This window comes from Engystomops pustulosus, chromosome 1 (assembly GCF_040894005.1).
Source record: "Engystomops pustulosus chromosome 1, aEngPut4.maternal, whole genome shotgun sequence".
NCBI lineage: Eukaryota > Metazoa > Chordata > Amphibia > Anura > Leptodactylidae > Engystomops > Engystomops pustulosus.
The window spans coordinates 141,725,052-141,869,230 of NC_092411.1; the positions used below are offsets into that span (position 1 = coordinate 141,725,052).

General features: G+C 41.8%; 3 protein-coding genes across 5 annotated transcripts; 2 read left to right on the forward strand and 1 right to left on the reverse strand.

Annotated features, from left to right (window-relative positions):
* The first annotated feature begins 23,050 nt into the window (after positions 1–23,050).
* TOMM5 (translocase of outer mitochondrial membrane 5) lies at positions 23,051–24,638 on the forward strand. The gene is made up of 2 exons (XM_072126542.1): positions 23,051–23,323; positions 24,336–24,638. The coding sequence occupies exons 1-2, from the start codon at positions 23,203–23,205 to the stop codon at positions 24,368–24,370; spliced, it is 156 nt and encodes a 51-aa protein (XP_071982643.1). The 5' UTR covers positions 23,051–23,202; the 3' UTR covers positions 24,371–24,638.
* A 6,198-nt stretch (positions 24,639–30,836) lies between these two features.
* On the forward strand, positions 30,837–114,726 carry FBXO10 (F-box protein 10). 3 transcript variants are annotated; one of them, XM_072154931.1, is made up of 12 exons: positions 30,838–31,167; positions 41,587–41,652; positions 46,853–47,443; positions 48,807–49,655; positions 52,303–52,452; positions 55,494–55,630; positions 82,308–82,378; positions 102,506–102,658; positions 107,010–107,285; positions 110,097–110,407; positions 110,689–110,870; positions 111,506–114,726. In XM_072154931.1, the coding sequence occupies exons 3-12, from the start codon at positions 46,859–46,861 to the stop codon at positions 111,681–111,683; spliced, it is 2,892 nt and encodes a 963-aa protein (XP_072011032.1). In that variant the 5' UTR covers positions 30,838–31,167; positions 41,587–41,652; positions 46,853–46,858; the 3' UTR covers positions 111,684–114,726. The 3 variants fall into 3 exon arrangements, with proteins under 3 accessions (XP_072011030.1, XP_072011032.1, XP_072011031.1); XM_072154930.1 differs by having other exon boundaries at positions 30,838–31,127; XM_072154929.1 differs by lacking the exon at positions 41,587–41,652 and having other exon boundaries at positions 30,837–31,127.
* Positions 114,727–119,284: 4,558 nt separating this feature from the next.
* On the reverse strand, positions 119,285–137,888 carry POLR1E (RNA polymerase I subunit E). The gene is made up of 12 exons (XM_072154933.1): positions 137,703–137,888; positions 136,400–136,485; positions 135,362–135,438; positions 133,923–134,020; positions 132,228–132,283; positions 130,444–130,588; positions 129,416–129,526; positions 129,030–129,126; positions 128,527–128,657; positions 127,143–127,224; positions 122,949–123,080; positions 119,285–119,932 (listed from the first exon to the last, which is right to left on the reverse strand). Exons 1-12 carry the CDS (start codon positions 137,758–137,760, stop codon positions 119,782–119,784), a joined length of 1,224 nt encoding a protein of 407 aa, XP_072011034.1. The 5' UTR covers positions 137,761–137,888; the 3' UTR covers positions 119,285–119,781.
* Between the last annotated feature and the right edge of the window lie 6,291 nt (positions 137,889–144,179).

Sequence of the window (144,179 nt, forward strand, 5' to 3'; positions counted from 1 at the left end):
CCAGCATCACGTGGTACACTTACATGTCGATAGCAGTGGTTGGCTGGCCTGATCAGGTGACCCTGGAATAGACTAGCCCCTGGCTGCGCTGCTTGGATCATTCTCTGTCTGGATGCCGTTAGGGAGAGAGCTGCTGCTGCTCAGGGAAAGCGTTATGGTGTTCTATTAGAATAGTGTTAGGCAGGAGTAATTCTACAAGAACCCAACAGCCCTTCTTAGGGTTACAATAGCGTTATATTTTAGTTTTTTTTATTTGCTTGTGGCTGGGCTTGCTGGCACTAGTGGTGCAGCTAGTACCATATTGTGACGAATTTGCAGGGAGACTTGGGAACGTTCTATTTAGCTCTTAGTGACACACATATCCACCTTAAACACCTAAGTGGGACAATGTATTAGGAGTTTGATTGAATTAGGCACAGTCTGCCGATTTTTTTTTTTCTTTCCAAAACTGAAAGTCACAGGCACAGCACAAAATCTGTGCTGTCAGTGTAGGTTAGAAACTAGCCATAGCAATTATCATCTTCTGTGGTTGCTGTGTGATTTCTTCTGCACGTTTTGTTCTATAAAAAAAAATAAAAAAAAACAAAAAAAATAAAATAAAAAAACACAAAAAAAATTTACAGTTTATATTTCTGTTTTGTTTATATAACAGACTTTAATTTTGAAAATGTTGAACCCGAGGGCTAGGGGTAGAGGACGAGGGCATGGGCGTCCAACTACTGCAGTGGTCAGAGGCCGTGGTCCTGGGCGGGGTGAGATACCACCTGCTGATAAGGGAGCAGGGGAACGCCGCAGAGCTACACTCCCTAGCTTCATGTCTCAAGTTACTGGGACTCGTGGTAGAGCAATGTTGAGGCCAGAACAGTGCGAACAGGTGATGTCGTGGATTGCGGACAATGCTTCAAGCCATTTGTCCACCAGTCAGTCTTCCACGCAGTCCACCCATATTAACCAAATGAGCACTCCTCCACCTCAACCTCCTTCCCCTCAGTCTGCCCCCTGCCAGGAAAATTTGGCATTTGAACCGGCATACTCTGAGGAATTGTTTTCTGGACCCTTCCCAGAGTCACAAACCACTTGTCCGGTTGCTGCTGAGCTCTTTTCCGATGCCCAGGTTTTCCACCGGTCCCAGTCTGTGGGTCATGATGACCTTCTTGACGTAGTGGAAGAAGTGTGTAAAGAGGTGTCGGACGATGAGCAGACACGGTTGTCAGACAGTGGTGAAGTTGTTGGCAGGGCAGGAAGTTCGAGGGGGGAGCAGACTGGAGGATCGGAGGATGATGAGGTGACAGACCCAAGCTGGGTTGATAGGCCGGGTGAACACAGTGCTTGTGAGATGGAGGCGAGTCCTATACCAGAACAGGTTGGAAGAGGCAGTGGTGGGGCCAGACGGAGAGGCAGGGCCAGAGCTGGGTCATCAGCGCCAAATGTTTCACGTAGTGGCGAGGGCTAGATTTTCTGAAGTCTGGAGGTTCTTTAAAAAAACACCAGATGACCGACGGACTGTGGTGTGCAACCTGTGCCACACCAGGATCAGCAGGGGTTGCACCACTACTAGCTTAACTACCACCAGTATGCGCAGGCATATGAATGCTAAACACCCCACTCAATGGAACCAAGGCCGTTCACCTCCGAACGGGTCCACCACTGCTCCTTCCACTGTGTCATTTGCTGCCTCTGCTAGTCAGCCCCCAGCCCAGGACCCCAGCACAAACACCTCCCGGGCGAAAACCACACCTTCGCCTCCATGATCCTTCACAGCATCCACCAATGTCTCCATGCGCAGCGTCCAGCTCTCTATACCCCAGATGCTGGAGCGCAAGAGGAAATACAGTGCAACCCACCCACACGCCCAAGCCCTCAACGTCCACATCTCCAAATTACTCAGCCTGGAGATGCTGCCCTATAGGCTGGTAGAGACAGAGGCCTTTCGCAACCTCATGGTGGCGGCTGCCCCTCAGTATTCGGTCCCCAGCCGCCACTACTTTTCCCGATGTGCCGTCCCAGCCCTGCACCAGCACGTGTCAGACAACATCATCCGTGCCCTGACCAACGCCGTTTCTGACAAGGTCCACCTGACCACGGACACGTGGACGAGTGCTGCCGGGCAGGGCCACTAAATATCGCTGACGGCACATTGGGTTAACTTGGTGGAGGCTGGGAGCGAGTCTGACCCTGGGGCTGGTCATATACTGCCAATGCCGAGGATTGCGGGGCCTACCTCGGTCCAGGTCTCTCAGGACTACTATGCCTCCTCCTCCTCCCACCCCTCCTCTACCTCCTCCTCCGAATTACCATCCGTGGGCATGGCGCCCTCAGTCGGTAGCTCTAGGCGCATCTGTGCGCATTTCAGGAAGTCCAGCACAGATGCTGCCACTCTCAGGGCAGCGCAGCGCCGCCTCCAACTGCCCGCTCACCGACTGTTGTGCGACATGCCAACGAGGTGGAATTCAACATTAACCATGTTATCCAGAGTTTACCAGCAGCGCAGAGCGATTGTAGATTGCCAGATGTCAACTTCCACCAGAACTGGTAGTCAGGTCAGTCAGCTTCCTCAAGTCTACAATGAGTGGACGTGCATGTCTGATATCTGTCAGGTGCTGAGTAACTTTGAGGAGTCAACACAGATGGTCAATGGCGATGCCGCCATCATCAGCCTCACCATCCCGCTGCTTGGCCTGTTGAAAAACTCTCTGGTCAGCATGAAGTTGGAAGCTTTGCGCTCGTCACATGAGACGGGGGAAGAAGATTCCCTTGTTGATAGCCAAAGCACCCTCAGGTCTGTTTCTCAGTGCGTATCGGAGGAGGTGGAGGAGGATGAGGAGGAGAATGTTGGCGAGACAGAAGAGGGGAGCATTCCTCAGTCCTTCACTGTTCAGAGTGTATGGGCAGAAGAAGAGGAGTTGGAGGATGAGGAGGAAATGGAGAGTCAGGCCAGTGAGGGGAGTGAATTCTTGCACGTTGGGACTCTGGCGCATATGGCAGATTTCATGCTAGACTGCCTATCCCGTGACCCTCGCGTTCAAAGAATTTATTCCAGCACCGACTACTGGGTATTCACTCTCCTGGACCCACGGTACAAGCAAAATCTTTCCACTCTCATCCCTGGAGAGGAAAGGATTGTGAGAATGCATGAATACCAGCAGGCCCTGGTGCACAAGCTGAAACAGTATTTCCCTTCTGACAGCGCTAGTGGCAGAGGGCGTACTTCTGCGGGACAAGTAGCGAGGGAGAGTAGGCGAGCAGGCAGCTTGTTCAGCACTGGCAGGGGTACGCTTTACAAGGCCTTTGCCAGTTTTATGTCACCCCAGCAAGACACTGTCACCTGTCCCCAGTCTCAGCAGAGTAGGGCTGATCTTTACAGAAAGATGGTGAAGGAGTACGTAGCTGACCATACCATCGTCCTAAATGATCACACAGCTCCCTACAACTACTGGGTTTCAAAGCTGGACATGTGGCCCGAACTGGCGCTGTACGCCTTGGAGGTTCTTGCCTGCCCTGCCGCTAGCGTGTTGTCAGAGCGGGTTTTCAGTGCAGCTGGTGGATTTCTCAGGATTTCCATTCTCCACCAGGTAAAAGCGGCTCAACCTGAATAATGTATGCACTCCTCCTCCTCATTCTCCTCCTCTTTGTACACTAAAGAAGAGGAGACTGGATATTTTTTGCCAGGGCCAACTGGCTCTAGCTATAGTACTCTATGTATTTAATTTTTCTGGAGGGCCACCTACCCGCTCCTCTGTTTTAAACACTTTTTGGGAGTGCCACATACAGGTACTCTATGCATTTAATTTTTCTGGAGGGCCACCTACCTGCTCCTCTGGATTTGAAAACTTTTTTGGACTGCCACATACAGGCACTATCCAAATTTAATTGTCTCCATGGCAGCCTCCACACGTCGTCTTTATAGCTGCCTCCACACGTTGTCTCCATTGCTACCTCCACACGTCATCTCCTTAGCTGCCTCCAAAAGTCGTCCACATAGCTGCCTCCATACATCGTCCCCTTAGCAAACGAGCTGTGTCAGGCAGAATTTTGGGTTGTTTTCACGGCTTCCACATTAAACTTGTTAACTTTGCCACCACCCTGCTGTGTTATCCACAAAATATACTGCCAATCTTTTATCATTTACCGATATTATTTCAGTGAAAATTGTGCATCTGTTTACGTTCCCCTCCCCCGCCATAGCCAGGCCAATTACTTATAAGAACAGTACTACACTTGATCTTATACAAAAGGTTCTTAGAAGTGCTGTTTGTAGCCCCCACCTGATTTGAAAATTATAATTTTTTCAAAGTAAACGCTTCTGGCCCCCAGGCCCATTTTGGGTGGGGAGGAGCCGAGAGACAGGGGCTTGGACAGGCGAAAGCTTGCCTGGCAGCGGACCGCCAACTCCATCCCAAGATCCAACTAACATAGTTTTAACTGCAGCACCTTTAATCTACTACTACCTTACTGCCTCCATACATCATCCCCTTATCAAACGAGCTGTGTCAGGCAGAATTTTCGGGTGTTTCACTAGATACATAATGGAACTCGGCCCATTTGTCGCCGCCATGCTGGAGACCTGAAGTTGCAATCATAGCAGTGCAATATGGATGCCCCATACTGTCGCTCTTAATCATGGAACCATTTCCGAAAAAAAATAGAACCGCTATGCTTTTACATTATTCCTAGATGAAATATTCAAACGACCCCATCTGCTTTGAAAATTATAATTTTTTTCAAAGTAAAAGCTTCTGGCCCCCAGGACCATTTTGGGTGGGGAGGAGCCGAGAGACAGGGGCTTGGACAGGCGAAAGCTCGTCTGGCAGCGAACCGCCAGCTCCATCCCAAGATTAGGCAACCTCAGAGGCATCCATGCATGCTGCCCCTGCTGTTTCCTGTCCATTTCGCCTCCACGATCCTCCACTGCGTCCACCAATGTCTCCATGCGCAACTTTCAACTGTCTATACCCCAGACGCTGAAGCGCGAGAGGAAATACAGCACATCATCCCTTTATCAAACGAGCTGTGTCAGGCAGAATTTTCGGGTGTTTCACCAGATACATAATGGAACTCGGCCCATCTGTCGCCGCCATGCTGGAGACCTGACGTTTCAATCATAGCAGCGCAATATGGATGCCCCATACTGTCGCTCTTAATCATGGAAGTCGTCTCCATGTCGTCCATGTCCGCGTCTCCATGTCGTCCCCTTAGCAAACGAGCTGTGTCAAGCTCATTTTTCGGGTGTTTCACCAGAGACGTTATGGAACTTGGTCACTATGTCGCCACCATGCTGTGTTATCGACTAAATATACCGTCAACCTTTTGTTCACATAGGAAATCATTTCAGCGCTTCTTGCTCACCTCCTTTGGTTCCTCTCTGCCGCCTTAACCAGGCAAAATACTGATACATACAGTGCTACACGTTATCCTCGCCAAAAGGAATTTTTTAAATTGGGGCATGTCGCCATGCCACGTTCTAGACTGCATGCCATCCCCTATAGTGTCAGGGTCAATGGTGGATGTTTTAGATGCTATCTAGCCTCATTCGGTCACTCTGTCATCGCCATGCTGTTGTCCATAATTTTGGCATAACGGTGCAATTAAGCAGCCTCAGAGACATCCATGCATGCTGCCCCTGCTGTTTCCTGTCCATTTCCGTGATGTTTCCATCATTTTCTGAGGTTTCCAGGTGTTTGGCCAAGCTTCCCTGTGCAGAACCTTGGTCCCCTTGAAAAATGCTCGAGTCTCCCATTGACTTCAATGGGGTTTGTTATTCGAAATGAGCAATCGAGCATCGGAAAAAGTTTGACTCGAGTAACGAGCACTCGAGCATTTTAGTGCTCGCTCATCTCTAATCACAGCACATCCTGGGTGACCAGGGACTGCAAGAGGACTTTTTGAATCCTGTCTGGAAACTCTGTGCTGGGTTGATTACCTGGGTGCCAAGAGAGAGTTCTCCGAGTGCCACCTCTGGCACCTGTGCTATAGGTTCACCACCACTGCCCTATACTAACCGCTAGAGAAAAAATATTATGAATTTCATAATTTTTAACCAAAGATTCTCTTTAAGACTGTATAAAATCTTCAGGTTTCTGGAAGTATTATAAATAGAATAGCCTTTGCTTTTGACAACAGACTGCTATACAGTTTTGGCAATATTTTTAAACATAGAATTACATTTTAAAAATGATGATGTACAATATGATGATGCACAATATACAATATACAGTTTGACTGGCACGTGTCTAGCATTACATGCCCATTTCTTTATGCACTAATTGGAACAGTTTTTAGTGCATAAAGAAAGGGCACCTTTGCCAAGAAAAAGAATTGTAAAAAATATGGAAATATCCGATTGTACTTCATGCTCAACCGGAGACGTCAGAGTTGGCATTGTTTCTACTGGAAAAGTCCTTTTATGACCTAATGTTGGACTTATAAAAGTATAAACACACACATACAATGTATTAATAAATATATTGAAATACATATTAATATTTCCCAATAAAATTGTAAAAGACATAAAAGATGTGCCTTTAAAATGTAGGGCAAAATGGGAAGGAGAAGTGGGTCCTATTGAGGATGAACAGTGGACCGAAGCATTGGAGTTAATTCCTACTCTCTCTCCTAGTGAAGCTTGCAGGATGTCCCATCTCTTTCTGTTACATAGAGCCTATAAATCCCCCCAACTGTTGTACCGAATAGGGATTAGATCCACTTCAGAATGTCCAAGATGTGGTACAGAAAATGCGGGAATACTTCATATGATGTGGGATTGCAGAGAATTGGTAATTTTTTGGAAGTCTATTTTGGAGTTAGTATGTAAAGTCTTTTCCATTGCTATAGAAACAAGCCCTCTAGCATGTTTACTAGGGATCTTAAGGGTCGATAACTTGACGGAACCAAACAACATCGCAATTCAGCGCTCCCTATACCAAGCCAGGAAGGTCATAGCCGCTCACTGGATAAGGCCTCGGCCTCCAGACAAAAGGGAATTTATAAATCGTTTAAACGCGATTATACGTTTGGAATATAGTACATATGCAAAACGGAATTGCATTCCAAAATTTGAGAAGATATGGGGCAAGTGGATGGACACACCAGGTTTGCCATCGGCATCTCTGACACGCTTAAGGGCAAGTTTGGAATATCAGTTATCTTTGGTAAAATAGGCAATGGAGGATCCCCTTGAAAACAGTATAAACGGGAACAAGGGTGTTGGAGGGGGAGCTGGCTCATAGGGGAGGGGGGAGGTTTGGGCTAGGGAAGAGTGGGATATATGTTGTTAAATTCATATGTGTAAATTGGATTGTATTGAAGATATCATAAAAACATAGTACAAAATCTGGAACAATTTTGATGTTATAACTTGGTTGTAATGTATACATGTAATATTGGATAAGCATGTTAATGACTATATTAACTGTTGTGCATATTTCTCTCGTTGTTGTACTTGTTGGGTTTGTAAAGGGGGGGGGGGGGACTTTCAATAAAAATATCTGATTTAAAAAAAATTGTAAAAGAAATCCCCTGCTATACTATGAAAAGCATTGCCATCACACAAAAGGAAATTGATCTATAATATTAATTTAGAGTTAATTTGGTAATTTTAAAAATGTACTATACATAGAAAGAAGCCTTCTTTCCACTGTTGTAACCTTAACCCCAAATAAAATTTAAATTATAAAAAAAAATCTTTAACATATGTTCATTTATATCTACCTTTATATGTCACAAAAAAATCCAATGTATGAGGGTTACTTCTCAGTGCAAATGCCAGCGGGAGAGGGCTCACTGCACAAGCGAGAGAATAGCTTGAAGCGTTGAGCCGATGCCATCAGAAGGAGGGAGAAGGGGTGTTTCTGGGGAAACCTGTCCCCAGCTCAAACTGGCCCTCTGGTGACAGGTTTCTTTTAAGGAGTCAAATAAAAATGTAAATGTTTGTCCAAGGGCTTTTACACATGTTTTACACAAGCATGCTAACAAAGATTTCTCTTATAACTAGTTCAAACATCATTTATTAAAGGGACATTACCAAAAAGTATGGCACATCCAAAGCATATCCCAAAGTTGCCAGATATGACTGAGTTCACCTTTGAGTGATCGCTGCAGACACATTGTACAATGAATTCAGTAGACTGGTGCTGTTCTTGCATGTATCCAACATTGAAAATCAATATATTGTATTTGTTTATGAAATACTGGCCACTACCTATGGTGGTTTCCAGTTAGTAGTTAGGGACCATTGTGTGGGTTTATTTTTAAGGCTCACAGCCTGTGTCATTCTGTCATTCTGTTTCCAGTCTGTCCTGTTACACATAACAACATGAAATTACTGTTATTTTTATGGGTTCATAGTTCATAGGTAGTGGATCCTCTGTACCACTGCGGACGATGACAAAAGCCGACACCTGGGACCAGAGTCTAAGTGGTACCTGGTTTTCACCAGAGCCCACTGCAAAGCAGGTTGGACTTGTTGCGGCATGGTACCACCAGGTCGTTCCATAGGCACGACTTTGCCCGCGGTGGTGGCCAAGGCGTAGTGCAGAATCGTGAGGCAAACTCGTGGTCGGGGACAGGCAGGAGGTCAAAACAGGCAGCATAGGTTCGGAGTCGGGAACGTAGCAATAGGTCAGGACAGGCAGTACAGAATCGGAGTCAGAAACGGAATCAAGGTCACAATGGGAAATCTAAATAACGCAGAGGGCTTGGAAGACAGCTTTCTCTCAGGCAAGGAAGCACAAAGATCCCGCAGGGAACATAGAAAGGGATTGTAAAAACCAACAAAAATTGCGTGGTGCTGCACCTTCCCTCTTATGAGCTGTCCTTAACAGTCCTAGATGGATCCAGCAAACATCCACTATGCAATAATCCAGTAGAAAAAACTCTTTTGTGACCGGAGCTCAAAAACGAAAAAGACGATCCATGCACGTTTCCTCCTTATTTGTGCACCAAACACAAGGGATCACTTTCAGGGATAAGTCACCATTCAGACCAGAAACCGTCAATATTTTCACTCCTGTCCTAGTCTCCTCCACTCACTGCATATAAGAGACATATCCAGACATAGTGTAGACAGTTTCAAACTTTTAAAACTTTTATTTCCAGTTCTACTCACATGTGTAGATAAAAAATGCGCATATCACAAATAACTCCACAAGGACGCCAATCCTTGCCCGACCCAGGGTTTCGCCTCTGTGCTTCTTCCGGGGCATGCCGGACCTGTTGCCTGGCCCTGAATAGAGTGTACCTGAATAGAGTTTATACATGATGATCTTTTTTTACATAATTGAAGTGAAAAAATATAAACTTCAGGGCTCTGTAACTATAACAAAGACAAGTCAACATATCGGGTTAGTCTATCCAGTCATAAAGTGCTGTTATGTCAGTCCTTTCAGATGTACTGCAGAGATATATAGCTATCTCTGAATAGGGAGTAATCTTCTTCTTGCTTAGTACATAAAAGACGAATTGCTATGGGAATCAGAATGTATTAACCTGACAAGAAGAAAGAAACTGCATAACAGATAACTGCAAATTAGGGCATCAAATAAATCAACCATAATATACAAAAAGTTTTATAGTAATTTGATTTACATAGTATGTGAATTGGAATTGTATAAATTCCAGCCATTCTGTTGTGACTTATCCAAATAAGTCATCAATATCGGACGAGGGACCAACACCTGGAAACCCCAGCAACCAGTGTTCCAGAAACACTAAGCACTGTATCGGCGAGCTGATATATCTGTATATTTCCTAGCCATCTGATACTCTAATGACGCAGTGACAACATTGGTCAGTGCAAAAACGCATCAGGCAATCGTCTATAGGCTGATAAGCTAGTTATTTGCCAATACAATAGCTACTCAGGCAGCTCTATTGCAGGCTAGTCAGCTGGTTAGGTGACAATCTAATAACAAATGAGTGAATTTCATTTGGGAATCTGAACCTAGAGGTGGGGTGAATGTTACTCAAATGACTCGGAGGATTCCTCACTATCGCATGGAAGCAGTATATTCCTACTTGTTCAGTGCATAATATAAAAAGCTATAAAATGACAAAACAATATGCACAGTGCTTATCATAACATATATATAATGACAACCTGATTAAGTGAAACCATAAATTTTGGGTTTTTGGTTGAGCTGTTATTTTAGAAGATAATTAAATAGAGAAAATTATTTTAAATGTTCTTCAGGGAGATAACAATTTTCATCTTTTTGAATGTTTGTTTAAAATCCCACATGGACTTGAGACATGAAAGTGAATTAACCCTTCAGTTCATGTAAACATGTGACACTACAAATGCATCCAAGCTACTACACCATGTACAGCTGCTATACAATGAAAAATTGTGCGATTGATAAATAGTATTCATCATTCATGACCGATCCAATTCAAGGACATTAATATAAAAAAAAAATATCTGAAATTGATGTCATGAACATTTTAGTCCTTGAAAAGACCCAATCAAATAGACAGTTCATGCCTAAAAACCTTCCAAAATTTCTTTAGAATAATTTAAAGGCTGTAGCACTTTTTAGCAATTATTTATCATCACATAAAACATAATATTGAAGATTTGCTATCAACTAGCTTATTAAAGCCATATCTCTCAACAGTCCCAGATCCAGCAGAACAGTCCCGGATTTCAGGATCTGTTCCAGTGTCCTGTCTGGCGGGAGATATGTCCCTAGACATCCTTCAGACGCTGACAGAGTTGATTACACTGATAATGCAGAAAACCTTCATCAGGTGGTACTATCACTGTCCCTCTGCTACTGCTGTGTGTTTAGAAGAGCAGGCAACGGCAATGTGAAGATGTCATCTGCCTGCCGGCTTAAATGCTACATACAATAGAAGGAGAGGAGCTGATGCGTGGAAAAGGGAGAGGGGAGTATCTGTGTATCATTTTTTCATTAAAGGGGTATTCTCGTCTGGGCATTCACATTTAGTTTCATGAATCTGCCATATATAAACATTTCTTCAATTAGATGTTATTAAAAAGATGTTCCTGTGTGAAGATAATTTCTCATAAATGTAGTCATAGGGTGCCTTAGAAACAAGACAGTGTACTTGGATACGACCACCTCTCCTGGAGGGATTGCACAAGGAAACAAAAAGTTTTTGTATATGAAATGTCCGGGAGTTACTGTATGTCCCACAGCCGATTGCTTAGTCCTGGTGGTCAGGCAGGACTCGATAGCCCATGTCTGGCCACTGCTGCCAGACAACATGGCTACATTTATGAGAAATTATCTTCACACAGGAACATTTTTTAATAACATCCAGATGAAGAAATGTTCACATATGGCAAATGAATCAATTAAATATGAATGCCCAGATGGGAATACCCCTTAAAGCGTCGCCTAGAAAAGAAGGAGATGAGGGCCACAATAACAGGGGGAGCAGCTACAGGGATGAGGTGAAGCTACTGGAGGGGTCACATTAAGAGGGGGGAGCTGATTGGGGCACAATAAGAGGGGGAGCTGCTAGCAAAACACAATAAGAGGAGGGATGCGGGGGAGCAAAATATGAGGTAGGCACAATATGAGGGGAGCTGCTGGCAGACACCATAAGAAGGAGCTTTAATATGATGGAGAGCTGGAGGGCACAATATCATGAGAACAACAATGTGAAGGGGGACACAATAAGAGAGGATGCTGTGGGGTAAAATAAAGGGGCAGTTTCTGGGGTGGCACTTTGAAATTCGGTGACATTTTCATTTTAAGATTACATATTTAGTCAGTAATTATTTAAGTTAATAGACAACTAAATATGGCATTTTTATTTTAGACAGCATGGCATCCTGTGTTGTAAATGGATGCATTTGTACTTTGAAACAGTGGGATCCCAGAATAATCCTACATTTATTAGAATCTGGACAATATAAAAATAATCTAGATAATATGGTGGTCAAAGTACTACACGGGGGAAAAAACGATTCATATAGAATGTGCTCTCTGCATTTTATAAACTACTGCTATTCCTACAATGACTATAGGAGAATAATAAAACTGGACACTATCTATCTCTATCAATCAAATATTGGAATAGGTATAATATGTAGTGCTGGAAAAGAAAATTTTGACAAGGCAATTTCAGAGCTGAAAAGTATGAACTTTAACCCCTTATCACCAACGCTTGTTTTCAGGTTAACAACCAAACTCTATTTTTAGAATCGGACATGTGTCATGATAATTAGTTATAACTTTGGAACACATCCAGGTGATTTTGAGATTGTTTTCTCATGACACATCATGTTAGCTGTAAAATTTAAGTGATAAGTTTTGCGTTTCATTCCGACGAAAAATTCTAATTTGGCAAAAGTTCAGAAAAATGCTTCATTTTCAAAGTTCAAAATGTTCTGCTTTCCAGGCACATAGTTAAACTACCCAAAAAGCTTGATAACTAACATTTCTGGAATGTCTGCTATATGAAGACAAGGCTTTTAATGTCTCCTCTCATTTTTTTGGAAAATACATTCATTTAGGTCAAATATTAAATGATGCAATGCTCTGCAAATTTTGATACCCAATTTTTCTCGAGTCTACCGATACCCCATATCAATTTGATGTCTGAAACACCTCAAAATCAATAAGGAATAAAATGTTATCAGCTTCCAAATATCGAAATTGTTCTGTTCTTGCCGGCTGGGTTCAACTGTTAAAATATCACATTTGGTGAAGCTCACGGACCTTTGAGAAGATCTAATAAACCAAGATTGGAAGTTCTGTATATATCATAGTTGTAACATACATGAGTGGCAAGACAACAGCAACGACAGGGAATGTCTACATCCAACAATTTTGTCTGACCAGGAGAACACCACAAAATTATTCATGAAAGAATCTGCTGGTTAATTCCGCTTTAAAAAAATAAAAGCCCATACCTCTCAAGAGATTTGAAGCAAATTTCCCTGTTTTGCAACAGAGGGGAACCTGAGGTATATCACAGCTTATGCCTCAAATATTGTCCAAAAAGGTTTTATTTAATAAGGGATGCTATGGAGGGCCTTACACAACTGTCTGCTTTAGAACATAATTTCATGTAAGCAGAGTGTAAAAAAAATCAAGATACAGTTTAAATCCAGTTGGAACACCTAGATACCAAATAGAATCTGTTAAAGCAAGAAAGGGGTTGGTCATTAAAAATGTTTACAAACCAACTAAACAATCTTTTCTTTTTGACCCCTTAAGGACGTAGCCATTTTATAGCTTAAGGCTCAGCCCCATTTTTTTGGATTCTAACTTGCGTCGCTTTATATAATAACTTTTGAACACTGTTACTTATCGAAGCGATGATGAGATTGGTTTTTCCTCAGATGTTGTACTTCATTTTAGTGGTAAATTTTGGCTTAAAAGTTTTGCGTTTATTTACAAAAAAAAAAAAAAAAAATTATGAAATTTGGCATCATCACGTTTTCAGGCCAATAGATTTATCAGTTTAATAAGTTGCTGAATAACATTTCCCATATGTCTACTTTACATTTTCATAATTTTTGAAATGTCTGGATAATTTATTTTGATGCTACGCGTCTTACAAATCGAATATCTGTGCTGAGCGCTAAGGACTTAAGATCATGCTGGATGTAATTCAGCTTCTAAAAGGTGAAATATGTTTTGAAAGGTCATTACCGTACCCCAAAATATTGCAACAGTTCCACATTCCGATAAGTAAGTACTTATAGAGAAACATTTAAAAAGATTTGAGAGGTTTTGACTAAACATTTAACTGTGATACCTAAATCATGACACTATATTAAAAAAAAAAAAATACAGTGCCTTGCAAAAATATTCACCCCCTTGAACTTTTCTACCTTTTACCACATATAAGGCTTCAAACATGAAAGCCTTCTCCTGCTGCTGACCAGGGAACACGCGCCGCTCTCTCCACGCCCCCATCCCGTCTCTGATGTCACCGGCCGGATCGCAACCAAGTTTGCAGTGGGGTTGTGCATAACTTAAAAGCCGGGGAAGCCGAGAGGTGCTCAGGCACCGGCAGCCTAATATTTTATTAATAAAGAGGCAAGAAAACTTTTTAAAAGACAGAACATCTTTGAAGCTTGCACATGTATTTTTTGGAAGTTTTTGCACCAGTTTTGTGTTGAAGCTGCACTATGCCGACACGAAAAAAAAAATGAGCACCTAAAGGAGCGTGTTAGTGCTTAGTTAGAGTTTGCGACACATTTAATACAGCAGCTCCAATGTATTTCACTCTGTATGTTAAAGGTGCAATTAAAAAAGATGGGGCATATTTCCTGCACAGTGCAGGGTGCACCAGATAATTGAACACTGTGCAAAAGTATTGGCTGAGCACTAGACTCCGGTACCGTGTAATGCATCTTTGCTGCACTCCAGTGGCCGTTTGATGTAGCTGCAGGAAATCACTCCCTGAACTACAGTTTTCGTCAATAATATGTAAGCAAGTTATTCTCTGTGAGCGCACTGATATTAATATAAGACAATGGGGCTCATTTACTAAGGGTCCGAACGCCGCACTTTCGTTGGGTTTCCCTTATATTTCCGTTTTGCGCTTAATTGCCCCGAGATTTTGGCGCACGGGATCGAATTTTGGCGCATCGACGCCGCATTCGGACAAACCGCGGAATTTAAAAAAGGGAATGTGTTGCAAGATCAAGCACTCACATGCACGGGAACAAGATGGTGAACTCTGGCGGACCTCGAGATCGCAACGGGAGCGGGTAAGTAAATCTGCCCCAATATCTGTGAATAAATATCGCTCAATTGCCGATGCCATTTTTTATCCGTTGTGACGTTATGTTTTCAGCTTTAAGAAGTAATAAATTAAAAGTTATGTCTAAACTTTAAACCTGTGACCCCCCCAGTGATACTTTCTAATACTGGTGAGGACTACATCTGTAGAAATCTGTGATGAGTTTGATGACTGCAAGGGGAGTGTCACTTCACACATATGTTTGGTGTTATAGAATCTATAACCATGCTTTTTTAGGCAGTTAGAAATGCAAGATATAGCTGTCACCTCAGCTGGTGTACAACAACATAATACACATCTCTGCTTATGCAGAACCTCATAGATTCAACAGCTTAATAAGTTGCTGAACAACATTTCCCATATGTCTACTTTACATATTCATAATTTTTGAAATGTCTGGATAATTTATTTTGATGTCACGCGTCGGATATCGCTTTTCCGTATTTTCAGAATTGACTATTTTGTGATAAATACTGTTTTGAAGGAAATTTTAAATATTTAGCATTAAAAACTCCCTATATAATAAACCCATTTTCAAATCTGCACTCCTCAAACTATCAGAAACAATTTCTCCCGAGTACAGAGACCCCCCCACACACTTGTTTTATGGTTGCATAGCCAGATGTAGGAGGGAAGGAGCCAGGATTTTAGTTTCCTCATTGGCCCCTTTTGCAGGCCATAAAATGGTTTGGAGGAATGACAAATGTTTGTTCAAGACTGTCAGTGAATGGTGGGAGTATGTTAAAATGGAATTGCGTTGTTTCTTTCAGGACAAAGACAATCGGCCAAGATGAAAAGGGACTCCAGAGAGCTCCAGTGTAAGCTGAGATCACTGCAAGTGGCCCAGATGCACCCACGATCCCTGCCCGGACTAGCCTCTCCGCGCTCCTGGCTTTTCTCCTGCTCCCCGACTAGGCCACGCGCTCCTGCTCCTAGGGCGTGTACGCCGGCTCTTTTAGACTTAAGGGGCCAGCGTCCTCCTGATTGGCTCTGGCTAATCCCGCTCGCCCTTATATTCCGGCACCTCCCTTCCTACCTCGCCAGATCATGTCTCATGTGTCTCCAGCGTTCCCATACGCTCCTGGTGTTCCTGTCTCCAGCGTTACCAGTGTTTCTTCGTGTTCCAGTCTCCAGCATTCCCATACGCTCCTGGTGTTCCTGACTCCTGTGTTACCAGTGTTCCTCCATGTTCCTGTCTCCAGCGTTACCAGTGTTCCTCCGTGTTCCTGTCTCCAGCATTCCTCCGTGTTCCTGTATCCAGCGTTACCAGTGTTTCCTGTTGTCATCTCAGGTTTGGACTGTTTCCTGTCGTACTACCTCGGCTGTCAACGCGGGCCTAGTCACACCCGTGGAATGACCTGGTGGCACCCCGCCGCAGCAAGATCATCCCACTTTGCAGCAGGCTCTGGCGAAGACCAGGTGCATCTTAGACTCCGGTCCCGGGTTGCGGCTATCTCCATCACCTCACGCGGTGGTCCAGAGGGTCCACTGGTCCACAGACTCCTTCCTCCGGACTCTTCCCATAAAGACTTTCCTCCCGGGTACTCCCAAGTACCTTCTGTTGTCTGTGTGACTGTGACAGCAAGATGGTTCGGACGTCAGAGAGGAGCTGGAGGACACCAAGGAGGGTTTGAAGGAAGAATCCAAGTAAATCTTCTTTCGTGCCAATATGCACAACCTGGAGAAGGGTGAGAAATGTAACTCTTTTTCAGGAAAGTCCCCGCCGACCACACGTCCCTGACTGAATGGTGCTGGAAACATGCAGCGAGGGAAGGAGACTGTGATGGGAGTCGTCGCCGACTTCTACAGCAGACTCTATACCCTGAAAACCACAGATCCGGAAGCTGCCAAGAGGTTCCTAGCAGGTATAAATAACCCCTTCATCCTTGAGGTGCCACAGCAATGGACACCCCTTGATGGCGGACAAGCTGCTCTCTGCCAGTGAATCCTTTAGACCGACAGAAATCCGGGCAGTGATGGTCTCCCGGCAGAGCTCTATGTAGCGCTAGGGGATCCTCATCTGCGGGGAAATTGCTCCTTTCCAGCCACTCCCAATAGGCAACTGCCTAGTCACACAACAGATACTAATGAAAGGTACAATATAACATATCTTTTTTTCTGTAAAACCAATTTTTAATACAAAAACACTTTGTCAGTGTATGTACTATGCTTTGTGGGGACTGGGGGAGTGCTAAAAATGGGTCTCCTGGTGACAGGTTCCCTTTAAGCTATAAACTGTCGGCCTCCTGAAGGGGTTAAATGGTGTCAGTTCATATGGTTTTTGTAACAGAATTTTGCAACCGACTGTAGTGTATGGCTACAAATTATTTTGATTTTGATTGTTTTATATATTACATTTTAAATTATGCTTTTTTTGAATTCACACTATTATTGTCTTTCTTAAATTTCTCGTCTTATAACATTGGATTGTAGTAAGATTTTTTAATATATTTGCACTTATATAAATTTGTGAAATGTGGACAATACTTCATTTTCATATCCATTCTACTCTTAGATCTTTTTGTATGCTGTTAATATGCTACTATATTGTTTTAAACCGCTATAGCTTATGATATGATTTTATTAATGTATAGGATCTGAAGACGAGATGTTCTCCCTTGAAACACATCCCTTGCTTGAAAAATACAGTAGGCACGGAAAGTTTAAAAGTTTTCACTCTCTGTTTCATTGCACCCAATTGGTAAGATAAAAAAAAAAATATTGCTTATTATTGTGCATTCTACACCCCATCTTAAAAGAAAAAAAACAGAAATGTAAATATTTTTGCTAATTTATTAAACAAGAAAACCTGAAATATCACAAAATCTGAAGTATTCAGACCCTTTACTGTGACACTCATATTTAACTCACATGCTGTCTATTTCCTTCTGATCTTCCTTGAGATGGTTCTACTCCTTTTCTGGAGATCAGCTGTGTTTAACCGGTTAAGGACCGGGCCCTTTCCTGTTATTTCATGTCCATTTTTCACTCCCCACCTTCAAAAATCTATAACTTTTTTATTTTTACACATAAAGAGCTGTGTGACGGCTTGTTTTCTGCGTAACAAATTGCACTTCATAGTGATTGTATTAAATATTCCATGCCATGTACTCGGAAACGGGAAAAAAAAAACAAATGCAGTGAAAATGGTGAAAAAAAGCATTTGCGCCATTTTCTTGTGGGCTTGGATATTACGTCTTTCACCGAGCGCCCCAAATGACATGTCTACTTTATTCTTTGGGTCGGTACAATTAAGGGGATACCAAATTTGTATAGGTTTTATAATGTTTTCATACATTATAAAATGTTTCGGACGCGTCGATACCTAATGGGGGTCATTTACTAGGGGGCCGATTCGTGGTTTCCCGAATATTTCCGATTTGCGACGATTTCCCCTGAATTGCCCCGGGATTTTGGCGCACGCGATCGGATTGTGGCGCTGGCATGCACGCGACGGAAATGGGGGGGGGGTGGCCGAACGAAAACCCGACGGATTCGGAAAAACCGCCGCATTTAAAAAAAAAATCTGTTGCGGAGCTTGCACTTACCTTCACTCAGCCCAGCTCGGTGAACTCCAGTGCGTTCAGATGCTTTTCAGCGCAGCAGCGCCACCTGGTGGACGGCAGAGGAACTACCTTAATGAATCCCGGCCGGACCCGAATCCAGTGCAGAGAACGCGCCGCTGGATCGCGAATGGACCGGGTAAGTAAATCTGCCCAATGTGTTTATGATTTTTACTGTTTATTTATATTTATGTCAGTTCTAGGGAAAGGGGGGTGATTTGAAATTTTAGGTTTTTTATTATAATTTTTTTTAAACTTTTTTTATTTTTATTCAGACTCCCTAGGGTACTTTAACCCTAGGTTGTCTGATCGATCCTATCATATACTGCCATACTACAGTATGGCAGTATATGGGGATTTTCCTCCTCATTCATTACAATGTGCTATCAGCACATTGTAATGAAGGGGTTAAAACGAAATAGCCTTGGGTCTTCGGAAGACCCGAGGCTACCATGGAGATGGATCGCCGCTCCCCGATGACGTCATGGGGAGCGGCGATCCCTGGTAAGATGGCGGCGCCCATGCGCCACTATCTTTTTGAGGCTGCCGGCGCTTTGCGATATGCAGCAAAGACTTACCGGCTATGGAGAGGGCTCAGCCCGTGAGCCCTCTCCATGCAGCGCGACCCGACCGCCGCTGTGAATACACGGCGGGCGCTCGCGAACTGGTTAGTTAAACTGTTTGGACTTGATTAGGAAAGTCACATACCTCTCCATATAAGACCTCACAGTGCATGTCAGAGCACATGAGAATCATGAGGTCATGAGGTCTAGGAGCAGTTATGAAACATGGTGCTAGCAGCATTACAAAATTAGGGGTGTTTTTCAGCTGCAGGTACAGGACAACTGGTTGAAATTGAAGGAAAGATAAATGCAGCCAACTACAGTGATATCCTGGATGACAACCTTTTCCAGAGTTCTCTGAACCTCAGACTGGGCCAAAGGTTCAGCTTTCAACAAGACAATGACCTTAACCGCACAGCTAACATAACAAAGCAGTGGCTTCAGAACAAATCTGTGACCATTCTTGATTTGCCCAGCCAGAGACCTGACCTAAACCCAACTGAGCTTCTCTGGAGAAAATTGAAAATGTCTTCCACCAATGGTCACCATCGAACCTGAGGGAACTGAAGAGGAAGAGCGAGGAAGAATGGCAGAGGATTCCTAATTCCAGGCATGAAAAACTTGTTGCATCATTCCCAACAAGACTCATGGCTGTCCTAGCTCAAAAGGTGCTTCTACTCAATACTGAGCAAAGGGTCTGAATACTTATGGCGATCAGTTTTTCTTACTTAATAAATTAACAAAAACATTAACATTTCAGTTTTTTCTGTCAAGATGGGGTTCAGAGTGTACAAGAACTTTTATGCTCTTACAATAAAACAAAGAGTAAAATGTAAAGGGGTCTGAATACTTTCCTTACCAAGTGTAAACTCACATTCGTGCTTATCTGTTAATTTTTTAGCTTTTACTTTGACGAGGTGGTAATGTTGATAATTTTGGCTCTTTTTACTAAGCTGTATTATTTGGATTAGCTCACTAAAGTGATCTGGCTCTCCTGGTTCCCTATTTAACCCCTTAACGCTGAAGCCACTTTTCACCTTCCTGACACGGCCCATTTTTTCAAATCTGCCCTGTGTCACCATAAGTGGTTATAACTTTGGAACGCTTTAACATATCCAAGTGATTTTAAAATTGTTTTCTCGTGACACATCGTACTTCAGTTTATTTGAAAAATTTTGGTGGTATGTTTTGCATTTATTTCTGAGAAAATCAGATATTTGGTGAAAATTTGGAAAAATTTTTGATTTTTGAACTTCAAAATGTTCTACTTTTTCCATACATAGTCATAACCGCAAAAAAACGTAATAACTAACATTCAATAAATGTCTAATTTATGTGGACATGGTTTTTTATGCATACTCTTATTTTTGTAGGATGTTATGGGCCTTTGAACATTAGGTGCGATTTTTCACATTTTCATAAAAAACGCAAAATCCTGCTATTGAGGGACCTGCTCAGATTTCAAATCACTTTGAGAGGCCTAAATAAAAGTAAAACCCCATAAATTACCACATTATAGAAACTATGCCCCTCAACGTACGTGAAACAACTTTTATGAAGTTTGTTAACCCTTTAATTGTTTTACAGGGGTTAAAACAAAATCGGATGCAATTTTGAAAGTAAAATTGTTTTGGCTAAATTAATATGTTTTTCAAAAAATGTACAAATTCTCAGTGGATAAAATACCAAAACGCTCCACAAAATTTGATACCCAATCTCTTGTGTGTATAATAATACCCCATATGTGGTGGTAACCTGCTGTATGGGCACACGCCAGGGCATCGAAGGGAGCTGCGCCATTCAGAACAGATTATGCATTGTCAATTTTTATTGGCTATACAATCTTTATTTTTTTGGCAATTTGGACATATAAGGGCTTATTTTCTGCGACATGAGATGTACTTTACAAATACTTCATTTTAGTGGGTCATTAGCTTATTGATGAGATTTTATTAACTCTTGAATGTATGGGTGAAAAGAAAATTGACAATTTTGGTTTAATTTCTTTTCGTACATTTTGGGGGTCGTACACCGTACACTAAAAATATTATATTATCTTCATTCTATAGGTCACTACGATTACGGTGATACCTCATTTATATAGTTTTTCATTTATTTTTACAATTTTACTGGATAAAAACTAATATAGAGGAAATCTCATTTGTTTTTGCATCGCCATCTTTATGGAGAGGTAACTTTAATACTTTTTGGTTGACAGAGCTAGTTTAGGGCTTATTTTTTACGTGTTGAGTTGTTCTTTTCAGTGGTACCATTTTTGCGCACTTAACTTTTTTTGATCACTTTTTAGAACATTTTTGTGTAGAGATTTTATGAAAAATTTACATTTTTGGGGTGTTTTTCGGGTTTTGTTTTTACGGCGTTCACCGAGCGGGTCCAATAATGTTTCTGAGTTATTGTACGGATTGTTACGGACGCGGCGATACCAAATATGTGGGTTTTTTTGGTGATTTTGTGTTTTTTTCACTTTATTGCATGTGTATAGGGAATATTTGTGTTTAGGGGACTCTAACTTTATTTAATTAATTATTTTTATTAAAAAATTATTTTATGTAATGTTTTTAACATTTTTATTAACTTTTACAGGTTAGCAGGGAACGCACCTCCCGCGATGCAGTACTATTACGTCAAATGTCGGGAAGGGGTTAAAGGTAAACGGTCACCAGATTTTACCTCATTAAACAAGTAGCCCACTCAGGTAGGGTATGAAATGTCCTTTCTAGAATTCCTTCTTTCAGGTTTAATCTCACCAGTTTACTTATAAAAAAAATAATCTTTTCCAAAGCCATGTAAAAATGTGTTTTTCCTGAGATGAGTCAATTTAAGAGGCTGCAGGGGGAGTATTTTTTGTTCTATCGGATCTAGAAATATTCCTAGAATATCATCTTTGAGTCACAGAACCAGAGATACAGGCAGTTTCAGGGCGCATTCACACAATGTGTTGCGTCGAGTTGTGCAATGTGTTTTTGACACATTCCACTGGCTTCAGCCTTAATTATATGATAAGGTTACATTGCGTTTTAGCAGATACAGTAGAAACACAATGTAACCTTAGCATGTAATCAAGAACAGTGAAATGCGTCAAAAATGCAACTCACAACGCAACACAACGCATCGTGTGAATGCACCCTTAGGCTCGGTGTTATTTACAGCTAGCACACATTCTCATTTGCTTCTATAGGCTCATGCACAAGGCTGTGAATTTTACAGCCCTGTGCATGAGCTGACTGTCTGAGATGCAAAAGATAGAGCAGCTCCTATTCCAGTTTGTTTTTGCAATATTTTTTTTTTATCAGAATGTTTTTATTGAGTTTTTCTTTGTACACACAATGAACAAATATTCAAAGAAGAAAATAAAAGACACTTAAACAATGAGTAACCTAACTACACCCCTCAGCAGACAGAGAGCATTCCAGAAAAAACCTTGAGAAGGACCAAGTCCCCACGGGCAATTATTTTCAATGGTCTTAGTACATGAGCGGCGCTTACCGTGAATAACACACAGAATGCAAACAAAGGTCCACGGGACCCTTGTTTGCGTCTCATATACCTGCACATTTCTAAACTATGTCCTTAACTGCCTCTATCTCCTGCTCTGTAGCTCACTGTCCACCACAAACCAAAAAAAGATATTCTTATCTTTAATATCACACCAAAAGCATGTTTTAGGGTACTATAGAACTGATGACAGCAGCCTCCAGGCTTGACTCTACTCTGCTCATTTTCAGGAGATTTTTTATAGGTAAAGAGGTTAGATTTCACTAAAGAGGAAATTCTAGAAAGGACATTTAGGACCCTATTTAGAAAGCTAATAGTTTAATGGGGCAAAATCTGGTAACCTTGATTTTAGTATTATTCCCCATACTTGATCACCGTTTTAAGATTATTAAGATGACTATTTAAACCTAAATAACTACTTGACGACTCTCTATATCTAGTCAAGCTTCACATTGCAAATGTTCTCACTCATGGTGAATGAAGCTACAGCTTTGACATTCCTATCACTTGTTGCCATAACTCCCGCCATTACTGCCCAGCGTGATACATGCCCCCTCACATTGAGCTCCAAAACTTCACTGATCGCATAACACTTTCCCCTCATCTACACCGCGCACAACCAATAAACGGTCATGTGACAGGTTTACTAGACGAACACTTCCGGCTATGACTGTAGTTCCCCTTACTGGCTATAACGTCATATGAAAGCGTCAGCAGCATTGTCTCTCTGCGGCTTCCGTACTACGTACAATCCCCGTGCCCTTGGGAGGTGGAGTCTCTAGTTGCTGACCTCCAGCATCTCAGCGTGGTAGACATCTTGCTCTTCCCTCTGCATCATGTTCCGCCTGGAAGGTCTTGGACCAAAAGCTGATCCAGAAGAGATGCGCACCAAGATGCGACGAGACGTCCTCAGCTCAGTGCGGAACTTCCTCATCTATGTGGCCGTGCTGAGGATCAGTAAGTTGTAGATAATGCCTGTCTGACCAGCAGCTGCCTAATAGAATACCCCTGGACACGTTCTCACTGCGTTGTTTTAGTTTCCGCCTCAAAATCTACACCTAAAAACGTCATTGAGGATGGACAGGTCAAGGCTGCTCAGTGGTTTTGTATGCAGAAGCATATTTCATAGTAGGGGATGCTATATAGCAGTACCAGTAGTTTAGAAGGGATTTCCTCTGTGGTAAACTCCCTTAAAGGAAACCTACCACTTAGTATGGCAGGGGTAAGCTGTAAGTACCGAGCACCAGCTCAGGGTGAGCTGGTGCCGGTACTTACTTTCGTTAGTGTTAAAACCGCGGTATCGCGGTTTTAACACTTTTTAAACCTTAGGGCAGAAGGAGCTTCGGCGCTGCGCTAAAGTTTAAAAAGTGTTAAAACCGTGATACCGCGGTTTTAACACTAACGAAAGTAAGTACCGGCACCAGCTCACCCTGAGCTGGTGCTCGGTACTTACAGCTTACCCCTGCCATACTAAGTGGTAGGTTTCCTTTAAAGCCATTAATAAATGTATGCAAAAACATGCTTTATACTTCAAGTGGAAGCAACAGAAAAGAGGTTTAACTATAAAGTAGGTAACCAACTGAAGCAAAAAAGACTGAAGCAAATGTCATCCATTTTTTCACAAAAGTATGGCAAATTATGTCACTAGCTTGTCCCAACCACTTCAGGGGGGTCACGTAATTGTGTTGCATAGCAAGTGATCTGCATAAACGGAATTGAATGATGTTCTTCATGTTCCCATGAACTTCTATAGGAGGGCTCCAGCAAGAGAGAAATAGGACCGTTTTTACATTTTTCTGCAACCTATACATGAATCCAAAATGTCTGTGTGCCATCTGCAACAAAAACAAACAATATTCATGTGCATGAGTACTTTGATCTTAGAACATAGGGTTGAGAATGGAAATCCACTGTATGGTACTATGTTTATTAAACATGTTTTTAATATTTAATTCCTATCTGGTTGCAGCTCCTTTTGTCCTGAAGAAACTGGACAGTATATGATCTGAGCATTCCCTGCTGTTCTCTCCAGTTACATGTGAAGTCAATTAATTCAACTTTGACTTAAGGACTGAGCGACATGTTTTCAAGAAAATGTTCGTCTGTTATTCAGGATGTCTGGTTGTATGAAGAAGGGACTCGCCATCACCCTGGTTGAAACATTACAAGTTATGAGTTACAATTGGTTGTAGTGTCATTGCTTGTTTTGTGTGCGATTCTAGCACATGGACATTTGCTGAGGTCTTTCTGTGATCCTTTATTTCCTTTTTTTTTTTTTTTAATAAAAAAAAAATAAAGTACAATTTCCTTTTTGAGTGTTTATTGTTACCGTATATACTCGAGTATAAGCTGACCCGAGTATAAGCCGAGACCCCTAATTTTACCACAAAAAAACTGGGAAAACCTATTGACTCGAGTATAAGCCGAGGGTGGGAAATGCATTGGTCACAGACCCCCCAGTATACAGCCCAGCCAGCCCCCAGTAGTATACAGCCCAGCCGTGCCCCCAGTAGTATACAGCCCAGCCGTGCCCCCAGTAGTATACAGCCCAGCCGTGCCCCCAGTAGTATACAGCCCAGCCGTGCCCCCAGTAGTATACAGCCCAGCCGTGCCCCCAGTAGTATACAGCCCAGCCGTGCCCCCAGTAGTATACAGCCCAGCCGTGCCCCCAGTAGTATACAGCCCAGCCGTGCCCCCAGTAGTATACAGCCCAGCCGTGCCCCCAGTAGTATACAGCCCAGCCGTGCCCCCAGTAGTATACAGCCCAGCCGTGCCCCCAGTAGTATACAGCCCAGCCGTGCCCCCAGTAGTATACAGCCCAGCCGTGCCCCCAGTAGTATACAGCCCAGCCGTGCCCCCAGTAGTATACAGCCCAGCCGTGCCCCCAGTAGTATACAGCCCAGCCGTGCCCCCAGTAGTATACAGCCCAGCCGTGCCCCCAGTAGTATACAGCCCAGCCGTGCCCCCAGTAGTATACAGCCCAGCCGTGCCCCCAGTAGTATACAGCCCAGCCGTGCCCCCAGTAGTATACAGCCCAGCCGTGCCCCCAGTAGTATACAGCCCAGCCGTGCCCCCAGTAGTATACAGCCCAGCCGTGCCCCCAGCAGTATACAGCCCAGCCGTGCCCCCAGCAGTATACAGCCCAGCCGTGCCCCCAGTAGTATACAGCCCAGCCGTGCCCCCAGCAGAATAAAAAAAATAAAGTTATATACTCACCGTGCGTCCCGATGCGCAGCGCTGCTCCCCCGATGTCATCGCGGCTCCTATTCTTGCTTCAGCTTGCTGGGCGCCGTCTTGTTCTTCTCGCGGGCGGCGCCTAGTATGACGCGCCGCTGCTGACGTCATACTAGGCGCCGCCTGCGAGAAGAGCATGGCGGCGCCCAGCACGCTGAAGGAAGAAGAACAGCAGCCGGGAAGCCAGAAGAGGAGCCGCGATGACATCGGGGGAGCAGCACTGCGCATAGGGCCACCGGAGGGTGAGTATATAAGTTTATTATTTTTTTAGTCAATTTTAGTCAGTATTGACTCGTGTATAAGCCGAGGGGACGTTTTTCAGCACATTTTTTGTGCTGAAAAACTCGGCTTATACACGAGTATATACGGTAAGTCTTAAATAGATATTCATTTGTCTCCTAATTATATTAACGCAGCCAGTTTGCACGTTTAGGCTCAACCCGTTTTTTGTTTTTTTTTCTAAATCTGATCAGTGTCTCTTCATGTCTCAAAAACTTGAGGGGTTCGATGGGGTCCCACGTACCTCTGTAGAACCCTTCTCATTGCTCCATGAGAGTTATGGAGTAGATGGCCACACATGACCATTCTGCTCCATTCATCGCAACAAAGCCGAAGGAAATTGCTGAGTGCCAATCCTGTGACAGGATCTTGCAATCACAGTGTCAGCATATGCGTGTACATCATTCAGTATTGGAGGGTATTATCTTGAACAAGCAATTAGATGATTGCTTGTTTATGCCCCATTATGAAATTAATAAAAAAAAGTTTAAAAAAAAAAAATAAACGTACAATGTGAAAAATAGTCAAAATCATAACACAAACCCCACACATATAGTATCACTGCATCTGTAATGCCCTTAGAATAAAAATAAAACTTGTTTATTAGGCTATTTGCCAAAAAAAAGTGAAAAAACTATTACAGAATCAATGCTTTGCTTTCCCCCACTCCCAAAAAGTTAATACATTTTCAACAAAAGGGCATATCCACCCCAAAATGGTCCACTGGAAAATGCATCTCATCCTGAAAAAAAAACAACTGCCCTCATATGAATCCACTAACAGAAATAACGCTCCATTCTATATGTCAAAACTGGCTGCTGCCTTCCTTCCCTTCTGTGCTCTACTTTGCACCCATACAACAAGTAACATCCACATGTGAAGTGTTCCCGTGCTCGGAAGAAATTGCAAAAACATTTTAAGATATGTTTTCTCCTTTTATCTTTTGGGAATGTGTAAATTTTAGGGCTAAATGAATGTATTACTGACAAATTCAGATTATTCAAAATTTCAGCTTCATTTTGATTTAATTAGTATGTAGCACTCAAAGGGTTAAAAAATAGTTTGAAGCGTGTACCTTTGAAAAAAGGTAAATCTCAGTTTTATTTGTAAGCTGTCTAATGTATTAGAAAAAAAGCACATTTAATAATTATAAAAAAAAAAGTTCAGATATGGAAAATGTTTTAAGTAACTCATTTGCATGGTAAAACTATTGGTCACAAAAGCAAATGATTTTGAAAAAGACGAATTCCTTAAATTTAGCAAATTAGATTTTTTTATATATATAGAAATAAACGCAAAACACATCAACCATAATTTATATTTAACATGAAGTACAATGTGTCATGAAAAATAGTCTTAAAATAATATTTTTAAGTTAAAGTGTTCAAACCATATAAAGTGACATGTCAGATTACAAAAAGAGGCTGAGCCTTAAGGGACACCTGTTAGTTTAAAACCATAGCTGCAGCGCAACATAAAGATAAGCTGTTACTTAGCGGTCTGATTACTGGCCATATCTTACAGTGGTCTGGCTTATTCATGAGTGGGCCGTCCAGGGGGTGGTGATTGCAGCATCAAGCATGGTGACGCTACAGTCACCTCCGCTATCTAGCGTGGGATATGCCCAGCAATCGGACCACTAAGTGCCACAGTGTGGTAGAGCTTATGGGTATGTTGCGCTGCAGCCATGAAGACAGCTAGGGACAGTTTTCATTGAACTTACAGATGTCCTTTAACGTACAAACTGGCTGCATCCTAAAGGGGTTAAAGATGCAGCAGAGCTGTGCTACACATAACTCCTGTCTGTCCGTCTCTCAGAGTTCCAGCAAGGCATTAAGTATGTAGTATTTCATACAGCAGGTGAAAGTAACGGAATCTGTATAGGTCTGTAGTTTTATATAGGCAGATCGTCCCCAAGTACTAGTTCTATACCAGCAGCATGGTGAGACCTGTTAATCACAAACAGGGAGGCAGGGCATTGCAGAGAACAATGAATATGCAAGACTCAAAACAGAAGCTTTGTAGCAATGTAGTGAAACGTTATTATGACTACAAGAACTGTATAGGTTTCTTAGCTTTTCAACTCGGGTGATACATAATTAGGTTTCTAGCATCACTGCCTGCACAATCCATTTGAATTTTATCTCGTCGTCAGTATCCCTTAAAAATCCACATGTGTATATCTGTAGTTATGTGTGTAGCACTGTTCTATTTATAATACATTAACTAACGTCAATACAATAATGTACTGTGCTACAGTTTGAATTAAATAACTCAATAACTGTCCAACTGATTTTATAAGAAAAGGTTACCTATAACATAAGATCAAATCCTTTCATGATCACTGTAGCATATTGGAGCTCGGCAGCAATTACCGATGTGGAAGAAATGTGTTCTAGACAGAGGAAAATCATTATGTAATTTTATGCAGACAACTTAAAAAAATAAAATACCTTGATATATCAACATTGGATGGGTGGAGGAGGCACCTTTCTATAGTTTATACCAAGTTCCAGGCTTTTCTGCAGTCATTTTCACCGTGGACCCTGTAAATAAGATGGCGGCTGATGGCTGGTTCAAGCAGCAGAATTTTTATTTATTAAATTATTTTATATTGTTCCCTTATGAAGAATGGCTGTACCATCATAAAAGCTCTTGTGTCAACCCCCTCATCCTCGTAGTCTGTAAGCTCTAATTTGTAAAGCGCTACGAAATTGGATAGCGCTATATAAATTAAGATTATTATTATTATTTATAGTTTTATACCAATCTATAGGAGGCAGAACGGTTCACCTTTTACCTGCATGCCACCACTTTTGGTTATGAAGTAATGTAGGCCTACAAGTGTCATAGGCAAACCAGATGTTTATAAGGTATTTATTTATAGGGTCTGTTTTTGCTTTAAATATAGTTACTCACAGCTAAAATCCTTCCCTCTTAGAAAATTTCAAAACCTCAGCACTGGGGATTGAAGATGAAGTTTAAAGTCCCAAAAAGACTCCACTGAAGATGGGGATAGCGCTAGGTAGAGTGTCAGGATATAAGGTTACGTACAAGGTACAGGATATTATACCTTTAGGAGTAGTCCTGTAGCTGAGGGCCTAGTCAGGGATTGAAGAGATACAGGGACAGATTAGGGGCAGGATTGATTCAGTACTGTTTTTTACAACAAAATAGGGAATTTAATAGAATATACTTTAATATCATATATAGCATATTCTGAGTATATGTTTTGTTTTAAATTTGAATGTAAAAAAGAAACAAAGATGGGGAAGGGTTACACAAATGGGGTCATTAAATACACTGGAGGTCAAAATTAGAGAACAAGGATCACTTGATTTTTTTCAGCAATATTGTAATCTTCATTGATAAATGATGGATTTTTAGTAAGGGGGTACACCATGCCACAAGAACATTGTTTTAGAAAATTACTAAAGTACACCAACATAAACCCTTTATTTTACAAAAAAACATGATGTTCATCATTAGAGAACAGCAATGACTGTAGCACAGAGGAAGATTATAATTACATTCTTTGTGGGGGTGTGGCCTGGCTATGCAGAAGTGAGGATGTGTTCACCTTGTGCTCCTGCTTCGGTCCGGCTCTTTGCCCGTCCACCAACTCACTGCCGGGATTGGAACATCTGTGATGGGGGTGAGAAAGAAGAAGGGATAGGAGGCTGCTCTGGTGATGGTCCCACCTTGAAATTGAGTAGTTCTCACGATAACCCCCTGCAGCCGAATTCAAGATGGCTGTCGCAACTCCCACACTGACACCCTCACAGCCTGCTTCTACCTCAACAGCCACACAACGGACTGAATACCCACCGCCGACAGGACAGCCTCCAGGACCTGCACCTTTGCCCGCAGCCCTTCGGCCAGTAGTGTCTTTTCCCTCAGAGGTGCTGCCACAGGCACGGCCTTCTCCCCCAAGACAGCCCGGCACCATCGTCCACAGCCATATGCCCGGGGACACCTCAGTTTCCAGCAGCACAGCTGGCGCTGCCAGGGGATGGTTTGAACGCATGTGTTTTAAACACAATGAAAACGCAACCAAAGCGCAATATGTGAACGAGCCCTGTGGGTGCAGTTTTTGGAGCCAAAAGCAGGAGCGGTAGTGGATGATAATTGGTTATAAGACAAATAATTGAAAGGTGCTGCTCCTACTCCTACTTTTACTCCACTCCTGCTTTAGGCATTAAAAAACATCTGAAAAACTGAACGTTTGGTCGCACCCTTAAAGTGGTATAGACTGGGTGGACTGAGGCTCCCTATGAGGCTCCCTCCCTAAGGAGCCGTTCAGGGCCAGCTCTAAGTGAAGGGAGCCTAAAAATTCAGCTCACTTAGAAGATCCAGACTGCCCATCACTAAACTGAAGGTGTGAACACACTCTGATACAAACTAATTATCATGGAGCAGACTCTCCTCCAATAACGTGTGTCCTGCCTAGGTCTCACCCATTCCTGCAGAAAGCAAAACTGCAGGTCACATTCTCCTGGCCGGTCACCACCAGGCAGAGACTCCTCCAGCACAGCATATCTGCAGCTCATATCCTCCTGGCTGGTCACCACCAGGTAGAGACTCCTCAGGAAGTTGTCTACAAGACACTGGCAGCCGCACATCTCCCCTGCAGTGCACCCTCCTTCCCAGCACAGCAGCCTGCCCTGGAAGATCGGGCATATCGATACTGAACGTGTCCCACACTGCCCCAACCAGATTGCTTAATACCATCGAATCAATGGGCAAATCTGAGGCGCCACCTTTAGATTCCACATGTATAACATTATTCATAAACTAGCCCTCATGATAAACCTATAAAATGATTATGATTTTATTAATGCATCAAAATGTGTGGTAAAAAGTGCTACATGTATTTCAGCAATTTGTACTTGAGACTCCAGTTGCTGGAATAGACCGGATAATGTAAGCCTGAGGCTGGTGAATTCTGTGTGACCACCACATGATGGAGTTCCATGCACAGTGCTCCCTCCTTTCATCTTCATGACGCTTTCCTTCGCTCTCTCGCAAGTCTCTATGGTGCTCATTGGAAACAACAGGAGGGGCTCCTGTAGTGAGAGCTCATCCAGCCCTACCTACTCTATGGTTCTAGCGGCTGGAGGCTGCGCTGCAGTGTGGAGGGCTCGGCGTCTGTGGGGAACTTTACTGGCGCCTCGTACGAGGCAGCGTGTGCTCCAGCTGTGCTGCAGGCGGGAGGGAGCACTGTTTCGTTGTGATGCTGGAGGCTCAGGTACCACAGGCAGAACTAGTGCTAGGCGGGCGGCTATGCGGTACAGTACACTCGTCTCCTCTAATATTATTATTGCACTGTTTATTACATCCCAGTCAGCATGTGCCTGTGAATGTACCAATATTCTGCTGTTTCCATCACCCCGCAATTAATGTTTACACCTTCACCTCAGTCACATGGACCTTCCATAATTTTTTTACCCGTGTTATCACAGTAGTAGTCCTTGTTTCTGGTAAATTTGGACATGGTAGTTATATATATATAGGCAATCGCCTAAAGAGAATTTCTAAGTTATATGTTATGGGGAACCTGTCAGGTGTTTTGGAGACAATAAAATACCAGCAGGTCCTTATGCACTGGTGGTTTAGTGTACTATACTATGCTGTCCGTAACTGGGCTACGGGTGCTCCCACCTCCCTGGTCTCCGCTGGGGCGACGGGTGCTCCCACCTCCCTGGTCTCCGCTGGGGCGACGGGTGCTCCCACCTCCCTGGTCTCCGCTGGGGCGACGGGTGCTCCCACCTCCCTGGTCTCCGCTGGGGCGACGGGTGCTCCCACCTCCCTGGTCTCCGCTGGGGCGACGGGTGCTCCCACCTCCCTGGTCTCCCCTGGGGCGACGGGTGCTCCCACCTCCCTGGTCTCCCCTGGGGCGACGGGTGCTCCCACCTCCCTGGTCTCCCCTGGGGCGACGGGTGCTCCCACCTCCCTGGTCTCCCCTGGGGCGACGGGTGCTCCCACCTCCCTGGTCTCCCCTGGGGCGACGGGTGCTCCCACCTCCCTGGTCTCCCCTCAATTGGTCACTATGTTAAGATAAATATATACTGTGTATATGAACATTTCATGTGTTCTGCTATAGAGAAAGAGTACGCCAGTGCATAACAGTCCTGTCTTACAACTGATGGGTATAATTTGTGGTTCTTTCGGTTACATGGTGATCAATATGGCATAAGCATTGTGTTTTCTTAGCACACAAGCCCAAATATGTTTACATATAGAGATGTGAATGTAACTCTCATAGTGTAGTCCTATTCTGAGTATACATAAAGAGAATGATTCTTACTATTCATCCTCAGTCATAAAAATATGCCGTTACCTTTAATGTAGAATGAAAGATATATCAAGGGAGCGTGAGGTCCCAGCAGACCCTCACTTGTAAACAAGTCTCATTATCAGATTTAACTAAAGACTTTTCCACACAGTCCTCCTGAGATCATGGTAATAGTCAAACAGTGCGACACATAAAGAAGAGGCCAAGCGTATTCTCTTTTTGCAGACTTTTCAGAAACCAACATTTTAAGTGACTATAATTAACTTTCTTATATAAGTCAATCCATGGAAAATGCCTTCTTCCTAACTTGTCTGGTTCTTTTCTTCTTCTTTGGTCTCTCAAATCTTTTCTGAATAGTTTTTAAAAAACTAAATTGCCAAGAAAGGATAAAGTGAAGCTCATATAGCTCAATAGTGGTCCAAGTGGAGGGGAGGTGGTAGAGTGAGTCATAAGCATGAAAAACACTTTTACTCCACTTTCTACTCCTCCTCCCTACAGCAAAGAAAGGGGTAATTTTAGCCACTCATGAAAAGATCATAATTAATAAATTAAACTTTCCAACCCACTTTTGAAGTAGTCTGACAAGTCGCAAATTGTTGTAGAATAACAGAGACGTAGTCTTTAGGAAGATAAGGTTTTTTCACAGTTGACCAGGAGCATTTGCACATTCAAAACACCTTCAAGAGAATGCTCATAATGGGGAAGGGGCCCATTCACCTTATATGCATGAATCAACATTTACAACATTGCACGTTCATACTTCTTCCTAATTGGATGAGTAAACCTTATTCTGTACTCCATTGGTTAAATTAATGCATGGACAGCAGGTGGTCACCTAGTGATCTTCAGGTGAATATCATTTACCCAACATCTGGCAAGCATCATTTAACTTCTCTGTCCTGTCCATCCTAATAAATGGTCACTCATGTGAGCGGGTGCCACCCCCACCCTTAGGAAAGAGCATGCAAGGAAATGTGTTTGGCATAACAGGTGGCTGTAAACCTGTGTTTTATCATTTTTTTTCAACTTGTTTAGCATGTTTTTTGAAGTAAAAATTCTGGCATACAGGGTTGTCCTTTTGTTTTAGGAATATATTGAGACTCTTAGGCTACATGCACACAACCGTATTTTCTGCCAGTATGCTAGCCACAACGTAACGTTTTTTTCACGGCTAGCACACAGCCCCATTGTTTTAAATGGAAAATATGGTCATCCATTTGACCGTATTTCGGACTGAATGGAGAAGGGTGACGAGTGCTATTCCCATGTTCCAACCCCAAAGAGCAAATATTCATGTGCTTGTAGCCTCTAAGGTGTTTACTGCTACTAGTAAGCCCCTTGCCCAAAATGCTCCATGACCAGTGACATCAGCATTCTATGAATAGCAAACTATACACCATGTATGCGATTACATGAAATGACAGCAGCCTCCATGGAGGATAGAGAGGAGTAGAACTCCATGGAGGCTGCTGTGACTTCATGTGGTCAGATACATGCATGGGATACAGTTTGCTATTATTAAGAGGCTAAACTACCTGAGATGATGTCACTGATGTGACCAGTAAGGAGGCATAAGGCATGCGGAGGATTAGCTGGGGAGAGGGGCTGGTCAAGCAGGATACCCCCCCCCCCCTGATGCCAAGTAAGATAAGATAAAAGGTGATTTATGTGGATGTAAGCAAAACAATTTTTATCTAAAAGGAGGATGTCAGTTAATAGGGCTCTATAGGAATCTGTCACTGGCTGTATATGTGCAAATGTGGTGACAGGTTCTCTTTAGAGGAAATCTACCATTTGATTTCATGGATTATGAACCAAGCATACCTTGAGAATGCTGTACCTACACTGATGCAGGCACATAATTTGTTTAATCCTTGAGCTGAGTGGTTTTGCTGAAAAAACTATTAAAACATTCAGGACCTTGGGAAAGCTGGATTGCCTCGGCCTGCCGTGGATAAACACATTCCAAGGAGCTTTCTGAACGGTCCGGATAGGACTAATCAACCTGAGCTGGCTCACTCATACACATAAGCTGGTTATGGCTGCGTGCTATATACTGGGTGGGCAGAGCTGCGTGCTATATACGGGGTGGACAGGGCTGCAGGCTATATACGGGATGGACAGGGCTGAAGCCTGTATACTGGGGGGGGGGGCAGAGGCTGCAGCCTATATACCAGGGGGGGGGCAGAGGCTGCAGCCTATATACCCTGGAGGGGGGGGGGGCTAGAGGCTGCAGCCTATATACTGGGGGGGGGAGAGGCTGCAGCCTATATCCTCGGGGGGAGGGGGGGCTTTAGAGGCTGCAGCCTATATACTTGGGGGGGGGGGAGCAGAGGCTGCAGCCTATGTACCTGGGGGGGGGGGAGCAGAGGCTGCAGCCTATATACCTGGGGGGTGGGTAGCAGAGGCTGCAGCCTATATACCTGGGGGGGGGGGGGGAGAGCAGAGGCTGCAACCTATATACTTGGGGGGAGGGGAGAGCAGAGGCTGCAACATATATACTTGGGGGGGGGAGCAGAGGCGCAAGCCTATATACTGGGGCGGGGGGGGGGGGCAGAGGCGCAAGCCCCCATACAGCAGTTTACCACTACATTTGCAGAGCATTTTATCATTTAATTCATTGTGAAAATGTAATTTTTGGCCTAAATTTATGTATTTTCTATCGTTTCTAAATCATTTCTATTTTGTTTTAACCCCTGTGAAAAACTTGACGGTCAATAGACTTAATAGAAGTTGTTTTACATACGTAGCGGTGTGTAGTTTCTATAGTGGGGTAATTTATGGGGTTTTACCATTATTTAGACCTCTAAAAGTCACTTAAAAGCTGAGTTGTCCCTCGAAATGTGAAGAACCTAAAGTTCTGAGTGGACACATAAAAAACATTCCAGAAATGTTAGTTATCAAGCTTTTTGGGTAGTCTAACTATCTGCCTGGAAAGCAGAACATTTCTAACTTTGAAAATGGAGAATTTTTCTGAACGTTATAACTTTATAACATGGAGTACAATGTGTCACGAGAAAACAATCTCAAGATCACCTGGATATGTCTGACACATGTCAGATTCTAGAAATAGATTCTGGTCATTAAACTGAAAACAAGCATCAGTAATAAGGGGTTAAAATTGACATGCATTTCCCTGCTCCTTGTTCCTGATTGACAGGGCTATGATATTCTGCTGTATGGGAACCTGTTACTAGCTGTATATGTGAAAATGTGGTGAAAGGTTCTCTTTAAAACTGTATTTTCCCTTGCTTGCTGTCAATGACCATGCTGTTTTACATGACTGGGTATTTGTCGATTCTGTCGCTTTCCATACCACATACAACTGTGGCCCCCCAAAGTACCTTGTAAAATAATGCACCACAACACTTCTTTTGGAAAATTATTGGCCACAGCAGCCAAGATTTAATAACCAACAGTACAATTATTACAAATATGTTGATGCGCATCAACTATCCATAATTGAAATGTGACTTCCCTTACCAACCAGCCGCCCCACGGCTCAGTAGCACTATCCGCCACGTTAAGTGGCTTGTCACCTTCCGCCATATCCATGAGTACTCTGTCTGAGTCCTCCCCACCACGCGCATGCCTGTTAAAACGGTTTTCCAGTAATCTGGAGGTATGCCAGGCCCTGTGACTCCACCTCCCCACCAATTTTCCACCAACTTCAAGCCACCGTGACGGACTGTTTGACAGTATAACAAAACTAAAATTAAACTCTATCCCCCCAATACAACTTTTTTTTCCCCAAAATCACATGCACTTTTCCATAAACAAACCTACTCTCACACTTGAATCATCCAAACCAAGGGGGGGCGGGACTTGCTTCTGTGCCTACATTCAGCGGAATGACTAACCCCACCCCCACTCTCCTTTCCACACTATCTCCTGATTGGTCCCCAGCTCACCCATCTTACCCTCTCTCTTCTCATCATAAGCCTTTTAGAAATTGGCCAATCCGCTGCTCTCCAAGCCCCAGTCATGCAGGCCTCTGCTCCAGCTTCTCCTGTTCAGTCTGTAAAACAGTTTTACTGTTAATGCAAAACAAGCTCATGTATTTTTTTAAAAAGCCATATGTGTGCTTAGCCTAAATGCAGTGGCACGGGTGGGTGGGGGGTCCACAGTTTTGTGTGAAGAAAGCCTCTAATACAAACATTAGAAAACCCTTTTACATTGGAGCTTAGTGGATGCTCTGTGTAAATTATCCACATAATATTATTACTGTTACACATGTTTTGATGTTTTCTGCAATGTAAAGGTGGTAGTAGGGACACAGAGATTTCCATCAGCAAAATTCATTGTATGCAACAAATCCATAGTGGAAAATGTTTTTCTACATTAGGGGGCTATGGAAAGAGCAGACAATCATGGCTTATTCCCGGGTCATAGCAGTATTTTATATGCTGCATCCTTCATTCTAATAACACATCTCGTACAGCTGCAGCCTGGAATTAGCAGTAACCACATATGATGTGTGTGTGGACACCCTTGGCTGTTATTAGATGAGATAGAACTGCAGTGAACAACAATTGGATTGGGTCCTGCATAACAAGAAGTGAGTTACTGTTTGCAGAGAATGTGTTACTACACTTGTGAAAGCAATTTATAGCTACAATTAGAGGAAATCTACCATCAAAATCCTGTATTATAAACCCCGGCCCGTGACTAGGGGAATCTTCTCTCCTTCTAAATTCAACATTTAAGATTATGATAATTAGCCTGAGGGGGTACTGTAGCCTCTCTGTGATCTGACTTTACAGGCTGTTACACTGTCTCACTCTCCCTGCTTCCTCAGCTCTTGTGCAGTAAGCACTTCCTGCTGTAATCTCAGTGCGGAGGAAACAGGGGAAGGGTGAAAAAGTGTTACAGCCCGTCAAGTCAGATTTTAGAGGCTATAAAACACAAACCATAGACTAGGCTGGCTACTGCTGCTCAACACCCACTATTGAAAAACTATTTTTATCCAGAAAATATAATATAAGGAGATTACCACAGTCACAGTACCTGGATCTATAAATTGGTGTCCCTGGTTTATCCATGCTTGATTTTGATGGTAGATTTCCTGTAAGCAATGATAAGCCTCCAGGTTTCTAGCAGTTAAGGCTGAGTAGACATTTGCATTAGGAATCCCATTTATTTGTTCAGTTATAAAAGCAGATAAAACTGAATTATAGCCGTGACAGATCTTCACAGGATAGTTACTAGTTCACCTGTTGTTTTATTGAAATAAAAGATGCCTCCAGTACATTTGCATGCAGAATGTAACTTGGTGCTGGAGGAAAACAAAACCCCTTAAAGGGGTTGTGTCACCATAGCAAATGGCTGTAATTGGGTCCAATGCATTGTGACAAGCACTTTCACCATTTACACTTATTACAAAATCTGAAGCCTTACTGAGATAACTCCTTTTGTCCTGGTTGCTGGCGCCCCCTAGTGGTAGCTATGTCCCGTCCTGAGCTACAACTGATCTGGCCAAGTCTGCGCAAAAGGAGTCAGCCAGCAGCTCTGCACTACAGATCACTCCACGGGCTCACAGCTCCTCTCCACACTGAGAGATCACCTGACACACTGCAGCCAATAGGAAGTGAGACATGGGGGCAGAGAGCTCAGCGGTCTACACCAGTGAATGAGGTGATTTCCACTGCTCCACAGGTGCTTCCAGCAGCAGATACAAGGTAACTGCAGACATACATGACTATCTTCTGCTCAGAGGAGTCCTCCCCTAACATGGATCATAACAATGTAGCAGCCCTCTCCTCCCTCCACCATTAGTCAGGTCACACAGGAGGCTGCAGAGATAACACAAGTAACAGGCTGAGCTCTGACCTCTCCTGATGCAGTCCTCCTCCTGAACTCTACACCATTCACTGTCCCTCCATGCTACACTGCTGTCCTGCAAAGGGGCCCCTGTCCCTGACTAGCTTCTGTGTGGAGCAGAATAGAGGCTGAACAAGCATCATAATAACAAATAGAGAGGTATCTTCAACCCCTTAACGCTCTGCGCCGTAGCTCTACGGCGCAGAGGTATAAGGAGTGTATGAAGAGGGCTCACGGGCTGAGTCCTCTTCATACAGAGGTGGGGGTTTTTGCATTTTGCAGAAAACCCCCACCGCTAATAACCGCCGGCGGCGTTTAAAAGACGGCGGCGATTGGTTGCCATGGTAGCCTCGGGTCTTCTTTTGAGATTCGTTACAATGAGCCAGTGGCTCATTGTAATGAATGACCTGCAAAAATGCCATATATTGCAATACATAAGTATTGCAGTATATGGTAGGAGCGATCTGACCATCTAGGGTTAATGTACCCTAGATGGTCTAAGAAATAGTGAAAAAAAAAAATTTATAAAATATAAAAAATTCAAATCACCCCCCTTTTCCCTAGAACTGATATAAAACATAATAAACAGTAAAAATCACAAACATATTAGGTATCGCCGCGTCCCAAAATGCCCGATCTATCAAAATATAAAACCGGTTACGGCCGGCGGTGACCTCCGAGGCGGGAAATGGCGCCCAAATGTCCGAAATGCGACTTTTACACCTTTTTACATCACATAAAAAATGAAATAAAAAATGATCAAAATGTCGCACAGTCCTCAAAATGGTAGCAATGAAAACGTCGCCTCATTTCGCAAAAAATGACACCTCACACATCTCCGTGCACCAAAGTATGAAAAAGTTATTAGCGCCAGAAGATGGCAAAATTTTTTTTTTCTTTTTTGTACACATTTGTTTAATTTTTGAAAACGTATTTAAACACAATAAAACCTATATAAATTTGGTATCAACGCGATCGCACCGAACCAAAGAATAAAGTAGGCGTGTTATTTTGAGTGCACAGGCAAAGTTGAAAAAGCTGAGCCCACAAGAACGTGACGTTTTTTTTTCAATTTTTCCACATTTGGAATTTTTTTTCAGCTTCGCAGTACACGGCATGTTAAAATAAATAACATTACGGGAAAGTAAAATTTGTTCCGCACAAAATAAGCCCTCACACAGGTCTGTACACGTACAAATTAAAAAGTTATGGATTTTTGAAGTTGGAGAGCGAGAAATGAGCGGAAAAACCCTGCGTCCTTAAGGGGTTAATTCCAGGTAACCATTACAAATAAATTTTTGAAATATTTTAACCTCTTTGACAGCTTTTTGCAGTCAATTGTTTCGTGGCATAACCCCTTTAAAAGTCTTGTACGATGGCAGATATTGCCCAGCATGTTCTAGATAAACAAAAGTAACTCCCTATATCAGGGGTAGGGAACCTATGGCTCGGGAGCCAGATGTGGCTCTTTTGTTGGCTGCATCTGGCTCTCAGACATATCTGTAATAAATAGTGATGTCTGCTGTGTCTTTTAGACACACAGGCAGTGATGTTACCACTGTATACCTCCTTTTTAAAACCCAGGCGCCACCGCCGCCATTGTCTAGGCCTGGGTCAAAGTGAAGAGCATGGGAGCAATGAGCAGCTGACTTCAGGGAGCGCTGGAAAGTGAATATTAATTTTTTTTTTTGCTGTGGCTACCTATCTACTTGGGGGCATGTGCTGTGGCTACCTATCTACTTCGGGGCATATGCTGTGGCTACCTATATACTGGGAGTATGTGCTGGGGCTACCTATATACTGGGGGTATGTGCTGGGGCTACCTATCTACTGGGAGGCATTTGCTGGGGCTACGTGCCAGGATTTGGAGTAGTGAACCCCTTGGACCACCTGGAATGTAAGGGGCACTTGGTCTTCACCATAGCCCACCTCAAAGCAGGATGGTCTTGCTGCAGCGTGGTACTGCCTGGTCACGATGACTTGTCCACGGTGGCAGCCAAGGTCGAGGTACAGGATCACTAGGCAGTCTCGTGGTCAGGAACAGGCAGATGCTAAAGGCAGGCGGCAATGATGCAAGGTCGTGGGAAGGAGCAAGAGGTCAGGGCTGGCAGCAAAGGAGCAGAATCAGGAACAAGTCTGGGGTCACAACGGGAGATCAACACTTGGGAAGGAAACACTGTGGGCAGCACCAATCAGCGGCGTGCTGGCCCTTTAAATCTGCGTGTGGCGGCGCGCTCTGGCCAGCCAGATGGGAGCAGGAATATGGAGAGGTGAGTGAGATCGCAAAGGGGCGCCGCCACGGAGAGGGGCACAGGTGTGCCTGCAATCCGAGACGTAGAACGCAGGGGCACCCGTGACACTGGGACTACCTATCTACTGGGGGGTATGTGCATATGGTACGGCTCTTACGGAATAACATTTTAAAATATGTGGCGTTCTTGGCTCTCCCAAACAAAAAGGTTCCTGACCCCTTCCCTATATGAATTCAATGTTATCACCGATTTTAGGGTCTTTTAAAGAAAATGAAATCAGAAGTTATTCTGATGTGAAATCGGCCACTTGCACACTTCCTCCTCCTGTTTGAACCAGTGGAGCGTGCACAGTGCCAGTCGTGGACGCTCTGCCAGACAATGGCACAGCACAAGCAGCCAATAGCTGCTGTGCTGTGCATTCTGCACACGAGGTCCCAATGTGGACCATCACGGCCATCTTGGTTGCTCGGTCCTGGCCTGCATGGATAAAAAGGTACTGTAGTGTAAAAATAAGTAATTCCACACACACACTTTAAGGTGGATTTTTTTTTTAATTTAGACTAGTAGTGGGTGCACTTATAACACACCAGTTTTATTTTTGGCTTCAGGGATCATATAAACCCTTTAAGTGTTGATTTGTTTATTGTGAGTTTATCACTTTATATTTCATCCATAAAAAATACAGTCCGTATGTTTATTATGACATTATCAGCTATGGAGAATACCATTATATATTGTTTTATCATATATTTTAAAGTGTGACCTTTTGACGAGCTTTGCGATAATCATGGTACACTGCACATACTAGAGGAGTACATGACTTGTATTCTTTGTCATAATAGGCTGACAATTCCTGTTCTATAGAGAGCACTTTTAAGTAGAATGATATTGTTTTATTCTACAGCTAGAAACCGATATCAAATCCTAGATGAAAGATTCATCTCTGATGGACCAGAACATAACACTCCCATAGAAATTAACAGGGTCATTGTATTTATGTAAGGTGCCATCCATAGCTCATGTGTGCAGCTTTGCAGTAGTATAGCTGAAATGCTTGGCCTAAATAATCAAATTGCAGCTTTTTCTGTCTAGAGACACACTGTCGTGCTTGGACCATGAATCCCGGACAGTACTGTGTCTGCATTTTACAAACTTAACATTGTGCTGAGAACTGTACACCAAAAATCATAGCAGAGCTCCTGCTTCCCTACAGTACAGCAGCACCAATCATCATACCGGAAAGTAGAAGAATGCATTATCTCACTGCATTTGTGCTGTATTCATTATTTTGGATTAATAGTTTTCTGGTGCCTAAATTGCCATTTTTTTCTGTCACTTAGAAAACACGTTAGTAACGAAGAAGCCAAGATGAAAGGTCGAAGTAAATACAGAAAACTTTAAGACAGGTAAATAAGTTATTCTATGACTATAATTCAGTTGAGTTTTTGGGAGTTTTGTCATTTTTCTATGATGCTCAGACGTCTATCTTCAGAGTTCAAAGCCTGACAGACTAAAAATACTCCTTTTAGCATTTCTGAGGAGTATTTTTAGTTGAGGATGGAAGTGTGGAATTTCTAGTAATATTTCTAGTATATCTATTCACTATATTACCAGCAGCCCTCTAACCACAACCTTTACGAACTTCATCACAGATGAAGTTAGGACCTAGGGCACCCAACATTGAAAAATGGATAGTGAACTGCTGAAATAAATGCTATACTTTTTTAATCCATTCCATTAGGTAGTAGAGTGTGTTCTAGTCATATTTTTTATCGATCCCTCAGACTATAGTTCAGTAGAATCCGTGATTCTAGGCGGAGGCAGACCGGCTTAGAGAAACCGATGTTTTTCACAGGTGACAATTAGCTTGGTTATGGGCATTTAGGTCAGAGACAAAGAGGGTGGAATTGCTGAGCGATAATTAACAATCTGCAGGGGTTTTTTGACAAAACAAATGTGCTTGGTAAAAATAACCCTTTGAAGTCAATGATAATCATTATGAAATACAAAACACGGACACTTTTGTTCTAATGCACACATGTTTTGGCATGATGCATTTGCAATGGATTTTTGAGTGCAAGGAAACATACCACGTGGCCTTAAGGGGAAGACACATCATGGCCTATACGCTTGTGATCTAGTCTCAAGTCCTGGTGCAGATTTTGCCGCTTGGGCCCTGAACCTGCACACTAGTCCGAATCCGGTGCAGGCTTTAGTGCAGTTCTATGACAGGCCGACGATGTTATGATACACCCCCTATATTCACTCTACACGGCATACATTACTAGTAGTGATTTTATATGTCCGGATTCTGCTGTACTTTATAAATACTTATTTATTGAATATATGTATATACATATTTTATATGTATCACTTGAGAGATGCTCCAGTGTGTAGGAACTGAAAGTTGTAACATGTGGAAATACATGTGATCCTCCTTTAGTTTATCTCGCTTGCTTAAAGAGGTGTTCCCATTTCAGCAAATAAATGTTTGAATAATGAAAAGTTACACAAATTTGCAATATACTTTCTGCATCAATTGTTTATGGTTTTCTGGATTTCTGCTTGTTGCCAATCTTTATTGTTTATTTCCAGTGGACAGAAATCTGACCATTGTCACACAGGTTCACAGCTTGTTATAACACACAGCTCTGATTATGCTCTATGATATTAACGAGCCGTGCACCTGTGTGACCATGGTCAGATTTCTGTTCATTGGAAGTAAAAATAGAAGCTTTCTATAGAAGGACAGAAAGCAGAGATCTAGGATATCGCAAGGAATTGATACAGAAAGTACTATATATACTCGAGTATAAGCCGAAGCCCCTAATTTTACCACCAAAAACTGGGAAAACCTATTGACAGTGGGAAATGCATTGGTCACAGCCTCCCAGCATATATAGCCAGCCAGCCCCCTGTGGCATATATAGCCAGCTAGCCCCCTGTGGCATATATAGCCAGCTAGCCCCCTGTGGCATATATAGCCAGCCAGCCCCCTGTGGCATATATAGCCAGCCAGCCCCCTGTGGCATATATATAGCCAGCCCCCTGTGGCATATATAGCCAGCCAGCCCCCTGTGGCATATATAGCCAGCCAGCCCCCTGTGGCATATATAGCCAGCCAGCCCCCTGTGGCATATATAGCCAGCCAGCCCCCTGTGGCATATATAGCCAGCCAGCCCGCCCCCTGTGGCATATATAGCTAGCCAGCCCGCCCCCTGTGGCATATATAGCTAGCCAGCCCGCCCCCTGTGGCATATACAGCCAGCCAGCCCGCCCCCTGTGGCATATACAGCCAGCCAGCCCGCCCCCTGTGGCATATACAGCCAGCCAGCCCGCCCCCTGTGGCATATACAGCCAGCCAGCCCGCCCCCTGTGGCATATACAGCCAGCCAGCCCGCCCCCTGTGGCATATACAGCCAGCCAGCCCGCCCCCTGTGGCATATATAGCCAGCCCGCCCCCTGTGGCATATATAGCCAGCCAGCCCCCTGTGGCATATATAGCCAGCCAGCCCCCTGTGGCATATATAGCCAGCCAGCCAGCCCCCTGTGGCATATATAGCCAGCCAGCCAGCCCCCTGTGGCATATATAGCCAGCCAGCCAGCCCCCTGTGGCATATATAGCCAGCCAGCCAGCCCCCTGTGGCATATATAGCCAGCCAGCCCGCCCCCTGTGGCATATATAGCCAGCCAGCCCGCCCCCTGTGGCATATATAGCCAGCCAGCCCGCCCCCTGTGGCATATACAGCCAGCCAGCCCGCCCCCTGTGGCATATACAGCCAGCCAGCCCGCCCCCTGTGGCATATACAGCCAGCCAGCCCGCCCCCTGTGGCATATACAGCCAGCCAGCCCGCCCCCTGTGGCATATACAGCCAGCCAGCCCGCCCCCTGTGGCATATACAGCCAGCCAGCCCGCCCCCTGTGGCATATACAGCCAGCCAGCCCGCCCCCTGTGGCATATACAGCCAGCCAGCCCGCCCCCTGTGGCATATACAGCCAGCCAGCCCGCCCCCTGTGGCATATACAGCCAGCCAGCCCGCCCCCTGTGGCATATACAGCCAGCCAGCCCGCCCCCTGTGGCATATACAGCCAGCCAGCCCGCCCCCTGTGGCATATACAGCCAGCCAGCCCGCCCCCTGTGGCATATACAGCCAGCCAGCCCGCCCCCTGTGGCATATACAGCCAGCCAGCCCGCCCCCTGTGGCATATACAGCCAGCCAGCCCGCCCCCTGTGGCATATACAGCCAGCCAGCCCGCCCCCTGTGGCATATATAGCCAGCCAGCCCGCCCCCTGTGGCATATATAGCCAGCCAGCCCGCCCCCTGTGGCATATATAGCCAGCCAGCCCGCCCCCTGTGGCATATATAGCCAGCCAGCCCGCCCCCTGTGGCATATATAGCCAGCCAGCCCGCCCCCTGTGGCATATATAGCCAGCCAGCCCGCCCCCTGTGGCATATATAGCCAGCCAGCCCGCCCCCTGTGGCATATATAGCCAGCCAGCCCGCCCCCTGTGGCATATATAGCCAGCCAGCCCGCCCCCTGTGGCATATATAGCCAGCCAGCCCGCCCCCTGTGGCATATATAGCCAGCCAGCCCGCCCCCTGTGGCATATATAGCCAGCCAGCCCGCCCCCTGTGGCATATATAGCCAGCCAGCCCGCCCCCTGTGGCATATATAGCCAGCCAGCCCGCCCCCTGTGGCATATATAGCCAGCCAGCCCGCCCCCTGTGGCATATATAGCCAGCCAGCCCGCCCCCTGTGGCATATATAGCCAGCCAGCCCGCCCCCTGTGGCATATATAGCCAGCCAGCCCGCCCCCTGTGGCATATATAGCCAGCCAGCCCGCCCCCTGTGGCATATATAGCCAGCCAGCCCGCCCCCTGTGGCATATATAGCCAGCCAGCCCGCCCCCTGTGGCATATATAGCCAGCCAGCCCGCCCCCTGTGGCATATATAGCCAGCCAGCCCGCCCCCTGTGGCATATATAGCCAGCCAGCCCGCCCCCTGTGGCATATATAGCCAGCCAGCCCGCCCCCTGTGGCATATATAGCCAGCCAGCCCGCCCCCTGTGGCATATATAGCCAGCCAGCCCGCCCCCTGTGGCATATATAGCCAGCCAGCCCGCCCCCTGTGGCATATATAGCCAGCCAGCCCGCCCCCTGTGGCATATATAGCCAGCCAGCCCGCCCCCTGTGGCATATATAGCCAGCCAGCCCGCCCCCTGTGGCATATATAGCCAGCCAGCCCGCCCCCTGTGGCATATATAGCCAGCCACCCCGCCCCCTGTGGCATATATAGCCAGCCAGCCCGCCCCCTGTGGCATATATAGCCAGCCAGCCCCCTGTGGCATATAGCCTCCTTAGTAACGCCAAAGGCACTTCCCTCCAGTGCCTATACATGAGGAGACATGCCAGTAGTACTGCTGCTCAGTGTCTTCCTCGTCCCGTAAGTACAGAGAAACGTCTATGTGAATTTATACGCATGGGACTTAGTAACTAGTAACACTGCCTGTACAAGTGTCATCCAAATGTCCCCTATGATTTTAACACTTTGAACTTGGTCAAAGGTGAGGAGCTGTAGAGCAGCTCAGTGCAGAGATCTTACAGCAGACAAAGGCACTCCATGTCCAGCTACAATACTAGAATATAAATGCATTGTTCTCAGCTCTGCTTTTACCTAACCTGAGCTGCAGTTTGGCATGCTTAAAGGGGTATTCCCACAAAGACAAAGACTGTTATTAACAAAAAATACAGCATTTCACGGATATAATTCCAACCTGTCAGTCCTGGTGAACACAATTTCAGTTGCCCCTAGACACGGCCCTGTAACTTCAAACTTGGGGTCAGGCGGCCGCCATCTTGGATTTCTGTGTCTTTCTGATCTGTGCCTGTAGCCACGCATCCTGCTGTACAGACACTAACTCTGACAGGAAACACAATGGGGTAGATTTATCAAGCTGTCTGAAAGTCAGAATATTCTCAGTTACCCCTGGCAACCAATCACAGCTCCCCTTTAAAATATTCATGAGCACTGGTGAAAATTGGTTGCCATGGGCAACAAGGAATATTCTGACTTTCAGACAGCTTGATAAATCTGCCCCATTGTGAACAGAGAGAAGCTGCAAACTACAAGGAGATAAGTGATCCGGGGGTAGGCAGGCACATATCTGTGAGATGTAGCAGAGCTGGCAATGTCAAAGTCTGTCAGCCTCTGTCTGTCATGCCTCTGTGTAATAGGCATCTCATGCATATCATCATCTCTGATCTCTCTCTCTATGTGTGTGTTAATTTTGCACTGAGCAGCCTAGTGAGTGATAGGAGCTAAAACAGCAATACAACTGAGTAAAATTGTCAAGTAAGGGATTAAAATGATCTTTATTCTGTAAAAATCACTAGGGGATTGAGATGTGCAAATTTTCTTTTGTGGGAAAACACCTTTAAAACTTCTAATAGGCTACTTTTAAGATCTTTTCATGCAAGCTGTTCACCAGAATACTTCTGCTAAAAACCCTTGGGTATAGTATTCTGGCAGCCAAAAGATGCTTTTACCTTGTAAACCTGTGATACTAAGATGCATTTACCTGTCATATTGTTTCCTACTTTGCAGGTTATTATGGAGATTGGAGGACTACCCCTTGAACTTTGGCGTTTGATTTTAGCATATTTGCCTTTACGTGACCTTGGGCGTTGTGGCTTGGTCTGCAGGTCATGGTATGATCTTATAATCAGTCTAGACAACACAAGATGGCGGCAGCTATGCTTGGGGTGTGCAGAATGCAGGCACCCCAACTGGCCCATCCAGCCTGAAGTAGAACCAAAGTCCTGGAGAGAAGCTTTCAAACAGCACTATGTAGCCTCCAGAACCTGGACAAAGAATGCTCAAGACCTGGAGTCATCCAATTGTTTGTATCTATTTAGGAGAAAGAAGGATAGAAGGGTTCTCTATGTTGGTTATGGATGTGAGTTTGAGAACCTGAGGACTGCTGTAGCTTCAGCTAACATTTATGACCGTATTATGCTCCAGCCGGGTGTATATGAAGAGCAAAATGAGATTATTTTAAAAGTCCCCGTAGAGATCATGGGGCAAGGAAAACTAGGAGATGTGGCTTTACTTGTCTGTTTTGACCAACAGTGCCCAACTTCTAGACTATGCAACTTGGTTTTTATGCCTGCCTGGTTCACACCAGTAATGTATAAGGTGAGAATTATATTTCTTTTGTTAAGTAAGACTTCATACACGAACATATGCTATGGCTCAGGTGAGCATGTCCTTTATTTTTCTGTGCCGTTGCCCGGCTCGGTCACTGTACCGTGACCTCGTGCCATAGACGTCTATGGGGGCTGAGATGCAGCCACAAAGTAAGCGGCCGTATCATTGGCCCAGATTTGATTGTCTGCATAGAGCCTAAAACATTAAATCATTAACACAGTGGCAGTATCGCTGCCGTACTATTGTACCTCAGAGCGTATATAGTGTATGCTCTCAGACCACCTCTTTCAGAAGATCCCCCAGGTGTCTACTGTTTTATACAGCAGACACAAATCTGCATTTAGAGCTGGCACCAATTTCATGTGTTATTCTTTTTAAAGCTATGTGCAGTTCATCGCGTCTACTCTGAGAGGCTCCTCTGGCTATAAAAGAACACTATAACATCGTGCCAGCAGAAGGGAAGTAGTTATTGTATGTGCAATAACCATTTTACATTCATAAATAAAATTACTTTTTATATATTTGTGGGGCTTTTTTTAAAGCATCTTTTTGGTATCAGGAATTGACTACTATACTAGGTATTAGTATTGAATTCCAGACTGGTGAGTATAGAGTGAGCAAGGATTTCAATCCTTAAGGGGTATTCTCGTCTGGGCAGTCACATTCAGTTTCATTAATCTGCCATATGTAAACATTTCTTCAATTAGATGTTATTAAAAAAAATGTTCCTGTGTGAAGATAATTTCTCATAAATGTGGCCATGTTGTCCCTTAGAAACGAGATAACTTCCTCGGATACGGCCACCTCTGCTGGAGTGAGTGCACAAAGAAACAAAAGGTTATTGTAAACAAAATGTCTTGGAGTTACTACATGTCGTACACCCACCCTGTGGTAATGATTGCTGAATCCTGGTGGTCCGGCAGGACTCTATAGCACAAGTCTGGCCATCGCTGCCAGAGTGGACATGGTCGTATCCGAGGAAGCTATCTGGTTTCTAAGGGACAACATGACTACATTTATGAGAAATTATCTTCACACAGGAACATTTTTTTAATTAACATCCAATTGAAGAAATGTTTACATAAGGCAAATGAATTTAATTAAATGTAAATGCCCAGATGGGAATACCCCTTTAAGTTAAAAGTTTTACTGAATCTTAATGTGTTCATCTCCTAAAACACTGGATTGGTCTACATTTTCATGGAATTAAATGTTTTTTTCATTGCTTGGTATTCATACAATTTCATCAAAAGAGTACCAATGCTTATATTTACAAAAGTAAATCTCTTAAAATAATGTACATCATAAAATAGAATCAACACTTTTTTGTTTTGCTTTTTCTATTTGCTAGACGTCCATTGGTTATGTCCAGTTTGACAACTGCAACTTTGAGAATGGGCAACTACAGATCCATGCGCCTGGAGCGTGCCAGATAAAATTTTGCACTTTTAACCAGTCCAGCATACATTTCCATAATGTGGCTCTCAGTGTTCTTGAGAGCTGTGAATTTGTGAACAGTGAAAATGCCTCATTGACCGTAGAGGGGTCACCAACCTCTGACAAAAACTGGGCTTGTAAGCATCTCTCAGCCTCTGCCAAGTCCAGGACTGGGCTGCACACTGCTTATGAGTCTCCTAACAATTCTGATTACTCCGCTACTGGGTCTCCTGGTGCAAATATCAAGACCTGTGATATCCTTGTAAATGGAGACCGAAGCCATGCACATCTGCAGTCAAAATGTCAAGTATTGGAGGAGAACACAAATGACAAGGAGAATGAGCTGAATGGAAACTTTTACATGGGTAAGGATGGGGAGGCCATGACTCTGGATACAGATTATAGTGATAGTGAAATAAGCACCGTCAGTGAAAATGAAGACGATGACCAGTCAGTGTACAAACTGTCATATCATTCTCATGGACTGAGTCACATGCTAGCCAAGTCTATACACTGCAGGCCACAGACTAATGGACTTCTCGCTTTACAGAGTGACATGGCTTTAAAAAGTTTGCAACAGGAGCTGCAAAGGGACAAGGAGCTGCAATCAGTTGCCAACTCAATACAAGGATGTCTTGTATGGAAATGCGTTTTCAGGGATGGAAAGGGTGGGATCTTTATATGCTCTCAAGGACAAGCAAGACTAGAAGGTTGCATATTCAAAGAACTTACCTATGCTGTGAGATGCATTCAAAATAGCAAGGTAAGGCGCTGAAATTAAAGTGGTTTTCCATTTAAAAGACTTCCTATTCATTCATAATAATTAGTGTCTTCAGATAATGTGTTTTGGGCACTGCTCGACCTATATATAATTATATAACAGCAATGAATATATAGCCTAAATAAATTTATATCAGTAGTGAAAATACTAACATAAATATATATAGCAGTGTTAAAGTTATTGCATACCAGTAATAATTCCTCTCCATCAGTAACAAAATGTCATGACCACTTCTAGTGCCACCCTGTGACCTCACTGTGCCATGACATATATTAAATTGCACCTTGAGACCTCTCATTATATTTTAGTATATATTTTGTCGCCTGAATAAATATATATTTCACCCATTAAATTATTCACAATATATATAATATATAGTGCACCCCTTATTTCATTTTGTATAGGTCCCTCTAAATATAGCACCCCTGAAATAATTACAATATCCACCAAAAAATTTACTCTATACAGTGTCCCCATGGGTTCTATATAAAAACCCCCTAAATAAATGATGTTGTATACAGTACAGGCACCACATTTATGCAAATCAATTTTAAAAATTGTCTTTATTATTTATCTACACGTCACTAAGGGATTTAGATCTGAGAATTTTCTTTCGTGGGAAAACCCCTTTAATAACTAGCTTGTTTTGGGCAAAGATGTGAAAATATGTTTTTTGTCATTTATTCACCCTGATGTTTCCAAAGCCACAATTTGTATAATTTTCAGTCATCATAGCATCAGGGCTTGTTTTATTCAAGTTGCATGGCAACATTTTGGGGTATAAAGAATGTATTGAAGAACTTCTCCTAATCACTAGTTGGAAGGAAATGGGTAAAAAAAAAAATACAATTCTGAGGCTGCCCTCACATGTGGCAGATGGGGGCGATAGATCAACCTGTCTCTGCCAGAATCCTGGAGTAATTTCCACCTGAAATGCTGTTTGTCAAATTTATTGAGGGTTTTTTTACATAATTTTTGGTCAGTTTTCTGGCTTGTGGGAAAATGTTGCGTTGCCTAACCTGAGTGTGAGAATATTCTGGCGTAAACTAGACCAACTAATAGCTGGTCCAAAGTACATCTCGACAGTTATAAACAACTGCATATACATCATCCAGTATGATTTATTTGGTGCAGAATAAGAATGTGGAGTCTTTTTTGTTTTAATCACTGACACTTATTCTACATCTCCTTCATTGTGTGCAACACAACAGCTGAGGAGCGGAGATTTGCCTAATTACATTGTGTTAATATTTGCATTGACAAAACACAAATGCTAATATTGTGATAACAGCGTTTTGTAAACACATATGTTCACAACAATGTAATTAGGCAAATCTCCTCCCCTTACTAGTTCTTTGCACTTCAAAACACAGTGTAAACACCACACGTAAGCACTGCTTCTAGACCAGTGCAGAGTAGACCCAGACAGTTGGTGTGGTGCAGTATTAGACTGGTGAGTTGTACTTTCCAGCTCCTTTTACCTTATATACTCGAGTATAAGCCTAGTTTTTCAACACAAAATTTGTGCTCAAAAACCCTAACTCGGCTTATACTCGAGTCAACTAAAAAAATAAAGTCAAAACTCACCTTTCTGACATCACCTGTAGGTCCTCTTCTGTCTGGGACAGTCTGAGACAGAAGAGGACCTATGGAGGAGGTCGGAAAGATGAGTACAGTGTTATTTTTTTTCCTACTACAGGGGCTGGGCAGGCTGTATGCTACAGGGGTTGGGCAGGCTGTATGCTACAGGGGCTGGCAGACTATATACTGGGAGGCTGTAACCAATGCATTTCCCACCCTCGGCTTATACTCGAGTCAATAGGTTTTCCCAGTTTTTTATGTTGAAATTAGGGGTTTTGGCTTATACTCGGGTCGGCTTATACTCAAGTATATACGGTAGTTGCTATAGTTTGCTGCACAATGATAATGAATTTTCTGGCCCAATTCCTTTTTAGACAGAAAACTGTCTAAAAACGTCTAAAACCTTCAACAAATGTGGGCCACAGGATTTAAAGTGCAAATGACTCCAGTATTCTGGCACAGATTGTTTGATACATCTCCCCAATGCGTTTACATTGTTTACAAAATGCAAATGTTAACGGCAATATAATTATTGAAATCTCCTCTCCTGATCTGTTGTTTGCATTTAAAAACACAACATAGGCACCACATGTGATCGCAGCCTGAGGCTACACACAGAACAGGTCCACAGGCCTCATACTGAAGACTGACCAGAGATGTGAACTGGCCTTAACTTTTTTAGATAACTTTTTCTTGATAGAATATATTAGCAACTACATGGAAACCACAACTTTATTGTAACTGTTAGGCTCAGTTGAACCCTGTGTCAGGGGTTTCCATAAAACTCTCCATTTTAGCGGAGTGTAATGGAAGCTTAAGAACACTCTGTTCCCTATCTACTTCCACATACTCGAGGTTGCCTTCCGTTACGATTCTGTAGTAATAACAGAAAAAATTACTCTCACTGCTGGGCTGCTTTTGCAGCTATTGCATAGCGGAAGGGGGAACGGAGCCTGCCAAATCAGGTGTGTACTGAGCCTTACTACGTGTTCCAAGCCTTTAGCTTTCATCAGCAAAAAACAGACTCTTTTTGGTTTTCCTTTTCCAGATTGTTATGTTGAAGAATGACATTCACCACTGCAAAGCATCAGGAATATTTTTGCGTCTAGCAGCAGGAGGTCTTATAGCTGACAACAACATCCATTCCAACACCGAGGCAGGAGTAGATATCCGCAAGGGAGCCAATCCTGTTATACTGGTATGTAACATCTAATGCTTTGTCAGTAGCCCCTCATACACTGCACAGTTAGCTCATCTGAATTAAACAGCCTTAGGCCTCATGCACGCGACAATATGGGGCCAGCGATACGGCCGCACCCTGATAGAGCCAGGCATCTGCTTTCAAGGGGATAGGGAAGCCTATCCCTCACTCCCTCTCTATTCTCCGCCCAACCTCGTGAAAATGGCCTAACTGTGGTCACATGCAGGGACCCAATGCAAGGTAACAATAGAGGGCGCCAATGTAGTGTTTAGGTTCCATTTGGTAAATGCATTTGTTAGCAGATTTTGCTTGAAATCTGCTCGAATATACTTAAAGGGGTTTTTGGTAGAGGTATGGAAAAGGTTCCCCTGCTGCTGCCTCCTCATCCCCAGCCTTCTCCTGCCGGCTGACATCATCAGGAGGGGAGAGCCAGAGGGAACAGTGGGCAGGTTAGAAGTGCTGCGGGGGTGGTTTGAGCACAAAGGGGCCCTGGCAGCAACCCCAAGAGCCCGAAATTTACCTAAACTCTTAAGTCGCTGCGCCTCATTTCTTATAACGGTGCATTGAGCTTGTGTCACAGTGTAACTCTATGGAAGCTCTAGTGATAAAAATCCTTCCATTGACAACCAGTAAGCCAATAGTCTAGTAGTATAGAGTCATCGAAAATGACTAATTTTCATACAGGCAGCATATAGTCACATTCAGTTCAAAGGCAATATGGCCACCAATTTTCATGGCTGGCTTGTCAACCGTACTATGAAAAAGATATAAAAAAATATAGTGTCCGATTTCCTCCAGTAGGAGGAAATAGAAGTCTATGGGAATGTTTAAAGGGAACCTGTCACCGTTTTTAGCACCCCCAAAGTCCCCAAAGAGCATAGTACCAAAGAGTTTTTGTATAAAAAAAAATAGGTTTTACAGAAAAAAAGATCTGTTATATAGTACCTTTCAATGCCATGTGCTCTGTGACTAGGCACTTGTCCCCTGGGAGTGGCTGTACAGGAGCAGTCCCTCCCTCTCTCAGGAAACCGTACCTCTGTGTGTCCTTTTCAAATAAATGAAAACGCCCATCACTTGGTTTAGCGAAGCCCCCTCCTCTATAGCCACTCCCAGGGGACAAGTGCCTAGTCACAGAACACATGGCATTGAAAGTTACTATATAACAGGTCTTTTTTTTTCAGTAAAACCTAATTTTTTTATATACCAAAACTTTTTGGCGGTGTATGTACTTTGCTCTGTAGGGACTACTGGGGGCGGGGGTGTACAAATGGGGCTCCTGGTAACAGGTTACCTTTAAAATACTTGCTTCATATGTGCTGCATACGGTTGTGCAACATTTTCTGAAGTATCCAGATAAGAACCTGCGGGAGGTACGTTATATCAGCCATCCATCATCTGCTAGCCCACTGTATTTCATATGGATATGGTACAGATACAGAGATGTATGTGCACATACGAATGAAAAACCACACGTATATACAGTTTCAGGGTTTATTTACACCAATGTATGCTCACCTGGCCATAGCCAGGTTTTTATTTTCTCATGTCACAATCTATTTTTAATAAACTCTGTGTCCTGTAAACCTAAGCAATGAGGTCCTAAAGCTGTATGCAAATGACCTTTGAAATGGCCAATGAGTCATTAGCATATTCAAGCTGTCCAGCTTATTCATGAGTGGGAGGTACAGCCAAACCCCCAGTGCTTGACTGACAGCTGCTCCATGTGCTTGCTGGTGGCCACGCTCCCTGCAGCCTGTGTGTGTATAGGAGAGAGACAACAGCTCCAGGATGCAGCCATGTTATAGCAAAACAAGTCAGGCGCTTGTGTAGCTGATGTCTGTGTCTCTCACGTGTGTATTAGGAGGATGCAGCATGTCAGCAGATGCAGCACACACACTAGCAATACTTTATTATATATTACACACAGACATGACCAGGGGGAGGAGAGGGGAGGGGGAACAGGGGTGACATCACTGCCTCTGACCATGTGACCAGCCTCCTTTACATAATAAAGAAAAGATAATTTTATAATGATTAATGTATGAATTGACTAGATTAAGGCTGGGATGGAATCCATGTGAGCTGCTCCAACAGGTAGTAATGACAGGACTAGTGACACAGACCTGATGACAGGTGTCCTTTTAAGTTAAAATATATTTACCATCAAAATCAAGCTTGGATAAACCAGGGACACTTAAATCTAGTAGAAATACAAAGGAACAGAGCATGTACGCTCACCACCAGGTGCTCAATCCAAGAAAGAGTCTTCCACTTTCACAAGTGAAATGCAAATCCAAAAGAAGAGCTTGATTGGCACTCACCAACTCCGTTAAAATTGTTCAGCTTTATTCATCCAAGATGAGACAATACAAAGGTGCAAGGATAAGGTGCAAAACGAATGTCAATCTGACAAACCCTATGATTAAGGACCTAAGTGTCTGAAACGCGTCAGATTGACATTCTTTTGCACCTTATCCTTGCACCTTTGTATTGTCTCATCTTGGATGAATAAAGCTGAACAATTTTAACGGAGTTGGTGAGTGCCAATCAAGTTCTTCTATTGGATTTGCATTACACTTAAATCTAGACACTGTGACTGTGGTAATCTTATATTTATTATCCAAGGCCTCCTTCCTTTTAAAATTATGCTAATGAGCCTGAAGAGCTCTGGGGGCGCTACAAGAGCCTCTAAGCGTGCAGGTTCAGTGACAGTGTACGTTGTGTTTGTTTGAGTGGCTCTGGTAACACTTCCCAGACCCCCTCTGGCTCATTAGCATAATTTAAAAAGTTGATTTCAAAGGGAAGGAGACCATTGATAACAAATATGAGAAGATTACCACAATTATGATGCCTGGTTCATCCATGCTTGATTTCCTTTAACAAAGACCGCTAGTGTAGACTGGTATTACTGTATATGTTCCTTCTGAAATAGATGTGAATAATAAATTCTCTATCTGGTATTGAATTCTCAGCATCATGTGCTATTCATGTTTGTGTTTTCTCTATCTTCTTTTCTGTGAACATAATGTAACTGGCAGTGTAACAGGATACACAGTGGCCTCCGCTCTGGCATTGTTGTCCTAGGCAACGGGAAAGGCAGCATCCGCAGCAATCAGATCTATGGGAATAAAGAAGCCGGCATTTATATATTATACAATGGGAACCCTGTGGTGAGGTATGTTATTAAGCCTTATTAAGGACCTATGGTTTCTCTGACTGTATTTAGAAGATGCTGAGCACATGTCTATAAAGCAGAGCTCTGTATAAGAGCTGTTGTGCATTAACTTTTTGTGTCTCCCCTGTGAATAATATTAGTCTCCAGGCGGGGCTTTTCTGTGTTTTAATTTCTCTTACATTGTTAATATGTGATTTAGTTAGGGCAATTATAGTAGGGCAAAACCAACTTCTGTATGAACATAAATATGCTATTGCAAAATGTATATAGGGAAAAATACTCTATCTACGATATTTAAAGGTAACCTGTCACCAGCAAAACCCCACACAAATCTCACACAGTACCTTTTAGATGTCTTTATACACGGTCCAGTGATGCCTCCATGGGATTAGAGCCACCATTCTTCTAAAAAAGACTACCTCCTCACCGACACTGCTAACCCATCCCCCCCCCCCTCATGAATGGCTGAGAATCGATTTCTCTTTATATAGCCAGTATCTCTTAGCCCCCACCTTCCTTAGGGAGGAGTTAATGATGTAGCAGAGCCGTGTCACGCACAACCCCTGTCCGTCTGTTTCTCACGCAATGTTCCAGCAAGGCACTGTGTATATTTACCTCCAGTCCCTCCAGGGGAAAGTAAAGGAGTCTGTATATGCCTGTAGTTGAATATTGGGAGATGGTCCTTAAGTACTAGTTCCATATAGCAGCATGGTGGTAGCAGTGAGACCTGTCAGTCAGGAACATAGAGACAGGGCAGTGCAGGGAACAATGAATATGCAGGATTCACTCAATATGATTGGACTCGCATTAGGTGAGTTGCATATAAGCTTACAAACTGATTTTTTTAACATTGCAGCTATGGAGAGGAACCATTTATGGATAAGGGCAATGCTTTTTATCATGGTTCTTAAAAGGAGCGTGTCATCAGAAATTGGCTACCAGTAAGTTGTCAAGCAGGTGAGCAGCTTCTAGATCATGTTTCTTTCATGGCCTGATGTGGTGGCATCATCCAGAGAATGAACTTTGCAGTGAGATGCAAATAGGTTTTTTGAAGTCAAGAAGACAGAGATATTAATAGTGAAGTCAAGCTTTCCCTGCTTAAAACACCCTCTTTGTTGTAATTATTGTCCTATGTCCAGGGACCTCACTGATCAAATCTCCTGAAATCCGATGGATGATACCAATCACTTAGGAGGAGGCTTCAGAGGTTGGGAGAGCTTGACTTCAGATTTAAACTCTCTGCCTCCCTGACTATATACAACCAATTAACATCTTACTTCAAAGTTGATTTTCTGGATGATGCCACCAAGCTGGACCATGAAAGAAACCTGATCTAGAAGCTGTTCAGCTGCTTGAGAACATACTTGTATTGGTTTATTAGGCCAATTTCTGATGACGGGTTCCCTTTAATGAAGTATTTATTTTAGGTGTGTTAATTTGAATGGCAGGTTCCCTTTAACCCCTTAACGCTCTGCGCCGTAGCTCTACGGCGCAGAGGTATAAGGGATGTATGAAGAGGGCTCACGGGCTGAGTCCTCTTCATACAGAGGTGGGGGTTTTTGCATTTTGCACAAAACCCCCACCGCTAATAACCGCGGTCGGTGCTTGCACCGATCGCGTCTATTAACCCTCTAAACGCCGCCCGCAAAGTCGCGGGCGGCGTTTAAAAGACGGCGGCGCGCGGGCGCCGCCATCTTTTTTTCGATCGCCACGCCCCCGAACGTCATCGGGGGGCCGCGATCGGTTACCATGGTAGCCTCGGGTCTTCTTTTGACACGAGGCTACATGGTTTATGCAGGTTCGTTACAATGAGCCAGTGGCTCATTGTAATGTAAGACCTGCAAAAACGCCATATATTGCAATACTGTAGTATTGCAGTATATGGTAGGAGCGATCTGACCATCTAGGGTTAATGTACCCTAGATGGTCTAAAAAATAGTGAAAAAAAAAAGAAAAAAAAAAAGTTTAAAAAATAAAAAAAATTAATAAAATATTAAAAGTTCAAATCACCCCCCTTTCCCTAGAACGGATATAAAACATAACAAACAGTAAAAATCACAGACATATTAGGTATCGCCGCGTCCCAAAATGCCCGATCTATCAAAATATAAAAACGGTTACGGCCGGCGGTGACCTCCGAGGCGGGAAATGGCGCCCAAATGTCCGAAATGCGACTTTTACACCTTTTTACATAACATAAAAAATGAAATAAAAAATGATCAAAATGTCGCACAGACCTCAAAATGGTAGCAATGAAAACGTCGCCTCATTTCGCAAAAAATGACCCCTCACACATCTCCGTGCGCCAAAGTATGAAAAAGTTATTAGCGTCAGAAGATGGCAAAAATTTTTTTTTCTTTTTTGTACACATTCGTTTAATTTTTGAAAATGTATTAAAACACAATAAAACCTATATAAATTTGGTATCACCGCGATCGCACCGAACCAAAGAATAAAGTAGGCATGTTATTTGGAGCGAAGAGTGAAAGTCGTAAAAACTGAGCCCACAAGAACGTGACGCACATGCGGTTTTTTTTCAATTTTTCCACATTTGGAATTTTTTTTCAGCTTCGCAGTACACGGCATGTTAAAATAAATAACATCACGGGAAAGTAAAATTTGTTACGCACAAAATAAGCCCTCACACAGGTCTGTACACGTAAAAATGAAAAAGTTATGGATTTTTGAAGTTGGAGAGCGAGAAATCAGCCGAAAAACCCTGCGTCCTTAAGGGGTTAAGCGTTTAAGATTTAACCCCTTAAGGATGCAGCCATTTTGTAGCTTAAAGGACACCTGTCATCAGGTCTGTGACACTAGTCCTGTCACTACTACCTGTTGGAGCAGCTCACAAGGATCCCATCCCAGCCTTTATCTAGTTATTTCATACATTAATCATTGTAAAATCATCTATTTTTTATCATATAAATGAGGCTGGTCACATGGACAGAGGCAGTGATGTCACCCCTGTTACCCCTCCCCTCTCCTCCCCCTGCTCATGTCTGTGTGTAATGTATAGTAAAGCATGGCTAGTGTCTATGCTGCCTCTGCTGACATGCTGCACCCTCCTAATATACAGGTGAGAGACACAGACATCAGCTACACATGAATCTGACATGTTCTGCTGTAACATGGCTGCCTGGAGCTGCTGTATCTCTCCTAAACACACACACACATGCACACACAGGCAGCAGGGGGCGTGGCCACCAGCACCAGGAAGCACATCATTATACAGCCTCACACCATTATACAGGCTGTCAGTCAAGCACTGGGGGTGTGGCTGTACCTCCCACTCATGAATAGAGTGGACAGCTTGAATATGCTAATGCTTCATTGGACATTTCACAGGTCATTTGCATACAGCTTTAGGACCTCATTGCTTAGGTTTACAGGCATGTAGAGGGACAATGAAGGGATAGAGGCAATGCTCTCTAATGGCAGTTTATGAAAATATATTTAGTTTAGGGGGGTTATTTTGCATGGCGGGTTCTCTTTAAGGCTCAGCCCGATTTTTTTTGGATTCTGACCTGCGTCGCTTTATATGGTTATAACTTTTGAACACTGTTACTTATCAAAGCGATTCTGAGATTGTTTTTTCCCCACATGTTGTACTTCATTTTAATGGTAAATTTTGGCTGATAAGTTTTGCGTTTATTTACAAAAAAAAGAAAATATGATAAATTTTTTGAAAAATTTGCCATTTTCGAAATTCTAAATCATTGCGTTTTCAGGCAGATAGATTTACCACCTAAATAAGTTGCTGAATAACATTTCCCATTTGTCTACTTTACATTTTCATAATTTCTGAAATGTTTGGATAATTTGTTTTGATGTCACGCGGCTTACAAATAGAATATCGCTTTTCCGGATTTTCAGAATTGACTATTTTGGGGATAAATACAGTTTTGAATGAAATTTTACATATTTAGCATCAAAACCCCCTATATAATCTACCCATTTTCAAATCTGCACCCCTCAAGCTATCAGAAACAGCTTTTACGAAGATTGTTAACCCCTTGAATCAAAATGGAGGTGAAATTTAGAATGGTCATATTGTTCCCTTATACGTTCATTTAGCACTAAAATTTACACATTTCCAAAATATAAAAAGAGAAAACCCACCATACAATTTGTTCTGCAATTTCTCCTGAGTGCAGCGACCCCCCACATGTGGCTGTGACTTGTTTTATGGGGGCACAGCGAGGTGCAGAAGGGAAGGAGGGCGCTGCAGCTGCCAGGATTTTAGTTTCCTCATTGGCCCCTTTTGAAGGCTATAAAATTTTCGCTTTTTCGTTATTGGGGCCATGTGACGGCATTTTTTTTGCGGGATGAGATGCTTTTTCCATTGTTACCATTTTGGGGTTGGTATCACCTATTGTTGAAAATTTAGGAACTTTTTTTTGAGGGCAGGAGTAGAAAAGCATCAATTCTGTACTGGATTTTTTACTTTTTTTTTTTTTTGGTGTTCACCGTATAGACTAAAAATCCTGTTATCTTTATTCTATGGGTTGATACGATTACGGGGATACCAGACATGAATATATTTTCTTACGTTTTACTAAATTTGTCAAACAAAACCCTAATGTGGGGAAAAATCTATCATTTATGTATTGCCATCTTCCAAGTGGCATAACATTGTTACTTTTTTGGCTACGGAGCTGGTTGATGGCTTGTTTTTTGCGGGACATGTTGTACTTTGCACCAGTATCATGTCTGAGTACATATGGTTTTTTGATCGCATTTTATAGCATTTTTTTGTGGGATTGAAAAGGTAAAAATCATAATTTTTGGAGGGTTTATAACAGTTTTTTTTTACGGCGTTTATCGTGCGGGTTCAATAATGATTTACTTTTATTCTACGGGTTGTTACGGACGCGGTGATACTATATATGTGGGGTTTGTGTTATGATTTAGACTTTTTTTGAGTTATATGTCTCTTTATATGTTTTGGGAGTTTGGGGCATTTTTAGTGATTTATGACTTTATTTTTTTATTGAATAACTTTTTTTTTTTTACTTTTTCACTTTTATACCATGGGACATGAAGAAGCAATCTTCTGATTGCTTCTTCATGATAATATTCTGCAATACTGATGTATTGCAGAGTATTATCAGTGTCAGCCTATGCACATGCATAGGCTGGCACTGTGCCAGTAAGATGACGTCACAGACGCCATCTTACTGGCAATTCTTGCAAGTAACTCTGGGGTCCAGATCGGACCCCAGAGTTGCTATGGCAACGATCGGCGCCCCCCCGAAAACGGTTCGGGGGGGGCGATCGTGGGGGAAAGACCCCCCAGATGCTTGTTAGATGCCGCGGTCGCGCTGACCGCGGCATTTAACGGGTTAAGCACCCGCGATCGGAGACAACTCCGATCGCGGGTGTTACACTGGGGTGCCGGCTATTGGTTACAGCCGGCACCCCGTGTTTCCCGATGCCGGTTCGGCTCTGATCCAGAGCCGAGCCGGCATAAGCGCCGTGGCGGATATATCCGCCACGGAGCGCTAAGTCACTGCGCTCCGTGGCGGATATATCCGCCACGGAGCGTGAAGGGGTTAAACAAATAATCCTACATACTGCCTTGAAATCATCTTACATTATATTTGAAAATTGGGCAAAAAATAGACCAGACACATTGAATATGGTAATGTAAGATGGAAGGAAAGGGATGCAAATGATTAAGAAATTTTAATAACAACCATCCATTGACACTGTATTACTGTTATACAATCATCGCTACAGATCACAAAGATAAAACAAGCCTGCTTGGAAATTGGAAATGGAACCTGTCATGTGGTTTAACCATACTAAATAGGATACAACATATGTAAAAGATTAGCATGGTTCTCACTGCCCAACACTCACAACAGCTTGGGATTGGTGGCACCCCCACAAAACAGTTACTGCCATTAAAGGAAACCTACCACTTTGGATAGGGCTTATAAGCAGGACATGCCCTGCACCAGCTCAGGGTGAGCTGGTGCCGGCGCTTATCTTCGTTATGTTTTTAAACTGTTTTAACCCCTTAAGGACGCAGCCTGTTTGCAGGTTAAGGCTCGCAACTTTTTTTTGAAATTTGACCTGCGTCTCTTTATATGGTTATAACTTTTGAACACTTTTACTTATCAAAGCGATTCTGAGATTGTTTTTTCCCCACATGTTGTACTTCATTTTAGTGGTAAATTTTGGCTGATACGTTTTGCGTTTATTTACAAAAAAAGAAAAAAATGATGAATTTGCCATTTTCGAAATTCAAAATCACCGCGTTTTCAGGCAGATAAATTTACCACCTAAATAACTTGCAGAATAACATTTCCCATTTGTCTACTTTACATTTTCATAATTTTTGAAATGTTTGGATAATTTATTTTGACGTCACGCGGCCTACAAATCGAATAGCGATTTTCCGTATTTTCGGAATTGACTATTTTGGGGATAAATACTGTTTGAAATCAAATTTTACATATTTAGCAACAAACCCCCCTATATAACCAACCCATTTTCAAATCTGCACCCCTCAAGCTATCAGAAACAGCATTTACAAAGATTGTTAACCCCTTGAGATCTTCATAGTAATTGAATCAAAATGGCGGTGAAATTTAGAATGGTCAAATTTTGTCGGTTATACGTTCATCTAGCCCTAAAATTTACACATTTCCAAAAGATAAAAAGAGAAAACTCACCATAAAATTTGTTGTACAATTTCTCCTGAGTGCAGCGAACCCCCACATGTGGCCGTTACTTGTGTTATGGGGGCACAGCAAGGCGCAGAAGGGAAGGAGCGCCCTGCAGCTGCCAGGATTTTAGTTTTCTCGTTGCCCCATTTCGAAGGCTATAAAATTTTTGCTTTTTCGTTATTGGGTCATGTGACGGCATTTTTTTTGCGGGACGAGATGCTTTTTCCAGTGTTACCATTTTGGGGTTGGTATCACCTATTGTTGAAAATTTTGGAACTTTTTTTGAGGTCATGAGTAGAAAAGCATCAATTCTGTACTGGATTTTTTACTTTTTTTTTTTTTTGTGTTCACCGTATAGCCTAATAATCCTGTTATCTTTATTCTATGGGTCGATACGATTACGGGGATACCAGACATGAATATTTTTTCTTATGTTTTACTAAATTTGCCAAATAACACCCTAATGTGGGGAAAAATCTATCATTTTTGCATCTCCGTCTTCCAAGTGGCATAACATTGTTACGTTTTTGGCTACAGAGCTGGTTGATGGCTTGTTTTTTGCGGGACATGTTGTTCTTTGCAACAATATCATTCTGGAGTACGTATGTTTTGTTGATCACTTTTTATTGCATTTTTAGTGGGATATAATAGGTAAAAATCATAATTTTTGGCGGTTTTTTAACGTTTTTTTTTTACGGCGTTCATCATATGGGTTCAATAGTTATTTAGTTTTATTCTATGGATTGTTACGGACGCGGTGATACTATATATGTGGGGTTTGTGTTATGATTTAGACTTTTTTGAGCGTTATATGTCTCTTTATATGTTTTGGGGCTTATGGGCATTTTTAGTGATTTATCAAGTAATTTTTTAGTGAAAAACATTTTTTTTTACATTTTTTTACATGATCCACCATGGGATATGAACAAGCAATCATCTGATTGCTTGTTCTTGATAATACTCTGCAATACTAATGTATTGCAGGGTATTATCAGTGCCAGCCTATGCAGATGCATAGGCTGACACTTTGCCTTTAAGATGACGTCACCGACGCCATCTTAAAGGTAAACCCTCCAGGCTTCTCTGGGGTCCCGATCGGACCCCAGAGGTGCCAAAACAGCGATCGGCCCCCCCGAAAACGGTGCGGGGGGGGCGATCGTGGGGTAAAGACCCCCAGAAGGCAGGTTAAATGCCGCGGTCGCGTTGACCGCGGCATTTAACGGGTTAAACACCCGCGATCGGAGCCCACTCAGACCGCGGGTGTTAGCCGGGGATGTCAACGGTAAATTACCGTTGAAATCCCGCGGCTAACGATGCCGGCTCGGCTGCTATACAGCGCTGAACCGGCATCGTCTCTGCGCAGTAGCTGTACTGCGCTGAGCGCTATTCGCGGGACTCAGCGCAGTACAGCTACGGCGCAGAGCGCTAAGGGGTTAAAGCATTTAATTACTTTATTAATGTTTATATCGGAACTAGCTTCCCCGCAACGGGGTCTGCGCTCGGCGCACCATGCGCGCGACCGTGTGTGCGCCTGAATAGGAAGTGGTAGCATGCATGGTGCGCCGAGTGCGGACCTCGGTGCGGGGAAGCTATTTCCGATATAAACAGTTTAAAAACATAACGAAGATAAGCGCCTGCTTATAAGCCCTATCCCAAGTGGTAGGTTTCCTTTTAAGCTCTTTTCATTTCTATACCATTCAGTTGATTTGGACTGAATGTCAGTGCCAGTCACAACTGCTACAAATTATACAGAGCCATGCAAGGTAAACAGAGGTTGGGTAATGGTACTGCAATTCTTTCACTGACATAATCAGTAGGAGATTCCTGAAGAAATCTGATATTGATGGACTACACTAGGTATCCGTCACAGAACAACATTCGAAAGTGTTACAGAATGTATTTGTCCTATAAAAAATAAAGATTATTTTTATTGTTCTTATTTGTAATTAATGACGAGTAGACTCGAACCACAATGTCCGGGTTAGTACTGAACATTCTGTTCACCCCTCCACTGGTAATACCCGCAATCAGTGCTTTCACCGATTGGAATTGTCAGCCCTTCCGTGGGCTTAGTTGGCCTGATAGTGCTTCCATTTTGGCAGTGGTCTTGTCACTTCCTGGGACATCGGGGGAGGTACTATCCTAGCAAATATGTTGTCACGCCTCCGCCGCCATTAACTACATGCCGCTGGCGCTTTTGCACCTGCAATATGACACCTGCAAAACCAAACCAAAGATCTCTATCTGATAGATCTTAATGAGTTTTTGCTCGCTAATGGTATAGAAAATTATCTGGTTTGCCGGATGAGATGCTTTTGGAGAAGCCCTTGAAAGATATGTTTAAGTTTGCTTACATCTTTATTGAATTCATGGTAAAGGTTGGTCATGATCTAATGAACAGGGATAAATGGAAAACTTTTCAAACTGTGAGGGTCCCAAAAGTATCCCTGCATCGTTTTGCAATTCTAGTATTACCTGTAAGATGGGGATATCCCTTTAATATTTATCTCATGCCAGAACATTCAAGTGAGTTGAATTTTTTCCTTGCACCATTTTGGGGTACATAGAATTTGTTCTAATCCTTTTTTGGTGGATACCTTTTTTCTCTATGTCGGTACAACTCAAGGTAAACATGATTTTGTCTTTTGCTTGATGGCATTGTACAAATTCAAGTTTTCATGTCATCATATTTGCAGGATTATTCATAGTTTTTGTTTACTGATATCACCACACTTTGAAATTTTTTCCTGCTTCCCAGTACAAGGCATGGAATAATAAATACCGTAACTAAGAAGTACAATTTGTTACACAGAAATAAGCCCTCATACAGCTCTGTACTGAAAGAAAAAGGCTGTGTCCTTAAAGTTTACATATCATAACTGTTTTTACTTAGTTTTTTTTTCATGCTGTGAGACTTTAACCTCCATAGAATAATTTTATTAATAAAATGTTGTTTTTTTTTACAATTAGCAGAGAAGAAAAATAAATAACACCGTGAAAAAGTCTTTTTGTAATTTTTCCCATTTTATTTTTTTTTAATATTTTTTTTCTTAAAGTTACAGGGAATTGAGATCAGTATTCAAAAGTCACATTATATACTGTAACATTAACAGTTGTGTTTATAGCACAATTAAGAATTGTGTTTCAAGGTACCAGGTTCTAGAGATATGATTGTTTAAAGGTAATCTGTCACCAGGGACCTCATTTTTACTAAAGGTAGCCCATTGCTGCAGCATTGCAAATAGGTTTTTCTGCCTTTTCTATGCATTTGCATTACAATATAGTTTGTTTTCACTTGCCTTGCACCCTGACAGAATCCTCTGTTTAGTCCCAGGGGTTGGCTTTGGTTTGGATGCATTTAAAAAAATGCATTGTCTGTGTTGCAAAATCCTCAGCTCTTAGCTGAGTTTTTTAAAATGCATTCAAACCAAAGCCCAACCCCTAGGACTACACAGGATTCTGTGAGGGTGCAACATTCTACAATTATACACAAAGCCCAACCCCTGGGACTACACAGGATTCTGTGAGTGTGCAAGGTTATACAATTATACACAAAGCCCAACCCCTAGGACTACACAAGATTCTGTGAGTGTGCAAGGTTATACAATTATACACAAAGCCCATCCCCTAGGACTACACAGGATTATGTGTGGGTGCAAGGTAACACAATTAAATACTAATGCAAATGTTTAGAAAAGGCAGAAAATAATATTTGCAATCCACTGTATTCACATATAAATACATGCCATCTGCATGGGGCATGTGTAAATAGGTGTGCTGTGAGTCTTGGTGGTGCTGACATATAATAAATAACATGCACATTGCGCAGCAGCAAAAAAAAAACTATGTCAAAAAACTGATGGAAAACCAATAATAAATGCCCCAATGCATCTAGCAGAGTTTATAAAGCACCATAGTACTGAGCAGCATAATACAGAGGCTCCACACAGACTGGGTATTTATTAGGGCAGTTACACCAGTTTTCTATTATACAAAATCTGAAATAGTCGCAATTCCTGGTGAATCGCCAGGAATATCGAGTATTTTCCCCCCTTATGAAATATCACAAAATATAGTGCCAGTGTATGATAAATTCCCCCTCTGTGCACATAACTGGACTGCACGCATGAGGTATGATGCTCCCATGTAAAGGGGTTGCCCAGGAAATAAATTGTATTGTTTGGATAATTAAATGTTACAGAAATTATATTGGAAAATTCTATATCAACTCCTCCTGCATCAGATTTTTAGATCTCTACTTGCTGTCCTGCTACAGACAGCTTCTATGTTTACTTCAAGGGAATGTATCACACAAGAGTAGAACTCTCGTCTTTTTTGGCACTGTGTTAAAAGGTTGATAATTTGTTAGGTGCAATTAATTGTGACCCTAATAATTTATCAACCTTTTAAGGAATTTAATTGCAACTTTGTCGGATACAGCGCCAAGACATACAAGAGTTCTACCCTTGTGTGATACATACCCTTGCAAGTCCTCCATCCTGGGTAGGCGGGCTGAAGTCTTGTGGGCAGCAGCGTTCATGCTCATCATCTAGGACTGTTTGTAGTCCGATATGCCTATGATCTAACTACCGTATATTCCGGCATATAAGACGACCTGGTGTATAAGACGACCCCCCTACTTTCCTGTTAAAATATAGAGTTTAAGATATATTCGCCGTATAAAACTACCCCTTTTCCAACGCATACAAAACACCGGTAAAAAAAAAAAAAATAGATTTGAATTTAACATTTAATTAGAATTTTATTTAATTTGAATTTAATTTGAATTTAGCCAGCTCCCCCTGTATTTTGCCAGCCAGTCCCCCCTGTATATAGCCAAACTGCCCCCCCTAGTATACAGCCAGCCCCCCTGTATACTGCCAGCCAGTCCCTCCAGTATACAGCCAGCCCCCTGTATATAGCCAAACTGCCCCCCTAGTATACAGCCAGCCCCTCTGTATATTGCCAGCCTGTACCCCCAGTACAGGCTTGGCACATTAAATTAATACAACAGCTTCTCACATTTCCCGTGATCCACCGAAGCTCCGCTGCTACACTCCGGCCGGCGGTGACAGCTCATTGAGCGCTGGCGGCTCACAGAATATGACGTCAGCCGCGTGCCGACGTCATATTCTCTGCGACGCCGGCACTCACGGAGCTGTCACCGGCGGCCGAAGTGTAGCAGCGGAGCTCCGGTGGATCGCGGGAAAGGTGAGAAGCTGTTTGGTTTTTTTTTTCGACCGGCCCCATCAGCCCCCGATTGGCCCCAGACTCAATTTCTGAAAGTTCAAAAACATTACCGGCGTATAAGACGACCCCAGACCAGACAGAAGATTTTTCAGCCTTCAAAAGTCGTCTTATACGCCGGAATATACTGTATATAAGATGAGTCACTCCTTATGACCACCTGATTTATCACTATACTTGAGTCTTTGTGCTTGTTCTCCTTTCTCTGCTTATCCATTTAAATGAGTGCGGGGCCTCTCCAGCAATCATATATTTTCCCAGCTTCTATTTCCGGGGGATAGGAATCTCTCTGGTCGTGGGATGTCACACAGGTGCACAGCTCATTAGTATCACAGAGAGTAATCAGAGCTTATGATGAGCCATGCACCTGTGTGACATCACATTACTGTAGGCCTGTTGTTATCCATAGGAAGTAAACGATGAAGGTTCCTAGAGAATGACAGCAAGCGGAGATCTAGAAAACTATTAGATATTGATGTAGAAAGGATATTGGAGAATTATACAGAAAATAACATATATTTGCTGAAACTGGACAACCCCTATAAAGAGAACCTGTCACCACATTTTACACAAATACAGCTGGTGGCAGGTTCCTATAGAGCTCTAGTAACTATCTGACACCCTTCTTTAAGCTAAAAATTGTTCTATAGATGGGAGTCAAGGGTTCTATAGATCTATAAAGGGACTCAGGTGTGGCCTAATGTTAGCAGGGTGACATCACCACTGGTCCTTTAACCTCTTAACATTAGCAAACTGTACCCCATGCACATATCTAACCACATAAAAACACAGCATGCATGCATGGACTTCGACTTCTCTCCATGTGGGCTGCTGTGATTTCATGAGATACATCCTTGGGGTACAGTTTGGTAATGTTAGAAGGCTATAGGACCTGCAATGATATCACCCTGGTTACATGACATTACTGCTGCTTGCGGAGAATATGCATGGGGAGGATATGGTGGATTAAGCCCTAGGAGGCCACATCCGGATAGATACCGGTGCTAGGGCTCTATGGGAACCTGCCACTAGCTGTACTTGTGAAAAATCTGGTGACAGGATCTCTCTAATAACACAAGATGCCTGGCACTACATACTGTATTTATCATGTGCTTGGCATGTTTTCTAATAGTGAATGGAGAATAAAACGGTTTGTGCGCTCTAATTGTCTTCTAAAACCGTCAGCGCTATGACTTGTTTGCTTGGAGCAGGCTATTTATAAATAATGTACATATACCAGGGAGATTCAGCTGCTTGAGTATGTTGTAAGCCGATGAACCGTGTAAGGTGCTTTGGCAAACACTACAAGCTTGATGCTTCTCTAGAGAATTGCTGGAGATAATGAGCGATCATATAAAAAGTGAAGGAAAAAAGCAACACGTCATGTGATTGTAACACCAGCATAGTATTATATTTTCTTTTGTATTTCTATAATAAACGTTTAGCTATTCGGTATCTCTTTTATTATTGACAGGTTTGCACACATCTTCAGCAGCCTTGATCTTCTATATATGACCGTATGTAGTCTCTTTTTAGCTGATGTAATAAGTGTTGCTACGCATCGGGTATGTGATACTAATGCTGATACATCTTCTAATAGCTTTTTCATATTTCTGTATGCGCACTTCAGTGGAGGTAACTAAAAGGTCAGAACCTGCTACAAGACAAGGTAGGGAAAGAACTAGAGGACCAGGTAAACCTGGCTACTGACCCTCAGTATCTATAATCAGCTGTGAATATAAGGGGACTACTTGATTATATAATAGACTGGTATGTGGGCATTACCCAATATGAAAACAAATTATGTAGAGATCCTTGGTTTTACTTCTTAGAACAAGCTCATGTATTCTGCAAGTAAAGAGATTCTGATCATTAGCAAGAAGATCTGAGATCCTATGGGAACTCCATGTGCAGCTACAGAAACCTTTCTGTTCCACTTCTGTCTCTCAGTTACCTATAATGGCAACAGAACGATAAGTGAATCATTGTTGTGGATGGGAAACCTGCTTACATCTTTGTATAATAAGATACCCTTTCATTAAAACGGTAATACCTTTTAAATTAAAAGTTAATTCACGATACAGAAGACTCTAAACTCTTAGACTGTAGCTTCAGAGTTAACCCATTCCCAGCAATGTCCTTTTTAATTTTTTGCGTTTCCATTTTCTGCTCCCCTTCTTTAGAAATGTATACATTTTTTTTCTTTTTCTGCGTATGGAGCTCAATAAGGGCTTGTTTTCTGCGTAACCATTTTACTTCCTATTATTATATCATATTCAGTTTTCTACCCCATGTACTGGGAAGCGGAAAAACAAAAATTCTCTCAATGCAGTCAATGTGAAAAAAAAAAAAAATCTTTTGAGCCTGTATTCTTTGGGCCATTGTGATTATGGGGATACTTAATTTATGTTGGTTTTATTAGGTTTTAAAACATGTAAAACCTTTTGTCTTAATTTTGTCATATTCTCACCCTAATCATTTTTTCAAACTTTGGTTTATGTAGTTATGTAAGTTTTGGTGGACTTTGATGACATTTACATTGACACCATTTGTGGGACTGTGCAACACTTTTCATTTCAATTTTATATGAGCCGCAAAATGACAAAAAGTTTCTTTTTAGGACATTTGGCCACTATTTTCACTTTTGGGATACGGTATTTATGATTTTTGTTGTTTATTTTTGATATCAGTTCTAGGGAAAGGGTGATTTGAACTTAGGGTTTTTTTTTTCTTAGATGCCCTAGGGTACTTTAACCTTAGGTTGTCTGATCAATTTTGACATATACTGCCATATAGCTGTATATGGCGTTTTTGCACATGACCAGTTACAATGTGCCATTGGCACATTGTAACATATCTTCAGAAATTACAAGTACTTTATTATTATCTCCACCATGGGACATGAACAAGCAAAAAAATAAAAGCTCCTAAATAAATGTATAAAAATTCACGTAAGCCCCATAAACTTATATAATTTAAAACAAAGTTAAAATTATCACAAACCCCACATATATAGCATCACCGCGTCCGTAACGATACGTATAATTAAAAAAGATAATTATTGAACCCGCTCAATGAACACTGTAAAAAAAACTGTAAAAAACCCACCAAAATGATTAATATTATTTATTTCATCCCACAAAAAAGGCAATAAACGTGTACTCCAGAATGATACTGTTGCAAAGTACCACACGTCCAGCAAAAAACAAGGCATCAAAAATTGCCTCACATTAAGTTTTATTTTGCAAATTTAGTATAATGTAACAAAAAATACCTAAGTATAGTATCCCCATAATTGTATTGACCCATATGTTTATTAGGCTATACAGTTAACACCAAAAAAAAACTGTACAGAATTGATATTTTTCTACTTGTGCCCTAAAAAAAAGTTAATACATTTGGTCATAGTAACTCCAAAGTGGTAACACTGGAAAATGCATCTCCTCCCTCATGGCCCCAATAACTAACTGAAAAATTCTAATTTTATTGCCTACTAAAGGGCACCAATGAGGAAACGTAAATCCTGGTAGCTGCACAGTGCTCCTTCCCTTCTGCGCCTCGCTGTGTGCCCATAAAACAAGTACTGGCCACATGTGGGGTCTCTGTATTTAGGAGAATTTGCATAACAAATATTACTTTTTTTAAAAAATGTAATTACTATGAAGATCTCAAAGGGTTAATAATCTTCCTAAAAGCTGTTTTTGATAGTTTGAGGGGTGCAGATTTAAAAGTGGGTTGATATATAGGGCGTTTCTAATATTATTATAATATAATATTAAAATTTTATTAAAAACCATAATCATCCTCAAAAACGTCAAGCGTGACATTAACCCCTTCCCGACGCACGCCGGGTCCCGGTGCATGGAGAGGGCTCGCGGGCCGAGCCCTCTCCATAGCCGGTAAGTCTTTACTGCATATTGCAGCAAAGGCTTACCGGTAACACCCGCGATCGGTGCTAGCACCGATCGCAGGTGCTTTCGCGGCGATCGCCGCCGGCAATGCTGCCGGAGGCTCCAAAAAGATCCGCCGCCATCTTGCCGCGGATCGCCGCTCCCCGATGACGTCACGGGGAGCGGTGATCCGTTGCCATGACAGCTTCGGGTCTCACGAAGGCCCGAAGCTGTTTCGTTTTAACCCATTCATTACAATGTGCTATCAGCATATTGTAATGAATGAGGAGTAAAATCCCCATATACTGCCATATTGCAGTATGGCAGTATATGGTAGGATCGATCAGACAACCTAGGGTTAAAGTACCCTAGGGAGTCTGAAAAATAGTAAAAGTAAAAAAAAGTTAAAAAAAAAAATTATAATAAAAAAACCTAAAAATTCAAATCACCACCCTTTCCCTAGAACTGATATTAATATTAATAAACAGTGAAAATCATAAACACATTAAGTATCGCCGCACCTGAAAATGTCCGATCTAACAAAATATAATTACGGTTTTTCACTGCGTTTAACCTCGTAACAGAAAAAAGCGTCCAAAGTCAAAAATGGCATTTTTTTGCCATTTTGGAAAATATAAAAAAATTTATAAAAAGTGATCAAAAGGTCGCACAGTCCTAAAAATTATAGCAATGAAAACGCCATCAAAAGTCGCAAAAAATGACACCACCCACAGCTCCGTACACCAAAGTATGAAAAAGTTATTGCCGCCAGAAGATGGCAAAATAAAAAAAAATATTTTTGTACAGGAGGTTTTAATTTTTTTAAATGTATGAAAACATTATAAAACCTATACAAATTTGGTATCCACGTGATCGTACCGACCCAAAGAATAAATTAGACATGTCATTTGTGGCACACAGTGAAAGCTGTAAAATCCAAGCCCACAAGAAAGTGTTGCAAATGTGTTTTTTCACCATTTTCACTGCATTTGGAATTTTTTTCCCGCTTCCCAGTACGCGCCATGGAATATTAAATACTGTCACTACGAAGTGCAATTTGTTACGCAGAAAATAAGCCATAACAGAGCTCTTTATGTTGAAAAATAAAAAAGTTATAGATTTTTGAAGGTGGGGAGTGAAAAATGGAAGTGAAAAAACTAAAAAAGGCCAAGTCGTTAAGGGTTTAAAACAATTGATTCAGACATATGGGAAATGTTATTCAGCAACTAATTTAGGTGGTAAAACTAAATTACCACCTGTGTGAAATTTTGAAAATTTGGTAAATTTTTCAAAAAAAAAATCTTTTTTTTTTTTTAATCAATAAACGCAAAACTTATCTCCTTGCACCACATTTATCTAGGTGGTTCGATGTTTTTTTGACCCTTTTTATGACTAGTCCGACTAGGGAAGTCCGGCAAGGCTGGGCAGAATATAGGCTGTGTACCAAAAAAAAAAAAGACGGTGAGCCACATTGTGGTGCAGAGTTTAGACAAACTAAGGCTACATTCACACGACCGTATGATTTCTTCAGTCCCGTATTTACGGGCCGCATGAGCCTGTATATACGTGACGTTTTTCATCTATATGCAGCACGTCTGTAACCCGTGTTTTATACGTCCGCATAGGCTTCTAGGGCATACGGAACTGAAACACGGGAGAAAATATGACATGCTCTATATTTCTATACAGCTGGTATACGGTACGGTACACTAAGGTTTCAAAAACGGCAATGTAAATGGTTGAACGTATTGTCCATTGAAAGGAATGCCGCTGCATGTAACCTGTAAAAAAAAAAAAAAAAAAACCCAGAATGGTGTGGTACAGATACGGCCGTTTTCATACGTTCGTGTGAATGTAGCCTAAAGGTAAGTCTACATTAGAACTCAACAGTCTTAAACTGTGCCAGAATGTATCAACACAGGATAAATCCGGCGCAGCAAAAGGTTAGTGTTGTCTAGTTCTACACTGGCAGTCCAAGAGAATAAAGATTTTAGATTTTTATCTCAAGATATAGCATTCTTTCCATATTTGCGTCACTCAATTCCAAAATCAATTCCAAAAACAATTTTGTTGTGAGATATAAATTGGTTTTATGAAGTCAAGGAGGTGGAGAGTTTGTCTCCCATAGAGAAAAGCTTGACTTCAGTGATGGCCACCCAGCAACAGCTAATGGGTACAGGCGGCCAGCCTCCAATTCTTTCTGAAAGTGATTGAATCCATTAATCTGTGGAAAGTTACCACAGAATTGTTCCAAAGCTGAGCTGAGCGGGAGATGCACCACTTGACTGACAGGAGAGACAGCGGGAGACACACCACGTGACTGACAGGAGAGACAGCGGGAGATATTACACCATCAGTATGTATCTGCTTAGTATAGTTGAGAAAGGCTTGAGATACAAGCCGAAACGTGTCCTATCATCACGGTGATGTAGCTGTTTATGATGCGTTAATAACCCTACAAGCTTTGAGAAGACAAGTGCCGGGATTTCTATTTATTTGCTTCCCCAACAACTCACGATGGTGTCAATGCAGCGGTTACATCCAGCCTGCATCTCTGACATGGAATCAACGCCTGCGGGAAATAATGAGGTTGTAGAAGCTGGTGAGAGACCCTGCACCTCAGCTGCCAAGGCGGCAGCTGGTGAGAAATAGCCCTCACTTCTTATAATGAAAATGCAAGTGGTTGGCATTCCAGATAATGAAACTGCATCAGTTGAACTAAACCCTGCAGCCATGATGGAGGTGATGGGTAGCTGGTTGGGAGACCCATGTACAGTCATGACCAAAAGTTTTGAGAATGATTAATTTAATTGTTAATTTTTTTAATTTAAATTGTTCTGCATCAGGTTTTATAATGGCAATTTGCATGTACTCCAGAATGTTATAAAGAGTGATCAGCTTAACAACAATTAATTGCAAATTCAATATTTGCCTAGAAAATGAACTTTTTCCCCAAAAACACATTTCAAATTCATTGCAGGCCTGCCTTAAAAGGAGCAGCTAACATCGTTTCAGTGATTGCTCCATTAACACAGGTGTGGGTGTTGATGAGGACAGGGCTGGAGATCAATCATCTGTCATGATTAAGTAAGAATCACACCACTGGACACTTTAAACGGAGGCTGGTGCTTGGAATAATTGTTTCTCTTCTGTTAACCATGGTTATCTCTAAAGGAACAAGTGCAGTCACATTGCACTGCACAAAACTGGCCTAACAGGGTAGAGTATCGCAGCTAGAAAGATTGCACCTCAGTCAACAATCTATCGCATCATCAAGGAATTCAAGAACAGAGGTTCCATTGTTGCCAAAAAGGCTCTAGGGAAACTAAGAAGGACCATCAAGCGCCAGGACCGTCTCTTAAAAGTGTTTCAGCTTCGGGATCGCACTGTGAGGTGGAGACTCTTGGAGCAAGGCCTGGTGTCAAGAAGGGCAGCAAAGAAGCAGCTTCTCTCCAGAAAAATCAAGGACCGACAGATTCTGCAAAAGGTACAGGGAGTGGACTGCTGAGGACTTGGGTAAAGTCATTTCTCTGATGAATCCCCTTTCCAATTGTTTGGAACATCTGGCAAACAGCTTGTTCGGAGAAGACAAGGTGAGCGATACCAGCAGTCTTGGAACCTAATTTTGCCATCCCCCCCCCCCCCCTCAACATGTTTCGCCATCCTAACATGGTGTCATCAGGGGTTTGGGGCAAAGACAGCAGTTGGACGCCGATCACAGGCTTTTAAAGCCTCTGCTGTGACATCACAATAAGGGTGTGTATCCTTCCTCCAATCGGATTCGCCTAGCAGGTTATTTCCCTCCGTCCTGATTGGTTCTATTGTGTCCAACCCCTTGGTGTACTCTGTGCATGCGCCGACACTTAGAATTAAATTCTAATGTATGTTTATTCACATGTGCCACAATGTGTTTATTATGCCCGTGTGTCGCTTTTTAAGGGGCACGCGCCAGCACTTAGGATTATTTTCAATGGATGTAAGTATTTCATTGCATCCATATTTGGTATTATTCAGTGTTGGCCTATAGCATATATTTCATGAGTCATTTGTTTCAGATTTTGACATGTAATGACATTTTTGTAATATCCATTGATATACCTAGTGTTTAGGTCTCATGAGTTGGTAATTTCATATTTGTCTGGGGAGTTGGCGATATTTCCGTGTATTTTATAAATCATAGGGTTGGAAGATTAGGAAAGAGCATATGAATCACACCCATAGTAGTTTGTCTTCATGGTAATTTTTGCATCCAGTTGCTGTACAAGATACACTGTTTTATAGTTTCTCAGATGGACAACCTTTGGTTGTCGATTAAGCTTTATTTTACTGTATAGGAAAGAGTCAAAAGTGAGAGAGTATGAATCTGTGCGTTGGCAGGTTCTCATTTATTCAGATATATCCCAAATTGAGAGTTCCTCTACAGCTTTTGCTGTCCTGTATCCCTATGTTCTTTTATTATTATTTTAACCGGGGGGAAGGGGGCAAAAGTAGAACCCTTATTGAGTCCTCTGGAGTGGCGTATGTAGTTCTTCAGAGAAAGGGTGCGAAGGTAAAACCCTCATTGTGTCCATTAGGGCTAAATGTTCGGAGACGGTAAATTCATTGTACTTCGATCTGCATAAGTTGTTTATCTATGTTGCCACGTCTCACACCCATCTTAACCCCTAGGCGCACCAGGATGTTATAGTACGTTACCGCGGCTAGATGCTAAGTGCACGGGGACGTGCTCACGAACGGAGCTGGCACCAGAAGCAGCGGCTGTCAGCTGTCTATTACAGCTCCGATCGCGGGTGTTAACCCCTTACACGCCGCGGTCAAGCATGAGCGTGTATTTTAGAGCAGTGTATTGAACTTGAACCAGCGATCAGAGCATTGGTGGTTTAAGTATGTATAAGTAAAAACATGTAAAAACACTACACATTAGAATAAATAAAAAATAAATACATAAAAATATAAGCCCCTAAAATGTCACTTTCCCATAAAAACACTTTATAAAGTATTAAAAAACACACAAAAAACCTGCATATTTGGTATTGCCGCGTCCGTAACAACCTGTATAATAAAACAGTATTGTCACTGTAAACGCCGGAGGGGGAAAAAAAACGCAAAAAAGGTTTGGAAAAAAGATAATAATAATAAAGATAATTAATACCCTATAAAAAAATGCTCTAAAAAGTGATTTAAAAAATGTTATGCTCTCTAAAATAAGACCACTGAAAAGAACAATACTTCTCGCAAAAAAAGCCCTTAAATAGATTTGTGAGGTGAAAAATAAAAAAGTTATGTATAAGAAAGACGATGATGCTAAAATTAACAACATTTTTGTCAAATTACTTTTTATTCAGTAAAAATGGGAAAAAATAAATCTATATAAATGAGGTTTTTTCGTAATCGTGGTGACCCATAAAACAACATAAAACCCAATAAAAACAATAATACTATTTTTATGGTATGGTTAACGGCCCAAAAAAAACACATAAAAATTTTCCTAAAAATTGATGATTTTCATTTCCTCCACCAACAAAGAGTTAATAAAATCTCACCAATTAGCTATAGATGCCCCAAAATTACGTACCAGAAAAGTGCATCTCATGTGGCAAAAGAAATAAGCCCCTATAGGTCCACATTAAAAAAAGAAAAAATGATAGCAAATCGGTACAATGTGACATAGCAAATCTGATCTGGCTGGCACCTCCTTCCCTTCTATGCCCGGCCGTGCGCCCATACAGCAGTCACCACCACATTTCGGGTATTGGTGTACTCGGGAGAAATTGGGTATCAAACTTTGTGGAGCTTTTTTCATTTCATTCACGGTTAATATTAAATTTTCCACCCAAAATGAGTGTATTGTGAAAAAAATATTACAATTTGCAGACTGTACCTCCATTTTGTTTTAACCCCTATAAAACACATAAAGGGTTAACAAACTTCTTAAAAGTGGTTTTTCATACATTGAGGGGTGTAGTTTCGCTAGGCCTAAATAATAGTCTAGCTATTATTTAGGCCTCTCAGTGTCAATGAGAAGAATTTGAGCAGGTCCATCTTAATACAGGTTTTTGTGATTTTACAAAAAATTTGAAATATGGCACCCAAATTCTGTGCCTCACAACATTCTAGTAAAATATGTGGAATCTTAAAAAAAACCATGCCAACATAAAGCAGACATTTGGGAAATGTAAGTTATAAATTTATTTGGGTGCTATGACTATCTGCATCAAAAGTAGAGAATTTAGAACATTGGAAATAAAGAATTTTTCCAAATCTTTAACAAATTTTAGTTTTTTTTCATAACTAAACGCAAAAGATCCCCTCAAAATCCCCTGGATATCTCATAGCGTTCCAAAGCTATAACCACTTATAGTGACACAGGCCAGATTTGAAAAATGGGGCCGCGTCCTTAAGGGCCAAAAGAGGCTGAGTCCCGTAGGGGTTAAGTTGGTTGATTCCTCAGAACCTCAGTTGTTGTCTCCCTTATGTGCTAATTTCATATGTCTTGTTAGTGTGGTATCTGTATTGTACTTAGGTGGGAAGATATCCTTCTCCTTAGTTCCTACACTGTTTTACCCACATACAGCTTCGGGCATTTGCACTGTGCCACAGTTATAATTTTGCCTGGTATCTATGCATGTTTGGAGCGAGTTGTGGGGGGTGTGGCTTAATGTCGCGTGACCAGTGTGACATCATCAAAGGTCCTTAAGTTACTTAATATTATCAAACTAAACCCCATGTACATATCTGACCACATAAAACAATCACAGCAGCCTCCATGGACTTCTACTGCTATCCAGGGAGACTGCTGTGATTTCATAAGATGTATGCTTGGTGTACAGTTTCTAATGCTACAAAAGCTATAGGACCCGTGATGATGTCACCCTGGTCACATGAAATTACAGCTGCATACAGAGATGGGATGGGGAGGAGCTGCTGGATTCAGCCCGAGGAGTCCGCGCCCAACTCGACTCGCTGTATCTATGCTAAGATATCTGGTAAAACTATAAAATTGAATATATGGGAATCTCAGGGGAGCTAAAAGAAAGGTGTCACATAATTACCAGGGCTCTATGGGAACCTGTCACTACCTGTATTTGTGAAAAATGTGGTGACTGTTTCCCTTTAAGTGCTGTGGTCGGGTTCGACCGTAGGACTTAACAGGTTAACTGCCGCAATCGGTGCCAGCCCTCACCGTGGCAGTAACAGGCAGGAGTCAGTTGTATTATACAGCCAACACCTGATGTGTATGGAGAGAGCTCAGCTTGTCAGGCTGTAAACATGTGTCTTCAAAACCATCAAAACAGCTGAGAAGAGGAGATTTGCCTAATTATATTGCTGTCAACATTGCATTTACAAAATACAAAAGTGTTAAATTGTTAGCATACACTCTAACATAGGGGCACATTTACTTACCCGGTCCTGTCAGGATCCCGCGGCGCGTTGTCCGACGCTGATTCGGGTCTGCCGGGATTCACTAAGGTCCATGCGCCGAGGTCCGCCTCGAGTTCACCTTCTTCGTCCCGATGCATGTAAGTGCTGATCTTGCGACACAAATTCTTTTTAAAATTCCGCTGGTTTTCGGAAATATTCGGGAAACCTGACGAAAGTGCGACGTAAATAAACCCCATGGTGTTAACAAATGTGTTAGTTAACGTACATGCTTTGTAAATGCAATGTAAAATCCTTCCTTTGCACCTGCCCTGGACCAGGTGCAGATTTGCACCTAAAAAGTCGGAAAAGTAAGCAAAAAAAGGTGATACATAAGTGAGAAGTTGCACGGAACATCTGGAAAATAAAGATGCATAAGGCACCAAGATGTACTTAAAAAACTACAGCAAAAGTTGCAGGGAAAAGTCGCAAAAACAACAAAAGTCACAAAAATAAGACAATTGAGGCTTTGGGAGACTTTGTTTAAAAAGGATTAAACAGGAACGATATCAGATAAGTTGCAGTAGTGGTATTGTCCTTTAATATGCCATAAATTTCTGATGGATGTGGATTCCATCTATTTCAGGAACCTATGAGTTTTACAAGGACACCTTGTGTTATTCTTGACATAATTTGGTCTAGATTTTGGACTGTATTCATGAATTACATTTTTTTATTAATGCCACCTTAAAACTGTTTGTTTCCAAAATTGTAATTGAGATTTTCTGCTTCATTAGTCAAGCAGCATGCTCTGGGATGGGCAGTAAATTGCCTTATGTCTTTCTATTAATAACTGAGAGACTATTCATTATTTGCATGCATCATGAATTACATTATTTTATAGCTGAAATGCAGTCTGTAGATAACATGCCAAAGAGAACAATAAATTTATGATAAAATTGTGATAAAAGCTAGGAATTGTTTGTTATAATCCCTTTTCTGTAGTAAAAGAAATTCCGAAGATATTTACATGACTTTATTGGCGCCACATCCACAACCTGTCCACTTAAGGTGTTCTGAACATCAGGGTTGAGGATGATTTCTCTATAGCCTCTATACCCATTGACATGCTTTGGAAAACAGATGTATAGTTGTTGCCCCCTTCTGCTCAGTATACCACATATCCAGTGAAAATGACAGGATGGAAAGACGTAGTAAGCTAAGTCTTTCCATCCTGCTGAGTGACATCATAATACACTTATTGGAACAGAAGCCTTTGGGGAGAAAGTGCAATGTCTCCGAGCTTAGGCTGAACGAATATCAGGAGCAAGGACACCAGTGATGTCACTGTCCATATAATATCAGTGACGTCAATGGGGAAACACCGCTAACATTGGCAGCAGCCAATCCTATGCTACTGCCATTGTTCACTCCCCCCCCCCATTTTAGGGGGGAGAAGGAATTATTGGGCGACATATCCCACTGTATAATCAAACAGCAGGATACCTCTGTGCCATATGTTGTAACGACACGTCAGGAATCCGCCTAATGCCTTTTCTAAGGAGATTGCAGCACCTGCAAGACAACATTTTCTTCAATGTTACCAAAGCTCAGAACCGGCACTAACAGTAGGGAACAGAAAAGCACCGATCGTGAATTTTTACCTCTTAGACACCATGGTCCATTTTTGACTAAAGTGTCTAAGTTGGTGCAGACGGAGCAAGCCACCTCTGTCACTTATCAGCACCCAGCTGCTGCAATGAAGGGGTATTGATGTCAGTCAGCATCCGGATGTCCTTTTGGGGAGTCCAGGGTGGTTTCTTGTTATTAGGCGATGCCAGGAGCTTTTTTTGTTTTTAAGATTATGGCAGTAATGCAAGTTTTTTTTATTATGATAATGAAGGTAATTTTTGAAGTAAAAATATGACTGTTTTCGTATTGTCCTAGAGAAAAAAAGTGTTTATGATATTTAGGTTCCAAAATAATTGCACCAAATGTTTATAAAAAATGTCAGATTTGCATTTAGTTTTTAAATATTCTGTAAAGGAAGGGTTAATAAAAGTTACTCAGTAGAATATATATGTAACCCATAATTGTGCTAATTTTTATAAGCCACAGGAAAAACCGATAAATACATCTAATTGTAGATATGATTTATATTTGAATACGGTACATAACATAAATACCCATAAATACAAACCATGATAGGGCAGACATATCTAGTGTTGCATGAGTGATGGATTTTCAGGATAGAAGAGTTAATAATATGTAAGATTCATAAAGCTCAAGGTACTACATATAGTCTCCCCAATGTGCCTCTAATATTTTCTGTGTGATACCACTGTACTGTAAAACCTCATCATAAAGGTCCACAATCAGTGTTTGACAGTTGAGTAATAATGAAGCTTTTGTTGCTACATTTCCTCTGTGCTCTGTTTTTAACCTGTCTATTTCTAGATATACTTTAGCATGGCCATGACATGCTTAAGCCATTGGTTCAAGAGGCTTCTCTTTGCCCAGCCCATTAGGTGGAATTGTAAATTCCTCTTCATCCTCCATAGGTAAGGCCTGTAGAGGAATGAAAATGGAAAACGTCTGCATTAACAAAGATTGCACTTCTCGTCAAAAGTTCTGTACCGTGGGGCAGATCACATGATAGAGGTCGGCCAAGGGAAGTAACCACTTATGACAAGCCGGGAGTCTGTCTGATTGTGAGGCACACGCTGGAATGTTAAAACCATAAATGGTGCCCTGCATATGCTTGATAATGGTTTCATGCCACTTCTCACTCATGACATGTTTACAAACTTTTTAAAAGCCTCTCAGAGACCTTGCTAGTCATTAGCCACTCTACACAGAACCGGAAGTTCAGTCCCTTAAGGGACTGATCTCCTTTTCTCCCTATGTCCACATATAGAACATATCGATCTCCTCCAAGTGGGTCCTAGTAAGAGCTCATCAAAAGTGTTAGTTGCAACAAAACCTGTGCTTTCTCCCACCACTCTGTAATGGTGGCGGGATGTATATAGTCCTCACTATCCCTGAACGGCACCCTTGCCCTGTTCCTTTATGCTATCCACAGCGAAAATGCCTCCGAAGTGGGGGTCCCCCGTCCAACACGTTTTGTATGGTGTGGGGTTGCTAGAACTCCCAGGTTCCACATTCTCACATGTCAGGGCCAGAAGCCGAAGTTACAATTTGTCCCACAAATAAAGACTCTGTGCCGCTACAGTGGTGGAAAAATAAAGTTCTAGTTTGTAGAAGGCAGTGATGGAAAAAATAACGAAGACATAGCCTAGTCATTAAGGTTCGAAAACTGATGTGGAACTAAGAAAAAAGCAGTTTCCTCTGATAACATATGCAAAGTTATTTTGTTAACTTAAGTTTGTGAAAAAATTAGTGACTAAAAAACAAACTTTTTGTAGCAGAGTTGTGTAATAAATGCACTTACTGTATGTCCATTAAGTAGCTTAGGCATCTCAATCTAATTTTTTGTTTCTCCTGCAGTGGAAACCATATATTTCAAGGCCTGGCTGCTGGCATTGCTGTGAATGAAAATGGAAGGGGCCAGATCACAGGTAAACTATAATAATAAATGTATGAGTTATACCCATACAGCAAATTCACTGGTGCAGGACGGGAAGTATTCTCAATTTTTAATATTCCTCTACGTTTTGGTGTTCAAAATATTTTATTGAGTAACAGATTAATATGAAAAGCTGAAAAAAACAGCTAATTGGTAACAGATGCTATTATAAGAACAAAAGATAAAACCTCATATGCATTGAACAGAGCAATAGACAAGGACAGGGGAGACGAGACAAAGTGAAGTTAGTAACATCTGAAATAGAGTGGATTTTCGCTGGTTAGCAGCAATATGAATTCTTGTTGCCATAGCAAGAAATTGAATGAAACAATGGTTCCTGTTGTTCACCCTAGTTGGCTTGTCACCTAGGAGCAAAACTGATGGGGGAAACAGAAATATGTCTTGCAAACACAAGCTGTCCTACTGCAGACTAAAGGTGGGAAACAATAGGGCAGGACCACCAGATATGCCAATGATTACCAGCTGTGTCGCAGTTTGAGAGATGTTTCTGTCAGAGACCTGGTTGCTGCCTCTAGACAGTGTGCCATAACAGTGATGCCATCTTGCCAATGATAGCAAATGAACCATGTCAGATTCATTGACATAGGAGATGCGTCTGCCAAATGAAGCATCTGTACAGATTCTTAAAAAAAAAAGGAAGTGAGGTGGCATTCGGGAGGGTTGATAAGAAATGAAGAATCTGTTTAAGGTGAAAAATCTCAGAAGCCGGAGGTTATAAGAAGATTGGAACTTGGCCAAGGTCAAAAAGTGAATCCCAGATCGAAAATTTTTCACAAGGGTTATATTTTTGCTAATTCACCACGCATATGCTCACAACTCTATTCCTGAGGGGAACCTAGGCTTATGTAGAATGCTCAAGGGGGATGAGGGGCATGACTGCAATTTTATAGTGAAATCTAAATTTACGCCAAAGTTGCAAGTAATGGGTAGTATACGGAAATATTTGAGACAATCGACTTGGCAGAGGTCCATTTGACCCAAGTAAGCCTTGTAGTCTGTTTGGCTTCCTATTTCCTGTGATGGAACTTTTTTTTTGTGTGTGTAATATGTGGATGTTCACCCATCCAAATAAATCTGGAAATTTTTGTATGTATTGAGTGGCAGACCCTTGCTGGGATAGGGGTAGGCAGTGTTCTGAACAGGGATAGAAAACAAGTAAGGGAGACTCTTACTTGAATACAATGGAGGATTATAGTTCCATTTGAACAATGTAGATCTATGGTGCATTAAGTTCACACCTAAGTGGTTCTCTGCATTAGAAGCTCATTGGTTCATTTGTACCTGAGAAGGGATATTGGAAAATAGGACTTTGGATTTGCCCTTATTAACCCACAATCCAAGATGGTATGGAGAATAGGAAGGAAAATAAGAGGTTGAGAGAGAGTAAGCAGTAAATCACCTGCAAATAAGCTAATTTTGAAATTGGAGTTATTAATTTCAAAATCCTTGATATCTGGATGGGCCCTTATGGCAGCCAGCAAAAATTACCATTTCTAACACAAATAATTCAGGTGACGACAGACATCCGGCCGGCATGACGTGAGGAGGAGGAGTCACGTAGTGCTGGACCCGATCTCCCTCCCCGCAGCGTTCGTGTGCTCGATGGTGCTGCTGTCGCTGCCTTAGCCGCCCCTACCCCACCACGGACCACCACTGACCCTGAACTGACCCTGCTATCACAGGGGGTACGGCTTCCTCCGTCCTCGGTCCGCAGCTGAGGAGTCTTGTATGTCGGAGGTGGACCGTGTTTGACCCCGAAGCGCTGTTGTTCTGGGGCGCTAGATCTTTCTTGTTGGAGGCTGGCCTGGGGCTCCTGGGGAGTCCCGCTCACAGAAGGCGAAACGGAGCCGGTCATTGCCTTATCGAGATCTGAACCGGAGAAGTGCGGCAACGTCCTGGATTAGAACCGGAGGGAGACGTGGGGTCCACAGAGAGTATTTGCGGCACCTGGGCTGATGCTGTCCCTATCAACCCTATATTCGGGAGCAGGAACTCTTGATTCATTCCCGTTCGCCTGCTCTGCCCTCATTCTCGCCAGCAGTCCCCTGCCGGGGGTGCTAAAGGTACTTTTGTGTCGCAGGGGCATTGTACTCAGAAAGGGCTGTTCCGCAGAGGGTCTGCTTTATTAATCTCTCCGATCACGGACAACTAACAACTCCTCTGCTTTTTGCTTTAATTGCTGCGTTTCTTAGTGATAATCTTAATCCAAACTGACTATATTGCCTTGATCCATCTTCCGAAGCTACTGCACTCTTTACTCCTTGAACTTCTTGGACTAATCCAGTTTACTGATGCTTCCCTTTTCCCAGCAGTATTAACACCAACATAATTATATCTACTGCATCTCTTGAACAGTATTTTTCTCTCTAAGGACTGCTACATTATAACGTTTTTGTGTATATGCTGATTAACCTATTTTGTCTTTAACTGCTCAATAACTGCCCTAAATTGTAAAGTGATTTACTGGTTTTGCGGTACTGTATCTTGAAACTGCCTTCTAATATGCCACCTAAAAACTCGGGCCGTAAATCCGGTGGGGGGTCTCCAAAGGAGGCGAAAGAACTTGGGGGCAGTAAAAACGACTCTGCTGGGAAACTGGATAAATTGTGGAGTTCCCCTATTGTAAAAACGCGCCAAACTGGCAAGGCAGGGAATCCCCCCTCCCCACTGCTCCACCTGACTCACATGAAAGGTCCTCTCAGGTGGGCGAGACGGAACCCCCTGAAGACTCTACCAATCCAATTTGGATGGAGATCCTGGCGACTGTCCAAAAGACGGGTGTAACAGTGGAGGGGTTAGATAAACAGGTTGCAGCCCTTCTGATTATAGCCCTGGTAAAGGAGGACATCTCTAAAACTCGGCAGAAGGTCTCTATGGTTGTCAGTCAGGTAAAAACTCTTGAAGGAGAAACTAAGAGTTTAAGGAAAGAAGTGGGTGCTCTGACAAAGGCCCAAACCCTTCTCAGGGACAAACTGACGGATTTGGAGGATCGATCCAATCTCCGCATTATAGGCCTCCCAGAAGAAGTAGGGGAGAATTCCCTCACTAAGTGGATTCAGGATTGGCTTATAGAGTTCGTGGGTGCAGAGTCATTATCATCGGTTTTTATGATAGAGAGAGCTCATTGTGTCCCTAATAAACCCCCTATCCCAGGTGTTCCACCTAGGGTCATTCTCGCTAAAGTTCTGTGTTCTCAAGATCGAGACGTAATCATTAGATGCTCCCACTCTAGGCAGGACCTTATGTATAATGGCGTTAAAATTTTTATTTTTCCTGACTATTCATGGGCCACGCACCAAAAGAGAACTAAATTTAAAGATGTGAAGTTGCGTCTGAAGGAAGCAGGGCTAAAATTTTCACTGTTATATCCAGCAATATTGAGGGTGATCTATAACCCTCATACTCTCTTCTTTGATAACTCTAAAGATGCCTCTGATTGGTTGGAATCTAAGGGTTTTTAGTTGGTGGGGGTGGAGGGTGACGTCAACACAGGTTATATTTTTTAAATGTGTATAATTTAGAACACGCGGATGTGGGGCGGGTAGGGGTAGTCGGTGATGTAGGAGTCTAGAGGCCTATACGGTGTGATGTGTGAAGAAGGGGAGGGGGTTGAGGAGGGGGGGACGGTGTCAGGGGGGAGGGTTACTTTTGTTGTTTGTTTTTTGTTTATTTTTCTGTTGAAGTATGGCTACACAATTTTTTTTTTTTGGAATGTAAGGGGACTGAATGACCGTCGGAAGCGGTGTATGGTAAATGATGTGGTGGTCCGCCATCTTCCAGGTATCATCTGTCTAACAGAGACACACTTAACCCATGAAACCATTTGTTGGCTTGATAGACGGTGGGCCTCCATGTCATTTCACTCTTACGGGTCTGCATTCTCCAGGGGGGTTTCCGTTATCATTCATCAGAGGGTCGATATTAAGGTTCTAGCGCAATATATAGATCATAAGGGGAGGTATATTTTTTTGTTCTGTGTACTATGTAAGGTTCAGTGCATCCTCGAATTTGTATATCTCCCTCCCCCATTCTCATTCGAGGTATTGAATGCCCTAATTAATTTTATGCTGGATAGGGAAGACAGCCCATTAATGATTATAGGGGATTTTTATGCTGTTTGGGACCCTTCCCAGGACAGATGCTATTTGCGCTGTCCAGGAGTTCAGAATCAACGAGGATCCTCTGGTTTAAGAACTTTTTGTGAGAATCTTGGTCTGAGGGATGCCTGGAGGACCAAGTATCTTGAGAGACCTGCCTTTTCCTGTTTCAGCCGCACGCATTCTACATTGTCCAGGATTGATGTGTTTAGCCAACGACGCTTTTCTGGGGTTCATTGTAAAGATGAAATATGAGACTATTGCGGTGTCTGATGATGGACCCATTTCCCTCCAGATAAGGACCGAGAGGGGCCCATGGCTAGATAAGATCATCTTTTTTAGGCTTAATCCCCATTGGCTCTCGGTCCTGGACAATGAGGAAAAGATTACAAGGCTGATTGAGGAATTCTGGGAGAACAATGTGCTCGGGGGGGATCCGGGGCTGGCCTGGGATGCACTGAAGGCCTATCTTCGTGGTTTGTTTTTTTCTGAAATTGAGTGGGAAAAAAAGAAGTTTAGGGAGAGAGAAATTATTTTAAAGAAAAATTTGATAACCGCTCAAGAGGTGTGGGCTGCGTCAGCCACAACGGAAGATAGGGATAGATTTATTGAAGCACAGTCTGCTTTTAACTCCTATGCAGCCAAGAGGGCTCAACATAAAATCTTCTTTGCAGGGCAAAAATATTACTGTGAGAGAGGGAGACCGGGTAAAATACTTGCTAACCTTCTCAAAAAGAAAAACTGTAATAAGGGAATCCATCTGATTATAAATTCCGCAGGAGAGAGGATACAAGGAGAGGGAGCGATTCTGGAGAGCTTTCGGCTCTTCTATCAGTCGTTATATAGTTCAGAAATAGAGTATTCAGATTCTCAACTGGAGAATTACTTGGACTCTACTCCGTTCCCCTCCCTGACAGCAGAGCAGAGCTCGTCCTTGAACCACCCCATTAGGGCCAAGGAGATTATGGATGCGATAAACAGTTCTTCGAGTGACTCTGCTCCGGGTTTAGACGGTCTGCCCCTGGCTTTTTATTAAAAAATACAGTAAGACGCTTTCCCCTATTTTGGAGACGGTTTACTCGGCAGCACTCACTGCAGGGACTAAATATCGCTTTATGCCGATGACATCCTGTTGACAATTCAGAATATAGGTAGCTCCATACACGACGTGATCCAGTTGGTGAATGAGTTTGGCTTCTTCTCAGGTTTGAGTATTAATTGTGAAAAGTCGGTTCTTCTCCCTCTGGATAATGCTGTTCAGGAAGGAGGAAATTTGGTTAACCCCTAGGGGACACAGCCTATTTTGGCCTTAAGGACGCGGTCCCATTTTTCAAATCTGACCTGTGTCACTATAAGTGGTTATAGCTTTGGAACGCTATGAGATATCCAGGGGATTTTGAGATTGTTTTCTCGTGACACATTGTACTTCAAATTAGTTTAAAAATTTGGATGAAATCTTTTGCGTTTAGTTATGAAAAAAAACAAAATTTGGCAAAAATTTTGAAAAATTCTTTATTTTCAACGTTCTAAATTCTCTACTTTTGATGCAGACAGTCATAGCACCCAAATAAATTCATAACTTACATTTCCCAAATGTCTGCTTTATGTTGGCATGGTTTTTTAAGATTCCACATATTTTACTAGAATGTTATGAGGCTCAGAATTTGGGTGCCATTTTTCACCTTTTTTGTAAAATCGCCAAAACCCGTACTTAGATGGACCTGATCAACTTCTAATTGACACTGAGAGGCCTAAATAATAGCGAGACTCGTAAATTACCCCATTGTGGAAACTACACCCCTCAACGTATGAAAAACTACTTTTAAGAAGTTTGTTAACCCTTTACGTGTTTTATAGGGGTTAAAACAAAATGGAGGTGCAGTCTGCAAATTGTAATATTTTTTCACAATACACCCATTTTGGGTGGAAAATTAAACATTTAAAATGGATTAAATTAAAAAAGGCTCCACAAAGTTTGATACCCAATTTCTCCCGAGTACACGGATACTCTATATGTGGTGGTAACTTCTGTATGGGCGCACGGCCGGGCATAGAAGGGAAGGAGGCGCCATCCAAATCAGATTTGCTATGTCACATTGTACAGGCTATAATTTTTTTCTTTTTTTTTATTGAGGACCTATAGGGGCTTATTTCTTTTGCCACATGAGATGCACTTTTCTGGTATGTAATTTTGGGGCATCTACAGCTAATTGGTGAGATTTAATTAACTCTTTGTTGGTGGAGGAAATGAAAATCATCAATTTTTAGGAAAATTTTTATGTGTTTTTTATTTGGCCGTTAACCATACCATAAAAATCGTATATTATTTTTATTCTATGGGTCGCCACGATTATGAAAATACTTCATTTATATATATTTTTTATTTTTTTACCATTTTTACTGAATAAAAAGTAATTTGGCAAAATTGTTGTTAATTTTAGCATCACCGTCTTTCATATGTATAACTTTTTTATTTTTCACCTCACAAATCTGTTTAAGGGCTTATTTTTTGCAAGAATGATAGCTCTTTTTAGTGGTCTTATTTTAGATTGCGTAACTTTTTAAAATCACTTTTTTTAGAGCATTTTTAAAGGGCATTAATAAAAAATCATCTTTTTCAGAGAGAGTTTTTTTAGGTTGTTTTTTACGGGGTTCACTTTGCGGATCTAATAACAATTCTGTTTTATTATACAGATTGTTACGGACGCAGGGATACCAAATATGTGGGGGTTTTGTGTATTTTATTCAATTGTACTGAATAAATACTAATTTGGAGAAAATCTTATTCATTTTAGCATCACCATCTTTTCATATGCATAACTTTTTTTATTTTTTGGCTGACAAATCTGGTTAGGGGCTTATTTTTTGCGAGAACAGTTGTTCTTTTTAGTGGGCTTATTTTAGAGTGCATAAAATTTTTAAAATCACTTTTTAGAGCATTTTTTATAGGGTATTAATTAAAAATTATCTTTTTTCGGAACGTTTTTTGCGTTTTTTTCCTCCGGCGTTTACCTTGCGGGTCCAGTAACAATTCTGTTTTATTATGCAGATTGTTACGGACGCGGCAATACCAAATATGCAGGTTTTTTTTGTGTTTTTATGTTTTTTATACTTTATTAAGTTTTTTATGGGAAAGTGACATTTTAGGGGCTTATATTTTATGTATTTATTTTTTATTTATTATAATGTGTAGTGTTAACTGTTTTTGCATTTTTTTTTACTTATACATACTTGAACTTAAACCAGTGATGCTCTGATCACTGGTTTAAGTTCAATACACTGCTCTACAATACTATTTTATTGTAGAGCAGTGTAAACTGTCTGAGCAAGCTTGCGCATGCTCAGACAGTTTACAGCCAGACCCGGAAGGGGTCTGGCTGCCATGGAGACCGGGCAGCTCCGGGGCACATGCCAGTCCTCGGAGCTGCCCGGAAGAGGATCGGATCCCCCGGTAAGCGGCACGGGGGATCCGATCCACAGCAGGAACACCCTTACACGCCGCGGTCATGCTTGACCGCGGCGTGTAAGGGGTTAACACCCGCGATCGGAGCCGGCTCCGATCGCGGGTGTTAGCGCAGGCTGTCAGCTGTACTAGACAGCTGACAGCCGCTGCTTCTGGTACCGGCTCCGTTCGTGAGCCAGTCCCAGAAGCTAGACGTTATACTACGTCCCGGTGCGCTAAGCATCTAGCCCCGGGGACGTAGTATAACGTCGTGGTGCGCCTAGGGGTTAAGGTCCTCAGAAGAGATGAGTCGTTTAAATATCTAGGGATTAATGTTTCAGCGGATTTGGGACGCTTTGCTGAATTGAATATTATACCCAGGGCCGGATTAAGGTTGGAGGCCCCCACTGAGTGTAGCGTACATACACGCCCCTCCGGGTTCCTTTCCACAATCCAAGCAGTAACACCGCTAAATACAGCCGCCTCATCCCCAGTAACACCGCTACATACAGCCGCCTCATCCCCAGTAACACCGCTACATACAGCCGCCTCGCCCCCCAGTAACACCGCTACATACAGCCGCCTCGCCCCCCAGTAACACAGCTACATACAGCCGCCTCATCCCCAGTAACACCGCTACATACAGCCGCCTCGCCCCCAGTAACACAGCTGCATACAGCCGCCTCGCCCCCCAGTGACACCGCTACATACAGCCGCCTCGCCCCCCAGTAACACCGCTACATACAGCCGCCTCATCTCCAGTAACACAGCCGCCTCATCCCCAGTAACACAGCTACATACAGCCGCCTCGCCCCCAGTAACACAGCTACATAGAGCTGTCTCACCCCCAGTAACACAGCTACATACAGCCGCCTCGCCCCCCAGTAACACCGCTACATACAGCCGCCTCGCCCCCCAGTAACACCGCTACATACAGCCGCCTCGCCCCCCAGTAACACAGCTACATACAGCCGCCTCATCCCCAGTAACACCGCTACATACAGCCGCCTCGCCCCTAGTAACACAGCTGCATACAGCCGCCTCGCCCCCCCAGTAAGACCGCTACATACAGCCGCCTCATCCCCAGTAACACAGCCGCCTCATCCCCAGTAACACAGCTACATACAGCTGTCTCCCCCCCAGTAACACAGCTACATACAGCCGCCTCGCCCCCAGTAACACAGCTACATACAGCTGTCTCCCCCCCAGTAACACAGCTACATACAGCCGCCTCGCCCCCAGTAACACAGCTACATACAGCTGTCTCCCCCCCAGTAACACAGCTACATACAGCCGCCTCGCCCCCAGTAACACAGCTACATACAGCTGTCTCACCCCCAGTAACACAGCTACACACAGCCGCCTCATCCCCAGTAACACAGGCTAGAGCGTGGCAGGCACATGTCTGGCGTGCTGGAGAGGAAGAGAGGTGATCGCAGCTCAACGCTCCCCTCTCCATAGAGAATAGAACCGGCTCTATCTCTTTTGCGGCCATGGCTCAAAACAGTGAGTACTCATTGTGATCACCGTATCAAGCCCAGGCTATAGACCCCTATGAGGGAAGTATATCCGGCAACAAATTTGCAGCCAGATAAACGTCCCTCATACGTTCTTATGAATGTACCCTTACATGTTTATACAATTACACACATTTATACACTGATATATACACACCTTTATATACTTATATACACACAGATAAAGTTCTACACTCGTATACTCGCACCCATATACATACAAGTATACACACACATTTATGCACTCATATACATTTATACACTAATACAGAGTATATACAAACTCATAAAGTATATAAACACATAAACACACAGCAAATACACACACATTCAGTATATACAGCATATACACACATATACGGGAAACAAACACACACATTCAGTATATAGAGCTTATACATACATACCATATACCCAGCATAATATATAAAATTTAAATGTACACGCATATATATATGCATCTTATGCATCTATACACAGTAGATGCATATATACAGTATATACACATAAACAGTATAATCACATATACACAGTATATACACAGTAGATGCGCATATATATATATATATATATACACGCCTATACACAGTATATGTACATAAACTCAGGTTTGAGTATTAATTGTGAAAAGTCTGTTCTTCTCCCTCTGGATAATGCTGTTCAGGAAGGAGGAAATTTGGTTAAGGTCCTCAGAAGAGATGAGTCGTTTAAATATCTAGGGATTAATGTTTCAGCGGATTTGGGACGCTTTGCTGAATTGAATATTATACCCAGGGCCGGATTAAGGTTGGAGGCCCCCACTGAGTGTAGCGTACATACACGCCCCTCCGGGTTCCTTTCCACAATCCAAGCAGTAACACCGCTAAATACAGCCGCCTCATCCCCAGTAACACCGCTACATACAGCCGCCTCATCCCCAGTAACACCGCTACATACAGCCGCCTCGCCCCCCAGTAACACCGCTACATACAGCCGCCTCGCCTCCCAGTAACACAGCTACATACAGCCGCCTCATCCCCAGTAACACCGCTACATACAGCCGCCTCGCCCCCAGTAACACAGCTGCATACAGCCGCCTCGCCCCCCAGTGACACCGCTACATACAGCCGCCTCGCCCCCCAGTAACACCGCTACATACAGCCGCCTCATCCCCAGTAACACAGCCGCCTCATCCCCAGTAACACAGCTACATACAGCCGCCTTGCCCCCAGTAACACAGCTACATAGAGCTGTCTCACCCCCAGTAACACAGCTACATACAGCCGCCTCGCCCCCCAGTAACACCGCTACATACAGCCGCCTCGCCCCCCAGTAACACCGCTACATACAGCCGCCTCGCCCCCCAGTAACACAGCTACATACAGCCGCCTCATCCCCAGTAACACCGCTACATACAGCCGCCTCGCCCCTAGTAACACAGCTGCATACAGCCGCCTCGCCCCCCAGTAAGACCGCTACATACAGCCGCCTCATCCCCAGTAACACAGCCGCCTCATCCCCAGTAACACAGCTACATACAGCCGCCTCGCCCCCAGTAACACAGCTACATACAGCTGTCTCCCCCCCAGTAACACAGCTACATACAGCCGCCTCGCCCCCAGTAACACAGCTACATACAGCTGTCTCCCCCCCAGTAACACAGCTACATACAGCTGCCTCGCCCCCAGTAACACAGCTACATACAGCTGTCTCGCCCCCAGTAACACAGCTACACACAGCCGCCTCATCCCCAGTAACACAGGCTAGAGCGTGGCAGGCACATGTCTGGCGTGCTGGAGAGGAAGAGAGGTGATCGCAGCTCAACGCTCCCCTCTCCATAGAGAATAGAACCGGCTCTATCTCTTTTGCGGCCATGGCTCAAAACAGTGAGTACTGGCAAGATGGTGGGGGCAAGATGGTGGGGGCCCCGGGGCTCGAGCCCCGGGAGCCCCGCCTATAATCCGGCCCCGATTATACCCCTTATAACCAAAATCAGACGTAGTATTAACAGTTGGCTTAAAATGCCCCTCTCTAGAGCAGACAGGGTAGGGATAGTAAAAATGGTTTTACTCTCGCAGCTTTTGTATCCCCTCTCTGTTTCCCCAATCTGGTTAATATAGGCTGATGGAGGGATTAAATGTCCTAGGATTAGATTGTCTTCTCTTTGTTGCCCACCCGATGAAGGGGGTCTGGGGTCCCATACCTTTTTGGATATTTTATAGCTGCCCAGCTTGCGTTTTTGGTCACAAGGAGGGACTGTAGTGCCTTTGGGAAGTTATTGCAAATAAGTGAGGTTACTAGGGAATCTATTTTTAGTCTCTTGGAAAGTGGGGAACTGGGGCACGATAGATATAGAGGTATTCATATAGGGGTGTTGTTGGATAAGAGCTGGACTGCTTATAAGAAAATTAGAGATATTCAAGGTATCTTTCGCTTCTCTCCAATTTGGGGGAATTATCACTTTGAGGAGTTTAGATCAATTCCGGATTGTAGATATTGGATAAAAAGGGGATACATTTTTTCTCACAATTAATTAATTCTTGTCACTCACGGGATCTTTCAGACTTTATTGCCCGAAATATGGGTTCTGACACATGTTCCTTAAGACTTTTTCAATTGCAGCATGCATATAACTTAGTAGAAGATAAAAGCAGGTTTAACTTATGCACAGATGTAGGGGTAGAATTCCTATATGGGATCCACAACACCTAATAAGGTGGTAGCACAGGTATACAGATATTTGATTTATGAGTTTTCAAAAGGAGTTACTCATCTCTCCAAGAGAAAATGGCACGACCAAGTTGGGTGCCTGTCGGATGCAGACTGGGAAAAATGTTACAGGGGCATTGGGCTGTCTTCCCTCTCCTGGAATCATAGAATGGTGCAATTTAATTTTGTGCACCAATTGTATTATTCCCCTTATAGTTTATTTAGGATGAAACTTAAAGATAATTCTAAGTGTTTGCGGTGCAGACTGGAGAATGCAGACTTTATTCATGTGTCATTCGTCTGTAATAAAGTTAATTCTTACTGGTCTAGGGTCTATGGTCTTCCTGTTTTTGGAAGAAACATTTAAAGTAAAAATGCCCTGTTCTATCCAGGTTGCCCTGCTCAGTCTTAATCAACTTAATAATGGGGAAAGGGGAAAAAAGTCCGTGGTTAATAAGGTTCGCCTGTTAGCAAGACTGGTCATCGCACGGAAGTGGGGGTGTCCGTCTGCCCCGGCCCCGGCAGAATTTTTGGGAGAGGTGGAGAAGTGTAAAAAGTATGAGAAATGGATGGCGATCAAGGGAGGATATCTTGATAAATGGAAAAAGATCTGGTGTATAGAGTCGGAGAATGATAGATGATGGAAGAGGAAGAAGGGTAGAAAGTTTTGTGTATTATTATTATTCTTTTTTCTTTTTTTTTTCCCTCACGGCAGTAGGGTGGGGTTGGGAGAGTTAGGGTGGGAGGGGGGGGGGGGATTGGGGTTATTTATGGTAGTACCTGGCTTACAATTTGTCTTTTTCCTGTTTGTTTTTGATAAATATTGATATAATGTTTTATAATGTTCTGTAACCCTCGTTGTTAATGTATTGTCATAAAATTTTCTAAAATTAAAAAAAAAAATTTCAGGTGACAACGAGCATGTTTGGTTTAAATGGAAATAGGAGCAGTGGTAGTGGTAGGAAGTTTAAGGTAGGCTGAGGGACAGTAGTCATAAAGGCAGAAAGGCAGAAATCAAAATTTACAGAGATATAGAAAAGTCCTTCGATTCACTTTAGTGGGCCTTTCTATTCAAAGGCAAGTGTTAGAAGAAGTATACGTGTTACTGAAGCTTTCTGTACTAGGGGTGGAAGAAATTGATCAATCTTTTGGGCCATGATAGATGTAAAGATTTTCAGGCCTATGTTTAAAAGTCAGATGGAATAACCGCTAGATGGGCAAGGTAAAATTCCTGAGGCATTTGTGTCCCATTCATGTAGTTACAATAGGCTAGAATGTGGGGAAGAAGGGTAAGAAGAAAATTCTTAAAGTAAAGGACTGAAAGACCATCAGGTCCTGGTGCTTTCCCCAATTTAAGATTTTTAATTGCATGTGCAACCGGTCTTCAGTAATGGGAGCATGTAAAAGTTCTGCTGAAGCAGAAGACAGAGGGTAAACGGATAGTGGATAGAAAATCGTCCAGAGGACTGACAGGTTGGTTTTCAGAATATAGTTTACTCTTGTTGATCGCTATATCTGGGGAGCACCGCGGTTGGGACGTCTCACATGCACTCCGGTTCACAACCCCGGCTCTTGGACCTGAAGCTCACCTTGATGTGATGTCTGAATGTGGTGGTGCCGGTAGCCTGTATTTCTAGTTGGTTGGATAGTTTACTATAGTACCTATGAAATTCCTGATATATCTTGTCAGAGTGGGAAGGGATATGGCCATAATAGAGAATTTAGAATTGAATGATATCATGCATATTGGGCTACATTCACACAAACGGAGCCTGACGTGTGCTCTCCCTGCCGTAGCCTCCCCTTTCCTCCCCTCAGCTTTTCATGTTCTATCTTTTTCTCGCGTACAGTGCCACAAGCATGTGGCACCGTATGACTGCCGTGTGCCTATTGCAGCCATATATATATGTCCCCAAGACACACATATTTAAATATCTAAAGTCGTATTAGTTTGAAAATAGAATCGCAGATCTTGATCAATTTGAGAAAATACCCACAACTACATTGCCTCATATAGGAATTAGGAGACAGTTTTTAGAACATTTGAAGTCAATATGGGAACGGTGCCCCCACACAGTAGCCAATATGGGAACGGTGCCCCCCACACAGTAGCCAATATGGGAACGGTGCCCCCCACACAGTAGCCAATATGGGAACGGTGCCCCCAATCTAGTCATAATCCCTGCAAATTGTTCACAGAAGCTAATAGTCACATTTTGCCACCGCAAGGACTAATAGTCACAGCAGCTAATAGTCACATTTTGCCACCGCAAAGACTAATAGTCACAGCCATCCACAGTAGTCAATAGACACAGAACCAACCCCTTCTGCCTCACTGTAGCCAATAGTCACAATGCATGCTTCCAGTAGCCAGAAGTCCCAGTGCCTGCCCCAGTAGTCACAGTAATGGCAATTTTAGCCACCATAATGCCACCAGTAGTCAGAGTGTTGTCACCAGTAGTAGCCAACAGTCAGAGAGACACCCCCAATAGCCAGCTGTATAAATAAGGTCACAGGGGAAACAAGGTCACCTTTGAATCAGCGCAGGTGGACTCGTCATCAGAGAGCAGGGGAGGGGTAGGAGTGGTATCACCAACCTACTTCGCCCTGGTTTGGAGAGCTGGTAATAATTCTAATAACGAACTTGCACAAGCCAGGGCGGACCATTCAGATCCCACCCCTGCATGTGTAGGGAAATGTGTAAAATTATAGAAATCAGTTTGTATGTAATGGCTGTAGTCCGTGCCTCAATTTTTGGGAGTGTACCATCTTTTGATCACTTTTTATTGAATTTTTTAATATTTTTCAAAATTCAAAAAAGTGCCCTTTTTTTTACTTTGGGCACTGTTTAAACACAGTGAAAAACCGTTATTATATTTTGATCAGGCATTTTCGGATGCGCGATACCTAATGTGCCTATGATGTGTACTGTTTATTCATATTTGTTCTAGGGAAAGGGGACTACAGTATGGCAGTACATGGGGATTTTCCACCGCATTCATTAAAATGTGCAAATCGCACATTGTAATGAACCAGTTAAAATGAGACCGCCTCGGGTCTTTGGAAGACCCGAGGCTGTCATGGCGACCCGTGATTGGTGCTAGCATATTGCAGCAAAGACTCACAGTTTGAGCCCTCTCCATGTACTTGCACCTGACGTTTTTAAACAGACTGAAATAACACCACATCACCCTAAGACACTGATGGCGAACCTTTTAGAGACCAAGTGCTCCATTTACAACCAAACCCACTTATTTAAATGCAAAGTGCCAACATGGCAGCTTTTAATTGTATCTGTGTCTTAAGGACACCAATACAGTTGAACAAAATAGGACAAATTCTGATTATCATTGTGACATTTTCACTAAACAGGAAGAATTGCGGGGCCCAGAGCAGGAGCTCCAATAATAATGCAGCCCTGTATGCACCTCCTTGCTCCTCCTGCAGCTAAGGGTGTGTAGCTTTAAAATAGCACTGATCAGAGCACATCCTGGTTGGACAGAGACTGCAGGAGGAGGTTTTGAGACCTGGCAAACTCTGTGCCGGGGTGATAGTCTCGGTGCCCACAGTGAGTGCTCCGAGTGCCACCTCTGGCACCCGTGCCATAGGTTCGCCTCCACTGCCCTAAGACATTGACCCACACCAAAGTGAAAGTGGACGACCGTTTAAGTCCTTGAAGGGGTTGTCTTATAGTAACTAATAATTTCCAATTCACAGGTTAGGTGATAGGTGTCTGAATGGAGGTCCCACTGGTGTGACTATATTTGAGTTCAGCAAAGTTTATGGGACTGGCAAAAAAAGTGGAAAGAAGTTGGCTATACTGAATGGATGTATGGCAGTCACTAGGAACATGGGATTGTCTCGGATGCCAAAGTTCCCAAAGCCTTTTTCCTATCTGATCCTATGTACTAATTTTGAGGATAGATTGATGTTGGATGATCATATATTTTCCATATATGATGGATACTTTCATAGATCGTTTATGCTTTACTTATCCATGTTAAAAGATGAAAGTAAAAACTATTAACTTGTTCCAGACAGCTCTGTTAATTACATCTATTTGTAGTTCGGCGTTCATAACGTGGAGTAACGTAACAATATGCATTGTGCAGATAACTGAGAGAACTCATTCCAAAATACACTGCTTCTTGCTTTATTCTTAGCTTCGATAGAATAACTTTCCCCAATATCTATATTCTTATTAACAGCAGCTTTGAGCTGGTGACAATGTACAAGTTCAGCAGCTAACTGGATTTCATGGGAAATTTGATCCTCCATCTTAGGATAATTGCTTTTCTAAATGAGATGCCAATTCCTGTACTCAGGGCGAAGCTCCCATTACATCTGTAAGAATTCTTCACGTCTGAGTAGCCGCAGCACAGGAATTTATCCTAAGCCCTCGAATGACATGTGTGATGTCTAAGTCTCTTGTTAGCAAGGCTTTATTGTTGTAGACAGATTCATGCAAGCACTTCTGATCTAGCAGCCTTGACTGCATTCTCCAAAAACAAGCTATACTTAAAATGGAGCAAATTACTGGGACAGCGAGCACATATTGTCTCTAGAGAAGACGGCACCAACAGCACAGGCACAACTAGCAACTCATAACAAGGAGAGACAGCCCTGGTGGCTTGATACCTGCTTCCCATTCCATAGATTGCTACAGATTTACTTTAGCAGTAAGTAGGTCAGTGACATATTCAGCTGGATACTTTTCTCAAAGCCCTCTGGAACTTTCTTCTCTTCTGAATATATTCATAAAGGACAGATGGAAGAAAATTGTAGTTTTCACAAAAATAAAAAAAATGTTTCCTGCACAAACTCATTACACAATTTTTCTCAGGTTCATAGAAATTTGGAACATTAGTTCCATTAGAAGGAAATCTACCATGAAAACATTTTAACATTATTCTACTGAACCCAAAGCGCTATTGGGGCAGTTCCCAGAGCCCCTCCAAGCTGCAGATCAGGCTGTTACACTGTTTCACCCTCCCCTATTCTCCTGCTCCTGGTTTACCCATGCTTGATTTTGATAGTAGATGTGCATTAAGTGATATATACTATGTGCTATGGAGATACACAAAAGCTAACATTTTCTAACTGAACAAAACTAATCCTTTTAGTATTAGGCCAATCGTGGCAGCAGCAATTAAAAGGCCCAATATCACAAAACTTTAGCAGGGTACAATACCCCAAAAGGGTCATGTAAATAGTATGTTTCTGTAAAAACATAAAACCACAACTTTTGTATTTTTTGAGTGCTGTAACTGTATGTTATTTGATAAGGTAAGGTGTCGTTTTCATTACCCATTGTATGTTGCCGAGACCCTAAAAGGGGCATGTCTTATGGCAAAAAGTCAGTGTGCAGAAAAATTAAATTGGTTCACCAAATTGTGGGGCTGTAAACTAGACCAACTAATAGGTGTTGTAAAGTACTCAACAGTCTTAAACAACACAAGATCAGAAACGGGGATAAATTTGGCACAGCAGAAGATTGTCTAGTTCTACCATATACACTGGTCTAATGTGCAACGCTTTGATAAATTGTGATGGTTATTTATGACGTAGCCAATGGATAGATTATAAATAGTGTTTTGTGAAGAATATAAGTGCAGTTGCTGGTTAGGTCAGGAAATAACGCCTTGTTTACCTTTTTTCTGAAGACCAAGACATCAGGTCCTAGCAGGGAAGCTGAAAGCAAAACATTTCCAAGATACACAGCCCTACTTCACCGGAAGTCCCCTAGAAATAACTTCATGAAGGAGTTATGGTGCCTTCTATGTATATATATATCTACTGTAGTTCAGGAGCCTAACGAGAGGGACGAATGCCCACCAAGGGTCTCAGTCTGTCCTAGGGCCCTTAGGGAGATACTCAGAAATACTATTAGAAGCTTGGTGTCCAAACAAGCTGCGAACTGCTGTTATGGAGTTCTGACCTAGGTGTGAAAAGGTCCAGAGATTCAACCCAGAGGTAAGGGTTGCCCCACGGGAAGGCAAGGCGTGTTCAACAAATGAGCTTAAATCTTTGGAGACATGTGGGTCTTTTGTTTTGGGGGAGAGTTTACATGAACCATTGCACTGTAACTATTTCCCCCATTTCACAGTGGTTCAGCCCTACACAATAGCCATGGCTCTGGCTTGTGGTGTAATGAATCATGCAGATGAAAAGGTCTGGAAAGTAGCTTGTTACAAGCAATGGTCATACATGGATAACAGACCACATGCTAGCATCATAGGCTATGTATAACTACTTTGCACAAAGTACACAAAACTTTACGGTGTAAACAAAGATGGTATCAAAATAGAGAAAACACCTCTGAAACAGAACTTGGAAACCGTCTTTGTTTTTTTTTTGTTAGTATTTCACTTTGCTTTGAGGAGGATTTTTCACTTCTCATTGTCTATTGTAAGGTTAGTACATGATATTGACAAACCATATTGGCTGTCCATATATAGATATAGAAGGATATAGAGAGGGAGAGAGATATAGAGAGAGGGAAAGGGATTTAGAGAGGGATATTTACATATATATATATACATATATATACACACACTCACCGGCCACTTTATTAGGTAAACCTGTCCAACTGTTCGTTAACACTTAATTGCTAATCAGCCAATCACATGGCGGCAACTCAGTGCATTAAGGCATGTAGACATGGTCAAGACAATCTCCTGCAGTTCAAACCGAGCATCAGTATGGGGAAGAAAGGTGATTTGAGTGCCTTTAAACGTGGCATGATTGTTGGTGCCAGAAGGGCTGGTCTGAGTATTTCAGAAACTGCTGGGATTTTCACGCACAACCATCTCTAGGGTTTACAGAGAATGGTCCGAAAAAGAAAAAACATCCAGTGAGCGGCAGTTCTGTGGGCGGAAATGCCTTGTTGATGCCAGAGGTCAGAGGAGAATGGGCAGACTGGTTCGAGCTGATAGAAAGGCAACAGTGACTCAAATCGCCACCCGTTACAACCAAGGTAGGCAGAAGAGCATCTCTGAATGCACAGTACGTCGAACTTTGAGGCAGATGGGCTACAGCAGCAGAAGACCACACCGGGTGCCACTCCTTTCAGCTAAGAATAGGAAACTGAGGCTACAATTTGCACAAGCTCATCGAAATTGGACAGTAGAAGATTGGAAAAACGTTGCCTGATCTGATGAGTCTCGATTTCTGCTGCGACATTCGGATGGAAGGGTCAGAATTTGGCGTCAACAACATGAAAGCATGGATCCATCCTGCCTTGTATCAACGGTTCAGGCTGGTGGTGGTGTCATGGTGTGGGGAATATTTTCTTGGCACTCTTTGGGCCCCTTGGTACCAATTGAGCATCGTTGCAACGCCACATCCTACCTGAGTATTGTTGCTGACCATGTCCATCCCTTTAAGACCACAATGTACCCAACATCTGATGGCTACTTTCAGCAGGATAATGCGCCATGTCATAAAGCTGGAATCATCTCAGACTGGTTTCTTGAACATGACAATGAGTTCACTGTACTCAAATGGCCTCCACAGTCACCAGATCTCAATCCAATAGAGCAGTGATGGCTAACCTATGGCACTGGTGCCAGAGGTGGCACTCGGAGCCTTTTCTGTGGGCACTCAGGCCATCACCAGAGATGACTCCAGGTATTTTCCTGCAGTCCCAGACAGACCAGGACTTGCTGTGCACAGAGCTATTTTAAAGTGACAGCTCTACCTGGGACTATTTTCTGCTTTATTGGTGTCCTCAGGGGCTGGTATCAATGAAAACTGTGACAGAGAAGGGAGTATAAATCACAAATTAAATTTCTGTGTTGGCACTTTGCGATAAATAAGTGGGTCTTTGTTGAAGTTTGGGCACTCGGTCTCTAAAAGGTTCGCCATCACTGCAATAGAGCATCTTTGGGATGTGGTGGAACGGGAGATTCGCATCATGGATGTGCAGCCGACAAATCTGCGGCAACTGTGTGATGCTATCATGTCAATATGGACCAAAATCTCTGAGGAATGCTTCCAGCACCTTGTTGAATCTATGCCACGAAGAATTGAGGTAGTTCTGAAGGCAAAAGGGGGTCCAACCCGTTACTAGCATGGTGTACCTAATAAAGTGGCCGGTAAGTATAATATACATTCTTTGATGCAAGAAAAAAAAATCATATATATGAGTTTATCTCATCTACAGGTAAAATGGTAGAACAAGTGCAAAAATAGTATATAACAACATTATGAGTGAAAGGGGAAAAAACTAAATGCATAAAAAGAAATACAATAAATATTTCCTTAGTGTCTTTGGAGGATATATATACATAAAAATATGGGTGTTTTTTATGGATATTGTATGAATTGTTTTTTAATTAATTTGTCTTTGACAGAAAATGTCATCCGTGAAAACCAGTGGGGTGGAGTTGACATTCGAAGAGGTGGTGACCCAGTTCTCAGAAGTAACTTGATATGCTTTGGCTATTCTGATGGAGTGGTTGTGGGAGAACGAGGCAAAGGCCTTATAGAAGGAAACACTGTTTATGGTAAAGATATATCATGTTGTTCTAGATGCTGTAATGTACATCATATATGGTGTACTGGTTGCTAAAATGTGTTAAAATCATGTTAATATCTTATCCATTCTATTATTTAATGCAATAGGATGCATAGGACTTAATTTTGTATCCTTTTTATGATCTTCCTATTTCTATACCACTTTCTGACACCTTAAGGGTGCTGCCACACATCACTTTCTTGGACCGTTTTAAAGAATGCGTTTACAGTCCGTTTAAAAACGCATGAATTTTTGAATGTTTACCATGCGTTTGCCTGATTTGAACCTGTTTATCTTCATTTATAGAAGCATAGGCAGTTGTGAAACTGATTAAAACCAGCCAATAGATGGTAAGCTTACAAAAACACGTTACGTTATGGACGTTTTCAGCATGCGTTTTCAGTCCATTTAAAGAACGCAACGTGTGACAGCACCCTAAGGACTTATGAAGAAGGCTCCCATCATCCTCACTCCTTCCTAATATGTTCTGAAATTTCGGCTGAAATATGTCTTACAAGACAAAGACAAACAGAAGTGTGTACTTGTCATTGTACTCTGGACTAGTGCAAAGTTTGTTAGAAGACAAGGCACACTTTAAACACAACAAGAACATGATTTTATATTTAGTCACATATTCTAGATTTCAAACCATCATTGCAGGCAAATATATAGACTTGCAGTCAAGCAGACTAGATGCACACGGAATATTGCCAATAGGCATATTATACATGTTTCATCTTACTACTTCTTCTTTAAGCCTTAGTCTCTGTAGCACTTCCAGTACATAAAATCAATCTATAGAAAATCAATAACCGTCTCGGACACTGTATTGTTTGCTAGGGATAGACTAAACCATAGATATGTCACCTAGCATGGCTTTGGTGTCAGCTATTTGGGGAAAACCTGCTTTTTATGTTGATTAGTTCACAATTCACTGCTTGTTGATAGGTTTACATTCCCTGGAGACCTAATATATACTAAAATTATCATGTAATAATCATTGAAACATAGAAAACTGGCTCCTATAAAAAAGCAGGATTCAACCCTTTACAGCATGGTTATATTTCACACTGCAGGTGTTCTCCGCAGCCAGTTCCATTGTGTTGTGCCTTGTCACACTGAGCAAGTCTGCTAGTAGCAGAGAACATTGCTTGCTGCTATATGATGGTCATATTATATTTCCTGTACAATCAGAACAGAATTCTCGCTTTCATCTAGCGGAGAGGTAGTAGTTTAGACACCACCGCCTTTCCAGACCTCCTATTACCAGAATATGAGTACCCTTTAAAGCATGTCATTTAGTAAGAGGGAGGTAAAGTGAACGGGCAGGGGAGTATGTTTACAGTAGATAAAACAATAGCTACAAACAGAAAAGGGGTGCTTGAAGCAAAGGGCTAAAAATTGCTATCTTGGTGATCTAGTTTATTCTAGGCGAATTATCGCTGTAACATAGCCACGAATTTCACCGTACTGTAACATCTCTGAGGTTGAAAGGGTGAGGAAAATGTATTGTATTCTCTATTATAATTATACATATACATTCATCAGCCGTATCACTCACCTGACTACCACTGGGCTTTTGTAGACCCCCTGTGCCAAAACTGCACAGACATGAACCAATAAGATTGCGACAAAACCATACAACAAACTGCAAACTGTAAGGGTGATCACAAGAAATGTTGTAATGCGACTCTAATTACAAAAGTGTGGAGGCTAAATGTTAATAAAATAATAATAAAATAGAATGCAATGATTTGCAAATCTCCATAGACCTATAAATTATTCATAATAAGCTCAGGTTGGGCGGATGGCGGGCAAGGGTACAAACACCAGGCCCGCCACGTTTACTATAGTCTCCGCCAGAGTTCAGGTGAAGAGTAGACTCAGCCAATTCCGATGGTCTACAGGTCAGAACTGTTGGAGTTTGCACCAATATTCACTAAGAGGCCAGGCGGGGGGGGGGGGGGGGGGGGAATTAAAGACTGTTCTAAACACCAGTCTTAATAATTTCCTCGGATTTTCTGGACTGTAGCAGATGTCCTAAAACCAGATAATGAACATTTAGCAAAAACATTGCAAACTACACTATGTGCAGTTTACCTGTAGTGTACAGTGTGTGAGAGATTAATGAATTGTGGTGCACGGTCTTCATGAATCTGGCACCCCTGCACTGCTCTGGAAGTGTGCACCATTTTTTTTTAATGCACTTTGTTCATGCTGCAGGATTGTGGTGCAGGCAGAATTGTGGAGCATGGTCTGACTAAGCACTAACACTGTTCTTTAGGTGCATATTTTTTGAACAGGCGCAACACAAAACTGGCGCAGACACTTTATAAATACATGTTTCAAGCAGTTTGCATGTTCTTTCTAGTGCCAAGTCAGACAAAAACTTGTGCAAACACTTTAATAAATGTGACCCAAGCCTTAGGTACACCATGACTAAGGCTTGAGAGCAAGCTGAAACGCGTAGGTGGATTACCTACATGCAGTGGCGTAACTAGGAGAGTCGGGGCCCCATAGCAGATTTCTACATGGGGCCCTCCTCCCCCTTAAAAAATATTCATACATACATAAACGTTTATACAATCACACACATTTATACTCTTAAATACACACACATAACATTCTACACTCACTTTTATATACTTGTACACACATACATAGGTATACACTCATATGCACAAGTTTATGTACTCATATATACATTTATACACTAATACATGCATTTTTTACAAATTCATACTGTATATACATACAGCAAATATGCATCAAAGTTGCATACAAACTGTTTATATACATATATCATATTCTTTTACATACAGTATACACCCACTGTGTATACACTTACATACAGTATAAAAACACGCTACACACATACTGAATCTACCCTGTTTCCCCTAAAATAAGACATCCCCCGAAAATAAGACCTTGTACAATTTTGTTCAGGCTTAGAAATATAAGACCTCCCCTGAAAATAAGACCTAGCAGCAGATGCTGCAGTAGGTTGTGACTTGGGAAAGAATTCATGGAATAAAATCACTGACTGATAAATGCAAATTCTTGTTAATGGAAAAACAAGACATCCCCTGAAATTAAGCATTTACATACATACAGTATATACTGTACAGCATATACATACATACAGTATATACTGTACAGCATATACACACATACAGTATATACTGTACAGCATATACACACATACAGTATATACTGTACAGCATATACACACATACAGTATATACTGTACAGCATATACAGACGTGCATACAGTATATACTGTACAGCATATACAGACGTGCATACAGTATATACTGTACAGCATATACACACGTGCATACAGTATATACTGTACAGCATATACACACGTACAGCATACATACATACATATATAGGGACTTACACGTCTTGCAGACTGTCTGCTTCTTTGGGAGGGTAGGTGGCCTACGTGCCCGGGAACACATAGAAGTAGTAGGCCAGCCACGTGGATGCGGTAAGCCTGCTGGATGACAGCGGATGGGGGGGGCGTCGTTTTCGGCTGCGTGACCGCGTGCAGACTCAGGCGGCCGTGGATGAACTAGGCCGGGCGGCCATGGTTGGAGTAGGCCGTCTGTGGACGGAGTGGGACGGCCGGGCAGACGGAGTAGGCGGACCGCGGACTGAGTGGGATGGCCGGGCAGACGGAGTAGGTGGGCCGCAGACGGACTGGGCCGGCCGAGTGCTGAGTAGGACGGCCGCAGAAGGACTAGACCGGCTGAGTGGGGGCGGACGGAGTGAACCAGGTGGGCGGACCCAGACAGAGGGACGGCACAGGGGCCCGTATTTCAGTCCCATCGCCCCAGTATGCATTTGTAAATTTTGTCTCTGTTGTTCATCCGGGCCCCTGTGCCGCCCGGGCCCCGTAGCAACCGCTACGGCTGCTATGGCTGTTGTTACGCCACTGCCTACATGTCACTTTTCCTGCACTTTTTTTTAATGTAAGAAGAATAAAGTTTTGAAGTTTTATGGGATGTGCCACGTATACTCTTTTTTTACTTGGAGTACTTTTGGACAAACAAGCCAGCAACACGTGGGCACTCCAAATATAAGGGTATGTGAGGCATTTTTTCCTATTTTTCTCTACGTTTGCAATAAAGCAGCATTGTGCTTGAAAGGATTTTTATCCTCAGATTATTGCAGAGAAAATAGATGTTACATACAGTGCTACTTGGACTGTACTTGTCTATATTTTAGGAAGCCCTACCAGGGTCTAGCTCCTGTATCAGTGGGGTACTGGTACTGTGGTACTGGTCCATACATCATGGAAGTTTGTTTATGTGTTTGTATCTCACTCTTTCTAGGTAATAAAGGCTGTGGAGTATGGATCATGTCATCAAGCCTTCCCCACATCACTAGCAACCAGATTGGTCACAATAGCATCTATGGCGTAGCTGTGTTCTGTCGGAAAGATGATGCCAGTGACTATCTTGCTAACCAGGCGGGAAATGAAAATTTTAATGACGACGGAGAAGCAGCCAGCTGGGAAAACGACTTAGATAGTGAGGATGATCGTTTCTCGTCTCGGAGGCCAATAAATGTGGCACTTATTGAGTCCAATAATATAAACCACAATGGAGGTAATTGAATGTGTTTTTATATTGCATGGTGCAATGGTGAATCATACAGTCTTATGCCTCTTATGTTATGGAGTGTAACTCGTGAGTATTTTACACAAGTTTAGAATTGCCATTCATTTTGTATAAAGCCTCCTTCAGAGGAGAATATTGTTATATGTCTCTAACGAGAAGAATGAACACTGATACAAGTAATAGGGGGCACAAACACTATGTAACTCCACTAGATTAAATAAATAGTTCCCAAAATAAAAAAAAAATATTTTATATATTTATATATATATATTTATATATATATATATATTTATATATATTTATATATATATATTTATATATATATATTTATATATATATATATATATATAGCATAAAATAGCACTTTATTAGATCAATCAAAACAAATCCATTTTAAAAAGAAACAAATATACATAGTAAATAGATCACCGGTGTTTCTGGGCTTTTTTGGTGTATAAAACTTTCAGAAAAGTCGCATAGAGGTTTTTTGCAACTTTTCATTGCTCAAAAGCTGCATAGGACTATTCCTGTCACTTCCCTTTATTGGCGCAAACATAGAACTACAGTGCAACGCTGTGCCGAGCCAGATTCATAACTTGCATGGACACTCCAGTCTCCCTCTGGTGCATGTGCTGGGACTTTTGAAGCATTTTGCACCCCAGACACAAGTAGAGCATAAGAACATTTACTAAAGAGCCAAAGCCAATTTAATGAATCTGACAGACAGCGAAGCTCCAAAGACACACAGAAAACTGTCCCCAGGAGCCTGTCTAATGATAAATCTCCCACGGTGTATCAATGCTCTCTCTCTCTCTCTCCTGTCTGCCATTTTCTGGTTGCAGTGAGGTAAGGAGGGAGAGGACTGTGTATTTGTTTATATACAGTGTCTGGAAAGCTGAGGGTGTTCAGGGAGAGATATTTACTACATTAGTTAGGGAGAGGCAGGGAGTGTACAGGGAGACATTGTTACTACATTAGTTAGGGCTCCTGGCAGCTCATGAGTGGTAGGAGCCATGAGGAGAATCAGCTGAGAGCAGGGAGAGAAGAGGGGGTGTCTCATGTGTACAATCTCACTCTGCTAGTCACTTCCCGTCCACACTGGGCTGAATACAAAGGCCATCTGAGAAGTCACTGTTAGTAGGGAAATAGCTGAACCACGGACGTGAAAAACAATGCCAGTTTGAAAGCGCGCTAAGCATGAGAGATTAGGGCCAATGATTCTAATTGAAATGGAGTCACAACAAATACAACATGAAATTCAGGGTTTGGAGAGTTATAATGATATCCCATAAGATGATGATATGATTGTCTAAGATTGAATAAATGTTGCTTTTGGTTCATAAATTGCAAAATATGGAGACTATTGAGTCACAAGAAATGCTTGATAGGTTGGTTTTGTTGTTTGTGATGACTACAGTGTGTTAATAATTTAGGTTTTGTTGTTTAACAATAAATATGAATTCTTGTTCATGGAAAAATAAAACACCCCCTGAAAATAATGTACATTTTTTAGAATAAAAAATTAATACAAGACACTGTATTATTTTCAGGGAAACAGGGTACAGTATATACTCGAGTACAAACCGACCCGAGTATAAGCCGAGACCCCTAATTTTAACACAGAAAACTGGGAAAACCTATTCACTCAAGTATAAGCCGAGGGTGGGAAATGCATTGGTCACAGCCTCCCAGTATATAGCCAGCAAGCCCCCTGTAGTAAAGAAAAAAAAAAACAAAAAAACACTGTACTCACCTTTCCGACGTCCACCGTAGGTTCTCTTCTGCTTCCAATGCCGCCTTGAGTCCTTCGGATGCTCTTCGGGTTCTTCCACTCCTCTTCGGGTCTTCCAGCTCGGCCGGCACCCAAAATGATGTAAGCCGTTTGCCAACGTCATTGTTTGTGAGCCGCCGGCATCGCAAGGGGACCCGAAGAGGAGCGGAACTTCATGAAGAGGAGTTGAAGAATCTGAAGTGGACCCAAAGGACCCGCAAAGGTGAGTACAGTGTTAATTTTTTATAGACTCGATTATAAGCTGAGTTAGGGGTTTTCAGCACAAATTTTATGCTGAAAAACTCTGCTTATACTTGAGCATATATGGTACTTATCCTCTATTCTGCAAATAAAAGAAGGGTGACCCATTTAAAAGGAACATTTACTGGTCCTGGTTGAGAAATATATATTTTTTCCTGGCTTGTACACCATAATACACTCAGTTCCTGGTGCACAACCAGAAATTACGCCTTTTTATCCTTCTAAACTTTCTCCAAACAAAGTAGAAGGGGTGTGACAAAGATAGGAGTGGGTCTGGGGGGGACACACCCTGGCCCAACACATTTTCTATAGCTGGTGCAGGCTGTAGCAGAATTTTACTCTAGACAGAAGCTGGTGTAAATTGCGCTGGGGAAGGGAATATCATGGCTGGCGCACAATTGCTTAGTCCTAATAAATCTCCTGCAAAGGGTCTTATGAAAATTAAAACGGACAGTACTCAGATTGCATCTGAGTGAAATCCATATAAAACGGATGGTTGCTAGGATACACGATTAAGAGACGGGACATTTTCCAAATGTACTGGAACAGCAAATTATACAGGTATGAAAAAGATGTTCCAGAATAGTTTCATGTGATAAAGGAACTGATCATGTTAAGTGGACAGTGATTTTCCTTATTTTATTTGACTAAAGTTTAATTTAACTACATTTATAGAAGTCAGTGTTTCACTTGTGAAGTCCATGTAGTTATAGATTATTTCTCCTTGGGATTGCCTGAATTTCATCTGTGTTTCCATCTGGTTGCAGCTGCTGGGCTGTACATTAAAAGCAGTGAAGCACTGAACATCATAGCCAATGCAGTACATGCCAACCATGACAGTGGAGTGGCTATATTTCAGAGCACTCAACTAGTGCGCATTGGAAATAACAGCATCTCCTGCAATAGACTGAGCGGTGTCCATGTGGAAACAGGCTGCAGAGTGGAGCTTAGGGGAAATGGCATTTACGACAACAGAAGTCATGGCATTATATCCAAGGGAGATGGGACCATCATTGAAAATGATATTATAGGAAATCGTGGATGTGGGCTACAGCTCATACAGACGGCTGACATGAAGGTACAGCTTGGATCAGTCATTACATTTATTAATTTTTGTGTGCACCATAAAGGTTTGTTGGCCATTCTCCATTCATGTCTATGGGAACAACAAGCCTTTACGCTTTGCTATCTCTAGCATTTCCATAGAAACTAGAGAGTGGCAGCTCATGCAGACTCCATGCATCCAGATATGTGTCATTTATTTATGACATATACCATGGATATGTCATAAATACATTACATGAGAATACCCCTTTAAGGCTTAAACAGGAGGGGTTAATAGTTTGCTTTTGTACTTAGGTGACCAGGAACAGGATTCAGTCTCTTCATGACTATGGCATTGCTCTTCTGGATCAAACAAAAAGCCTTGTGCAGGAAAACATCATATTTCAAGGAAAATCAGGACAAAACATCCTGCAACAGTTGTCGAACAATGAAGACTGCATAGTGCAGCATAACAAACTGCTCACTTACAAGAAAAAGTAGGTTTTTCCGTGTGTGATGTTCTAATGTATTGTTTGTTCGTCTGATCCCACGGAATGCACAGGACAGGAGTCCCAGACTGTTGAACTACAGCTAATGCAGTATCCGTGCTGCTGATCCTATGCAATGTCTGCATCCTTGGGATCCGGCCAACACACAGGTTTGTTTTCACAGGCTGGAGGCAGCCTTACTGTATCATTTATTTTAGATACAATTGTTAACCAAAAAGACTATTATGCCCTTCTACCAAAACATAAAAAGGAGCAGCATTGTGGTTTGGTGGAGATCCCAGAGGTCAATATTTAACTGACCATATCCTAGTAATGGGAATATCCCAACGATCTTTATTTGTATTCACATTGAGGGGAATATATCAACTGCTGGTGCATTCTAAGGCATAGAATTGTACTACAAACTGGTTATAACTAATGCACCAGCAAAGGGCAACTTCTTCCTGGGCCAGCCCACAGCGCCCCCCCTCCACTTGGTGAGGAGATGGGGTAAGTGGAGGAAAGTAGTTAATGCAATGTTATCAATTCTTGTACGCCTATACTAACCATGAGAAATCCAACCCCCATTTCATTCACTGTATTTTAAGGCAGTAGTGATTGTGTCAATAACTTTATTCTTTTAGGTCCGATGTTACATGGAAATTGGAGAATCCTCCTGCGAGACCATATATTGAAGGCTGTACAAGAGGCGTCTCTAGCACTCAGAGTAGCCAAAGGGTTGCTACTGTCACAACCAGGATTGCAGCAAGAGTGGAAGGGCGCTGTCACAATAATGGAAGCATCTTCTGTACAATCCTTTGACCACTGAAGAGATAGTAACCATTATCTACTCTTGCCAGTTAGTGGAGATACAGACATTCTACTAATTGGTCCTACCAATGACTGTTGGTATCAGAGACTTTAATAACATCCTTTATCTGCTGGACAACAACAAATACAGACACAACATTACGTAACGAACATAAATCCTACATAACTTTGTGTGGGCAGGGGTCCATTACTATGATAATCCTAAATATATCTAGTGGTGTAAGTGATTATGTGCATCCTCACTGACAGGCACAGAGGCTACTTCATCTGCTGGATTTTTATTTATTGGCAATTGTAGAATCTCTGTTAGTGATTTTTATGGGAAATAATATTGATCCTACATGTGCCATACAGCATTCTTTTACATTTTATTTTATAAAGAAAATTAATGTATTTTAGTCCTGCTTATTTCAATTTGTTTTGAAACACATGAACATCTTCATGAGAGTAGTCATTTGATAGAATATAACCTTACACACTTATACCATATTGACAACACACACACCACCAGCAAATGCAATGATATATTTAAGCCATTACAATTTTAAGGTAAAAGGATAAATATATTGGAAAGAACAAACCCTGCATAGTAGAAAAGAGGCTGTAACCACAATGCTAGATGAGATGAGGTTGGGGATGACTACAGGTTTTGTATAGTATCCTGTGGCACATTTACAACATGATTGTCTGTCTGTCCCTGTGTGCAGTGGCCCCACCATGATAGGCTACACATATTGTTTGGGATGACTCCCCAGGTTACACCAGCCGTTGTTACATTGCATAAATCTACATTTTGGCGCTCAATAGAATTCCTTCATATTTACTGTCTTAGGATCCCAAACTGGATGTGTACCTAAAGACAGTGTGATTAAGTAGCCTCACATAGGTTTTTTGGGGGGGCATGAGAAGAAGTAACATTTTGCCTTTTTCAGGAAAAGCACAACTTTAAGCTTTGACAGAACTGCCTGATTTTTTTCTACCTGGTTGAGTTATTTTTGTTATTTATTTTTAGTTGAAGTCACAAACCACTCAAGTACCTCTCATCTTCATACATACAGGGGCACCTACATTATGGGAAATGCACCTGATTTTAGTGCAATATGTGCCACAAATACTGGCTTAACTTACAACAGGTTTAAAATGTCTTTGACACTTTTCAACGTCCTTACAAAGGAGAGGACACATGAAGAATTGAAAGCACATTGTAGATACACACCAAAAACATTCAATGGTAAATTTTTGTTTAAATGGCACATTCCAACTTCTCCATACATGCTTGTGCAGGGAATGCAGCAAGCCATTGATATTCTCAGACAACAGAATCTCACTCCGTTTCTCACTTTAGCAAATTTTTGGGTCTTCGGTAAAAATAAAAATCATCTCCAGGACCTACTTCTTTCTAAAATGAACTAAATTAAATCACCCTTCCTCTGCCTGATGGAATCTCACTGCAGCAAAGGTAGTTTCAATACGCAGTGGGAGAAGGGAAATACTCCTGCACAGCCTGTAAAGCTACAACATGGAGGGGCTCTCAATACTTATTAGCATAATTTTAAAAGTTAGTTTTAAAGGAAAGGAGACCATGGATCTATGATTAAGTGCCTGTGGTTTATCATGCTTGATTTCAATGGTAGATTTCAATGAAGCACTAGCAAAGTTAAAAACTACCCTTCTATATTATTAAGTACCACAAGAGTTCTATATCTCCACCCTACATTGCAAGTCTATTGTACCCAACTCACTGGTCAGGAATTCTCTGAATCATCACAATTTATTTTCAGACTCTACTAGCCATTAGATACGCAGGATGTAGATGAAAAAGGTTGTGTGTAACGCAGAATCGCTGCGATATAACTGAAGTGGTTATGCTCATGTACAGGATTGCGGTGTAGGTTTGCTGCTCTCTAAAGGAATGCTTCTGGCACCATCAAATGTTGAAGTAGCCAGTAACTATTGAGTTGGAGCATGCACACGTTAAAGGAGACATTACATACTTCATTATTATGCCTACAAATGCACAACATTCTTACACTTACCCTTACAAATGGTTGTCTGGGAAAGCAAAGGACTTGTGCTTGCCTCTCTTCCCACATCCTTAAGGTAAGCGGAAGGGGTTGTGTGCAATGCCACACTGGGTCAGAGCAGACAAGGTAAAGATTTCATTTATACACAGCTTCTTACTACTGGACAAACCTGAGAATGTCCAGGTCAGTTTTTTGCAGTTCTGCTATGTGCTTATTGAATGGAAATATCTCTGGAAAAGCTTTACATATCAGAACAATTTTTACTTTGTTTATTTTTACCACACTAACTTGATAGGATAGTTTTATTAAGGTTTTTAATTAGTTTTTCATATTTTATTTTAATAACCTTTTTTTTACATTTTTGCTGTAAAACTGAATAAACTATTAACGTTATATGTTATAAATATACAGCGTTCTCCCATCCCCCTTCCCAGGTTCAGCTACAGGTGCAGAGGGTGCATGTACTTTTTCAAATTGTAAGCCAAGTCTTTCCTGCAGCTACTTCTATATTCTACCTACAGGCTGAAGGGGGGAACATTACAAACGCCTATATCTGCATGACAGCCAAAACAAAATTCTCATATCATATTAATCCACTGTTTAAAATTATCTCCAGGTTTGTGAAGTATCCAAACACAATCCTGATATTTGGCCTCTGTCATGACATTTATATACCGGTATCAGAAAACATGATGTATATAGCTGTATGGCAGTTGTGAAGGGGTTAAAGGGTCTACCACATGTTTCATACAGGTTTACCTTAGTCCTAGTTAAATATAGTAACATACAATAAGTAACAAGATTTATAGTTGGATAGTAAATATAAAGAAGGGTCTTGTACAATCTAGATGAAGTTTTGTAGGCACATTGCACCTGTGTGCTGATCATATTGCATCATAGGTCTCTCTGACATATATGTTATATGTGATTCACAGCATTTGCTTACCTGCTTTTTAATAGGTTTGTGAAAACTGTATATAAGAAAATAAAATAAAGCTATATTTTATGCATTCAGTTGTATGAATTCTGTATTCACTTTTAGACGTTCAGTTACTTTCCCAAACTACATAATTAAAGAAAAAAAACAGGATTATTAACACTTGTATTATCAATATTACTAGTGTTGCGTCCATCGATACCTTATATCCTAAAAGAAGTCTTTAGAGATGGAGGATCAACAGCTTTTATTTTGTTTGTTTCTGGTCTGCCAACAAGGATTTTCCCCCAGAAATCTTACAATTAAAAAAAAAAACAAAAAAAACAAATCGATTGAAATTCTGAAGTGAAATTCTTAGCGTTTCATACTCCTGTTGCTAACAGCTTCACTCCACACGACCACAAGCATGCAATTCCCAGTGGTCCAGCAAATCAGATCTATGTAAAACTGGGGATACACAGGGTAGATTCACTGCAGAATTTCTACAGCAGAGATCCCATAGGGAACCTAGCTGTGGCAAAAAGCAGTTGAAAATTGCTGTTTTCTGATGTCTTTCATCTGAGGCTCCTCTTCACTTTGTCTCACAGCACGGTTTATAATCTATCCACTAAGCTCTGACTGAAGATGGGTTATGCCTTATACCAGTCTTATGCTGGAACGTACTTAAAGAACTTAAGATAGAATGCCTGGATACACTCCATAGGGGGGAAATTGTTGTCCCCAGTCTTAAAAACTCTTCCCCCACAGACTTGCAATGTGCCTCATACAATACCCACCACAGTTGCTACACGTTAGGCCTGTGCACTGAACTTTCCGCCTGCCCACCCTCCCACAGCACTTGTGTCCCGGCAGCCCGCCCACCGCAATTTCCAACCGCCCGCCAAACTTACCGGCCCACCCATCGAACTTACCGAACCACCCGCCTGATGACACACACAGCAGCCACGCAGGCACTCTTTCATGTATTGTGAGGCAGCATCCCCGAGAGCTTACAGGCACACCTATATTAGACATGCAGCAGCTCTCCTGAAAGTGGGACTATCGTGGGTCCGGCCCAATATTTAATTTAACTCCGTTCCGAGTAAGGTTTTTCAAATCTGTATACTTCATGTTTTCTACCCTGTCTATCCTTCCCTCTTTCTTCCCTGTACCTACTTGTCCACCAAGGGCAGCAACTTGTACGGGGAATAGCGTTTAGAGCCACCTATTCAACCTTGCCCACTAGGTTCATGATGGCGTCTCTGTCAAATACTTCATGGAATATGAAGGGCATCAATTGACCCAACAAAAGAATCCAGCTCTTTCTCCAATTGTGACCCATGAAGATGGAGTTTATACTGCTTCAGGAAACACACTTTACAGACAATTCAATCCCTAAATTACCCCCACGACGTATAATCAGTGGTTTCATAGTGGTAGCCCCTCCTCCTTGTCCAAGGACAAGACGGTAAGGGTACATAAAGATATGCCTTTAACTATGAAAGATGTAAATAGAGATACAAAGAGGAGAACTTATGTATATGTTTGTCTCCCTATATGCACCTAAACAAGGACAATTCTCATGGTTATGTGGTATTTTGGAAACAGTGAAGGGGATATTAATCCTGGGAGGGGATCTGAACATCACATTGAACCCCTTAGCAGACTCTTCCACTGGTTACTCAGACCTAAAGGAAAAGGCAAAGGAAAGCCAAGACGGTGTTGGCAGATCTCTTCTTGATTGACTCCTGGCGACTACACCATCCTGGTGACAAAGTATTTACATTCAAATATATTCCCTATAATACCCAATCACAGCAATACTATATAATTATCCAGTCAGAAAGCACTTGAAACAGAGGTTGTTGGACGAAATTGGTTCTCTTACTATTTCAGATCACTCCCCGACTTCCATTTCCTTTGCCACCCCCTAACCTACGGATGCGAGAATGGACATGGCATCTCAATGATAAGCTATTGGGAGATGCAGCCTTATTGGAGGAACTGAAGACTTACAAAGCCCATTCATTTGCTGATAATGCCTGTTCAGGTCTAGACCCTTAGATTTTGGGAGGGCAAAAAAGTATTAGCCAGGGGATATCTTATGAAAATGGGAGCAAGAAAAAGAGGACTAAGAAAATAGAAACGGTGCTAGGCAAAAATTTCCGCTTGAGAGAAGGCAAAAAAAGAGAGCAGACACTTTCAGTGGAAGCTGAACTATCCAAAGCTAGGGAGCCGCTGAAAATTGAACATTGGGGCTGCAAAAATTTATCTTAGAGCATAGCATAGATTCTATGCACATGGAGACAAGTGTAGCAGAACAATGACGAAATTTTGGTGACTGCCCTTAAGACATCCGCTGGAAACAGGGTTGAGGACACTTGACGATATAGCGAAGGTTTACCAGGAATATTATGCAGGGCATTATGACTTGTGTAAAGATGATGGATCTCAAAATAGACAGAATGCGAGAAATTGCCGAAGGTGGGTGCAGAGGAAGTGGAGATTCAATGTGGCAAGTGCCCAGAGCTATGCACTTTGCCCAAAAATCCAGCTTCTCCTTCTTGACACAGAGAAGGCTTTTGAAAAGGTCGATTGGTGCTTTACGAGAGCGGTGTTGCGGAAATACGGGTTCAACCATGGTTTTGTCAACACCGTCTTCTCTCTTTATATGGATCCTTCCACTCAGATTTGAGTGAATTGGGGGGTTATCCCAGTACTTTCATATATTAAGGCACGCGGCAGGGGTGCCCTCTCTCCGCTTTTATATTCATATTGTATCTAAAAGTGCTTAATAAATGCATTTGTCAAGGTTATCGTATTCATGGTATGAAGGGGGCTCCAGCTTTCATTGAGCTGCATTTGCCGACGAGCTCATATGTCTGGTCTCTAACCCTAAGGCTATATTCACACTGCCGTTGCCCGCCCGTACCGTAGCGGGCAACGGCAGTGTACGGGGAGAGGAGGAGGAGGTGAGCGCAGCTCACCCCCGCCCCTCTCCATAGCAACCTATGGCGCACGGCCATAGGTCCTATCTTTTTCCCGGGTACGGAACGGTACGGTGCCGCACGTGTGCTGCACCGTACCGCTCCCGTAGGGTGCCGTGCGCCCATAGGAGTGTATGGGGGACGTATATCAGCCGTTTATACGTCGGCCGTATATACGTCCTCCATACGTTCGTGTGAATGTAGCCTAAAGGGACATTTCCACTTTCGTGTGAACACTTTGAGGGAGAAAGTGAGATGTTCACCTTGAAGTTAGCGACATGAGTTCAATGGAGAAAGATCTTAAATCTTCATTTCTTCAGCAATCAAGTATCTGGGAGTTAAGTTGTCAGTGATCCTAATGCACTATACAGGCTAAATTTCCCTCCACTGACTATTGTATGACAGATGCTAGAGACTAATGACTTACTGAACATATCCTGGAAAGGTAGAAAAAAAACCAAAACTTTGCTGCTTACCAATGGAGGGAAAACATCCTAGGATTAGCACATTAATTGTAAGAAACAGAAGGGAGGTTTGGGGTTACTGGACGCAAGAGTCTATTATTGGGCGATTATGGTGGCAAGAGGGGAGATTTCCTCACAACCCCCAGGCAAATCACACATGGATCAAATGGAGATCCCCATTGGATCATATTGATTAGGTTTTGAGACTTGTTGTGTAGGCTTGGCGAAAAGTTAATAAAAAAAGTTAGCAGATTCCACACCATCCCCACACCAGATTCGCTTCACCATCAATGTTGGCAAATCGTCCACCATTTATTGAATCCAAAACATGGTCCAATGTCCCTGGTTGGGGGCGGGGGACTTTGAGTGAACTTGTCAAATCCACAGACAGTCCCACGGATGAGGAACTAGAAAGAAGGATACAGGGTAGGGCATACTTACCTTTCGTAAAGATGCATTTACGTTCAACATGCCAAACATATCTGAAAAAAAATGTTGTCAACGGAGCAAGCCTAACCCTATAGAATTAACAACTGCGGTAGGTGCCCCTAAAGCAACCAAGGTCTCATACATTCATGATTAACTATTGAATACCAGATCACCTCCCCCTCTATACATTGCAGCATGGGAGAAAGAGTTGGGTCTCACTTTAACAGATAAACAAAAACTTGGGTTTTAAAGAACTTATATGGCCTCTCCCAGTGTGTGAGGCTTTTAAAAGAATCATTACAAGTTATTGACTCGATGGTACAAGACGGTAGAGTCTTTGCTCCACTGGAGCCTACACCCAAAGGGAGTCTGTTGGAGATGTGGGGCCCTATAGCCACGTGTGATGGTCCTGTTCTTTAATTTCCAGCTGGGCATCCCATGCACAAACAATATGAAAAGGTATGGAAACCTTGGCTCACTTATGCTTCTGCCCCAACCCATGTCTAAGCAGCTAGGCAAAAGGGCCCTGGGCAATTGGAGACAAAGTCTACGCTACCCTATTTAATTGTTTAACAATCTCCATCGTTCATAACAAGGTTGGTAGCTGCACACTGGGATAGTTGTGGCCATTAAAAGAGTCGAGTTAACACACTAAGTAAAAGCCCCTCTTTCCCTTTTATTCCCCTCTGTGCTCTTTGTTTTTCCCCTTGGACTTTCCCTTGCCCTCTTCATTACCTCAAAGTTAGAAAAACTAAATTGATTAAAAAAAAAAAAAAAAAAAAAGAAGAAGCTATTTTGTTGGGATAAACAAACATCACACTGTCACAGATTTTCCCATAATGGATTTGCAGCCTATTGTTAGAACAAAGCCTTGTACAGTTCACCACCCACCTCTGTGCTTCAAATTACCAAATGTGATAATTACTTATCTTATTTGACCAATGGCCACATCTTTAGTCAGCATAAATAACCTATTGGTTTGATTTATTATATTTATTTTTTACATTAGCATCTAACTTATTAATTGGGGTTACCAAAAAAAAGTCCAACATACCAGGAAATTTAATTCTCCAAATATAATTTTTAAAACAAACTGGTCATGAAATCATCATCAGGGCCAGCGGTTATATGTCAAAGGATTCCAGAACATTTGGAGAGGGGTTTGTGTATTACAACAATCTTCCAGCTATCTCATGTCTTGTGAATTAAAGAAAAAAAAGCCTTAGGTCTTGCTTGGCAGAATACAGAAATGTTATGCGATTTATTGTATTATTTCTTTCTCCTGTTCCCAAAGTTCGGTTTGTATATTGGGAGAGGGAGTTCCAGTGCACCAAATTTATGCCGCTCACTCGAAGAAATGGTGTTGAAAACGTATCGTGAGGAAATCCTCAGCCTCATGGCTTTAGCGATTTCCAGCACCCTAATGTAAAAAAAAAACAAAAAAAAAAAACACACACACATAAATCCAGAGGTGAGGATATGCTAGTATCCTATATGGCTGAAAAGACAGTGGAGAAAATCTGTCATCACACATGCACAAAGAGGTCAGTCTTTAAAGAAGACCTGTCACCCAGAAATTGGGCACTAGGAGTTTCCTAAATATGTACAGCATTATTCCATCGTCCTATTCCAGGTTCAGCTACAGATGCAGAGGATGCATGTACTTCTGCAAAATGAAAGTCTCCTGCAGCTCCTTCTATATCAGGGGTGCACAACCTCAGGTTGTGGCCCCACCCTGCAGCTCCCAGTGCAATTTTAGTCAGTTTTTGCCGCAATCCGTAGCAAAAAAAGAATAAAACAAGTGTGCAGCAAGCACAGACTTTCTCTGATGTACAGAGGGGAAGCTAAAGGACCTGTGATAAAGTCATCATCACGTGACTCTTCGGCTTCTCCTCTATACAGCTTCCTGCGAAACAGGCCTGCCCACAGCGAGGAGGAGGGAGGGGGAACTAGAACTGGGGGCAGGAGAGGACAGTGTTATACTTATATTCCTGTACATAGGGGACAGTATTACAGTAGTTATATTCCTATACATAGGGGGCAGTATTATAGTAGTTATATTCCTGTACATAGGGGACAGTATTACAGTAGTTATATTCCTATACATAGGGGGCAGTATTATAGTAGTTATATTCTTGTACATAGGGGGCAGTATTATAGTAGTTATATTCTTGTACATAGGGGGCAGTATTATAGTAGTTATATTCTTGTACATAGGGGGCAGTATTATAGTAGTTATATTCCTGTACATAGGGGGCAGTATTATAGTAGTTATATTCCTGTACATAGGGGGCAGTATTATACTAGTTATATTCCTGTACATAGGGGGCAGTATTATAGTAGTTATATTCCTGTACATAGGGGGCAGTAATATAGTAGTTATATTCCTGTACATAGGGGGCAGTATTATACTAGTTATATTCCTGTACATAGGGGGCAGTATTATAGTAGTTATATTCCTGTACATAGGGGGCAGTAATATAGTAGTTATATTCCTGTACATAGGGGGCAGTATTATAGTAGTTATATTCCTGTACATAGGGGGCAGTATTATAGTAGTTATATTCCTGTATATAGGGGGCAGTATTATAGTAGTTATATTCCTGTACATAGGGGGCAGTATTATAGTAGTTATATTTTTGTACACAGGAGGCAGTATTATAGTTGTTCTATTCTTGTACATAGGGGTCAGTATTATAGTAGTTATATTCTTGTACATAGGGGGCAGTATTATAGTAGTTATATTCTTGTACATAGGGGGGCAGTATTATAGTAGTTATATTCCTGTACATAGGGGGCAGTATTATAATAGTTATATTCCTGTATATAGGGGGCAGTATTATAGTAGTTATATTCCTGTACATAGGGGGCAGTATTTTAGTACTTATATTCCTGTACATTGGGGGCAGTATTATAGTAGTGGTTTCAGGAAGGGGGTATTTAATCTGTACTATGGTTTTTAGCACATCTAGAGTTTTTGTTAATAGTGCGCCGCCCTGAAGGGCAGCGGCATGACAATGCGGCCCCTGGGTCAAAGAAGGTTGTGCATCTATAAACTGCCTTCAGCTAACAGGCTGGAGGGGGCACCAACCAGCGCCTATATCTCCTGAACACTTGCACCTAGAAACAGAATTTAAATGTCATATTAAACAGGAGAGTCTCCCCTTTAATATGATATAAGATGATGTATGTATGCGTAACAGAACCGGAGATATCCTCTCTTAAATTTACAATTGGCAATATAAAGCTGTAGATTAAAATTAGTACAACTTTAACCCCTTATCACCGACGCTTGTTTTCAGCTCAATGACCAGACTCGATTTTTCGAATATGACATGTCACACGATGATTGGTTATAACCACGGAATGCTTTAACATATTTAAGCGACTTTGAAATTGTACTACACGATAATGGTAAAATTTAAGTGATAAGTTTTGTGTTTCATTCTGGAAAAAAAATTCGGAAAAAATCTTCATTTACCAAGTTTGAAATGTTCTGCATTCCAGACAGGAAGTAAAACTACCCCAAAAGCAGGAATGTCTGCTTTATGTTAGAATGATATCTTATCCGTCCTCTACTTTTTCTAAGATGTTGTGAGGCTTAGAGTTTTAGGTGCAATTTTTCAAAGTTTCATGAAAATCGCCAAAACTCACATTTTGAGGGACTTCACTTCCAAGTGACTTTGAAAAGCCTAAATCATAGTAAAACCCCATAAATGACCCCACTATGTAAACTACACCCCTCAACTTATGCAAAACCACTTCCATTAAGTCTATTAACCCTTTAAGTTTTCCACATGGGTTAAAACAAAATGGAAGTGTGAATTAGAAACTTTTGGAAAATACATTCATTTAGGCCGAAAATGACCCTTTTATAATGACTAAAATATAAATTGATGAAATGCTCTGTAAAGTTTGATGCCCGATTTTTCCCCGAGTGATTCCCCATACATGGTGATAACCTGCTGTATGGGCGCACGGCCAAGCATATGATCAAAGCAGGGTCATTCAGAGCAGATTTGACTGACCAGATGCCCTGAAATCTTCTTCTGACGGGCTGCCGTAGAATGGCATCACGTCAGAATAAGTACCCTTAATGAACGACGTAGAATCCCGATAGGGCGGTCAATAAGGGGTTAAGGGTGGATATCTCTGGTTCTGTGCTGCATCCATGCACAATCCATCTATTATATTAAAGGGGAGATTCTCCTTCAGGAAATATAGGTGTTTGAAGTTGGCTACTGTCAGGACGTTTATAAACGTCCTTTCTGCAATCTGTCACAAAAGCTGACTTGTATTTACATATGGAGCGGTTAAGGAGCCTTGCTTCCATATTACTTCTTTTCAGTTTTCTGTAAAAAAAACCCCATTGGTCAGCAATCCTCATTAACCACCCTCTAGTCGCACATAGACACACACACACAATGCTTTTATACCTTGTCTCTCTAAGCTTCAGATCCCTCTGTAACAAGGTAAGATCCACTGAGAAATCAGAAACATGTAATGCCAGGGCAACAACATGTGACATAATTTTACATTTCATTGTTGAGGTTATTCTATTCAGAACTCTAGAAAAGACAAAAAGACAAGATAAAGTCAATTTTATCCAAGATATGCTGGAGGCATTTACAGGGTTAACATCCACGATCAGTGCCAGCACCGACCGCAGGTGTTTGCTGCAATATCCAGAAAACGTCCACCTTATATGGAGAGGGCTCAGCCTGTGAGCCCTCTCCATACACCCACAATCGGCATGTGACGTAGTAAGGGGTTAAGGGCTACAAGTGGCAACCATTGAAATGAAAAAGATGCAGTATAGGTCCATGCATCAGAAATGCTTCTCTGGTGTTACAGATCTCTTTATAGCAAATATATGTACACCATAGGAGTCTATGTGGTCCGGTAGACACCTGACAGTTACTATCCATCTGACCAAGCACCTGCTAAACTTGTCTTTTTGGAAGAGGTGCAGTACAAGAAAAGAGGTAGGAATAACCTTTCAAGACGCTGTACTAAACACACTGTGCATGGGACAAATTTCATGATCTGCTCCTGTCATAAAAAAAAGAGTGTGCCGTAGCTCTCTCAGTTCCCAAGAAGATAGTCATATGGGTTTCCCATCCCTCTCATGTGTCCCCTACCCTCGGTGACCGAGATGGCACCCTGGGGTTTTTTTAATCGTTTTAGTATACTTTGACTCTTATCCCCAACTTCTAATGAACATATGATCTTTGAGGTCTCTGATCCTGCAAGATCAGCCTTGCACTGCTATCTCTTACTTGTACTGTTCCTTTTTAGGTTTTCCCCAATAAATGTTGATTATAACTAATCACACTGTGCATGGTCTGAATGCAATGGAGTCTCATGAAAAAGAACTTATGCTGCAATTAGGTGGCTTTTTGCCAAACAGATATGGTATCAGATAAGTATTAACATCTGTTGACAGAGGTAAAACTGTCTAGGTTGTAAGGCTGATGGGGCTGCAGCAGGTGGCTTAGTATCCGGAACTTGTCAAAAGCTACGGATCATCTTGAGGAGAGGAGGGTATGAAAAAATAGGCCAATTCAGCGCTGCAGGTTCACAACATTTTATAAGTAAAGTGCATGGATGGACAACACGTTCCGGGTTGCGTACTGCTCCCTTCATCAGGTCCAAAAGATTCTATGACACAATACCAATATATACATGACATGAGTAAAAATAATGCATGATAATAATACATAAAATACTACACAAAATATATCAAAATACATAGAAAAAGAAATAGAAATGAGTTTAGATCAATAAATAAGTCTTTAAAATTTATGAAATGTTACTATATTAAATAAAATTTTGCTATAAAAATTAGTATGTAGAAAATAGGTACAAAAAATGTAGTAATTAAGATGAAATATCAGTACCCACCCTCTTATAGCTTTTTCCTAAATTCACAGTGGACTTCGATGTGATATGTCACAGTAAAGAGTTTTCTTGTTATATTGCCTAAAATGAATATATGTAGATCAGAATGATAGAAGATAAAGTCAAGGGGTGTACTACAGTGAGTCCTTTTTTCCCTATGGCTGTGAACTGGGGAGGTTGGTTTTTACCTTAGAACTGTTTCCCGAGCTCACAGCTATAAAGACAGAGGGGAGAAAATAGAAAGGCAATAGTGATGATAATATAGGAGATTGGCAGGAGATAGGGCATTGGTATAGGAGATTTGGACTCAAATAAGAGTAATAATGGAACATAGAGTGCAATGTCTTATAGTGGCACTGAATTGAGTATGAATAAAAGAATGGACAATGTCTATATTAGCTAAAGAGGAACGTAGGTGTACTTACATAGATGAGTGTTGGGGTGCCGGCATGTGTGCTGTGCGTGGCGTCCGTGCCGGGTTCGCCGCTATTTAAGCATTTTTTTCCCCTTTCCTTATTGCTAGTGTCGCAGACATCGCTGCAGAGAAAGGAATACAGCGCTGGATATCAGGAGAGGTATGTATGAGGATTGTCAAACCACCCATAGATGAACGATATTATAGCTCAGACGTACATATACTTCAAATTAAGAAAGACGCTGATGGATGGGTCAGATGCATCAGCGTCTTTCTTAATTTGAAGTATATGTACGTCTGAGCTATAATATCGTTCATCTATGGGTGGTTTGACAAAAAAAATGCTTAAATAGCGGCGAACCCGGCACAGACATGCCGGCACCCCAACACTCATCTATGTAAGTACACCTACGTTTCTCTTTAGCCAATATAGACATTGTCCATTCTTTTATTCATACTCAATTCAGTGCCACTATAAGACATTGCACTCTATGTTCCATTATTACTCTTATTTGAGTCCAAATCTCCTATACCAATGCCCTATCTCCTGCCAATCTCCTATATTAAGTCATCACTATTGCCTTTCTATTTTCTCCCCTCTGTCTTTATAGCTGTGAGCTCGGGAAACTGTTCTAAGGTAAAAACCAACCTCCCCAGTTCACAGCCATAGGGAAAAAAGGACTCACTGTAGTACACCCCTTGACTTTATCTTCTATCATTCTGATCTACATATATTCATTTTAGGCAATATAACAAGAAAACTCTTTACTGTGACATATCACATCGAAGTCCACTGTGAATTTAGGAAAAAGCTATAAGAGGGTGGGTACTGATATTTCATCTTAATTACTACATTTTTTGTAACTATTTTTTATATACTAATTCTTGTAGCAATTTTATTTAATATAGTAACATTTCATAAATTTTAAAGACTTATTTATAGATCTAAATATGAAAAGCATTACTATTTCTTTTTCTATGTATGGTGATATATTTTGTGTAGTATTTTATGTATTATTATCATGCATTATTTTTACTCATGTCATGTTTATATTGGTATTATGTCCAAAAAAAGAAAAAAGACAGCAACCAATCTATTTAGCAAAAGCGGTTTGTTTGATGCACGCAGCCCAGGGTCCGAGTGTGCAGGATCCATAGTCCAAGACAAAAAGGGGAGAGAAGGCCACAGCATCCAATATGATGAAAAAAAAGTTAAACCTTTATTCACACAGGCATAGAAAAAAGTGCAACGTTTCGATTCACAATGAATGCTTGGCAAAGATTCATTGTGAATCGAAAAGTTGCACTTTTTTTCTATGACTGTGTGAATAAAGGTTTAACCTTTTTTCATCATATTGGATGCTGTGGCCTTCTCTCCCCTTTTTATATTGGTATTATGTCATAGACTTATCTTTTGGACCTGATGAAGGGAGCAGTACGCACACGAAACGTGTTGTCCATCCATGCACTTTACTAATAAAATGTTGTGAACCTGGAGCAGCGCTGAATTGGCCTATTTTTTCCTACCCTCCTCTCCTGAATGCAACTAAAGGCAGACTTCCAAATGTATAATGGTGTTGAGAGATAGATGTGATAATCCCAGGTCATATACACATAGGGCAAGGAGATATAAGCAAGCGTATCCCCAGTACACAGCAATATTAAAAGGTAGTGAGAAAGTATGACAAACCGCATCACACAATTGTCATATTTTTATTCCTTTCTCCAGTCCTGATATTGTTTCAATTAAGACAAATATTATAAATGTAAATTTTGGTCCGATGAAACTCTGTATACTGGTGAGGCCTATATCCTTAGAAATCTGGGAAACGAAATGGGCAATAACAATTAGAAAACTGTGTGTACAATGTACATGCAGTAATGGTGTGAATATCCACTACATTTCTTTAATCCTGGTTACACACATACCCACAAATTATCATTTTTTACTACTCATCCACTCTTTGATGCCCGATTGTCATGTTAAGTCATCATCTGTTAGGCTAACATAAGCTGACACAGGGTTACCTTTCTGTCTGCTACGATGAACTGGTCTGTATTTTAGGAGTCTACTGCCATGTACAATTATAAGTGTCATCCATATAACAAATTTTTAATTACCTTTGGTGGTCAGTGTTTCACAGTAACGTTTAAAAGTCGGTTGATGTCTTATGGAAATAAGTCAGAGAGCATGTGTAACCCCCCATGTTATCATTTTTGACCCAGAGACAGCAACTGCCATCATGACAATCAGAAACCCCCTTCAAATCTACATTAGAAAAAAAAATATTGTTAATTAGGAAATGGAACTTACATTTCATTTTTAATTGTATTAGCTGTAAAATTCTTCATAATTTTGGAGACAATTATACCTGGACATCCTAGAGCAAAAAGTTCTAAAACAGAAGACAATTTAGATACACGTTACTACAGAAAAACCTCACATATAAGGCCATTTCTTATTAAAGCATTTATTAAAAATATGTTTCACAGGGCTGCTCCAAAACTAATCACCTTTCCATAGCAGAATCGGGGCAGGTCTATTACTACCACAACCAACAATGTATCAATGTGCATTCTACACTTTCTAGTCATTACATGCACCAAATAAAATGGTGCATGTTGCATTAGACACATTAAGATTTATCACTTAAAAAGTGCCTTTGTTCTTTTGGAACGCTTTTGTTTTTTGGGTTTTTTTTTTTTTTTTTTTTAAACAAAACTATGCCAGACGGCACCTTTCGGATACATCTAGCGGCCTAAGCTTCTGATTTACCACCTGATTTACAAATGTGTCCAATTGTGTACTTTCTTCCCTATGACACTTTTGATAAATCTGCCCATGGTTCCTGTTTTTCCATAACAATGGAGCAGCTGGTCAAGCATGTAAACTTCCTACAGTACTCAGCCATCCTACAAACATCAATCATTACAGGAAACAGAACTTAAATTTTCTGTGTATGTCCCTTTATTTTGGTGGGGTTTGTAAAGGGCATCTATAACTTCGGGCTTATTCAGACAGGTGTTTTTTATGTTCGTAAGCTATCCATTCTTTTTTTTTATTTCAATGGGTCTTTTCATATGTCCATTGTTTTTTTCGGATATACAGACCATGAGGAAAAAAAAAAAAAGTAGCATGTACTCTCTCATGCAGACCATGAACCTCCATAGAAGTTTATGGATTCACAAAAAAGAAAAATATATTTGAACACCACACAGATGACATCAGTGTGATAATTTTTTTCTTAAATGTAGCTTCCAAGTAGGCAGGAAGTAGGTTAGAAACCCATCCCTTTTTTTCAGATTTGAAAATAGCTGGTGCGGATACAATACTGACTGCACACAGACATCACACGCCCGCATTTTTTTGTAGACTTGCACACGCCCATCTAAATGAGCCTTTACTAAACTTGCTCAACTTTCTTGAGGGGATGGGAAATAAATGTTTCTACTGTCTGAGCTAGTTGATGGCTTTTTTTCAACTAATGAGTTTCAATTAATTTACATTGGCAGCATTTGGTGTTTTAAGCTATCTGCTCGCATTGAGAAGTGTTATGCAGATTTAAATCCATACCAAATCCGCAATTTAAAAAAAACTTTTTGTCCTTTAGTTGCACAGCCAAAGTAAATGGTTTACACCTTAGTGACAAGATAAAAATTTTGGACTTCTAGCTAAACATGTAAAAACTGTGACTTACCTTTTCGTTTCAAAGTTTTTGATTGGCAAATCTTCATCAGAAGTTCTATATACCATAAAGCACGTGCTTGTCGATCTATGTCCTTTGCGTGTTTAATATCTTGAAGTTCTTTCAGTACATAACTACTGTACCTAGTATAAAATATAGGAATTGTAAGGTCCATGTTGGTTACATAAAAAATATGTTCAATTAAGAGAGGAAAAACTCCCGAAAAACCCTGTGGGCTCTGCCATGTTACCATAACTAATGCTGCAGATGATCAGTCTTCCCAGTGCCCAAAAAGGATTGTTAAAACGGCACAGATGCTCTCAGCCAAACCGATGCGATCACCAAATCCTTATACGAATTACCCCTTATTACCCACAAAGACTATGGAAAGTGACATGTCCAAACAAATTGTTGCACTCTGTAGTTAAAAGCTTCAATTAAAAAAAAAATCTATGCATGTACATTAAGACATGACAGAAGTAAGGATTCCAAATACATTATTTAATGTAGCTTACTCTTGTTTGTCAACTTTTTCCTGAAGCTCCTCTGGTGTTATATTCTTAAAAGCTGCTGCCACATTTTCCAGAACTGCATATTCCTCAGGAGAGATAACTTATCAAAGGTTAAGGATACATATATAATTTGGGTGTTTAAATGTATTCCAACAGACAACTCTTTCACTATAGCGCCTTTTACAGCGGAGGGAGATGGCTGCATCGCACCAATAATCTCCTCCAATATCCTAAAGTATTCAAGGGCTTTAGTCAAAGACGACACATCCCAAGCATATTTTCTTCAAATATAAAATGTTTGTTTTGCAAAGTCATTATTCATTTTACATAGGCCCCATGAGAAATGACTAATTCCAGCAATATAGCCAGGTGTCACTATAGAAGGATACGTTCATCAAATTTGTAAACGTCTTCTTGCGTCTTTGCGCTGGCATAACACTGAGGCAAAAATGGGGAGTACCACAGCTCCTCTTTCCTACTGACAACTTCTTGCAGCAGATCTGTAAGGAAGAATAAAATATTCTTACTGCCAACACTGGCTAAACACGTGCCAATATCAAGTTATGTCAAAGGCTTAACCATTTTCCTTGAACCATTCACACTGTTTAACCAAATCGTTACGTACGTAGCTAGTCAAAGTAGGACAATTAAAATTTCATTTATATTCCAGAAGAGTTAAAAGGATTTGGAGCACTGGGGTATGAACTACCTCACGACCCTCTCAATATCCAATCCTATTTGCACCATGTGAACCCAGCCCCGTTCTTTCCAGTTTGATGGGCAGTAATATTTGTTTCTCGATTACTACAGCTAATGTAATTCCTCCTGGGGCCATGGGCATGGGGTTAGCACACATTTCACTTCTCCAAACCGTTCAGAAAACTTCAGCGCATAAACAAAGTGTGGATAAATAACTGCACATTGTAATTTGTTGAGGTAAATACAACCTTGAATAAACCCACAAGTATAAGCAGAGTTCACAGTTGCCCTCCAGGGTTCACCTGCAGTGAGGACAGAGGCAAGTTATGCCCAACGCCCACGGGCACACACTATGATGTGGCGGTGTCCCAGTGCCAGGGCTGCCAGGAACCCAAAGACTACAAGAGGAGATGTCACTGGAGGTGAGCACCGGAGGACAAGTATTTATTTTATTATTTTCGTGAAGCGGCTAATGGCCACTGCATCCGCGAGGAGAAGCAGCTGCTGGCAATTGCATCAAAGGGTAGTGGCTTCCTTTTCCACCCCTAGGCTTATAATAAGGCCAAAAAGTTTTCCCAGTTTTATATACTTATACTCTCATATATACGGTAATGTTTTGTATTTTTTGATATTTCACTAACCAAAATAACCGCTAACCACAAGAATTCTAAATTTGGAAGAAAAATGGTAGACACAGAAACACAGATTTAGTGCATACCCTCTGTCCCTCTTTTTTCAATGATCTCATCAGCAGCCTTTGTTACTTCTTGAGTTATAATCGCAGTTTCAACTTTGTTCATTTTCCGTGAACTCAAAGCACGTTTCTGCTTGTTGGTACCAAAGGCCTCAATCAGAGCATCAATCTATTTAAAAAGTAATATCAAATACATATCTTTAAGAAGCATTTTGAACACCGTAACATAGGAACACTTCACTTCATCAGTTTTATATATTCATGGGATATGCTGTAAAAAGACTAGATACATTTTTGAATGCGGTTGAAGTGGACAGGAAGAGGACAGGGAGAAGACTTCCTATCAGCTCAGGCTGAGATTTCGACAGACACAGAGCTGTAAATCAAATTAAGGAGGTGTGGTTCAATGGCAGCCTAGAGAAAACATAACTCTTCTCTTCAGAAATTGACTTGCACATCAGAAAAACGGCTGTAATTAAGATACAGTGCCTCAGTGGCAGATCATTTTAGGTGAGAAATTTTAACCTTTTACTTGCAGGTATTACTGGTGTGAGGGGTAAAATTTTGACGGCAGGACTTCATTAAGTTGTCTAAAGAGCCTGCTGTGAATGTCTAGCCCCCTCAGGAAGAGTATGAAAAATTTCACCTGTTAACCTATTAAAAAAAAAATCTCCTCAAAAGGCAAATATGATCACCTCATTTTTACATGATAGTGTAAATTCAGAAGCCCATATCTTTTACCTAGAAAATGCTTTTTGTGTCATATTAGAGATGACAATCTCATTCATATAAAGATCCAGGTCCACTTTTTTTTTTTTTAACTGTCTGCGTGTCCAGTGCTCTAGCTCATGGCATCTAAAAGATGAGAATGCATGCTCTTAGTGGCTTCTGAAGTGCCACCCCCCTGCAACCACTTAGCTTGACTCATCTCATGTGAAAATGGGATGAGAAGACTCATATTTGCCTGACTTAAAGGGAGATTTTACATAACAGGAGGAATTCATGAAAGTACTTTTTATACCCTGAGGGGACTAACATGTATAATAAAGTAGAAGCTGAGCTTTTCAGCACCTTTTCTGATGCAGCCAGATCCTTGCGCACTCTCTAAGACATTAGCCACTTGCTGACCTCATAGGGTCTGCGCCAGGAAGAAACAGATCCGTGCGTGATGGCAATGCACCCAATTTGATGTCAGCAATCAAAAACAGGACAGACCAGGGGTAGCGGGCATCAGAAAGGTGAGCACAGAGTTTATTACAGGTTAAATTTTTAATGGGCTAGCTGGCGGCATATCATGGACCGGCTCACTGGCGGCATATCGGGGATCACGGGCGAGTTGGCTGTCCTGCTCCATGTTGGGGTCATGGGCTGGCTGTATACTGGTCAGCTTATGCTCGAGTATATATGGTAATAGTTTAGTGGGGAAAAACATGGTAACAAGTTCCCTCTAAATGCAGACTACAATACCCATGAACCCTTGAACATCAGCATGTAAAAAGAAAGTACAGATCTACCAGGTTTCCACATCTCTGTTGATATAACCGACCTATCAGAACTCTTGACAAAAGAAACAAGGGAGGCAAAATCAGGACTAGGAGAGTTTGCATCACAAACAAGACACAGAATTGACCCCAATACACATCAATTTAGATTTTTGCTGAGAAAACCCTATAAAGCAGAGCTGAAGTACAATAATGATCTACACTTATATCAACAGCTAAAAATATTATCCTTTCTACTGCATCCACGCAAAGTGATGGTTATTCAAAATGTTATTGACAGATAATGCTAAAAACTGTAAACCGCACCTTTTCTCTGTATGATTTGTATTCCGGCTCTGAGGTATCTTTAACTGGCCGATCCTCTGGAGAACAGAAAGAAAAAGACAACAAATAAATACTCAGAACTGTCAATAACAAACTTCTCACTTAAAGAGGACCTGTCACCCTAAAAATCATTCTAGGAACTAAAGTAAGCAGCTCCAAGTGCAACCCCAGTAATAGCAGTGTTAAATTGCTAGCTTCTGATAAAGCTAGCGAACAAAACACTGCACTGCCATACCACAAAAGTGCTGGACCAAGCTTACAGCTGCCATGCCTCATGCCGCAGTCACCACCTCCTTGTACCTCTGTAATCTTGGTCTGGCATTCTCAGGTTAATGCAGTGCAGTGTTCACTAGCTTTATCGGAAGGTTCTGATAAAGCTAGCCGTTTAACACTGCTAACAATAGGGTAGTGCTAGGAGCTGCTTACTTAGGTTTTTTTTTAGGGTGACAGGTTCTCTTTATATAAAGAATATGATCTGAACATTCATTTATACATACACATCTGCTAATACCATTATTAAATTCAAAGAGTGTAACCACTATCCCATTAATGACTACTTTTATCACAGCTTGTTTTTTTTTCAGCTGGACAGTCATATTTTTGAATGGCAATTGTTCAATTTTCCATATAATAGGTAACAAAAAAACAAACAAACAAAAAAAAACAAAACAGAAAACACATCCAGAGATCACTTATGGAATAATCACACAATTTCACAGACAAGTTTATTAATATATGCTTTTACTCTACTTTGGCTGGTAACTGCTTGTGGCACTGATAAGATGTCAGTGAGTGGAAAATTAATAACCTATATCAATTAACAATGGATTTTTGGGCTGATACTGGCCACAAGCAGCAGTAGTTCAGCACTTACCCCTTTCCTGCCTACACAATGTAAATTAACAGTTTGTACTTGTAGCCTTGTTATTTAGTTAATGTATTTGATGTGTGTCATTAAAAAAAAAAAAATCAAGGTAACTAGGGTCAAAAAGGGGTTGGCCACCCTACCTCATGATTTTTGTAACGTGTGTAAGTGCCGTGGGGGTCAGGAAATCTATAAGTTGTGCTCCACTTTCTTGATATGTAAAGTGAAATATCCTGCTTTACCTCATCAGACAGAGATTCCTTCCATAAAATGGCTGCAGATGTCCATGAACAATCGCTTTTTGCTCATTATTCGCTCCCCACATTCAAAAATCTATAACTTTTCTTATTTTATTGAGCACAGAGCTGTGTGAAGGCTTATTTTATGCGTAAAAAATTTTACTTCTCAGTGATTTATTATGCCATGCCGTGTACAGGAAAGCTGGAAAAAAATATTCCACAATGTGGTGAAATTGGTGAAAAAACGCATTTGTGTCACTCAGTTTTAAGAGTTTTTCTGCACGCTCCATTCGTAGGTTCGGTATGATCATTGTGATACCAAATTTATATAGGTTTAGTAAAAGTTGCATTTTAGACATTTGAACCCTATTTTCAATTACCGGTATGTGGTTCACCGCCGCCAATAAACTATTTTTGATGTCAGGCCAGCATTGGCACCCACCACTGAGATGACAAATCGACAAGCTCTACTCCAATAGTATTTACTGGAAGCCATTAACACTCAAAAGTTAGCATGCCTTGTGCTTTAGAACTAGATTCTTCTGAAAATGTTATAAAGATTTAGTCTCTCACCAGTACTGCTTTTCTCTATTATGGGCTGCATACTATACTGCTCTGCATCAAACACTTGCATCTTTCCAGTTTCTTTATTTCGAACGCCAACATAATACCTAAAATACATAAACAACATCTTGCATCTACCTTGTTCTGGTCACCAAAACAATGTCAGCAGTATAAAACAGAAGACAAGCAAGTTGTAACAAAACATATGTATGAATTCCAGATGTAAACTTCTTTGGTATAATAAGTAGTATGAGACATATTTCCATTGCTTATACAGTGAAACCTTTCCAGCAGCAAACCTCCCCAAAAATTGTTCCCTCTGTATACTCTATTAAAGCCTTTATCCAACTAAACACTATTTTTTTTTACACATTTTTTTCATTGAGAACCCCTTTGAGAAGACCACTTATTGGATTTCCCTGCACTGTGTGGGAAAGATATCAAGCCCTGCACTATAAATTCTAGCTTTAAAAAAAGCAGCAAAGTAGACTCCATCAACACTCTCCTAATAATCCAGCCCCTAGTAGCCAAATGAGTACAGAGGAGCAGCAAGAGTAAGGGAGTAACAAGTGCAGAGAGCCCATGTGGTGATCTGTGTGTGACTATCTGCCAACGAGGTCTCAAGTATACCAAGACCAATGGAACCAACATTTATAGTACAATTGCAGGAACTGTATGTAAACTCCACAGTAAGCAAATGTAGCATTTTTGGATGGAATTTAAATGCTGTGGGAATAAAGTGTCAGCGATGGGGGTAAATGGAAAAAAAGGACCTATTCTGGTAAACAGGAGTTAGAAAAGTAAAAATGCTGGGAACTAGGAATAAAAGAAAGTGGTGTAATAAGATTTAGGAGGTCCCATGGTGAAAAGCATGAATGACGCAGTCATCCTAAACTGGAAAATGAATAGGTCACTATAATGGCTAAGAGAGAAAGTGGGCTCTTTTAGTGATTTTGCCAACATATACCTTTTATTTTTTACCGGGAAACCCCTACTAAGGGTCCATTGATTCCCTTTATTGTCCAAATACTCACATTTAATACTCAGGAGTAAACTTTTCTAGAGACACCTCAGAAATAAATATTCTGCACTGCCTAAACTATTGTATACTCTAGAGCAGGGATGGCCAACCTTTCAGATACAGGGGGCCCAAAATACAACCAAAACCCACTTTTATGTTGCAACATGACAATATGAGCAGTAACCTATTAATGTCTACTGTATCACAAGTTTCAATCGTATTGGCGTCCTGAGGACACCAATACAATAGAAAGCAAGAGACATTTGAATTGTAGCTTCCCTCCAGGGTCCCCTGAAGAGGAAGAACTTTACAGAGATGCTCACTGGCATGATAGAAACAATTCAGTAGTCAATTTATTCCTGGGTATACTCTTTAAACCATACCTTACTTCTAGATTGTATGAATATGGCTATAGATTTGCTTGTACCTGCATAATGAGCTGGAGTTCAAAGCTTCAGGTGTGAAGTTTTTACCAACATAACTCAATCTTTTTGTTTTCGCTCTCTGCAAGATAAAATAAAATATAAAACATCTCAAACAATTCCAAGTGTAGCAAGCAATTCTATTAAGATTTTTTTAATGCAAGTCTCCGGCAGAGAAACAGAAGCACATTGTCCTTGACTTCAGGACACTTGCATTATATTGATCATTTTTAACAAACTTTAAAAACAGTAAGGTCAATGAAGTCATTGCCATTGTTACTAAAAAAGTGGCATGCTAAGCAGTGGATATTTCTTTTGGAATATTTAATCATCAATAAAGCAGTTTAAATCCCCTATGTAAACATCCATACTTATTTCTTTTATATCTCTGCAACCGCCCAAAAAAGGAAACTACAGACCTGAGGCCAAATACCCATCAATTGTTCTTAAATGGAATGGAGTGAAGCCTTGCCTCAAAAAGAATCTAGTGATAGATTTATAAATTTCCCCCGTGGTGCCCTCATACCCACATGCAAATATAATGTGGTTACCAAAACAGTCCACAGTATCCCCCAGTGCTCTAGTCTATGGTCACACTTATATAACTAATCACCACTACAAATCTTGGATTCTATTCTCTTATCAGGTCAGATGGATAACATCTACACGTCCTCAAACAGCACCCCACCCCCCCTTTCTACCTGATCTAATAATGACAGACTCAGCGTGACCAGCTTCTGATAACCCAGATACAGACTCCTACCTCCATAACAATAGGGTTATTGGACATTAGATACGTGCAAACTGAAACTTCTTCCTATATCCTTGACTAGTACATACTCATTGACCCACCCCCTTTCCTTCACAGCCCCTCCATAACATACTGCCTAGAGAGGACACTGGAGAAAGCCATGCAAGTAATATACTGTTAGGTGTCCTGTAATCTCTATAAACACTGCAAACAAGGAATTTCCACTGCATCTGTGGAAGCCAACCTCTTGCAGTCATAGGTGATAAAGATGGTGAACAACATGCAGTCCTACCAGTATTCTTTCTTCGTTAGCATTGTTTTTGTATAAGGTAAATTTAATATTTTCTGGAGTCTGAATCCTTCCATTGGCAAACTGAACTGGAAAATGAAAAAAAAAAAAAAATTATACAGGAATTAAGATCTTTAAGAAACTATGCACAATAACATCGTAAGAAATTCATGAGTAGAGACAGACAGGATGAATATGAACACATGTCAGTAGCTTGATTTGGATCATTATTTTGCACATAACGCCTATGCTCTCTTGGGAGAAACTGCTGTGTATAGCAGTAACAAGGCCTTCAATGACATTCTTAAAGGGGTTTTCCCACAACGAAAAGTTAGGCCCTATCCACAGATCACGAAAACGAGACCCCTGTCTGACCCCTCATCGCTCCATCAGACTAATGGTACAGACGGCCGCGCATGACCATTCTACTCCATAAATCTTTATGGAGCTGACAGAAATTGCTGATCAGCACGGTGCTCATCCATCTCCGTCAGCTCCATAGAGATTAATGGAGTAGAACGCTCATGCATGGCCTTCTACTCCATTCATCTGATGGACCCCTCGTTTTTGTGATCTGTGGGGGTCTTAGCACCACTAACTTTTCTTCTTGGGAAAACCCCTTTAAAGAGTACCTGACAGATCGAGTTGGAACCCTAAACCAACTACAGGTCCTGTGGTTTAGGGTCTCAAATCGACCTTTACGAGGGCTGTGGGTGAGCAAAAAATAAAATAAGAAACTTTTGTTCTCGCCTAGCTGTGATTCCAATAAGGCACACCGGACTCACAGATCCAGATCACAGGCAGGACACATTCTCTCTTCCAATAACAGTTGACAAAATGGCGCAGGCTCCCACACCTTTTTTGCACATTTTTTAATGACAAAAGCAACAGAAATCACCCTTCTGTACATTGTGAAGTCAAAAGGGGAATGGAAGAGCTTCCAGTTTTAATCTCTGCTACGCATTCACGTGATAGCTGGGCCGTCCACCGGTTGCTCATTTTTATATAGCCACAATGGCTAGTGAACAGCTCTGATGTCACATGACATCCAATTGGGCGAGAACCCTGGAGAATGGTGAACTGTCACTTATAAATGGATAGCGATTTTCATTTGTGTGTATATTAACAGAGATGGAAAGGGTTGTAATATCCAACGGTAGAGGCTCACATCCCAAACCTTAGCTGGGTGACAATACTCTCCGGACATATATAAGTTACATCTAACAGTCATGGCTGCACGTGGGTTCTGCTCTAACCCTAGCGCCACTGTGCAGCCTCCCCCCTCACGTAGGGCGCCATGTCTCACCCAACAGCGCCGGCCGTTCGGGGTCTCCTTGATACTCCCAGCATGCCTTCTCAGCCATGTTCCTCACACACGTGTGTTCCGGGAGCTTCCTGTGGATGGAAACCAACACACACACACTCGAGTGCTGCAAACACGGCCGGAAAGAGAGACCGCTGTCCTCAGCGCACACTGCGCCCTCTGCTGCCCCACACCCTGTATTACAAAGCAACGGACTGCATGGAAAAGCGAGATATTGACACAAGTTTTACAGATAGTATATTCAGATAGTATACACTGTCAGTCGTGAACATTTATTGAGTTGAGTTTCTGATTACAAAATTAAAACTTGACACATCTATGTGTCATTTTAAGAAATGCCTACAAACAGGACACTAATGCAAGAAGGAAAAAGTTTAAGTCATTGGGACGGCTTCTTTATCATCATTTTAAATATATTCCCTGTAATGCCTCACAACTTTGTAGGAGGTGAAAGGAGACAAAACCTACAGCCCAGTGCAGAAATGCCCTAAAGTCCCATGTCTTTTGCTCCGCCCCTTACTCCACCCACACATCATTTTAACCCCTTAAGGACCAGGCCCTTTTTCGTTTTTTTTGCGTTTTCATTCCCCACCTTCAAAAATCTATAACTTTTTTTATTTTTCCATGTAAAGAGCGGTGTTAGAGCTTTCTTTCTGTGTAACAAATTGCACATCATAGTGATGGTATTTAATATTCCATCCGCATGTACTGGGAAGCGGTAAAAAATTCTGAATGCAGTGAAAATTATTTTTCGCCATTTTCCTGTGGGCTTGGATTTTACGGCTTTTCAGGTGCGCCCCAAATGACAGGTTTCAAAATTACGTTTTTAAAGCTACCATTTTTCAGACTATACGACCTTTGATCACTTTTTATAGAATTTTGTATATTTTTCAAAAGGGCAAAAAAGTGTCATTTGTGACTTTGGGTTAAACGCCGTAAAAAAATTTTATTTATATTTATATTACTTCTAGGGAAAGGGGGGTGATTTGAATTTTTAGATTTTTTTTTATATAATTTTTTTTTTACTTTTTTAAAGTTTTTTTAAGACAACCCTAGGTTGTCTTATTGATCCTACCATATACTGCCTTACTATAGTATGGCAGTATATGGGGATTTTTAACATCCTCTGTTACAATGTGCAAATCGCACATTGGAGTAGATAGCCTAAACATGGCAGCCTCGGATCTTTGTGTGACCTGTCATGGCAATAGATCGCTGCTCCCCGATGATGTCACGGGGAGCGACGATCCGAAGCAAGATGGCTACTAGCTCGTTAATGCCACCGGCAGCTTTGCCGGTGGCGATCAAAGTGTGATCGGTCCTAGCACCGATCATGGATGTTAGCAACGGGTGTTTGCTGCATTGTGAAGCAAACTCCCGGCGAGTATGAAAAGGGCTCAGCCCGTGAGCCCGCTACATAATCCCCCCTACACAACAGGACTTACAGTAACGTCTTTTTGCGTTAAGGGGTTAAAAGAAATCTACCATCAGAATCAGGTATTGTAAACCAAGAACACTTCCCTCGATCCATTCTTCTTTTAGCTCCTCATGACCTTGTTTTTACAAAAAAAGGCTTTTAAAATTATGCAAATTAAAAATATACAAAAAAGACTTTTGTGACTATGCACATCTTTATCCTAAAATAAAGTTGACATACCTAAATTAAATAAATAAAATTCAATAACAACATTTATTGCTTGTGAGGCAAATGTGTCATGGTGCAAAGCTGCTCTTAACAGGCATTTTTTTTGATGGGTACACAGAGTCCTAGTTCTAAGAGTGGCATTGTAGAAGAGAAGAATAACATACAGTATGTAATATAAGAACTGGAACAGAACAATTACACATAGTGATGCCCATTTAATCATCACATATGTGTTTGTTAGATTCATAAATAAACCTTCTTTCATATTTTATTTTGTAAATAGGACAGTTAATAGCTGAGAATAATACATGTCATTAGTGTTAGGTCAATATAGTGTTAGTGTCAATATAGTACTAGTACAATCAGAACTTACAAAGAGGTCCTGAAATAATAGTTAAAAAAAAAAAAGTAAAAGTTTTAATCACTCCCTTGTCCCTAGAGCACATTTAAAAATAAATAAATAGTAAATATCATATTTAAAATAAAAAAAAGATTATCCCATGCTGTGAACATCATAACGGAAAATAGAGCCGAAATGTCCAAATCGCTAATTTTTTGCCATTCTCCATCCATAAATATTTGAATAGACATGATTAAATGGTCATAAAGGTCCCAAATTGATTTGATTTAAAACACCAGCAAGTACATAAAAAATGACACATAATATAGGTCAGTTACCTAAGTATGAAAAAGATATTGGCTTTAGAATTTTGCAATTTTTTAAACATTTTGTTACATTTTTTTAAATCTACTAAAAACTAATAAAACCTTTATAAATTTGGCATCCTGTGATCGTACCGACCCAAAGACTAAAGAGGAAGTGTCATTTGGAGTGCGCAAAAAAAAAATGCTTGTATCAACAGAGACCACAAGAAAGCGCTGCAAATGTGTGTTTTGTCAATTGTACCACACTTGGAATTTGTTTCCGGCATTCCAGTACAAAGCTTGGAATATTACATGGTGCCACTTAAAAGTACAATTTGTCCCGCAGATAACAAGCCCATATACACTCACCGGCCACTTTATTAGGTACACCTGTCCAACTGCTCGTTAACACTTAATTTCTAATCAGCCAATCACATGGCAGCATTTAGGCATGTAGACATGGTCAAGACAATCTCCTGCAATTCAAACCGAGCATCAGTATGGGGAAGAAAGGTGATTTGAGTGCCTTTGAACGTGGCATGGTTGTTGGTGCCAGAAGGGCTGGTCTGAGTATTTCAGAAACTGCTGATCTACTGGGATTTTCACGCACTACCATCTCTAGGGTTTACAGAGAATGGTCCGAAAAAAAAAAAAACATCCAGTGAGCGTCAGTTCTGTGGACGGAAATGCCTTGTTGATGCCAGAGGTCAGAGGAGAATGGGCAGACTGGTTCGAGCTGATAGAAAGGCAACAGTGACTCAAATCGCCACCCGTTACAACCAAGGTAGGCAGAAGAGCATCTCTGAACGCACAGTACGTCGAACTTTGAGGCAGATGGGCTACAGCAGCAGAAGACCACACTGGGTGCCACTCCTTTCAGCTAAGAACAGGAAACTGAGGCTACAATTTGCACAAGCTCATCGAAATTCGACAGTAGAAGATTGGAAAAACGTTGCCTGGTCTGATGAGTCTCGATTTATGCTGCGACATTCGGATGGTAGGGTCAGAATTTGGCGTCAACAACATGAAAGCATGGATCCATCCTGCCTTGTATCAACGGTTCAGGCTGGTGGTGGTGGTGTCATGGTGTGGGGAATATTTTCTTGGCACTCTTTGGGCCCCTTGGTACCAATTGAGCATCGTTGCAATGCCATGGCCTACCTGAGTATTGTTGCTGACCATGTCCATCCCTTTATGACCACAATGTACCCAACATCTGATGGCTACTTTCAGCAGGATAATGCGCCATGTCATAAAGCTGGAATCATCTCAGACTGGTTTCTTGAACATGACGATGAGGTCACTGTACTCAAATGGCCTCCACAGTCACCAGATCTCAATCCAATAGAGCATCTTTGGGATGTGGTGGAACGGGAGATTCGCATCATGTATGTGCAGCCGACAAATCTGCGGCAACTGTGTGATGCCATCATGTCAATATGGGCCAAAATCTCTGAGGAATGCTTCCAGCACCTTGTTGAATCTATGCCACGAAGAATTGAGGCAGTTCTGAAGACAAAAGGGGGTCCAACCCATTACTAGCATGGTGTACCCAATAAAGTGGCCGGTGAGTGTACATCTTTTTATTGACATAATTTTGGTAACTTTAGAAATTTTGATCATTTTAAAATCTTTAAAGGATGCCAATATGGTGGAAAAATAGAAGAATCACATATTTGGAGATTTGCTTTCATTTACAGGATAAGGGCAGCACGGTGGCTTAGTGGTTACAGCCTTGCAGTGCTGGGGTCCTGGGTTCAAATCCCAGGGTCAACAACTGCTAAGAGTTTGTATGTTCTCTCATGTTTGACAGGGTTTCCTCCCACACTCCCAAAAAATACTGGTAGGTTCATGGGGACAGGGACTGATTTGGCAAGCTCTGTGTAGCGCTGCATAATCTGTGTGCGCTATATAAATAAAGGAGTTGTTATTACATGCTTCACAGTAAGCAATAATTATTTGATATTTTCATTTTGGGGTGCCATTATACCTGGTATATTTATGATTTTGTTTATTTGCTTGTTATGTCTGTTATAGGGAAAGGGGGAGTGAATTTTTAGTTTCCTTTTTTTTAGGCCATCTATGGTGCTTAAACTCCAAGGGGCCCGTTTTCTCATACAATATACTGTAATACAATTGTATTGCAGAATGTTACTGATATACAGGCGGTCCCCTACTTAAGAACACTCGACTTACATACGACTACTAGTTACAAACGGACCTCTGGATATTGGTAATTTATTCTACTTCAGTCCTAGGCTACAATGATCAGCTGTAACAGTTATCAAATGTGTCTGTAATTAAGCTTTAGTGTTAATCCTGATTCTTATGACAACCCAACATTTTTTAAATCTAATTGTCACAGAGACCAAAAAAGTTCTGGCTGGGATTACAATGATAAAATATACAGTTCCGACTTACATACAAATTCAACTTAAGAACAAACCTACAGACCCTATCTTGTATGTAACCCGGGGACTGCCTGTACTGCTTAATTTTGACAGGCTGCAATAGTGAAAGTTGGAATGACAGCTATGTGAGCAGCTGAACAAGGCCAACAAAGCAGCCGATCAAGAGAAGGAGGATGATCTGGCCTAAGTGCTGAGGTCCAACACTTTAAAGGGTTACCACCCACCCTCTGGTGCCACCCCTGTATGGGGTGATTTACACTTTAAATCAATAGTACTGTATGGTAGTATATGGGGATTTTTCTCATCATTCATTACAATGTACGTCACGTCACGTGTTGGTAAGGGGTTAAGACAGTCACAACCTTCAAAATATAGCAACTAAACAGATTGACGTGTAAGGGCACCCCTAAAAGCTATATATATATTTTTTAAAGCAAACAACATGGTGGTTACATTTGTCATGATTAACAGTTGACAGTCTGGACAACCATCATGAAACTTTGTAACAACCACAATTTTTTTTTTTTTTTAATGCATTGAAAATGCAATGAAAACATACATTTTTAATCACATCAATTTGGAATTTTACACACACACAGGGATATACAAATAATAAATAAAAGTGAGCATATTTATATATACCACAACACACAACATCAACAAGAGTTTACACTCCCAAGAATGCTAAAACACTATGCACTATTTGTGTTTAAAAAATATATAAAACACACAAGTAAAACACTCCTATTCTGTTGAAATTATATTTTTTTCAGAAATCACAGCCTACCATGTATACAAAAACAAATTTTAATGAATTCACACAGCAAAATGCCTTGAAATTACATGCAAATTTAAAATCTCCACCAAAATATGTACAAATCCAGAATACTTATATGACCTCTTAGCGCTCTGTGCCCTGTGCTTGTATTTCTGTACAAGTATGACACCAGCGCACCCTTTGCATTGCATGTAACCAAGTCACATGACTTGGTGATGACTGTGTGAATAACACTGCACTGTAGTTAGGGCGCCTTTTTGCATGGTGCACATAGGTTTTCGTTTTTTTCCGGTGTGCTCATAGGTATACCCGTAGTTTGGTGCTCTTACCTAATTTTTCTGTATGCCGGCTTTGTGGCTTGTCCTTGTAGTTGGGTGCACAGTATTTTATTTTTCTGCTGTACATTATCTAATTTTCCTGGGGCACATTATTTTATTTTTCTGTGTATATCTCAGAATACATACACCGTCTTGGAGGCATACAACATGCTGGCCTCTGACACAGTCAGCTAGTGGAGGTGATGCCCCCTTCTACCTCTCCTCTACTTCATCTTCCAGTGACCTGGAAGAACCCCCGATGAAGGCGCCGTAGGGTTTATGCGGGAGAAGTTCGTGGGGCTTCTAGGGGAGAAGTGTCTGGGGCTTCCACTGGCCCCACATGGGTAGCCCCAGATACCCCAGGGGTATACCCCAGTCATACCCCTCAGGTTCCAGACTTTTTGGGTCAACCTGGAATTAAATTTGACATGGCAGGGATCAGAGCTGTGGACTTTTTTTAAGGATTTTTCTTTTATGAGGAGCGATTGAATTTAATTGTAGTCCAGACAAATCTCTATGTTGCTCAGAATATTGACCAAAACCCCACTTCATTTTATGCACAACCCCACACAGTGCCCACCCAGAGATGACTCCAGCTATGATCGTTTGTTTAAGGTCAGGCCCATATTAGACCATTTTAATGCCAAGTTTGCCAAGGCATAT

Excerpts from the sequence above, each read along its gene's own strand:
- TOMM5 (XM_072126542.1), top strand. The coding sequence starts at position 23,203 with ATGTTCCGCCTGGAAGGTCTTGGACCAAAAGCTGATCCAGAAGAGATG. Across the intron at positions 23,324-24,335 it reads TGTGGCCGTGCTGAGGATCA|CTCCTTTTGTCCTGAAGAAA; the intron begins GTAAGTTGTAGA and ends ATCTGGTTGCAG.
- FBXO10 (XM_072154929.1), top strand. Across the intron at positions 82,379-102,505 it reads TGGAAGGGGCCAGATCACAG|AAAATGTCATCCGTGAAAAC; the intron begins GTAAACTATAAT and ends TGTCTTTGACAG. Across the intron at positions 107,286-110,096 it reads TAATATAAACCACAATGGAG|CTGCTGGGCTGTACATTAAA; the intron begins GTAATTGAATGT and ends ATCTGGTTGCAG.
- POLR1E (XM_072154933.1), bottom strand. The coding sequence starts at position 137,760 with ATGGCTGAGAAGGCATGCTGGGAGTATCAAGGAGACCCCGAACGGCCG. Across the intron at positions 129,527-130,443 it reads TGAAAAAAGAGGGACAGAGG|ATCTGCTGCAAGAAGTTGTC; the intron begins GTATGCACTAAA and ends TCTTCCTTACAG. Across the intron at positions 127,225-128,526 it reads AAAAACTTTGAAACGAAAAG|AACTTTTTGCTCTAGGATGT; the intron begins GTAAGTCACAGT and ends CTTCTGTTTTAG.